Source organism: Oncorhynchus clarkii, chromosome 2, assembly GCF_045791955.1.
Source record: "Oncorhynchus clarkii lewisi isolate Uvic-CL-2024 chromosome 2, UVic_Ocla_1.0, whole genome shotgun sequence".
Taxonomy (NCBI): domain Eukaryota; kingdom Metazoa; phylum Chordata; class Actinopteri; order Salmoniformes; family Salmonidae; genus Oncorhynchus; species Oncorhynchus clarkii.
Window position 1 is genome coordinate 51,627,770 of NC_092148.1, and position 144,179 is coordinate 51,771,948.

Genomic DNA, 144,179 nt, shown 5'->3' on the forward strand with positions numbered 1-144,179 from the left:
TTTTTAAACATTACTCAAAAGCATCAAATACTTCAGAGAACTTTGTTAGCATACACTTAACACTGTCAACAAGTTCTTGGTCTTCCACATTACATTTTGAAATGTATTAATTTTGATAAAGCTTCTATTGCAATGCTGTAATATTTTTCTAGCACTTCAAAAGGCAAACCCATAAGGGTTCATGAAGGTAATAATGTGTTCAGTGTTTCCTAAAGATTGATGAGTTTAACTCACTACACCCACTGTTCAGCTATGAAAGGCTAAACACATCTCATTCATTTTAAAGCTCTTCCATTTAAATAATAATTAAACACAACATACCAAACAAAAAGCTGAATGTAATTATTTTATATAACCTCTTCAAAGTTCTTCACGGTATTTATTGTAAATCAGAAGTGTCACGCCCTGATCTGTTTCACCTGTCCTTGTGATTGTCTCCACCCCCCTCCAGGTGTCGCCCATCTTCCCCATTATCCCATGTATTTACACCTGTGTTTTCTGTCTGTCTGTGCCAGTTCATTTTGTTTGTCAACCAGCGTTGAGTCAACCGGCGTTTTGTGTTCTCAGCTCCTGGTTTTGCCCAGTCTCTCTTTTCTTGTCCTCCCTGACCCTGCCTGCCAATCTGTACCTCTGCCCCCTCTGGATTACCGATCTCTGTCTACCCTGACCCTGAACCTGCCTGCTGTTCTGTACCTCTGCCCCCTCTGGATTACCGATCTCTGTCTACCCTGACCCTGAACCTGCATGCTGTACTGTACCTCTGCCCCCTCTGGATTACCGATCTCTGTCTACCCTGAATCTGCATGCTGTTCTGTACCTTTGTCCCCCCTGGATTACCGATCTCTGTCTAAGTGACCCTGAACCTGCCTGCTGTTCTGTACCTTTGCTCGCATACTCAGGATTATCGACCCCTGCCTTCCTTGACCTGTCTTTGCCTGCCCCTGTTGCTACAATAAACATTGTTACTTCAACAGTCTGCATCCAGGTTTTTACCTTGGTTCTGGTAAGAAGTTACGAAAGTCTCTTTTTAAAGAATTCTCCCTACAAGTTTCTGCCCTGCCTTGAAGTTAAATATTTACATAATCATAATTGATTTAATTGTACTTTATGTTTTGGTTTTTTTTGCAGCTGGAGAAATAACTGCAGAAGAATGGAAGTGTGAACATCCTTTGGATCCTTTCCACTTCAGTTATGGTTGATAAATAATATGAATGGATTCTCATGAATGTGTGGAGGACAAAGAGATTGTGTTTCTTGAAACGCATCAAAGAGAGAGTGCAACAGGATTTGAAACATAATTGGCATATTGGCAACATTACTAACACAAAATAAAATGCAAGCCAGATTTTAAATCCTCAACACCCAATAGCTTCAGCGCTATTGGCAAAAGGAAAAACATTCAAATGTTTATAAAATGGATACTTTCTGAAAATATGTGCAATTATTTGCGGAGATTGTAATACAATGCATTCACAGCTCAAAAGCCTGCATAAATCAAATCAAATGTTAGTTGCTTACTTGCTTACTTGCTTACTTGCGAGGAAATAGTAACACAATAACGAGGCTATACAGTATAAACTCAGCAAAAAAAAGAAACGCTCTCTCACTGTCAACTGCGTTTATTTTCAGCAAACGTAACGTGTAAATATTTGTATGAACATAAGATTCAACAACTGAGACATAAACTGAACAAGTTCCAGACATGTGACTAACAGAAATTGAATAATGTGTCCCTGAACAAAGGGGGGGGGGGGGTCAAAAGTAACAGTCAGTATCTGGTGCGGGGACCAGCGGAATTACATACTGCAGTGCATCTGGGGGGGGGTGGCCCTAGTCCTCACCCTCCGATTCAACAGGTCCCAGACGTGCTCAATGGGATTCTTCGCTGGCCATGGCAGAACACTGACATTCCTGTCTTGCAGGAAATCCCGCACAGAATGAGCAGTATGGCTGGTGGCAATGTCAAAATGGATGGAGGGTCATGTCAGGATGAGCCTGCAGGAGTGGTACCACATGAGGGAAGAGGATGTCTTCCCTGTAACGCACAGTGTTGAGATTGCCTGCAATGACAACAAGCTCAGTCCGATGATGATGTGACACCGGCCGAGACCATGATGGACCCTCCACCTCCAAATTCCGCTCCAGAGTACAGGCCTCGGTGTAATGCTCATCCCTTCAATGATAAACGCGAATCAGACCATCACCCCTGGTGAGACAAAACCACGACTCATCGGTGAAGAGCACTTTTGCCAGTCCTGTCTGGTCCAGCGATGGTGGGTTTGTGCCCATTGGCGACGTTGTTGCCGGTGATGTCTGGTGAGGACCTGCCTTACAACAGGCCTACAAGCCCTCAGTCCAGCCTCTCTCAGCCTATTGCGGACAGTCTGAGGGGGTAAGAGGTAGTTGAGGTAATTTACGTCGTATTTACATGTAGGTAGGGGTAAAAGTGACTAGGCAATCAGGATAGATAATAAACAGTTGCAGCAGTGGAAGTTAAGAGTGTAAAAGTGTTTCTATGAGTGTGTCAGTGTGTGTATGTGGTGTCAATTTGCACGTGTGTTTTTTGTTGGTGTGAGTGTATGTAGTGTGTGTGTGTATATGTGTGTGTTGGAGTGTCAGTGTAGTATGTGTGAGTGTGTGTGTAGGGTTCAGTGAGTGCCAGTGCAAGAATGTTAATGCAAAAAAAGGGGGCTTGGTGCAATTTGTCCAGTCAGCCATTTGATGAACTGTTCAGCAGTCAAATGACTCTCCTGTACCATTTGCCGCGTGGTAGCAGAGAGAACAGTATATGACTTGGGTTTTTAGGGCCTTCCTCTGACACCACCTGGTACAGAGGTCCTGGATGTCTGGGAGCGTGGCTCCAGTGATATACTGGTTCGTATGCACTACCCTCAAGCATTGATGCAGCAAGTCAGTGGTGTAGCTGTAGAACTTTTTGAGGATCTGAAGGCCCATGCCAAATCTTTTCAGCCTCTTGAGGGGGAAGGGGAGTTGTTGTGCCTTCTTCACGACTGTGTTGGTGTGTGTGGACCATGTTAATTCCTTAGTAATGTGAACACCGAGAACCTTGAAGCAATTGACACCGCTTTGTACAGTACCATCAATATTGATGGGGGGCGTGCTCGGCCCTCTGTTTCCTGTAGTCCACAATCAGTTCCCATAGCCGTGCTGACGTTGAGGGCTAGGTTGTTGTCCTGGCACCACCCTGCAAGGTTTCTGATCTCCTCCCTGTAGGCTGTCTCATCATCATTGGTGGTCAGGCCTACTACTGTTGTGTCATCTGCAAACTTAATGATAGTGTTGGAGTCGTGCGCGGCCATGCGTGGGTGAACCTGGAGTACAGTAGAGGACTAAGCATGCATCCCTGAGGGGTCCCTGTGTTGAGGATCAGTGTGGCGGATATGTTGTTGCCTACCCTCTCCACCTGGGGACGGCCCGTCAGGTGGACTGGAATCATACTTGGCAATAATGCCCATCATCTACTTCCCCAGAGTCAGATGAACTGGTGATACCATTTTTATGTCTCTGCATAGAGTTTGAAGGAAGTTGTTAACTAGCGCTAGCACAATTGCTAACTAGCTTCAGTGCAATGTTAGTAGCTACCATAGATTTCCAGTCATTGTGCTAACACTAGCTAGCATTGGATTGCGAAACTACCTTTTACTTCCTTTATACTGGATGCAGAAACATATAAATGGAGGAGGAATGTGACTACAGTGGTTGTTCCTTTAGAAGTTGTGTCATACTGCGGCACACCTTGTGTGCTGCCACAGCATTCTGTGGAACATCATTTAATTGTCAGACATGTTTTCTGTTACTGGAAGTTATTGCTAGTTTGACCACCAGATGGCATCTTTGAGAAGCATTTGATAGTATTCCGTATTGTCATTTCCAGAAAATGTAAAACCTTTTTTGTAATAACATAGTATATGGGATTGATTTTAAGTAATGTGGCTTAATTAATTTCATATATATTATGCTGTTTCTATTCAGAGAAAAACGAAAAACAAAACCCTCAGGGTTTTGGTTAGATGGAATGGAAAATATGGCACTGTACAACGTGACGGTCGGGAGTAGGCTACAGGATTGGAGGATTCTAAATGATTTGCCTTCATTAGACAACTTTGTTCCAATATTTCTGTAAATCAGTTATATTTCTTCCCATAGTAATTCATTATGGATCCATAACTAAATCAGCGTCTGCATTTTGAAAGAGTATTTTTCTCTCAATATTTTATTAACTAAATTTGTTTATTAGGCTATTGTGCAGTCTAGAATACATACTGTAGTAAACATGGGAAAGTGCCTAATTCCATACATAAGGGAGAGAAGGCCATGTCTGTACTACAGAATGCGGGAGACCAGTGTTATTTCATAGTAGTGATGTCTTCACTATTATTCTACAATGTAGAAAATAGTAAAAATAAAGAAAAATCCTGGAATGACTAGGTGTGTCCAACCTTTTGACTGGTACTAGCTTAATTCATTTAATTAATATTATGTTTTTTCTATTAAAAGATAAACGAAAAACCCTCTGGGTTTGCATTAGGATGGAATGGAAAATATGGCGCTGTACAATGTGACAGTCGGCAGTACAGTAGTGGACTATTTAGCTGAAGAATCCCCTCAGGGCACGAGGAAGGAGTTGGCTGTCCTTGTAAATAAGAATTTGTTCTTAACTGACTTGCCTAGTTAAATAAAGGTCACACTAAGAGCATAACATTTCTGCACCCTAATTTTCTCATTTTTGTCTAACCAATACCCAAATGGAGATTAAATGAAAATAAAAATCTCATTGATTTATCAAGACCAGTCCCCAATCTTGCCTCAGAGCAGCTCGAAACGGTGCTAAAATAGTTGTAGGCTTTTTCTTCTAACTTCAATATGCTCTTTAAATAAATAATACCTGCACGCACTGATCTGTTTCACCTGTCCCTGTGATTGTCGCCACCCCCACCATGTGTCGCTTATTTTCTCCAGTGTATTTATCCCTGTGTTTCCTGTCTCTCTGTGCCAGTTAGTCTTGTTTGTTTAGTCAAGTCAACCGACGTGTTTTTCCCCGTACTCCTTTTCTATTCTCTTTTGCTAGTCTTCCCAGTTTTGACCACTGCCTGACTCTGGACTACTTTCCCACCTTCCTGATCATCCTGCCTGCCCTGACCTTGAATCTGCCTGCCCTTTGGTACCTATTGGACTCTGAACTGGTTTTGACCTTTTGCCTGTACACGACCATTCTCTAGCCTACCCCTTTTTGGATTAATAAACATTGTAAGACTCCAACTATCTGCCTCCTGTGTCTGCATCTGGGTCTCGCCTTGATAAAGACCTACACCATTTTTAACAGCACATTACTCAACACTAGTGAGACTCATTTTGCCTATGGTAGGCCTACAGTATATCGAGAGAAAAAAATAATGTTCAATGACGTGACTCTCCGCCAATAATTACATTCAGACGATTGGAGGACTCTAAATTCATGTCTAAGGGGCATTTTCCGTTAGATATTCTCAGATATTCTCACAGATCCTAAGTGGCTTTTATATAATTCTAAATGAATGAATAATAATAATAATAGCTTTGTTTAAAAAGTAACGATATTTCTGAGATTTTGTTTTAATTTAACGTAGAGTGGAGTGAGGAAAAAGGCATATTTAGAAATATTTATTTCTGGAGAAACCCAACCTGATTATTTAGCAGACATCACTTGCTTATAGTCAGTCAACACATACAGTGCCTTGCGAAAGTATTCGGCCCCCTTGAACTTTGCGACCTTTTGCCACATTTCAGGCTTCAAACATAAAGATATAAAACTGTATTTTTTTGTGAAGAATCAACAACAAGTGGGACACAATCATGAAGTGGAACGACATTTATTGGATATTTCAAACTTTTTTAACAAATCAAAAACTGAAAAATTGGGCGTGCAAAATTATTCAGCCCCCTTAAGTTAATACTTTGTAGCGCCACCTTTTGCTGCGATAACAGCTGTAAGTCGCTTGGGGTATGTCTCTATCAGTTTTGCACATTGAGAGACTGACATTTTTTCCCATTCCTCCTTGCAAAACAGCTCGAGCTCAGTAAGGTTGGATGGAGAGGTATTTGTGAACAGCAGTTTTCAGTTCTTTCCACAGATTCTCGATTGGATTCAGGTCTGGACTTTGACTTGGCCATTCTAACACCTGGATATGTTTATTTTTGAACCATTCCATTGTAGATTTTGCTTTATGTTTTGGATCATTGTCTTGTTGGAAGACAAATCTCCTTCCCAGTCTCAGGTCTTTTGCAGACTCCATCAGGTTTTCTTCCAGAATGGTCCTGTATTTGGCTCCATCCATCTTCCCATCAATTTTAACCATCTTCCCTGTCCCTGCTGAAGAAAATCAGGCCCAAACCATGATGCTGCCACCACCATGTTTGACAGTGGGTATGGTGTGTTCAGGGTGATGAGCTGTGTTGCTTTTACGCCAAACATAACGTTTTGCATTGTTGCCAAAAAGTTCAATTTTGGTTTCATCTGACCAGAGCACCTTCTTCCACATGTTTGGTGTGTCTCCCAGGTGACATGTGGCAAACTTTAAACAACACTTTTTATGGATATCTTTAAGAAATGGCTTTCTTCTTGCCACTCTTCCATAAAGGCCAGATTTGTGCAATATACGACTGATTGTTGTCCTATGGACAGAGTCTCCCACCTCAGCTGTAGATCTCTGCAGTTCATCCAGAGTGATCATGGGCCTCTTGGCTGCATCTCTGATCAGTCTTCTCCTTGTATGAGCTGAAAGTTTAGAGGGACGGCCAGGTCTTGGTAGGTTATGCAGTTGTCTGATACTCCTTCCATTTCAATATTATCGCTTGCACAGTGCTCCTTGGGATGTTTAAAGCTTGGGAAATCTTTTTGTATCCAAATCCGGAGTTAACACACAACAGTATCTCGGACCTGCCTGGTGTGTTCCTTGTTCTTCATGATGCTCTCTGCACTTTTAACGGACCTCTGAGACTATCACAGTGCAGGTGCATTTATACGGAGACTTGATTACACACAGGTGGATTGTATTTATCATCATTAGTCATTTAGGTCAACATTGGATCATTCAGAGATCCTCACTGAACTTCTGGAGAGAGTTTGCTGCACTGAAAGTAAAGGGGCTGAATAATTTTGCACGCCCAATTTTTCAGTTTTTGATTTGTTAAAAAAGTTTGAAACATCCAATAAATGTCGTTCCACTTCATGATTGTGTCCCACTTGTTGTTGATTCTTCACAAAAAAATACAGTTTTATATCTTTATGTTTGAAGCCTGAAATGTGGCAAAAGGTCGCAAAGTTCAAGGGGGCTGAATACTTTTGCAAGGCACTGTATCTTAAGAATATCATGGAATATTTGAACATGTAATTCATTATGGATCCATAACTAAATAAACATCAACAATATTTTTTTCATCTCTACATGTACAGATGAAGTCGGAAGTTTACATACACCTTAGCAAAACACTTTTAAACTCAGTTATACACAATTCTTGACATATAATCAAATTAAAAGTTCCCTGCCTTAGGTCAGTTAGGATCACCACTTTATTTTAAGAATGTGAAATGTCAGAATAATAGTAGTGAGAATGATTTATTTCAGCTTTTATTTCTTGCATCACATTCCCAGTGGGTCAGAAGTTTACATACACTCAAATAGTATTTGGTAGCATTGCCTTTAAATTGTTTAACTTGGGTCAATCGTTTCGGGTAAGCCTTCCACAAGCTTCCCACAATAAGTTGGGTGAATTTTTGCCCATTCCTCCTGACAGAGCAGGTGTAACTGAGTCAGGATTGTAGTTCTCCTTGCTCGCACACACTTTTTCAGTTCTGCCCACAAATGTTCTATGTGATTGAGGTCAGGGCTTTGTGATGGCCACTCCAATACCTTGACTTTGTTGTCCTTAAGCCATTTTGCCACAACTGTGGAAGTATGCTTGGGGTCATTGTCCATTTGGCAGTTTGAAGGTAGGCCTTGAAATACATCCACAGGTAGACCTCCAATTGACCCAAATTATGTCAATTAGCCGTTCAGAAGCTTCTAAAGCTATGATATAATTTTCTGGCATTTTCCATGCTGTTTAAAGGCACAGTCAACTTAGTGTATGTAAACTTCTGACCCAGTGGAATTGTAATACAGTGAATTATAAGTGAAATAATCTGTCTGTTAACAATTGTTGGAAACATTCCTTGTGTCATGCACAATTAGATGTCCTAACCGACTTGCCAAAACTCTAGTTGGTTAACAAGAAATTTGTGGAGTGATTGAAAAATTCTATGTGTATGCAAACTTCTGACCTCAACTGTACATATATATGTTTTTTCAGAACATTAACCGTGTGTATGTAGATACGTGTGTAGGTAGATTTGGAAAGATAGATACAAAAGATTTGTTGCAAGTTATGGGGGTTCACACCTAGCTCAAGTTGGGGAGGGGTTCTCGGCTATTAGATAATTCTTTAGTAAAGGTTGAATAGTCTATTTTCAGCTAATAGCCCATCCTGCTCCGCTTGTGAAAAACTGATACTAATACTTTTCCCCCTTTCCACATGTTAAAGATTCCAATTGATAAAGTGTTTTAGCCCCAACTTGCCCCAACCCCAATTAATACATTTGGGCACAGTCGATAGCGTGCTGAACTTCAGGCTAGAATGTTGAGGGTTCAAAACCTGCTCAATGCTTGTTTCATTAGATTATTATGCCAGTCTCAGAGAAAAGAGCCTGGATTGTTACTCCCATCTCATTCCTCGTTCTCTTCCATGCGCCATTCAGCACGCCTGTGGGCATGCTGGCAGGATGTACGTTTTTTTATTCTGTATATATGAATTACAAATCAGCCTTTACTTAAATCATGTTTCTAGTCTATTGCATAGTTACAATGTGTAATCATTGGTGTCCCAGGAGCAGGAGTGGTAAACACTGTTGAAGTGTATAATTGTAATACATACATGTAGACACAGCAACATTCAAATAATGGAGTTTGATACACTTGGTATTGGATATGACTGAAAAGAACTTGCTAAATAGCGAATTGTAAATCTCAGTTGTAAACGTTTTGCTTGACTCATTATGACGTTATAACTACTTACTTTTGTCTGCCATCTTTGCTAAAGAATGTCACCAGGGACAGGTGGCTCTCTTCAAATTTGTCATTGGAACCACTCAATATGATTGGGTATATAAAAACCTTGGGACGCAAATACACAATGAGTGCTCTAACTCCCCCTTGTGGTGGTCTGGAGCAATTAAGCCGTGATCCTGGGTACCTCTATGTCCCGCGGTGTAAGCTCACAACTTTTAAAGGAGGAACAACTGTATGTGAATGAATGGTGACTTCTATCACAAACTGAATTATGACCCTACTCTAGAATTCCAGCATAATATCATATACAAAGTGGAAAGCTGTTTGGAATCAGGACAAATCACCAAAAAATAATGTGAAATTCTGTGTGAAATTTCCTAAGATACCAACTTTTTATATTGTCAGTAAATTACAAACAAGTGTCTCCTCCCCCAGGTAGACCCTTTATAGCAGCAATCAACTCTGTGACGTCCAACATTTCTAAGTTTGTGGACCACCACATCAAACCGATTGTTGAGAATCTCCCATCTTACGTAAAAGACACTAGTCACATGATCTCATTGATCGAGGGCTTAGGGAGGATACCAGAGGGCACCCTGCTGGACACTTTTGATGTGGAGCTCTTGTGCAATAACATTCCACACACTGGAGGCTTGCAGGCGCTGCAACGCTGCCTTCAGAAGAGAGACCCTACCCTTGCTCCATCCAATGATTGCAATCTTGCAACTCACTGAACTGGTATTATCCAATAACTACTTCATCTTTGAGTCAGATTTCTTCCTTCAAATTCTGGGTTTAGCCATGGGCTCCCCCTTTGCCCCCAACTATGTGAACCTGTATGTGGAACAATTTTAGGAAGCAGTCATTTACCAAACAGAAACAACCCCTTATTTAAAAAAAAAACTCCTATGGAAGAGATACATAGAAGATGTCTTTGTGCTCTGGGAAGGAAGTCAGAAGGAACTAAATTAATTCCAAGCGAGAGCTCTGAGTATCTCAAATACACCATGCAGACTGATGAGAGAAAAATAAACTACCTGGACTCATAGATTATTAAAGAGAATGATGCACTACACACAGACACATAGCCCTCAATACCTCAATACCCTGCTACATGCGGATAGTATGTACTACCATATAGCCAGTTATGCAGGGCTAAACAAATTTGTGGCCACCAGTCAGATTTTGACAGCAATGCTTAGAAAAAAGACAGATACATTCAAAATTGGAGGCTACAAGGAAAAAACTCTTGATGCTGCAATGATGAAATATCTCAAAAACCAAGAGAGAAATTGCTAAAAACTAAACCAAAGAAGAAAAACAACGCAACAGTCTTTTGCACTAAGTACACAGTGTTCTGAGGAAAAAAATAAATCCTGAAAAAGCACTGGCATATTCTGCAATCAGACATAAAAATTGCACACCTCTTCAAGGAACCCCCACTGATGGTCTATAAGCGTGGACACAATATTGGGGATAGCTTAGTGAGATCTGACCTGCCCCTTGAGCCCACTCAGACACTCCTGACACCCATTCCAAATGGGAACTACAAATGTGTCTCATACGTACAGTGCAATAGCACTACAAAAACAAAATTTTTCAGACACGCACATATAGGTAGAAAAATCACTGTTCGGGGTATCATCTCATGCAAGACAAAGGGCGTGATCTATCTCATCACCTGTTCATGTGGGAAAGCCTACGTAGGACAAACGAAAAGGCAATTAAAACAATGCATAGCTGAACACCGCAGCTCAATCTGGTTTAAGAACAGACTATCCAGTAGCAGCTCACTTTGTTGAAGCTAACCTCACTTTGTTGAAGCTAACCATCCTATCTCCTCCCTCAAATACACAGGCATTGAGCATGTTACTCTACCAAGGAGAGGAGGTAACATCGAGACACTACTACTACAGAGGGAGGCCTACTGGATCTCCCATCTAAAAACATTGACCCCTCGTGGTCTCAGGCCCTTCATATGGACAATTTGATGATGCTTAGTATGCATTATGGTTGAACAAAAAAATGACATGTAACAAAAATGTAATTCAATTGGGAAAAATAAAAAATACAGCACCAGTCAAAAGTTTGGACACACCTACTCATTCAAGGGTTTTTCTTTATTTTTTAAAACTATTTTTCTACATTGTAGAATAATACCCCAACAAAGTGTCAAATAAATCAAAACATATTTTGTATTTGAGATTCTTCAAAGTAGCCACCCTCTGCCTTGATGACAGCTTTGCACACTCTTTGCATTCTCTCAACCAGCTTCATGAGGTAGTCACTTGGAATGCATTTCAATTAACAGGTGTGCCTTGTTAAAAGTTAATTTGATGAATTCCTTTCCTTCTTAATGTGTTTGAGGGGGGGGGGGGGGGGGGTATACAGAAGATAGCCCTATTTGGTAAAAGACCAAATCCATATTAGGAAAAGAAGGTCAGTCAATCTTTAAAATTTCATAAACATTGAAAGTTTCTTTAAATGCCGTCGCAAAAACCATCAAGCGCTATGATGAAACTGTCTCTCACAAGGACCTCCACAGGAAAGGAAGAACCAGAGTTACCTCTGCTGCAGAGGATAAATTCATTAGAGTTACCAGCCTCAGATTGCAGCCCAAATAAATCATTCAGAGAGTTCAAGTAACAGACACATCTCAACATCAACTGTTCAGAGGAGATTGCATGAATCAGGTCTTCATGGTCGAATTGCTGCAAAAAAGACACCAATAAAAAACAAGATACTTGCTTGGGCCAAGAAACATGAACAGTGGACATTAGACTGGTGGAAATCTGTCCTTTGGTCTGACGAGTCCAAATTTGAGATTTTTGGTTGCAACTGTGAAGCATGGAGGAGGAAGAGTGATGGTGTGGGGGTGCTTTGCTGGTGACACTGTCAGTGATTTATTTAGAATTTAAGGCATACTTAACTAGCATGGCTACCACAGCATTCTGCAGCGATTCACCATCCCATCTGGTTTGCACTTTGTGGGACTATCATTTGTTTTTCAACAGGACAATGACCCAAAACACACTTCCAGTAAGGGCTATTCGACCAAGAAGGAGAGTGATGGAGTGCTGCATCAGATGACCTGGCCTCCACAATCACCCAACCTCAACCCAAATGAGATGGCTTGGAATGAGTTGGAACACAGAGTGGAGAAAAATCAGTCAACAAGTGCTCAGCATATGTGGGAAATCCTTCAAGACTGTTGGAAAAGCATTCCTCATGAAGCTGGTTGAGAGAATGCCAAGAGTGTGCAAAACTGTCATCAAGCCAAAGGGTGGCTAGTTTCTCAAATATAAATGTATTTTGAGTTGTTTAACACTTTTTTTGGTTACTATATGCTTACATATGTGTTATTTCATAGTTGTGATCTCTTCACTATTATTCTACAATGTAGAAAATAATACAAATAAATAAAAACCCTTGAAAGAGTAGGTGTGTCCAAACTTTGACTATAATTACAAAATAATATATGGGTATTGGAAATGATGCAGACAATTACAAAAACATGTTACAAATATTTAGCAAATGTGGGGCAGGCTATTTTATAAAATTGAGTTAATGACAAGACAACAAATAAAAAAACTCTAAATATAAACCTTGAAGAAACAACTTGTTTCATTAAAACCCAGTCCTTTCACGCCACCACCAGCTACTGCCCCCATAATTTCGGTTGTGAAAATAGCAAAAGTATTTCTGACATACCACCGAACCAATAACGCTAACGCCAGTGCTAAGATGTCCCATTGCGTTTGGTTTGTTAAAACTGGACCCCCATATTTTACAGCAATCTATCAGTCGATGACACAGTCGATGACACAGTCGATGACACAGTCGTTGATGCATGCAACATCTGAGCAGGAGAAGGCATTTTAAAGTATCTTCATGTGTAATGTCCTGGCTCTTTTTCAATCGTTAAAAACTCTCTCCTCTCCTTGTCTCCCTTCATCTGCACTGATTGCAAATAACTTGATAGGTTAAGTTTAGTGGAAGCTCATTATTAGGATTGCTTACATCTTGTTAGCTTTTCCAGAATAGTGCGATAAAGGAGAGGAGAGACAAGGAGAGTCCCTGGGTTTATTAACTAAGAACCAAATAGAATCAAACGGAAGCATTACTTTACTCCATTTCCATTGCAAAACGTTTTGTTACGGTGCAAAATGTTTTGCTACGGTGTGCAACTAACAAATACACCCCCTATCTCTTACTCCGCATTCAAGCTAAATGACTGGATGGGAATAAGTAATATGGCAGCAACTCTGTCCAGGGGTGTAATCATCAGTCTACATCGCAGCAAACACTTGAAAAAAGTTTTACAACGGAAAAAGTTTTGCAACAAAAGCGTGAGTTTCTATTGGACAAATTCAGGTAGGTCCCTACCCGTGTTGTTACGTTTGCTTCTGTTTGGTTGCTTATGAATACACACCAACCTTTTACTATAGGCTTTACCCATTTTGCTATCATCCATCTCCATCTAGGACTGTGAATTCAGTGCTTAATGTCTAACTCAATAGTCACTTCTTTTGTATATGAGTGTAGATACTGTAGTATGATAATAAGCTTTATTCAGTTGAATGTTTCAAGTTTTAATGACAGATGCACAAGTACAGTGACATGCCTTACTTGCAAGCTCCAAACCCAACAATGCAGTAATCAATATCAATGTGGCACTAAAAATAACATAAGGTAGAACAAACACAGACATAAAAAAAAGAAATATGGAGAACACAAGAAAGTAAGAAGCTATATACAGGGTCAGTTCCATTACCCTATTTACAATGTGCAGGGATATTGGAGTGATAGAGGTACAGTATATGGGGTAAGGTGACTCGCCATCAGGATATATGATAAACAGAGTAGCAGCAGCGTAAAGGATGATTGTATGTGAGTGTGTCTGGATGTGTGTAGAGTCAGTATAAATCACAGGATGTTGGTGGCACCTTAAATGGGGAGAGCGGGCTGGTGGTATTGACTGGAGCGGAATCGGTGGAATGGTATCAAATCCATCAAACACATGGTTTCAAGGTGTCTGATGCCATTCCATGTGCCTTTCTCCACTCAGCAGCCTCCACTGGTATAAACGTGTGTGCATGTTATGTGTGTGTCGGAGTGTCAGTCTGCGTGAGTGTGTAGAGAGGCCTGTGAGTGTGCATAGAGACATTGAAATAAATAAAATATAAGGGTCAACTCAGATAGTCTGTGTAGTCATTCTGTTAGCTATTTAGCGGTCTCATATGGCTTGGGGATAGATGCTGTTCAGGAGCCTGTTGGTGTCAGACTACACTAGCTGTTACCTGAAGAGTCTGTCTAGAATTAGCCAACCCATGGAGACCTTTCATGAGGGAGTTGCAGCAGTGCTATGTTGTTACTATTTTATCAAAGAACAGCAAATGCATTGCCTCATTTATCAAGTAGGCTAGCTACTTTGTTTCAACTCAGGAAATACCTCCATATGTTGGTGTAAATATTCAAAATCTTTAATCGCAGATTTACTGATCCAAATGTAAAATTAAGTGGTGCAACACGTCTCTGATTAATTATACACCTAGATTTACAAACCCTAGATTGGCTCTAATCCTAGATTAATTTAAAGCATATTGGTGCAACCCATTCTTAATCATACATAAAACGTACTCTGATCAATGAAACAATGCATTTATTGATTTGTCATGCAATGATCGTTACAAATATATGACTAACAATATAAACTAATACAGTATGCGATATGTGTTAATCATTTCTGCCACTGCAAATGATATCTGATTATACACTGCGTGTACAAAACATTAAGAACACCTGCTCTTTCCATGACATAGACTGACCAGGTTAATCCAAGTGAAATCTATGATCCCTTATTGATGTCACTTGTTAAATCCACTTCCATCACGTCAATCAGGGTAGATGAAGAGGAGATAGGTTAAAGAAGGATTTTTAAGACTTGAGACAATTGAGACATGGATTGTGTATGTGTGCCAATCAGAGGCTGAATGGGCAAGACAAGATATTTAAGTGCCATTTGTACGGGGTATGGCAGTAGGTGCCATTTTTTGTGTGACTTTTTCCCCCCTCCCCTGTGGTTTCCAAAGTAATCTTCTAGCTTTCAGTGGCATATTTAACTTTCTGCGGCCTCAGTATGTGGTCACTCACTTGATTTAATATATTTTCCATATTGGGAAGCAGATGCTCTTAAAAGTCAGTGCTTGGGAATTTCTGTGTGTAAAGTAGGTCTTTGTTCCAACTTCCACTAGGTTCAGAGGATCTTATATCCACACTGTTTGTCAATGAACAAATGTATGATGATTAAGAGGTGAATCCCTAAATATACAGGCGTCTAACAAAGTAAGATACTTACGTGGAGGTTGGAACAAGAATCTGCAAGCATTGGGGTTCCCCAGGACAAGTTGAGAAATCTACCAAGGTAGAGGACTAATAACAGTAAAAGTGTCCATTCAAGTTGCATGGCACATATTTAAGGAGAAGATAAGGACATGACAGTGGACTGAAGCCATGTGGTGAAGCCACCCTCCTGACCACAATCTTTTACAGGGAACAAAACACAGATGAAAATCTCCCCAACCTTGTCACAGAGCAGTGGGTAAAGGCTCATGGTAAGGTATAGTTAATTCTCACAGACCTTTGGTGCAACAACTTTATCCGCCATCAAATAAGGCTACTGTCATCATGGGATTTCACAGTCATTATTTGGTCCAGACATGCTGAAGTGCACTTTTGAGTCTTACTGATTCATTGTTTTCTTTTTCCATCTCTCGCTGATTCAGCACAGTGGTTTTCTTAGATTTCTGAAGGGAATGCCATCCTGCAGCAATGCATTTTCTTATTCAGTGAAATAAATAACAATACAAGTGGAACATAAGACTATTTTTCAATGTAAAGGTTGATTAGATTGTGTTATTTATTTACTTATTTACTTAATATCCACCACTCATATTGCACTATCCAGTTAATATGTATCACCAGTAACTACAAGTAAATGTTGGCTTCATTCAACATGATGATTGGGAGGTGTGTGATGCTGGTGGTAGATCCACTTTCATTGCCTGTGTTAATCTTTTTCTGGGGTAGGATTTCTGACCCAGGCTGACACATGGCTAGGTGAAAGCACGCCCACGCACCCAAGTACACACTCATAAAAAATACCAAATCAAATTTGGGACTAAAAGGGTACTTTTAATAGCATAACAGTGTACTGTTAACAGTTATTTTTTTCAAATATCTCTAACGTATTATTCTGCTTTGTGGAATTGAACCCCGCTGTAGATTGAACAGACTCTCATTATAGTGCCTTTTAAAATGCTATTTAAGCATTTTAATGCTGCACGCTCTTGTTGGCCTCGGGGATTGGGCGGCTTTGATTATTCGACACAGGTGTTTGGAAAGGGCAGTCAGTGTCCCTGGTTTTGCTGGCAGATGGCCATGCTTTATCTCTGAGGCAGACCATCCACCCCATCGTTAGCCTCTTGCACTAGCCAACAGGAAATGCTTCCTTGGTGGACAGGAAAAAGACCTTGGGCAGATGAAGGGCTCAATGTAATTCTTTGAAGCTGCAGCCTGACTTAACCTAGCCTAGTATCCCAACATCCCCCACCCCTTACCTAACAGCCTCTGAGGCATCAGGCACTCATGAAAGCATTCATTGCCGTGGAAACGCATAGTTTGCATTTTAATTATCTCCCGTTTTCCTCAGCTGGCATTGTAATCCTTGTCAGCCTCCTCCTTCCTTCCACAGTTTTGATCACAGCACACTTGAGTGCGGCACAACACAGAACAATTACATCTGTTGGGAAAAGAGGGATGGCAAAAAAGAGAAAAAGAAATGGTGTTTGTGTTCCTCGCTGTCAAGGAGTGTAAGTGAAGCGTACTGTTGTTATTTCCTTCTCGCTAATTAATCTCCAGACTCCTAAGTGTCATAGGCTTGACGTGTGCGTGTCAAAAAGTCGGTTCTGCTGTTTGTCAAATGAGATAATTAGCTTCCATTTTGATAAGACCCTAAACTTGGCGGCTCACACTACCATGGCCACCTAATCATCCGAAGCTTTCAACTGGCTCATTCAATCGCTCTATTCTATAATGTAACTTTACCCTAAGGTCTGTTCTAAAGTCCAGAGTGGCAGGCCCCAGTGAACAGTCCTAACGACATTGTGTCGCGAAGATTTACTTAATCCACTTTTCCTCAATCTCTTCTCACTCTGCTTCTGGTGTCGTAAGAGGTCGAGGCCTTCGCCTCCACATCAGCCGCAAAGAAACCTGGGAATGGAAGGTCACACTGAACAATGAAGATCAGGGCACAATGAGTTCCTTATGCGCGACAAGGTCCTCCCTTGTTTCCTCTTCTTCCTGAGATCATGATGTACTAATAATGCTCATCCTAATTTGAAGGCAGACCTATTTCCTGAATGAGCTTAGAGTAACCCAAGGCCCCTGGTAAGTCATGTCAAGTTGGATACAGTGGGAGCCCCACTGAAACTTCTCTGTAATGAAAGCAAGCATGAGCCCTAAGGAGGAACTCTGAAGACAGTGTGTTTGACTCTTTTATGAGTAAGCCATCAACCACTGGGCAAAAAACTGCTTGAATCAACGTTGTTTCCACATCATTTCAACCCCCAAAAATATACACTACCGTTCAAAAGTTTGGGGTCACTTAGAAATGTTCTTGTTTATTAAAGAAAGACACATTTTTGCCCATTAAAATAACATCAAATTGATCAGAAATATTAGAGAGTAGGCATTGTTAATGTTGTAAAGGACTATTGTAGCTGGAATCGGCTGATATTTAATGGAATATCTACATAGGCGTACAGAGGCCCATTCTCAGCAATCATCCCTTCTGTGTTCCAATGGCACGTTGTGTTAGCTAAACCAAGTTTATCATTTTAAAAAGCTAATTTAAAACCCTTTTGCAATTATGTTAGCACAGCTGAAAACTGTTGTCCTTACTAACGAAGCAATAAAACTGGCCTTCTTTAGACTAGTTGAGTATATGGAGCATCAGCATTTGTGGGTTTGATTGCAGGCTCAAAATGGCTAGAAACAAAGACCTTTCTTCTGAAACTCATCCGTCTATTCTTGTTCTGAGAAATGAAGGCTATTCCATGCGAGAAATTGCCAAGAAACTGAAGATCTCATACAACGCTGTGTACTCCTCCCTTCACAGAACAGCGCAAACTGTCTCTAACCAGAATAGAAATAGGAGTGGGAGGCCCCAGTGCAAAACTGAGCAAGAGGACAAGTACATTAGAGTGTCTAGTTTGAGAAACAGACGCCTCACAAGTCCTCAACTGGCAGCTTCATTAAATAGTACCCACAAAACACCAGTCTCAACGTCAACAGTGAAAAGGCGATTCCGGGATGCTGAACAAAGGGACATTTTTAAACCATCCTGTGACTCCTGCCGTGTCTTTAGGCATCTCCAAAACAAACAAAAAACAACGTGAACAAATGGTAAATAGTCGCTTATGTCAGTCAGGTGGCTAGCTGCTGGCAGAGACTTCTATTACAGTAAAGTTGAAGGGCTCTGGGGAGTATCACTTAGCCAGCTATAAGGATGAAGTAAGAAGCTAACGTTAAACAGAGCCTACCTCAGCAGGGGAAATAAAAATTGTCTACTAAGTTCTCATAATAACTTTCCTTTACAGAGATTAGGCAACTGAGACAGACAGTGATGTGGAGCTCAGTGGTGAGGCTGAGGGGTTAGCTACCAAGTCTAACTAAACTAAAGATAATGCACTGTATGTTTCAATATCTTCCCCAAGTCAAATCCAATGTTATGTCACATGCTTAATAGACAACAGGTGTAGACTAACAGTGAAATGCTTACTTATGGGCTTCCCAAAAATACAGAGAGAAAAATATAAAAATAATAGAAATATAATGACACATACACAATGAGTAACGATAACTTGGCTATATACACATGTACCAGTACTGAGTCGATGTGCAGGGGTAAAAGTGGGGGGGTGCAAATACTCTGGGTAGCCATTTTCTTAGCTCTTCAAGAGCCTTATGGCTTAGGGGTAGAAGCTGTTTAGAAGCCTCTTGGACCTAGACTTTGCGCTCCAGTTCCGCTTGCTATGCGGTAGCAGAGAAAACAGTCTATGACTAGGGTGGCTGAAGTCTTTGACATTTTTTAGGGCCTTCCTCTGACACCGCCTGGTATAGAGGTCCTAGATGGAAGCTTTGCCCCGGAGATGTACTTGGCTGTACGGACTATCCTATTTAGTGCCTTGCGGTCGGAGGCCCGAGCAGTTGCCATACCAGGCAGTGATGCAACCCGTCAGGATGATGCTCTCGATGGTGCAGCTGTAAAACTTTTTGAGGATTTGAGGACCCATGCCAAATCTTTTCAGTCTCCTGAGGGGGAATACGGTTTTGTTGTGTTCTCTTCACGACTGTCTTGGTGTGCTTGGACCATGTTAGTTTGTTGGTGATGTGGACGCTACTGCACTGCCTTTATGTTACTAAATGCAAAGCTGTCTCCAAAACTGTGTCTCTACAGTAATACATCTAGCTGTCAAAGGGAATGTGCCTTTGCTGGCCAATATTATTCCATACAAAATGCTGCAAATATCAAAACGTTAAAACTAGAGAGAGATTGGGTGTATGTAGCTTGTAAAATTCGTTCATCCCTCAATTTTGCACTTCTGTTTTGGGCAGAGTAACATTCTATCCAACAAATGTGAGAATTTATATTGTAGTTGCCTGTATGCAATTTTCTCTTAGGCTACCCATCCCAGCCCCCCCTCTGCTCTGCATGGCCACAAAAGTAAAACAATGGCCAGACAGACACCTTCCTCTCCACGGAGAATGCTTGAGTATGTCATTGTATGTCATTGTCAAGTTCCTAGAATTTAGGTTATACATTGATCCAAATAGAGAGACAATGTGACTATTCCATAACTCCAGCTTTGTGTCTATGTTTCAGGAGTCAACAGACAACAACAATTCAGCCTCACTGAAGTTTGTCCAGTAAAATGTTGAATACACATTCATTTGAGTAGCTTATTGTAAAGGTAGACCTATGTCACAGTAAATAACATGTCCGGAAAACTGAGAGAGTATTCTCTCTCTCCCACACAATGCAAATCAGGACACCATCATTGTCTAACCCTGCTAAAATCCCTAAACCACCTAGGTGAAGTAGAGTAGAGTCGGGACTAGCGCTGTTACGATCACGAGTCATGATGACAGTCAAATTTCACATGACTGTTTAGTCACTGTAATTATGCTTCTCCAAGCTCTGATGCTGCTGATGGTCATTACTAGCCTACCAAACTTGCTAACTGTCTGGCACTCAGCACTCTATTGTCCCTCTAATCACTCTGAAATCAATGCAAATGTAATCCAACATCAAATCAAACATGTCATGAGAGCCTGTGCGCTCTTGTTGAGCAACATTTCTATAGGCTATGCAATTGTGTGAGAAAACAGAGTGATGGCCTCTAAGAAGATTATCCAATCACCTTTCTATAGGCTGGGCCAACCATATTTATTTCTCAACTTTCCTAATACGAAGCACATTGTTTCTCTTTACAATAGGATGGAATGGAAATTAACCACTAGAATAGCGTCCTTCATTAGCTATTTAAGTGCATATATGACATGCATTTTTTCCTCTGCCCCTGTTTCGAAACAGGTGCATGATAATGGTCCATTCTAAATCAAAACAAATGTCACACATATATTATTTAGTACATGTAAATACAAGATTCAATCAAGAATAGTCTGATGGGTGACAATATTAGCCTATCACTTGTGAATTATATATTTGCTGCTGGGAAATTCGAGGCATTATCAAGTGATTGTCAAATTGTGAATGAGAGACTGAAGAACAGCCGTGAACAGCCTGTACAAAAAACAAAGCAGAGCTCGTGCCTTTCATCCAACTTAAAAAGAAATCATCATTAGAGTCACATCATGCAGTCTTCGAATGTATTAAAAATCTAAGCATATAGCCCAACATTTCTATCACAACAAAGGTGGCCAAATAACTTCTTAAAATTAAGCACATTAATCTACTTTACAACTGGTGTAGATCCTAACTGGCATACATATGCAGCACGTGAGTTTCAAATTTGGGAAAGATAGTTTTGAAGAAATAGACTCATAGTTCTGATCTGTTGCATCAGCCTCATTACTTAAAAAAAACGTTTGATGCAAGTGGTTGAATTAGTTTGGGATCTATCGCAACCCACAACTGTCCCACGCTATGTTTGGAATATTTATTTCTCGCACAGAATAGAATAGATCAACTTTTGTACCATGGGGTATAGTAGATTGACATAGGCTAGTGCTTTTGCTGTTTGTTAGGTCTACTCATCTTGTTGGCTGACAAAAAGTAAATGTGGACAGTTCTTCCAATATCTTCACTATGCGCCTCTGAATTGGATAAGGACACGTGCAGTTGCGTCCCTGATGTGTCTGTCTTCACTTGTAGCCTGTGAGGAAGACCTTATCACGTGACTGAGAGCCATGTGTGTGAAAGGTGCTTCGGAGTGCCCAGCCGGTTGAAGGGAATTGTAATTATTATGTTCAGCCCAAGCGCACGACGGCCACTGGTCGCTAATGGATTGGATTTTTTTAGAGGGCATTTTGGCCACACAAAGGGGTTACCGCCGGGAAATTTGAGGCAGTGCTTGTCAAATTGTGAATGAGAGACTAATGAAGTGTGTACAGCCTGTGCAAAAAACAATGCAGAGCTCACTTTTTTCAAATCATCATTAGTGTCACGCCTTGACCGTAGAGAGCCTTTTAAAGTCTCTATTTGGTTTGGTCAGGGTGTGATTTGGGGTGGGCATTCTATGTTGTGTCTTCTATGATTTTGTGTTTCTATGTTTTGGCCGGGTATGGTTGTCAATCAGGGACAGCTGTCTATCGTTGTCTCTGATTGGGAACCATACTTAGGCAGCCCTTTTTCCCAACTGTCTGTGTGGGTAGTTGTCTTTGTTTGTTGGAACTATAGCCTTAAGCGTCACGGTTGGATTTTGGATTGTTTATTGTTTTTGTCGGCGTCATACAAATAAAAGGAATATGTACGCACACCACGCTGCACCTTGGTCCTCTTCTTCGAAAGGCCGTGACAGAACTACCCACCACCAAAGGACCTAGCAGCGTGGCCAGGAGAGGCAGCCCCCAGTTTTTTGTGGGGGGGAACATGGAACGGTCGGCGAAGCCGAGGATGGAACCAGAGCCAGTCGGGGTGAAATTGGAGGAGAGCGAAGGGAGCGAAGCAGAGACAGTGAAGGAGTTGATGGGGATATTGGAGGAGAGAGCTATGAGAGAGCTGCTGTGTTGGTGCATGAGGCATGACATTCGCCCTACGGAGCGTGTCCTCGATTTGATGTCACCTGAGTCAGCTCTCCATACTTGTCCTGAGGTGCGTGCTAGCCATCTGGTGAAGACTGTGCCAGCCCCACACACCAGGCCTCCTGTGTGCCTCATGAGCCCTGCACGTCTTGTGCCAGCTTGGCGCTCCATACCTTCAGTGCGCCTCCACAGCCCGGTGAGTCCTGCGCCGGCTCTAGGCACGGTTTCCCCAGTTTGCCAGGAGAACCCAGTGCGGCCTGTTCCAGCTCCCCGCACGTGCCGGGCTAAAGTGGGCATGCAGCCAAGAGGAGCGGTACAAGTGCTAAGCACCAGAGCTCTAGTGCTCCCCCACAGCCCGTTTCGACCTGTGCCTGCGCTCTGGAGGTACCGGGCTAGAGTGGGCATTCAGCATGGAAGAGTGGTGCCAAGGCTACACACCAGATCTCCAGTGCTCCCCCACAGCCCGGTCTATCCTGTGCCTCCTCCACAGACCAGGCCTCCAGTAGGTCTCCCCAGCCTGGTGAGTCCTGTGCCTGCTCCCAGAGCCAGGCCTCCCGTGTGTCTCTCCACTCCAGCGACGTTCCCCAGTCCGGAGTCTCCAGAGACGGCCCCCAGTCCGGAGCCTCCAGAGACGGCCCCCAGTCCGGCGCCTCCAGAGACGGCCCCCAGTCCGGCGCCTCCAGAGACGGCCCCCAGTCCGGAGCCTCCAGAGACGGCCTCCAGTCCGGAGCCTCCAGAGACGGTCTCCAGTCTGGAGCCCGCAACGAGGGCACCCAGTCCGGGGCCCGCAACGAGGGCACCCAGTCCAGGGCCCGCGACGAGAGTCCCCGCACCAGAGGTGCCACTGCGGATGGATGCCCACCCAGACCCCCCCCCTATAGGTTCAGGTTTTGCGGACGGAGTCTGCACCTTTGGGAGGGGTACTGTCACGCCCTGACCGTAGAGAGCCTTTTAATGTCTCTATTTGGTTTGGTCAGGGTGTGATTTGGGGTGGGCATTCTATGTTGTGTTTTCTATGATTGTGTGTTTCTATGTTTTGGCTGGGTATGATTATCAATCAGGGACAGCTGTCTTTCGTTGTCTCTGATTGGGAACCATACTTAGGCAGCCCTTTTCCCCACCTGTCTGTGTGGGTAGTTGTCTTTGTTTGTTGGCACTATAGCCTTAAGCGTCACGGTTGGTTTTTAGATTGTTTATTGTTTTTGTCTGAGTCATATAAATAAAAGGAATATGTACACTCACCACTCTGCACCTTGGTCCTCTTCTTCCAAAGGCCGTGACAATTAGAGAGCATCATGCAGCCTTAGAATGTATAATAAATCGAAACAAATGGCCCAACGTTTGTATCACTAGTTACATAAATAACTCTAAATTAAGCAAATAGGAGTATATGTTTCTTTCTCAACACAGAAAAACCACATGTGCGCACTCCCCCAAATCGTTAGGAGATAATATCCTTTCGATTTAATTCAGCTTTGTTCAATTGTATTTTTCATACTATAAAATAATGCCACAAATTTCTAAGAAAATCTTTTCTGCTAAATTAACTAGTGTAGCCCACAGCCCTATGGCATAGCCAGATCAGGGCTTAACATAAGGACAACTCAGAGTATGCTATTTTGTTATTTTGAAACAGACTTTCTTCATATTATGTTTCTTTAGACCTGTCTAAAATAAATAATGGATCTATTGTGATGGTGTAGGCTATATTACATGGATATATTAGACTAAAATGTAGATGTTCCAAAGGTCAATTACCGTGAAACCGGCAGTTATGTGTTTGACAATCACCGGCTGACAAAATTTCATGACCAACATAGCCCGAGTCAGGACTAAACAAGGCTGGATAATCATCGGTGTTGCTGTATACAGTGGTTAGGAACTTGACAGCACTATCTTGACTGTATACAGAGAGAGAGAATCCTTGCCTGATTCTCAGTTCTCTGGGCTAAACTGAGAACAGCAAAAAGGTAATGTATGGACCGGACATAATGCCAATTCAACAACCTATCTTTAATGTAGCACAGATCCTTTAAGAACGTCACATTCTGTATCCCTGAGCGGGTGTTGGAGAATAAGGCTCTAGGGTGGACAGCTAATTTTCCCCAAACATTGGCCGCCCTCTAACTTCGAACACTCTCTAGTGGTTGGAGAGCTCAAAATTTAAATGGACTGGAAAATAATGGTAAGTTCTGCGACTAATGACACCCTTCAAGCTTCCTGACCACTGATTTTTATTGCAATTTATGTAAGTTAAGTTTTGAGAGTTTTGAGAGTAAAAAAAAAAAAATCTAAAATATACACATTTCGTAAAATTTGACTGTGTGACAGACCACATCATTTAATATCCACATTTTTACCTCTGAAATATAGATAACGGATTTGCTAATGTTGCTAGCTTGGTTGCTAAATGTTGATATAACTGCTAAGTAGGCAAAAGGGATATACTGCTTGTCCTGCTGGAAGTTGAACCTCCGTCCCAGTCTCAAATCTCTGGAAGACTAAAACAGGTTTCCCTCAAGGATTTCCCTATATTTAGCACCATTCATAATTTCTTCAACTCTGAACAGTTTCCCAGTCCCTGCCGATGAAAAACATCCCCAAAGCATGATACTGCCACCACCATGCACTGTGGGGATGTGTTCTCAGGGAAATGAGAGGTGTTGGGATTGTGCCAGACATAGCGTTTCCCTTGATGGTCAAAAAAATACATTTTAGTCTCATCTGACCAGAGTACCTTCGTCCATATGTCTTTTGGCGAACACCAAACTTGTTTGCTTATTTCTTTCTTTAAGCAATTGCTTTTTTCTGGCCACTCTTGCATAAATCCCAGCTCTGTGGAGTGTACAGTTTAAAGTGTACAGTTTAAAGATATTGTAATCTTTGCTGTGGAGCTTTGCAGCTCCTTCAGGGTTATCTTTGGTCTCTTTGTTGCCTCTCTGATTATTGACCTCCTTGCCTGGTCTGTGAGTTTTGGTGGGCAGCCCTCTCTTGGCAGGTTTGTTGTGGTGCCATATTCTTTCTATTTTTTAATAATGGATTTAATGGTGCTCCGTGGGATGTTCAAAGTTTCTGATATTCTTTTGTAACCCAACCCTGATTGGTACTTCTCCACAACTTTGTCACTGATCTGTTTGGATAGTTCCTTGGTCTTCATGGTGCAACTTGCTTGGTGGTGCCCTTTGCTAAATGGTGTTGCAGACTCTGAGGCCTTTCAGAACAAGGATATATATATATATACAGTGGGGAAAAAAAGTATTTAGTCAGCCACCAATTGTGCAAGTTCTCCCACTTAAAGATGAGAGAGGCCTGTAATTTTCATCATAGGTACACTTCAACTATGACTGACAAAATGAGATGTTTTTTCTCCAGAAAATCACATTGTAGGATTTTTAATGAATTTATATGCAAATTATGGTGGAATATAAGTATTTGGTCACCTACAAACAAGCAAGATTTCTGGCTCTCACAGACCTTAACTTCTTCTTTAAGAGGCTCCTCTGTCCTCCACTCGTTACCTGTATTAATGGCACCTGTTTGAACTTGTTATCAGTATAAAAGACACCTGTCCACAACCTCAAACTGTCACACTCCAAACTCCACTATGGCCAAGACCAAAGAGCTGTCAAAGAACACCAGAAACAAAATTGTAGACCTGCACCAGGCTGGGAAGACTGAATCTGCAATAGGTAAGCAGCTTGGTTTGAAGAAATCAACTGTGGGAGCAATTATTAGGAAATGGAAGACATACAAGACCACTGATAATCTCCCTCGATCTGGGGCTCCACGCAAGATCTCCCCCCGTGGGGTCAAAATGATCACAAGAACGGTGAGCAAAAGTCCCAGAACCACATGGGGGGACCTAGTGAATGACCTGCAGAGAGCTGGGACCAAAGTAACAAAGCCTACCATCAGGAACACACTACGCCGCCAGGGAGTCAAATCCTGCAGTGCCAGACGTGTCCCCATGATTAAGCCAGTACATGTCCAGGCCCGTCTGAAGTTTGCTAGAGAGCATTTGGATGATCCAGAAGAAGATTGGGAGAATGTCATATGTTCAGATGAAACCAAAATTTAACTTTTTGGTAAAAACTCAACTCATCGTGTTTGGAGGACAAAGAATGCTGAGTTGCATCCAAAGAACACCATACCTACTGTGAAGCATGGGGGTGGAAACATCATGCTTTGGGGCTGTTTTTCTGCAAAGGGACCAGGACGACTGATCCGTGTATAGGAAAGAATGAATTGGGCCATGTATCATGAGATTTTGAGTGAAAACCTCCTTCCATCAGCAAGGGCATTTCAAGGTCCTGGAGTGGCCTAGCCAGTCTCCAGATCTCAACCCAATAGAAAATCTTTGGAGGGAGTTGAAAGTCCGTGTTGCCCAGCAACAGCCCCAAAACATCACTGATCTAGAGGAGATCTGCATGGAGGAATGGGCCAAAATACCAGCAACAGTGTGTGAAAACCTTGTGAAGACTTACAGAAAATGTTTGACCTCTGTCATTGCCAAACAAAGGGTATATAACAAAGTATTGAGATACACTTTTGTTATTGACCAAATACTTATTTTCTACCATAATTTGCAAATAAATTCATTAAAAATCCTACAATGTGATTTTCTGGATTTCTTTTCTCATTTTGTCTGTCATAGTTGAAGTGTACTTATGATGAAAATTAAATTTAAATTTAAACTTACATTTTTAAGTGGGAGAACTTGCACAATTGGTGGCTGACTAAATAATTTTTTGCCCCACTGTATGTACAGTGCCTTGCAAAAGTATTCACCCCCTTGCCGTTTTTCCTATTTTGTTGCATTACAATCTGTAATTTAAATGAATTTTATTTTGATTTCATGTAATGGACATACACAAAACAGTCCAAATTGGTGAAGTGAAATGAAAAAAAAACTCGATGTCACCCGAGTGCTCAAAGGGAATCGCTGAGTGCGGTCGACTCCCCTCCTCTTGAGCCCAAGCTACTGGGAAGGGCTCGATTGTCTCCGGATTAACGTTAATGCAGACTTAACACCAGGAGCTGTCTGTATTGTGGGACTACAGGACATTATATTTCCACCTGTCCATTGAAAAGATCAGGCTCATCAGCAGGTATGAGTACTCTGGTGAGACGTACCGGGATTTTCCAATCTCCCTTTACTCGCACCCCTCTCCATGCCACCCTGTTGTGAGGTGACAAGGCCAAATCACTCTGGGTGCTCATTGTCTCTGGGGCTGATGAAAGCTTTATCGATGCTACTTTGGTATCAGAGGTATTAGGAATTCAGAGTGAGTGTTTGCAGTTTCTGCTCATAAAATCTGCCCATGTACTCATGATTTTGGGATATTCATGGCTCCAGAAGCACAATCCTTTGATCGACTGGGCTACTGGTTCCATTTGTGGGTTGGAGCCTGTTCTGCCAGGTTCATTGTCATAAGTCGGCCCAGCCTGCCCCAGGACATCATCCTGCAGGCTTGAGGGAAGCCTTGGATCTCTCCGCCATTCCCGCGGAGTACCTGGACCTCTGGGAAGTCTTCCTCCGACTGCGCCATTGACTTTCTCGCGGGCACTACACCCACTCGGGGGCGGCTTTACTCCCTGTCGGGTCTGGAGACCAATGCTAGAGAAGAGTACATTGAGAATTCTCTCGCTGCAGGGAGTATTCGTCTGTTGGCCTCTCCCGCCGGCGCAGGGTTCTTCTTTGTGGAGAAGAAGGACAAAACCATTCACCTGTGTATCAACCACAGGGTCTTAATGACATCACGGTTAAAAACCATTACCCTCTACAACTCATCTCATCGACCTTCGAGCCTCTTAAGGGATCGACCATCTTCTCTAAGTAGGACCTTCGGAAAGCTTACCATCTGGTTCGGATACGGGAGGGAGATGAGTGGAAAACAGCCTTTAACATGGCTAGCGAACACTATGAGTACTTAGTTATGCCATTCGGACTGACCAACACTTCCACGGTGTTACAGGCCCTGGTCAGGCCTGGGACATGCTGAACCGGTTCGTGTTTGTCTATCTCAACGACATCTTTGTCTTTTCCCGTTCAGCTCAAGAACACGTCCAACAAGTGCTTCAGCGTCTCCTGGAGATCCAGCTTTCGTAAAAGCGGAGATGTGTGAATTCCATCGCTCCCACATCTCGTTGCTAGGATACGTCATCACTGCAGGACATATCCAGACAAGGTGAGAGCTGTGGTGGATTATCCTCAACCCACATCCAGAGTGCAGTTGCAACATTTCCTGGGGTTTGCCCATTTCTACCACCGCTTCATCCCGGGTTACAGTATCCTGGCTTCCACCACTACGCATTCACCGCTCCCAAGGTTCCTTCACGTGGTCTCCAGCAGCTGACTGGGTGTTCTCAGACCTCAAATGGCGATTCACTACAGCCCCCATCTTAATCTATTCGGACCATCCCGTAAATTTGTGGTGGAGGTCGTCGCCTCGGATGTCAGAATGGGGGCCATTCTGTCCCAGCGTTCTGCCCAGGACCAAAAGCTGCACCCCTCGCTTTCCTCTCCCATCGTCTTATCCCTGCTGAGAGGAACTCTGATGTGGGAAATCGAGAACTCCTCACCTTCAAAATGGCTTTGGAGGAGTGGAGGCACTAGTTGGAGGGGGCAGAACACCCATTCTTAGTGTGGACTGATCATAAGAATGGGGAATATCTCCGCACCGCCAAGTGCATCAACTCCAGGCAGGCTCGTTGGGCCCTGTTATTCACCCGTTTCAATTTCACTCTCTCCTACCGCCCGGGATCCAAGAACGTGAAGCCTGATGCACTCTCACAGATGTATTGCCCAGCTGCTACACTGTCTGACCCAGATACCATCCTCCCTACCTCCTGTCTAGCGGCTGCAATCATCTGGGATATAGAGATCCTGGTCCGTAGGGCGCAGCGTTCCTAGCCGGAACCCGAGGGGGTCTACTGTGTGCATGTCCTTCCACATAAAACAGCATGCACCAGTATGAAAGGTGCGTAATGGTAAATGCAAACTACTGTCACATCTAACATGGTATGAATACAATAGCCTAAGTATGAAAGTTATATTAATCCCACTTTGCCATTTATGTTTCATCATTCCAAGTAATATGAATCAACATAAAGCGTCAAGACAACAAAAATAAGAGACATACATTTGTTGGTGTTTGTGTACTTTTTCTGTAAACATGAACAAATTCTTGTTTTATGACTGTTAATGATATTGCAAGATGCAGTGCACTTAATTGACTTACAAACTTATCAAATGAATTGACTTACAAACTGTCTAGAAGGATATCCAGGTGTGTGGACAGTTCAACACAGATTTCAATGTCAATGTCAGCAGCAGAGGAGGCCTATTGTGCGGATATGCAGAAAATAGCAGTAGAGTTGTTACCAAGATTGTGTTTTTCTTTTTTCTTTCCTGCTTCCAGGACCAACCAGCTGCCTTGCACAGCCTGACTGCCTGGCTCAGAACCAGTCCTGCCTGGCCCAGTCCACTCCTGCCTCCCTTCTTCTTGCCCTTCACTGTGCTGGTTATCACAGGGTTATTTATTTTCATGCTCGTGCCATAACTTGTAACACACCTTGGTAGTAATCTGACTCCATGAGGAACCAATTAACAAACCTCCCCAAAATAATGTCGGGACAGCAGCAACCATCACCATCTCTCCCACATCCAGCAATCATCAAAAAAGATGGAAGATCTCTACAAATGTAGTCAGAGTGAGGACTACAAAGATTCCAGCAGCATCCACCAAAATGAAAAAGCAGCTTACCACATGGGCTGTTCATCCATGCAACCGTGCAAGCAAGGGTTGACAAAGTGAGTAATCTTCTGCATGAGTACAGAAGGAAGATAGAAAAGGCTACATAACTATTCCTTCCAAAGAAAAATAAGTACCTTCAATGAAAAAATACTAAATAGTGACTGAATGTCATTCAAAAGGCGACCTTCGTCGTACTGGAAAACATGTAAAATGACCAAGGTAGCTAAGACAGTACACTAATTTGCTTTCCATACATAATGTTTAAGTAACAATAACATTTCCCAGGATTGTAAGTAACAAGAACGTTTCCTAGGACATAGACATATCTGATATTGTCAGAAGGCTTAAATTCTTGTTAGTCTAACTGCACTGTCCAATTTACAGTAACTATTACAGTGAAATAATACCATGCTATTATTTGAGTGCGCAGTTTTGAACATGAAAAGTTATTAATAAACAAATTAGGCACATTTAGGCAGTCTTGATACAACATTTTGAACAGAAATGCAATGGTTAATTGGTTCAGACTTAAACTTTGCACATACGCTGCTGCCATCTAGTGGCCAATATCTAAATTGCACCTGGGCTGGAATATACATTATGCCCAATTTTCTTGCATTTCAAAGATGAAAATAAACTACAAAAAAACGGTTAGTTCTTTGTATTCTCATTTACCAGATCTAATGTGTTATATTCTCCTACATTTCTTTCACATTTCCACAAACTTCAAAGTGGTTCCTTTCAAATGGTACCAAGAAAATGCATTTCCTTGCTTCAGGGCCTGAGCTACAGGCAGTTAGATTTGGGTATGTCTTTTTAGTTGAAAATGGAAAAAAATGGGCCGATCCTTTAAGCTGATCTTTATTTAATGAAATGCATTTACATTTACATTAACGTGGTCTACAGAATATCAACACTCCAGTCTGCTCTTTTATTTAAATGAAACAATGTATATAAAAGTAAATATATTTAACAATAGATACTCATAGAATACCTAAATAAGTACATCAATAAATACATAGTGTCATTAATCCTTATAAAAGTGCATATACAGTGCCTTGCGAAAGTATTCGGCCCCCTTGAACTTTGCGACCTTTTGCCACATTTCAGGCTTCAAACATAAAGATATAAAACTGTATTTTTTTGTGAAGAATCAACAACAAGTGGGACACAATCATGAAGTGGAACGACATTTATTGGATATTTCAAACTTTTTTAACAAATCAAAAACTGAAAAATTGGGCGTGCAAAATTATTCAGCCCCCTTAAGTTAATACTTTGTAGCGCCACCTTTTGCTGCGATAACAGCTGTAAGTCGCTTGGGGTATGTCTCTATCAGTTTTGCACATTGAGAGACTGACATTTTTTCCCATTCCTCCTTGCAAAACAGCTCGAGCTCAGTAAGGTTGGATGGAGAGCATTTGTGAACAGCAGTTTTCAGTTCTTTCCACAGATTCTCGATTGGATTCAGGTCTGGACTTTGACTTGGCCATTCTAACACCTGGATATGTTTATTTTTGAACCATTCCATTGTAGATTTTGCTTTATGTTTTGGATCATTGTCTTGTTGGAAGACAAATCTCCTTCCCAGTCTCAGGTCTTTTGCAGACTCCATCAGGTTTTCTTCCAGAATGGTCCTGTATTTGGCTCCATCCATCTTCCCATCAATTTTAACCATCTTCCCTGTCCCTGCTGAAGAAAATCAGGCCCAAACCATGATGCTGCCACCACCATGTTTGACAGTGGGTATGGTGTGTTCAGGGTGATGAGCTGTGTTGCTTTTACGCCAAACATAACGTTTTGCATTGTTGCCAAAAAGTTCAATTTTGGTTTCATCTGACCAGAGCACCTTCTTCCACATGTTTGGTGTGACTCCCAGGTGGCTTGTGGCAAACTTTAAACAACACTTTTTATGGATATCTTTAAGAAATGGCTTTCTTCTTGCCACTCTTCCATAAAGGCCAGATTTGTGCAATATACGACTGATTGTTGTCCTATGGACAGAGTCTCCCACCTCAGCTGTAGATCTCTGCAGTTCATCCAGAGTGATCATGGGCCTCTTGGCTGCATCTCTGATCAGTCTTCTCCTTGTATGAGCTGAAAGTTTAGAGGGACGGCCAGGTCTTGGTAGGTTATGCAGTTGTCTGATACTCCTTCCATTTCAATATTATCGCTTGCACAGTGCTCCTTGGGATGTTTAAAGCTTGGGAAATCTTTTTGTATCCAAATCCGGCGTTAACACACAACAGTATCTCGGACCTGCCTGGTGTGTTCCTTGTTCTTCATGATGCTCTCTGCGCTTTTAACGGACCTCTGAGACTATCACAGTGCAGGTGCATTTATACGGAGACTTGATTACACACAGGTGGATTGTATTTATCATCATTAGTCATTTAGGTCAACATTGGATCATTCAGAGATCCTCACTGAACTTCTGGAGAGAGTTTGCTGCACTGAAAGTAAAGGGGCTGAATAATTTTGCACGCCCAATTTTTCAGTTTTTGATTTGTTAAAAAAGTTTGAAATATCCAATAAATGTCGTTCCACTTCATGATTGTGTCCCACTTGTTGTTGATTCTTCACAAAAAAATACAGTTTTATATCTTTATGTTTGAAGACTGAAATGTGGCAAAAGGTCGCAAAGTTCAAGGGGGCCGAATACTTTCGCAAGGCACTGTATGTGGCTGATTTCTGAAGAAAAAAAATGGGGCCTCTTGGTCTATTGCAGTCTGCAGGATCTGGACCGCTATGTGGAGAAAGCAAGGAAATAGCTTGATTAGTGATGCTATGTTATCCATTGCAGGTTTTGTGTAGCACCTGTAACCAACACACCTGTACATTCATTTTTTGATAATGTTCAACATTGTTTATTTACATTTTTTATGTTTCTAACATTTCAGTGCAGCAAGAAAATCCTTTTGCCTGATATTAATTAAATAGGTGATCTGTCAAGAGCAACTTACTAAGGATAGGATTAGTGTATAGCCTATATCAATAAAATGTCAAAGGAGGAATCTCAAAAATGCATAATCTATCTGATATCTAGAATATCAGTGTTTGGTCCGTCAGCCATGTTTTATTTTCAAGAAATGCATATTTCCAACTTCTACACTAGTGAATAATTTTAACAAGTAAATAATTATAAACTGGAATAAAAAACTACTGTCCCAAAATATAAAATTCATGTGAACGTTATTATATCTCCAACAATTTTCATTCTTGTGTTGATGGCAGTCTGCAGGATGTGGGCTGCTATTTTTTGTAATCCTGGTTCAACTTCATGTGTGACCATGTCAAACTGTTGGCAGTGGTTTGTGTGCACTCGTTCACTCCCCCTCATGCATTCAAAAGCATTGGATTGGTGCAAGCATAGAAGTTCGGTCCCACTTTAAACGAAGTACAACGTATTTATATAGCATGCATTAAGGCTTCATAAGCACTACATAGTTGATGCACAAATTATCTATAAGCGAATGACAGACATTCTCTATACTGACTGTATACTGTACTACATGATTGTACTAATTCGATAGTGCTATTAGCTTTTTTGACTATGATGTTATTTTAGCTAATATGGTGACAATGATGTAGGCTGTGTGTAGCGGTTATGATATGGCTTGGCTTGGAAAGTTTTTTTTCGCCTGGTCACAAACAGCTGATGTGTTGTGCATTGAAGTTCACAAGCGAAGGCGCAAGGTGAGCGGATGAGAGCGCATAGATGCGAGAAGGAATACAACGTGGCTGCTATGAAAATGAACTGTATTTACGTGTGATCCGGGGTGTATTCATTCTGCCGATTCTGTTGATTAAATAAATTAAAATGGGATAAACATACCTGAATTTGTCCAGTAGAAACTCTTGTTTGCAACTGTTGGATTAATGATTACACCCTCGATCAGCTAAATGCTAGACGCAGGCAAGACTGTTCAAGGCACTATTGAAGGTGTCACTGTCTGTCCATGTGTCACTGTCTGTCACCTCAAATGTTTCTCTTGACATGTGTGCTCCTACGTTGTAGACTTTCATGCATAGGCTAGGTTGAAGCCACCTCATGATGGGTTTAGGGAAAATTATCATGTAGTAAAAAAAAAGTATCATGTCGTAAAAAAAAAGTTTCATTTAGTAGCCTAAACATATCGATGTTACATTGAATTGGGTGAATGGAATATGAATGGCAGTTATCCAATATGACTACAGTATGCATCATTACACAATAGCATAATGAATCGTTTTAAGCTCCTTTTCTTATGTTTCTAGCTAGATTGCATTTGTATGTACATTTCACTATGCTTTATTTGAGGCCAACAATGCAGATTTATTTTGATACATTAAGGGGTGGATTCCAAAGGGATTAGGCCTAGTTTTAGACCAAAAATCAAGCATCTACACCAACGCTTACTCCAGCACTAGGCTTAATCTGTGTCCGGTAATCCACCCATGTCCTTCCTCACCCTCACACACTGTGTTGTTGATTTTGTATTTTGTTGTTCCCTTTCTAATATAATGCTGGACAGCATTTAAAGATAACTTATAAATTATTTAAGGCGGGATGTTTGCCAAATTTAAAGTTGAGAATCGACGGCACCTCACAGACCACTGAAAGGACAACAATGACAGAAGGTTACGTTCTGTTATGCATGATGGGTGGATGACTTTGACAAAATATGACCTTTGTGTATGTCAACTTATTATTATTATTATTATTAAACGCCCTTACCAGAATCATCCTACAGCAGTTCTGTGGCTTCTCTTATGGGCTGCTCCCTTGCCATCTTGAAACAATGTAGTCTATATGACAGGCCACAAAGTTTACAGTAGGCTTTGAGCCTAATCTATACCTAGATGTTTCAAATGAAACGTGCCCCAGGTGACCCATTTTGGCTCATCCAATGTCCAATTTGGCATTAATAGGGCCCCTCAATAGCATTTCCCCCAGATCACTAAGTTCCCTGTAAGTTGGCTAATTGAGAACACTCTCTCTGAGGTGAATTACCTCAGACCCCTAATGAAGTGATGTAAGGTACCTCAAAGCAAGCGCAATCAGACTAGCCTAACAACCAAAATTTATTGTAATGTATATATTGGTGCGCAATAATTCCTAGACAATCATATTTTCTAACTATTCAAACTATTTTCTGCAGTTACTGAGACTTCATCTACCTCTCTCTCCAAAAAACTCACATCATGTGCACTTCTGAGGGGAAAACACAGGGGGCAGCTGATTGGCAGTCAGATAATTATTATTCATGGGTTGAAGTCCCATAGCAGGAAGTTTGTGGTAATAACGGAGACTACTCAAGTCATGTCAATCAACAATTCAGCTTTATTAAACAAAGATAGACATACAGTTGAAGTAGGAATTTTACAAACACCTTAGCCAAATACATTTAAACTCAGTTTTTAACAATTCCTGACATTTCATCTAGCAAAAAGTCTTAGGTCAATTAGGATCCCCACGTTATTTTAAGAATGTGAAATGTCAAAGTGTCAGAAGTTTAAATACACTCAATTAGAATTTGGTAGCATTGCCTTTAAATTGTTGAACTTGGGTAAAACGTTTCGGGTAGCCTTCCACAAGCTTCCCACAATAAGTTGGGTGAATTTTGGCCCATTCCTCCTGACAGAGCTGGTGTAACTGAATCAGGTCTGTAGGCATCCTTGCTCACACACGCTTTTTAAGTTCTGCCCACAAATTTTCTATAGGGTTGAGGTCAGTGCTTTGTGATGGCCACTCCAAGACCTTGACTTTGTTGTACTTAGCCATTTTACCACAACTATGGAAGTATGCTTGGGGTCATTGTCCGTTTGGAAGACCCATTTGCGACCAAGCTTTAACTCGCTGACTGATGTCTTGAGATGTTTCTTCAATATATCCACATAATTTTACTTCTTCATGATGCCACCTATTTTGTGAAGTGCACCAGTCCCTCCTGCAGCAAAGCACCCCCACAACATGATGCTGCCACCCCCGTTCTTCATGGGTTGGTATGGTGTTCTTCGGCTTGCAAGCCTCCCCCTTTTTCCTCCCAAAATATCAATGGTCATTATGGCCAAACAGTTCTATTTTGTTTCATCAGACCAGAGTACATTTCTTTGTCCCCATGTGCAGTTGCAAACCGTAGTCTGGCTTTTTTAAGGCGGTTTTGAAGCAGTGGCTTCTTCTTTGCTGAGCGACCTTTCAGGTTATGTCGATATAGGACTAGTTTAACTGTGGATATGGATACTTTTGTACCTGTTTCCTCCAGCATCTTCACAGGGTCCTTTGCTGTTGTTCTGGGATTGATTTGCACTTTTCACACCAAAGTACCTCCATCTCTAGAAGACAGAACGCGTCTCCTTCCTGAGCGTTATGACGGCTCCATGGTGTTTATACTTGCGTACTATTGTTTGTACAGATGAACGTGGTACCTTCAGGAGGTTGGAAATTGCTCCCAAGGATGAACCAGACTTGTGGAGGTCTGTAATTTTTTTCTGAGGTCTTGGCTGATTTATTTTGATTTTCCCATAATGTCAAGCAAAGAGGCACTGAGTTTGAAGGTAGGCCTTGAAATACATCCACAGGAACACCTCCAATTGACTCAAATTATGTCAATTAGCCTATCAGAAGCTTCTAAAGCAATGACATAATTTTCAGGATTTTTCCAAGCTGTTTAAAGGCACAGACAATTTAGTGCATGTAATCTTCTGACACACTGGAATTGTGATACAGTGAATTATTAGCGAAATAATCTGTCTTTAAGCAGTTGTTGGAAAAATTACTTGTGTCATGCACAACGTAGTTGTCCTAACCGACTTGCCAAAACTATAGTTTATTAACAAGAAATTTGTGGAGTGGTTGAAAAAACAGTTTTAATACAACATAAGTATATGTAACCTTTTGACTTCAACTGTATGTACATCATTCATTGTTATCAACCTCTTGCCTTTGGAAACATTGTAGCAGGACAAAATGCAAATATAGAATTTAAGTGGAAGGAGAGGGAAAGGTAGAAGGAAAGATAGAGAGAATCTAGTCCATCAGCATAACTATAGTTTTTGTACCTGAAAACCTGTAATTCTACAATTTGATCTACATCCACAACATCACCCCTGCTCAAACCCACCTGCTCACACCCCAATCTCCAACGCCCGCATTACTCTCCGCCACATGGCCTCAAACTCCACCTTTTTGTTCATTTCCGTCATCCATGCACTTTCAACATTTTTATAATAACGCATTTGACATTTCCATTGAGTTAACAAGGATTGGTTCATTTCCAGTTTTTAAGTATACATTTTTTTCAAGATGATTGGCAAGTAAAGTATCTTGCAATCCATCGGATATCTCACTGTACCCTCATATTCCATGTCTTGAAATATGCTGACAGACAGATTAAAAGTACATTTACATTGTATACTTCTGACAACCAACTTTCTAACACTGCCCATAACCTTTGGACTTTATAGCATTCCCAGAAGGCATGGATTATCATTGTTAGTTAAACACTTAAGACATTACGCTGCTGCTGTTCTGTAGAATTTGTGAATTTTCTATACATTATTTTCTATACATTAGTTTATACTGGACTAAGCATACATTTTCGTTAATTGTCATTTTGTTAGTTATGTTCCAACATTTCCTCCATCTTGTGCCAGTATCATTTTTAAAAAAGTATTGGTTCCAATAGTTTTTTTTTCAAAGAGAGTGTCAGTCAGATATCCTTTTATGACTCAAATAGGATACCTTCAAGATAGCTCTGATATCCAAACCATTAAAAAAATAATAGATATGAAATTTTAATTTGCATTTATTTGAATATATATACTGAACAAAAATATAAACGCAACATGCAACAATTTCAAAGATTTTAATGTGTTACAGTTCATATAAGGAAATCAGTCGATTTAAATACATCCATTGGGCCCTACTCTATTGATTGCACATGACTGGGAATACAGATATGCATCGGTTGGTCACAGATACCTTAAAAAAGCTATGGGATCGTGGATCAGAAAACCAGTCAGTATCTGGTGTGACCACCATTTGCCTCATGCAGCAAGACAAATCTACTTCGCATACAGTTGATCAGGCTGTTGATTGTGGCCTGTGGAATGTTGTCCCACTCCTCTTCAATGGATGTGCGAAGTTGAGGATATTACCGGGAGCTGGAACACGCTGTTGTAAACTTTGATCCAGAGCATGTTTGGGTCCTCTCGAATTCATTCTGCAAGCGGTGCAATTGCCAGGGCAAGCAGGTGGGTGGAGAGAGGACATCCCTGTCTTGTGCCCTTTTCTAAGGCAATTTTTGCTTTAGGACATTTATATAATATTTTTATTTCATTTATAATTTCAGATGGAAAGTTGAAAGCTTCCAAAGTTTTGAATAGAAAAGGCCATTCAATAACAGCCATTATTGACAAATATACAATTGCAGGTCAAAAGTTTTAGGACACCTACTCACTCAAGGGTTTTTCTTTAGTTTTACTATTTCCTACATTGTAGAATAATAGTGAAGACATCAAAACTATGTAATAACACATTTGGAATCATGTAGTAACCAAAAAAGTGTTAAACATATCAAAATAGATTTTAGATTCTAGATTCTTCAGATAGCCTTCCTTTGCCTTGATGACAGTTTTTCATACTCTTGGCATTCTCTCAACCAGCTTCACCTTGAATGATTTACCAACAGTCTTGAAGGAGTTCCCATATATGTTGAGCACTTGTTGGCTGCTTTTCCTTCACTCTGCGGTCCGACTCATCCCAAACCATCTCAATTTGATTGTGGAGCCAGGTCATCTGATGCAGCATTCCATCACTTTCCTTCTTGGTAAAATAGCCCTTACACAGCCTAGAAGTGTTTGGGGTCATTGTCCTGTTGAAAAACAAGTGATAGTCCCACTAAGGCCAAACCAGATGGGATGGTGTATCGCTGCAGAATTACGTGGTAGCCATGCCTTGAATTCTAAATAAATGACAGACAGTGTCACCAGCAAGACACCCCCACACCATAACACCTCCTCCATGCTTTATGGTGGGAAATACACATGCAGGGATCATCCGTACCCCACACCACGTCTAACAAAGACACTGTGGTCTGGGAACAGCAAGGAGTCATCATGTCAGGTAGTCCTGAGGCATGGTCCTAGGGCTCAGGTCCTCCGAGAGAGAGAAAGAAAGAGAGAAAGAGAGAATTAGAGAGAGCACACTTAAGTTCACACAGGACACCGAATAGGACAGGAGAAGTACTCCAGATATAACAAACTGACCCTAGCCCCCCGACACATGAACTACTGCAGCATAAATACTGGAGGATGAGACAGGAGGGGTCAGGAGACACTGTGGCCCCATCCGAGGACACCCCCGGACAGGGCCAAACAGGAAGGATATAACCCCACCCACTTTGCCAAAGCACAGCCCCCACACCACTAGAGGGATATCTTCAACCACCAACTTACCATCCTGAGACAAGGCTGAGTATAGCCCACGAAGATATTCGCCACGGCACAACCCAAGGGCAGACTCTTCTTTTCAATTTCCGCCTAAAATGACATACCCAAATCTAACTGCCTGTACCTCAGGACCTAAAACAAGGATATGCATATTCTTGAAATATTTGGTAGGAAACACTTTGAAGTTTGTGGAAATGTGAAATTAATGTGTCACATTAGATCTGGTAAAATATAAAATAATTAATTTTCTATTTTTTTTTTGTATCATCTTTGAAATGCAAAAGAAAGACCATACAATGACATAGGATGAGGGCAGCAGTGTGTGGCAATGGTTCAGACTGATAGTTTGAAGAATGACAGCCCTACATAATATTTTGTATCAAGTCTTTCAAGTATGTCTCACGAGTTTGCCCAAATATACACAAGTGGTTGAATTGGTCAATTGATCAATTTGCAAGTACATAACTATAGAGAACATACAAAAACGATATGGTAAGAAAACATTTAAGTTTACACACTCCCAGGAATGTCATACATGATGGATCATAAGCTTCCCTACATGAAAGGTACTAACTAACCTTCACACCTATAGATGGCGGGCGGGCTGGTGAGTGTGGAGCTAGGGACAGCAGAGGGGTTAGACTGCAGAAGCCAGTTCCTACATTTGAATGAGTGGGGTTTGTTTGAAGTTGGCTTCCCAGGTCATCTTACTCTTTCCACTATGGAGGATAAAAAAGATCAGTTAGAACTCAAGTTTAGTGTTACTTATTTTATTTAACCTTAATATTAGTAGGGGGTGAGCACTGCATCAATACATCAAATACACAACACATATCTATAAACATACAGTGGGCCAAAAAAGTATTTAGTCAGCCACCAATTGTGCCACCAAAAAATCCCAGAACCACACGGGGGAACCTAGTGAATGACCTGCAGAGAGCTGGGACCAAAGTAACAAAGCCTACCATCAGTAGCACACTACGCCGCCAGGGACTCACATCCTGCAGTGCCAGACGAGTCCCCCTGCTTAAGCCAGTACATGTCCAGGCCCGTCTGAAGTTTGCTAGAGAGCATTTGGAAGATCCAGAAGAAGATTGGGAGAATGTCAAATGGTCAGATGAAACCAAAATATAACTTTTTGGTAAAAACTCAACTCGTCGTGTTTGGAGGACAAAGAATGCTGAGTTGCATCCAAAGAACACCATACCTACTGTGAAGCATGTGAGTGGAAACATCATGCTTTGGGGCTGTTTTTCTGCAAAGGGACCAGGACGACTGATCCGTGTAAAGGAAAGAATGAATGGGGCCATGTATCGTGAGATTTTGAGTGAAAACCTTCTTCTATCAGCAAGGGCATTGAAGATGAAACGTGGCTGGGTCTTTCAGCATGGCAATGATCCTGTCACGTTCTGACCATCGTTCGTGTGTGTTTTCCTTGTTTTAGTGTTGGTCAGGACGTGAACTGGGTGGGCATTCTATGTTGGATGTCTTGTTTGTCTATTTCTATGTCTGGCCTGATATGGTTCTCAATCAGAGGCAGGTGTTAGTCATTGTCTCTGATTGGGAACCATATTTAGGTAGCCTGGGTTTCACTGTGTGTTTGTGGGTGATTGTTCCTGTCCTTAGTGTTAGTTTGCACCAGTTTAGGATGTTTCGGTTTTCATTACGTTTATTATTTTGCACTGTTTGTATTTAGATTCGTGTTGCTATAGTCACAATAAACATGGATCGCAATCTACACGCCGCATTTTGGTCCGACTCTCCTTCTCATCAAGAAAACCGTTACAGATCCCAAACACACCGCCCGGGCAACGAAGGAGTGGCTTCGTAAGAAGCATTTCAAGGTCTGGAGTGGCCTAGCCAGTCTCCAGATCTCAACCCCATAGAACATCTTTGGAGGGAGTTGAAAGTCCGTGTTGCCCAGCAACAGCCCCAAAACATCACTGATCTAGAGGAGATCTGCATGGAGGAATGGGCCAAAATACCAGCAACAGTGTGTGAAAACCTTGTGAAGACTTACAGAAAACATCATTGCCAACAAAGGGTATATAACAAAGTATTGAGATAAACTTTTGTTATTGACCAAATACTTATTTTCCACCATAATTTGCAAATAAATTAATTAAAAATCCTACAATGTGATTTTCTGGATTTTTTCTCATTTTGTCTGTCATAGTTTAAGTGTACCTATGATGAAAAGTACAGGCCTCACTCATCTTTTTAAGTGGGAGAACTTGCACAATTGGTGGCTGACTAAATAATTTTTTGCCCCACTGTATATATATATATATATAGAGTATGGGGAACACAATCACTATAATGAAATATGTGGATCAATAGGCAATAAGACTTCTATATATGTATATATTATATATACATATATAGAAATCAAAGACAAATATCTTAAATGAATTTGCAACAATTTAAACAACTGGATTAGCACGAGAAGCAAGAACATATTTTACATACTGATCTAAAAATAATGTTACATTCTCCCTCCAATCTTTCACGCAAGCAGAAATCCTCGTGTCCCTCTCCCAGTCAATTTCTGCAATAATCTCATCCAAATGTGTATACTTTAAGTTTGATTTAGTGTTTATGCTCATAGTAGCCATGTTGTACTTCTTAAGTTTTGAGAAATATTTATAGAAGAAAGCCAGCTCTCCCCTGTGCCCTGTTGATTTACAATGCAGAATGAATCGCGTTGCGCCCAGCCATAGGAAAATGGTCGATACACCTACAAAGGCCCATTACATACTCAAAAAAAAAAAAAAGCCCAGCTCATTGGTTATCTAGCTACTAGCTAGATATATTTCAAAACGATAGGTGGTCATTGGACCAAGAAACTGTCAATCCAGTGAACACCGCCAGTCTCATTGGTGCATAATGATGTATGTCCTTCGTGGGCTAAAAGAGGTGTTATATAGCCAATACCTCATGTAGAATGATGAAGAAAAGTTTGGTTGCCTTCTAGAGTGTCTGAGGATTGCACATAAATCAAACTTGACTGGGTGAAACAAAGTTTATCCGTTTAGATTGTTAGGTTCTAATTTTTCAGAGTAAATAACTCACGGACACTAGAGAAGTTTAACCAAGTTTAGTTCTTCCCAAAGGGTCGATACAGCTGTAATTCTGTCAAAAACATGTTTCCACCACAACAAGTATATATACTCCACTTTAGCCACTCCTTCTCGCCAATCCTTATAGATTTTATGGTTTTACAGGAAGAGGGTAATAGGATAATAAACCGTAATTTCTCCCTTCAGGGGATCTGACCTGACCTCAACCCCTCCTTCCACAGATGTCCATCTTCTTCACCCTATAGCAATCTTCTGACTTCCTCCCATCCACCCAACACATTCCAAAGCCATCTGTCTTCTGCAGAAAATCATTAACCTCTGATATAAAAAAGCAACATTTCATTCACTCCTTTATATACTACGCTTCTGCTTCTGACCTATTATGTCTCTGGGTATATCACTGTTCAAAGTTTACCCCCGAATCCAATAAGATTTAATAGATTGTTTTGTTGCAAGTTGAAAGAGTGAGAATTCATGTGAAAAGCTGTATGCATCATGGATCATGTTAGGATATAAATATTTATTTTTTCAAACGTTTTATCACTGGGACCCTAAGGATGACAAATCAGAGCAATATTACTGAATGTAAGTATATTATATACCATAAGCGGGGAATGTATAAAACTAGTTGCCTTGATAAAATTGTTTTGTCGTTGTTGTCTATCCTCAAACATAGCTACTATAAATTGGACAATGCAGTTAGATTAACGATGTAAGCTTTCTGACCATGTAAAACATGTCTGTGTTCTGGAAAGTTGGCTTTTGTTTACAATGCCATTCTAGTCAAATTGAGCAGCAACTGTCCTGATTTCGGTACACTGATCCAGTAGAGGTTTTAAGCTCCAACTCCTCTCCTAATATACCAAAAGTTTGTGGATTATGTCCTTGTAGATACATTGGAGAAAGACTGCCACTTATGTATTGTGTTCAGTATGTATTACCTTGTAAATTAAATGAAAATACAGTGGCAGTGGAAAATACAGTGGCTCCCTACTTGGGGAGAGTGGGTCCATGGAGAGACTGAAGTGAGATGAGTGCAGGCCGAACACACACTTCACGTAAATAAAATACATTTGTCACAGTGCTGAATACAACAGGTTTGTTTTACCGTGAACTGCTTACAATGCAGTTATAAGAAAAGAGTTAAGAAAACATTTACTAAATAAACTAAAGTAAAGTTACACAATATAATAACAATAACGAGGTTATGTACAGGGGGTACCGGTACTGAGTCAATGGGCAGGGGGTGTCCATCCCAATCCCTCGGATAGAGCACCTCTCCACTCTGACCAATAACCACAATTGAATCTTAGCTATGATAACAAACAAGGAATAGTAATGACTTGACAATAATAATGACTAATCTGTCCAAACCTCATTATTTTTACAGCAGGTTTGCAAGTCACAAAAATCAATAAAATGACTTTGTAGTATAGTTAAATCCTTTCTTCTCTCTGTCCCAAGTCAACTCCATCCCTCTCCACCTTCCCCTCTCTGTTCCCCCCCTTTGATCTACCCAAACCAAGCTTGTCCCAACTTCCTATGCTTGCCCACCCAAGCTAAAATTGTCCCTACCTCCCATCCTTGACCACTCGTAAAGCCAATTTATGCCCGATCCGAAAATGTGATCTTAGGCATCAAATGGAGGGTGTGATGCAATTGTATGGAGGATGTGACACGTCATGAGGCATTCAGAGGCCAAATCAAGCTCCATACTGCATCGATGTGTACCTCTCAAATGTTGTAACAATGCAGAGGGCTACGTATAGCTTCGGCATTGACATTATTGGTTGACGGTACGCAAGAGTGGGAGGTCCTGTATAAACACAAACTCACTTCCTGGACAACTTCCTTCACGACAGCTTTGATTCGCAAAGCGCAAAAAAGCATGTTTGCTCTGACTTCTGTGGCTACCGCATCGCAAGTAAAAAATGTACGGCCACCGCAGACGTCAGATTGACAATGCAGAGCCTTTCACTCACCCAAGCCAAGCTTGTCCCAACCTCCTATATATTTACCACCCTCCCTACCTTGCAGACACACTTACACCCCACATACCCTATGAACCCACACACCTACTCTCCCACCCACCAACACATTTTCGTATTCAGCATCCCTCACTCTTCCCTCACGCTCATATTCATATACACAAACACACATACACACCTGCACACCCACACACACACACGCACACATATACATTGTATTGACATAGTATACATGCTATATTTCCCCGTTTGAATTGTCTTTATAGTGTCCATGTAGCCCATTGGCATCGGCTACTTCTATTGTTACTTTATAGAGAAGAACAGTTATTTGGGGAAAGTAGAGTACAGATTGTATTGGGGGAGGGGGAAGGGATATTGTCTCAATTTATGATAAGCTGGTTTTAGGCATCACTGTATGTAGCCTAGTGCACTCATCATTCTTCTCCATTGAGAAGGTTTCTTGTAGCTTGATTAGGGCTGCATTGGCACTTGTGAATTCCATCCTTTGCATTCCTTTTCATACCCACACTGCTGGGAAGCGGAGCTGAGACGTTATCCCCTTTTCCTCCAGTGACTGTTTGGTAATACTTGTGTCTCGCTCTCAGCTTAGCAGACAGGTCCTGGACGAACCAAATGGACCGGCCATGGATTTTGATCTCCTTTTCTCCCTGTGCCCCCAGAATGTTTATTTTAGTCTGATAGTTTCACAGTTTGAAGATTACCATGTGTGTGTAACCGGTGTGAAATGGCTAGTTAGTTAGCGGGGTGAGCACTAATAGCCTTTCAATTGGTGACGTCACTTGCTCTGAGACCTTAAAATAGTTGTTTCCCTTGCTCTGCAAGGGTCATGGCTTTTGTGAAGGGATAGCTAACGATGCTTCGTGGGTGTCAGTTGTTGATGTGTGCAGAGGGTCCCTGGTTCTAACCCAGGTAAGGGCGAGGAGAGGGACGGAAGCAATACTGTTACACATGGATATTTAGCATTTTTCTGTTTCACCCCAATCCTATGACATCGTTCCAGATCTTCTGGTGATATAGCCACGTCATGTTCCTATGATATCAGTTTGACCACGTAGCTGGAAAGGTCTCCTTTTTCCTCATCTTCCGGAAAGGACAATATTCAATAATAACAAGAAAAAACTGCTGATACACAACCAAATGTAGATCTGAGGGCCTTCAAAACCGTGTGCCAATCCCTGATATACATAAACCTTTACTAGTCCTAATGCCATTATTTATTTATACAGCTCCCATTTGGATAATGTATTTTCTGTCCACCTTGATCACGGTAGTGATGGACAGTCAACTCTAAAATAATAAATTCCTCAACTCCTTGCCCATTGACTCCCATTTCTTGGTGTCAAGATTTGAGCATTCAACTCCTCGACTCCTAAGATTCAGTATTTTTGCGATGGAGGAGACTGAGTAGGCTAGTTGCCGTAGGCTACTTCCGAGTACACAAAGGCTTTTTATCATTTAGTTTTACTCACCTCCAGCCTTCACCTCCACCTCCTCTGTCCTTTCTCACCTTTTTTTGAAAAAGGCAAAAGTTCATCGAGGAGAGTCGACGAGGAGAGTGAATGTGGATGGAAATCTGTGGATTGAGGCAGGTTTTTTCCTGAGCCATATATCTCATGCTGGCTCCACGGTGTCTTAATCTAACCATGATGGAAATACTGTCCAGCAGCTCAAATCAGCAAATAATGATTTTTATTAATATGATAATTCAATTATTATGGGGACACCTATACATTTGGCAGCCAAGCACAAGTTGTGTGTAGCCTATCATCATCTAAATATTGAAATATCTTCAAGCCTAGAACAAAATCCTCCACTTCAGGCTTACATCATAAATACAAACAATACTGTGCGAATTGTCTTCCGTAATTACACACACGCTTGGATAATAATTACATAACCAACATCTTTAGTAATAGTAGTCCCATCCGAATAGGGCTATATAACACGCCAAAGAAGGCTTATCGGCATAGAGTGCACCGCATCATCCCATTGGATCTGTCAAGGCTGCGCACAGCAGAAATATGAATGAAATGTTCCAGTTCAGGGTTTCCAGAACTCGGGACCACACGGGGTGCACGTTTTGTTTTTTTGCCACAGCAATACACAACTGATTCAAATAATCAACTAATCCTCAAGCTTTGATCATTTAAACCAGCTGTGTAGTGTTAAGGCAAAAATCAAACCATAGGAATTGTATAAGTTGATAAGCAAAAGGGCAGCATCATGCCCATGCCAATCCTCTCTAGAATTCACAATTTGTCTTCCTAGTAGGACTTTGCAATAATGAGGTTGTGTGTAGGTGTGTGTGGACAGGAGTCGACTCCAAGATCACCCCTAGATCACATTTCCCGCATTACTGACAGCTGTGTTGTTGACATGATAACTGGGCCGGAGTTCCAAACCTTCGAATGGATCATGTGACAAAAGCACTAGTTTCGATTGGCTGTTGCTTGTAACTCTACTGAACAAATATATAAATGTAACATGCAACAATTTCAAAGATGTTACTGAGTTACAGTTCATATAAGGAAATCAGTCAATTGAAATAAGGAATTAGGCCCTAATCTATGGATTTCACATGACTGGGAATACAGATATCCTTCCCTTGGTCACAAATACCTTAAAAAAAAGTTAGGGGCGTGGATCAGAAACCCAGTCAGTATCTGGTGTGACCACCGTTTGCCTCATGCAGCGCGACACATGTCCTTCTCATAGAGTTGATCAGGCTGTTGAATGTTGTCCCACTCCTCTTCAATGGCTGTGTGAAGTTGCTGGATATTGCCGGGAACTGGAACACGATGTCATACTCATTGATTCAGAGTATCCCAAACATGTTCAATGGGTGACATGTCTGGTAAGTATGCAGGCCATAGAAGAACTGGGACATTTTCAGCTTCCAGGAATTGTGTACAGATCCTTGCGACATGGGGCTGTCCATTATCATACTGAAACATGAGGAGATGGCGGCGGATGAATTGCACGACAATGGGCCTCAGGTTCGCATCACACTATCTCTGTCCATTCAAATGGCCATTGATAAAACGCAATTTGGTTCGTAGTCTGTAGCTTTTGCCTGCCCATACCATATCCCCACCGCCACCCTGGGGCACTGTGTTCACAACGTTGACATCAGCAAACCACTCACCCACACAACGCCCTACGTCTGCCATCTGCCCGGTACAATTGAAACAGGGATTAATCGGTGAAGAGCACATTTCTCTAGTTTGTTGAATAAGACGACATGGAAGTATGTTAAAAATGACCAATCAAGCATATCCAAAATGTTTGTAGAATAAAAAATAAGAATAACAACATTGTCAGGTTATGCGTGAACTAGGTAATTTGACATGGGAGTAACTGGAGAACCCTACTCGGGGGCATGGTCACGTTAAGCCATGCCACGCCGTGTGTATCTGTGCCATCCATCTGGGCATGCTACCCACCCCCTGTTTGTTTCTCACTGTGTTATCAAGGTGACAGTGGAACTTGTTTGCCCTCACATTGACATGCCTTTAATACATTCAGTAATTCTCAAAATACCAACTATCTATAGTCTTTAGTGACCAAGAAAACCTCTTAGACTATCCCTGGGTTGTACCCTCTTCATCCCTTTCTCTATCCTGTGTTTTGCCTCCTCTCTGAGGAGGTAGGTGGAACATTTGAATGTTCCCAGTGTTGCAGATGGAAGCGCTGCAGAACACCGAGGCTGAAATCCTCTGGTCGGGGAGCGAGGGAAAGAGGGAGGGAGGGAGAGGGCGAGAGCGGTCGGCAGGAAGGGAAATTGATTCCCCTTCTGTCCGCCACCAGCACACCATCTGATTAATGCCACGGCTCTGTGGAGGTTCCCTGGAGAAAGAATAATGTGTGTGTGTTTGCGTGTGTCCTCGTGCCTCTATGTGTTTAAACATTGTGCACTTGAGTGAGAATGTGTGTGTGTGTTACCTAGTGTGTGAGTGTGTTTGACCAGAAATAGAGAAGAAGAACAAAGGACAGAGAAAGAAAGCAGTGTTTGAAGTCCCCTGTGTCAAGGTGTGCCATCCCATTTTCTTCTTCTCTTTCTCCGTCTTCCTTCCTCTCTCTGATGAATATTCCTCTCCTGCTCTTGAGTCATGAGAGGTTTCTTTTACCCAGGAGGACCGGGAACAAACAATTGCCTGGGGAAGTGAGACGCCCATTTGCTCCATAACCCGTCTCCCCAACTCTTCCCCTATCTGTCCCTAATTGATTGAAGTCTATAAAGGCACCAGTACTGTTGTGTCCTGCCTTGATGTAAAAGGCCCATGAGACTTCCTGGGTAGACAGTGCTGTCTGGTAGGTTGTTGGTTGGGGGTAAAGCGAAATGCCATTATATTTAAAGTGCACAGAGCTAGGTGGTGGCAGAATTCTAAGGCAATCTATGCTGTGTCCTCTGTTGAGCTAGTGCAGAACCACTGCTTCTGGTTGTTTGAAGTACATACCGGGATACACAAGATTACTCCCAGCAAGGAGACTGTGTGTGTGTACATGCATGTGTCGCGAGGGGGTTATTTGCTTTTCTATTCAGGAAACACTAGTCCTTTTGAGAATACACACACGTATGCTCACATGCCGACCACCCAAAAACACAAACATTGACCACATTCCCACTAAACATTTGATGTCAGGCAATGTCTTCTTGGTCCTCTGTCTTTTTTGGGTGCTTTTTTTGATGCAGTTCGGACTGGCCTTTATTTCAACGTCCACGCATGTACATTTTTGGTCCGGTCCAGAACAAATCTGAACCAATTGTAGACGTCCACAGACCAAACATAGACGTCTAGAATTGGTTCAGATTTGGCCCGGACCGGGACCTTATCCGAACCAATTATGGACATCTATGTTTCACATGTTTGGACAGCACAGTACAGTAGAGCATAGCAGAGTACAGTACATTACAGTAAAGTAAAGAAAATAAAGGACAATTCAGTAGAGCACACTAGAGTAAAGTAAAGAAAAGTCAAATATAGTGTACTGTATGTTCTGATGTGCTTTAGTCCACTGAACTAAACTGTACTCTACTGAATTAAATTTGACTGTAATTTACTGTATTCCACTGAATTAAACTATACTGTTGTTTGCTCTACTGTACTGAATTAAACTATACTGTACTGTACTGCAGTACTTTACTGTACTTTACTGTTCTCTACTATAATGAAAAATGCCACTGTACCGTACTGTACTGTAATCTACGGAATAAAACTTGACTGTCCTGTACCATAACATGCCATAGCGTATTGTATTGTACTCTGTGTTCTAATGTACTAAAATGTTCCGTACTGTACCGTGATGTTCAAACTTGTGAAACATAGCCTAGACGTCTATGATTCGTTCAGAATTGGATCTGGGACACCCTGACTATAGTGTTTACTTGTTTGAAGGCAAAGCTCATTAAAATAATACCCAGCATGCTTTGCAAGTGTTTGTTTTTACATTTACATTTTGGTTATTCAGCAGATGCTTTTAACCAGTGACTTAATCAGTGCATTCAAATAAGGGAGATAAACAAAAATATATCACCCCCCAAAAATCTCTATCTGTTACTCAGAATGTTTTTGTGGTCTGTTCATTTATTCCATCTGTCAGATTTTTTATACATGCCATATTCAAAGCTTTTGAAAAAGCTGATGTAAGTGCCTGTTATAGATGGGTGCATTAATAAAAATGTTGCTGCATTTCTATTTCTATCTTTCTATTTACAGTTGCGAAAAATGTGTATGGTAATAAAATGATTATTTAATTGAGGATGCATAGCATCTGAAATGTGGCAATATAATCAGTGACCAGGTTCATCATAGCACTTGATAGTTTTTGTGACTGCACTTTAAGAAACTTTCAAAGTTCTTGAAATTTTCCGGATTGACTAACCTTCATGTCTTAATAACCTTTTCAAATGTGAGTTCCAAATATCTCCAATGGTCACCCCAGCATGAGTTGTTTTATGCACGTGATGTCAGAATGCCCTCTTTTGCAAAACATGATTGTTACGCAACAGGACAGTTAACACATGCTGCCTGCTAATTATTTATAGGCTGTGTTTCAACTTGTCAATTTCAAATTATTTTCTAACAAATATTTTCTAACAACAGTTTGAATTGAGGGTTGTTCCACCTCCTCATTAATTCACATAGAATAGCCCATTTCAGTGTTGAGGACAATTTATGTTTGAGGCTTTACTGAGCAGGACCAACTTCTCTCTTCGATGAGAGCCTTTCCCAATTTTTTCAGGCTGGCGCTCGTATTACCTCCATAGTTTTCCCCCCTTATAAATAACTTTGGACATGCGTGCGTTCCTATCAAAGTAAGTGCGTTATTTGCTGTATATTGTGTTGTCGTTTCTACTGTAGCATGATGTATGTACAGTGGGGCAAAAAAGTATATAGTATTTAGTCAGACACAAATTGTGCAAGTCCTTTGACAGCTCTTTGGTCTTGGCCATAGTGGAGTTTTTCTTTTATACTGATAACAAGTTCAAACAGGTGCCATTAATACAGGTAACGAGTGAAGGACAGAGGAGCCTCCTAAAGAGGAAGTTACAGGTCTGTGATAGCCAGAAATCTTGCTTGTTTGTAGGTGACCAAATACTTATTTTCCACCATAATTTGCAAATAAATTCATTAAAAATCCTACAATGTGATTTTCTGGATTTTCTGAATTTTGTCTGTCATAGTTGAAGTGTACCTATGTTGAAAATTACAGGCCTCTCTCATCTTTTTAAGTGGGGGAACTTGCACAATTGGTGGCTGACTAAATACTTTTTTGCCCCACTGTATGTATGCATGCATGTATGTATGTATGCATGTATGTATGTATGTATGCATGTATGTATGCATGTATGTATGTATGCATGTATGTATGTATGCATGTATGTATGTATGGAGCATAATGTTCTTACAGTTTTATTCATATTTTGAAGTCCCGGTGACAAATAATCTATTTCGATTATTGCATAGATTGTAATGGACACCTCTGTGTGTAAAATACTTTTTTGAAGGTTGTACTGATTATAATGAGCCAATTCTAAGCTATTTATCAGCTATGTGTGTTGGCCCATGTTTGTTGACAGTATACAATGCATTCTGGGTGTCACATAAATGTCTGTCAGACCAAAGATGTCACAATGTGGTGAAGGAGTGATTCACTCAACTTTCAGTTAAACTTCCGGAAGTGAATGAAGGGAAGCGAATGATCATAGACACTCCCCCTTCAACATACATACTGCAAACAGACCAAACTCATCTTGTCTCCTCTTATTGTTGTTGGTTGACGTGAAAAACAAACATTGCGGCACGCACAAACTACCCATCGTCAGATTACTTTCTATTTCTAGATAGTGTTTTACTCAATTATTTCGATCAATGTTGAGCTCACCAATGTGATGAATTATAACTAGTAATTGCTATTCATATTGTGGTTTCTGTCAGCTGAGAGTTATTCTAAATATGACCGCATGTGTTATGTCAATATTCCCTCAATTAGCACTGGGACTATTGTAGCTTACATTTTCAGGTTTGGATGATTGTGTATGCTGTTGCAACTTTTGTGAATGACAGAACATTGCATCCTACAAACTTGTCACATTCAGGACATAATGTAACGGCTTTCTTTGGGTGAAGTAGAGTCGAACCAAAATGCAGCGTGGCTATTGCAATCCATGTTTATTTAATAATGAAGAAACACGAACTGTACAAAAACAATAAACGTAATGTGAAAACCGAAACAGCCTAAACTGGTGCAAACTAACACCGCAACAGAAACAAGGACACTAAGGACAATCACCCACGAAACACTCAAAGAATATGGCTGCCTAAATATGGTTCCCAATCAGAGACAACGATAAACACCTGCCTCTGATTGACAGACAGCCATTGACTTAACTAGATCACCCCACTAAGCTACAATCCCAATACCAACACACCACATACAAAAACCCATGCCACACCCTGGCCTGACTAAATAAATGAAGATAAACACAAAATACTTCGACCAGGGCGTGACAGAACCCCCCCCCCCCCTAAGGTGCGGACTCCCGGACACACATCAAAACAATAGGGAGGGTCCGGGTGGGCGTCTGTCCATGGTGGCGGCTCCGGCGCGGGACGTGGACCCCACTCTATCAATGTCTTAGTCCCTCTTCCTCGCGTCCTAGCATAGTCCACCCTCGCCGCCGACCATGGCCCAGTAGTCCTCACCCAGAAACCCACTGGACTGAGGAGCAGCTAGGGACTGAGGGGCAGCTCGGGACTGAGGGATAGCTCGGGACTGAGGGGAAGCTCGGGACTGAGGGGAAGCTCGGGACTGAGGGGAAGCTCGGGACTGAGGGGAAGCTCGGGACTGAGGGGAAGCTCAGCACTGAGGGGAAGCTCAGCACTGAGAGGAAGCCCAGCACTGAGAGGAAGCCCAGCACTGAGAGGAAGCCCAGGCAGGTAGTTGGATCTGGCAAATCCTGGCTGGCTGGTGGTTCTGGAAGAGTCTGGTTGACTGGCAGATCTGGAAGAGTCTGGTTGACTGGCAGATCTGGAAGAGTCTGGTTGACTGGCAGATCTGGAAGAGTCTGGTTGACTGGCAGATCTGGAAGAGTCTGGTTGACTGGCAGATCTGGAAGAGTCTGGTTGACTGGCAGATCTGGAAGAGTCTGGCTGACTGGCAGATCTGGAAGATCCTGGCTGAATGGCGGATCCTGGCTGAATAGCGGATCCTGGCTGACTGGCGGATCTGGCTGCTCCATGCTGACTGGCTGCTCTGGCTGCTCCATGCTGACTGGCTGCTCCATGCTGACTGGCGACTCTGGCTGCTCCATGCTGACTGGCGGCTCTGGCTGCTCCATGCTGACTGGCGGCTCTGGCTGCTCCATGCTGACTGGCGGCTCTGGCTGCTCCATGCTGACTGGCGGCTCTGGCTGCTCCATGCTGACTGGCGGCTCTGGCTGCTCCATACTGACTGGCGGCTCTGGCTGCTCCATGCTGACTGGCGGCTCTGGCTGCTCCATGCTGACTGGCGGCTCTGGCTGCTCCATGCTGACTGGCGTCTCTGGCTGCTCCATGCTGACTGGCGGCTCTGGCTGCTCCATGCTGACTGGCGGCTCTGGCTGCTCCATGCTGACTGGCGGCTCTGGCTGCTCCATGCTGACTGGCGGCTCTGGCGGCTCCTTGCAGACTGGCGGCTCTGCCGGCATCCTGCAGACTGGCGGCTCTGACGGCATCCTGCAGACTGGCAGCTCTGACGGCATCCTGCAGACTGGCAGCTCTGACGGCATCCTGCAGACTGGCAGCTCTGACGGCATCCTGCAGACTGGCAGCTCTGGCAGCTCCTTGCAGACTGGCAGCTCCTTGCAGACTGGCAGCTCCTTGCAGACTGGCAGCTCCTTGCAGACTGGCAGCTCCTTGCAGACTGGAGACTCCGGCAGTGCTGTAGAGACGGAAGGCTCTGGCAGCGCTAAACAGGCGGGAGACTCTGGCAGCGCTGGAGAGGAGGAAGGCTCCAACTGCGCTGAACAGGCGGGAGACTCCGGCAGCGCTGTAGAGAAGGAAGGATCTGGCAGCGCTAGATAGGCGGGAGACTCCGGCAGCGCTGGAGAGGAGGAAGGCTCTGGCAGCGCTGGAGAGGCGAGGCGCACTGTAGGCCTGATGCGTGGTGCTGGCACTGGTGGTACTGGGCCGAGAACACGCACAGGAAGCCTGGTGCGGGGAGCTGCCACCGGAGGGCTGATGCGTGGAGGTGGTACTGGATAGACCGGACCGTGCAGGTGCACTGGAGCTCTTGAGCACCGAGCCTGTCCAACCTTACCTGGTTGAATGCCCCCGGTCGCCCTGCCAGTGTGGCGAGGTGGAATAGCCCGCACTGGGCTATGCAGGCGAACCGGAGACACCGAGCGCAAGGCTGGTGGCATGTAAGCCGGCCCAAGGAGACGCACTGGAGACCAGATGCGTAGAGCCGGCTTCATGGCACTTGGCTCGATGCTCACTCTAGCCCGGCCGATACGCGGAGCTGGAATGTACCGCACCGGGCTATGCACCCGCACTGGAGACACCGTGCGCACCACAGCATAACACGGTGCCTGCCCGGTCTCTCTAGCCCCCCGGTAAGCACAGGGAGTTTGTGCAGGTCTCCTACCTGGCGTAGCCATACTCCCTGTGAGCCCCCCCCCCCCCCCCAAGACATTTTTGGGGCTGACTCTCGGGCTTCTGTCCGCGCCACCGTGCTTGCTTCGCCAACTCCATTCTCCGATAACCTTCCACGCACTGCTCCATCGAATCCCAGGCGGGCTCCGGCACTCTCCCTGGGTCGACCGCCCACCTGTCTATCTCCTCCCAAGTAGTATAGTCCATACTCTTGCTGTCCATAACGTCCTCCCATGTCCATTCCTCCTTTCGCTGCTGTTGCCAGTTACCTCGCTTGGTCCTGTTGTGGTGGGTGATTCCGTAACGGCTTTCTTTGGGTGAAGTAGAGTCGGACCAAAATGCAGCGTGGCTATTGCAATCCATGTTTATTTAATAATGAAGAAACACGAACTGTACAAAAACAATAAACGTAATGTGAAAACCGAAACAGCCTAAACTGGTGCAAACTAACACCGCGACAGAAACAAGGAGACTAAGGACAATCACCCACGAAACACTCAAAGAATATGGCTGCCTAAATAGGGTTCCCAATCAGAGACAACGATAAACACCTGCCTCTGATTGAGAACCACTTCAGACAGCCATAGACTTAACTAGAACACCCCACTAAGCTACAATCCCAATACCAACACACCACATACAAAAACCCATGCCACACCCTGGCTTGACCAAATAAATGAAGATAAACACAAAATACTTCGACCAGGGCGTGACACATAACTTTGTAAGGACTGTGTTTGTGCAAAATGTTTGTGAAAAAAACGTGTGGCAAATTCAAATGCTGACTGTTGCCTTCTAATTAAAACCATTTGAGTGTACGCTGCAGGGACCACTGTAAAATGGTCACAACCGTTTGTTGGTACGTGTGAAAAGGTTAAAATAACAGGCTGACTACACCACTTGCGTCGCTTGCACCAGCGTTGCAAAATAAATGTAGAAATCTATATTATTCAATTATTTCACCCATCCTGCTCGCGCGCGCCAACGAGCATCTGCGATGTCAAGGGCTAAAATAAAAGTCAGTTCTATTTCTGATGCAGATTGCACTGTAAGTCCTGCCTCTCCCATCTACTCAATGGTTTATAAAAGCAAGTATCCATGTGCCATCTCCTCATTGGTTATACCCACGTGGGTGACTCAAGACAAATGAGGTCAGTGGTGGTAATGCACTTAATTTATGAAGGTTGCCAATCGGAATATAAAGACAAGAGAAGAAAAAGCCTGGAAGGATGAGAGATGACTAGAAACGATTCAGTTGACCTTTTTATGTGTGGATTAATTGGTGGAGTAGAGGACCTTCTGCATTTCAAGTAAAATAACTCAATGTTTATATCCCAGGACAAATTAGCTAGCAACAGCAAGCTAGCTAAATAGGACAAATTAGCTAGCAACAGCAAGCTAGCTAAATAGGACAAATTAGCTAGCAAGTGCAAGCTAGCTGGCTAAATTGCAATAAATGTTTAATGCTTTTCAACCTGTCCCCAAATTAATATAATTGGTTCAGAGTTTGTTTTGATATTTTAACCTGTGTGTCGTGATCGTGTTTGGTGTGGGGGGACAACATACATTTAAGCATGATGGTGCATGATGGTGCACGCGCACAGCCGGTTTCGGTTCCGTGTAAGGATGGACTGTCCTTTCTCTTTGCTAATTTGAGCTGTTTTTGCCGTAATATGGACTTGGTCTTTTACCAAATAGGGCTATCTTCTGTATAACACCCCTACCTTGTCACAACACAACTGATTGGCTCAAACACATTAAGAAAGAAAGAGTTTTAACTTTTAACAAGGCACACCTGTTAATTGAAATGCATTCCAGGTGACTACCACATGAAGCTGGTTGACAGAATGCATAGCGTGTGCAAAGCTGTAATTTTGGCAAAGGGTGGCTACTTTGAAGAATCTTAAATATATATTTTTTTTGTAGATTACTCCCTTATTCCATTTGTGTTATTTCATAGTTTTGATGTCTTCACTATTATTCTACAATGTAGAAAATAGTAAAAAATAAAGAAGAACCATGGAATTAGTAGGTGTGTCCAAACGTTTGACTGGTACAGTATGTTTAAAGTCCAGAAATCTGGAAATCCGGATAATACGTATTTTTGACATCAATATACGATGTTTTTTCGACATCCGGAATAGAAGTCTTCTAACGTTTAATAAGCACCTAAAATGCACATGATGTCAACATTTGGAAAATACGTTTCTCCACCATAATTGTGCTTACTGTGTTCTCTCGTACATTAACAAAGCCCAATCTACCCAACTGTCATCCACCCACCAGATCAACAAAAGCAACAACACATTAACATACAGTGCATATACAGAACAGTACAGTGTCCCAGCCACTGCCTTCAGGGCTTTGAAATCACTTTAAGTCAGAGTATGTAGTGCCCCCTACTGGCCTTCTAGGCCCATTTTCACTTTCCAGATTGTCCTCCATCCAGCTCCCGACCAGGCCTGACCCTGCTTAGCTACCTACAGGAAACATCAAACTGAGAGATATAGTGAGGGCAGAAAGGCTGCTACTTAAAACGTCAGCAGTCTGCGGTTCTGTTGCAGACTGTGCATAGGGGCGGCCCTCCTGCATGCTGAGCAAGATTGACAATCCTACCACAGAAGCCCCTACTCCCTCCAAATATGGGATCAGAGGTGTGGGGTGGGAAGGCAGGTGGGGAAGGGGTGGGGAAGGGGGGGGGGGGGGGGGGGGGGTTGTACTTGTTGGGCTTCCACAATCTATTTAAGGTCAGAATAGAGTTCAAGACTGTTAAAATTGTTTATGAATAATTAGAGGTTGGGAAACGTGGTCCTTTATAAAATTAGCCAGAGCCAACGTCATGATCACACAAACACAACGGAAAATAAATGCTGCTGTGGACAGATTGCAACATTTGCAACGGTCTGAGAAACAGGGCCGATCTGCCTCCTGTATTAATATCCTAAATGAATTGGAGCAGCCTCGTGGGGCTCTTAAGCGCTGAAATGCACCTTCAGTGATATTAATGAGGTTTCGCAGCTTATTCAGCCTATTTATTATTCGCTAACCGAAAGGGAAAAAAGGGGGCATCCATTTAGCTCAATGTTGCGAGAGGTTTTTGTGCAGACGTCATTGAGTTTTTTTCTCCAAACAAAGCAAATTTGGTGATGATAACAGAACATTTAAGCAGACCTTATTTATGTGAAGTGCACCCGTGGCATTACCGCCTTGTTGCTGATTGTGCACTGTGATCAATTCTCCTTGGTAATGTCACAATTTGGTTTGTCTCTGATCAGGAAGAAAATATCCCAAATCTGTAGGTTTGAAAGCATCTGGAGCTTCCCTTGCCCAATTTGCCTCATCCATATTTTATGAGAAAAGACATTTGTATCTCAATTAAGTTCCCCTTTCTACTATCACTCAACAGAAGATGATCTTGTGTTCATTGAGATATTAAATGAAACCGAAAAACCCGGACACAGATGATGATCCACTCTCCACCCATATGATTTCACAAAACAATCATATGGGCCAGACCTGAAAGGTTTATTGACATAGGCGGCAGGGCCAACGTGGTAATGACTTATGGATATCTTCTCCCATATGGATAAGAGAGCACACAAGCATACTGGCAACACAGCCAGTCCCACATACACTGCATTCGGAAAATATTCAGACCACCTGACATTTTCCAAGTTTTGTTACGTTAAAGCCTTATTCTAAAATTGATTAAATAAAACATGTTCCTCATCAATCTACACACAATACCACACAATGACAAAGCAAAAACAGCATTTAGAAATGTTTGCAAATGTATTCAAAATAAGATACCTTATTTACATAAGTATTCAGACCCTATGCTATGAGACTTGGAATTGATCTCAGGTGCATCCTGTTTCCATTGATCATCCTTGAAATGTTTCGACAACTTCTTTGGAGTCCACCTGTGGTAAGTTCAATTGATTGGACATGATTTGGAAAGGCACACACCTGTCTATATAAGGACCCATAGTTGACAGTGCATGTCAGACAAAAACCAAGCCATGCGATCGAAGAAAGTGTCCGTGGAGCTCTGAGACAGGATTGTGTCGAGGCACAGATCTGGGGAAGGGTACCAAAAAATGTCTGCAGCATTGAAGGTCCCCAAGAACACAGTGGCTTCCATCATTCTTAAATGGAAGAAGTTTGTAACCACCAAAACTCTTCATAGAGCTGGCCGCCCGGGCAAAACTGAGCAATCGGGGGAGAAGGTCCTTGGTCAGGGAGGTGACCAAGAACCCGATGGTCAATCATACAGAGCTCCAGAGTGCCTCTGTGGAGATGGGAGAACCTTCCAGAAGGACAATCATCCCTGCAACACTTCACCAATTAGGCCTTTATGGTAGGTTGCCAGACCGAAGCCACTCCACAGTACAAGGCATGACAGCATGCTTGGAGTTTGCCAAAAGGCACCGAAAGACTCTCAGACCATGAGAAACAAGATTCTTTGGTCTGATGAAACCATGATTGAACTCTTTGGCCTGAATGCCAAGCGCCACGTCAGGAGGAAACCTGACACCATCCTTACGGTGTAGCGCTGTGGTGGTAGCATCATGCGGTGGGGATGTTTTTCAGCGGCAGGGACTGGGAGACTAGTCAGGATTGAGGGAAAGATGAACGGAGCAAAGTACAGAGAGAACCTTGATGAAAACCTGCTCCAGAACACTCAGGACCTCAGAATGGGGTGAAGGTTCACCTTCCAACAGGACAATGACCCTAAGCACACAGCCAAGACAACACTGTAGTGGCTTCGGGACAAGTCTCTGAATGTCCTTAAGTGACCCAGCCAGAGCCCGGGCTTGAACCCGATTGATCATCTCTGGAGAGACCTGAAAATAGCTGTGCAGCGACACTCCCTATCCAATCCTGACAGAGCTTGAGAGGATCTGCAGAGAAGAATGGGAGAAATTCACAAAATACAGGTGTGCCAAGCCTGTAGCGTCATACTCAAAAAGACTCAAGGTTGTAATCGCTAACAAAGGTGCTTCAACAAAGTACTGAGTAAAGGGTCTGAATACTTATGTCAATAAGGTATTTAAAAAAAAAAAATTATTATACATTTGCAAACATTTCTAAAAACCTGTTTTTGCTTTGTCATTATGGGGTATTGTGTGTAGATTGATGAGGGATAAAAACATTTAATTCATTTTAAAATAAGGCTGTAACATAACAAATTATGGAGAAAGTCAAGGGGTCTGAATACTTTCCGAATGCGCTGCATACGTCCACAAAGGCAGTCACTGATGTTCACTATGCCACACACATCTAAAAACAACTTTGTGAACTCTATTACTTTGCTCTCGGCTCACAGCTAGCACGGGCTCACTTCAAAGACAATAGGTGTAATTTACACCTGGGCCTCAGAGTGCATTTATCCCATACATGATTGACTGGTAAATGGATTCCCTGGCTGTGTAATAGCAGTCTACTGCCATCATGGCAGTGGGAGGCGGCACTTTGTTTGCTTGAGAGGGTTTATTACAGGCCATGTGAGTGAGTGAGTGAGTGAGTGAGTGAGTGAGTGTGTGAGTGAGTGAGTGCGTGTCGTGCTTGTGTGTGTGTACATGTACACGTGTGTTGTCCTATGTCTGTGAAAGGCTTGGCAGGGCAGGGATTGGCCAGAGAATGTCATTTGGACCATGCCAATCTTGACAATGTGGTTCTGTTGCTCTCTTCAATCTTGTCAGACACTCTCTCATGCCAGTGATAGGTATAATCTGAGATACCCTGGAAAGCCATGAGGCGAGGCATTGAGTTTACCTTCTGCTGTCTATTCAAGTGTTCTCTCCCCCTCAATCTCCTCTCTAGTGGAGGACATCTATTTGGCCTTCTCTGCTCACAGGCCCTGTGGCGCAATGGATAACACTTCTAGATTTGATTGGTGAAAATGTAAAGAGATTGTGGGTTTGATTCCCACCAGATACATGTGGTTTTATTTCCCTCAGCCTTTCCTGGTTGTCCCTTTAGGGTTATAACTGGTGCCCTGAGTCCCTATCATCCTCCAGTATTTCAAGGCTACTTTTAAAGAGAAGGGCTTTGTTGGGCACAGGTGAGATATGCACCCCACTACTAAGCATCTGGGCTGCACACACAGCAATACACATTTTAACCTTGCAAAATGCCTGGTCAGTCTGTATTATTCCTCGATTGTGTAGTGCTTGCTATAACATTTTGTATTTTAGTGGAGAATACTCTACACTGAAGTATCCCTCGACCATGTAGTGCATACTATAGCATTTTGGGTCCCTCTTTAAATGACGTTCAGCTTATAAAGCCTTCATAATGCCTTCATAAGCACCACATAAGTGTGTTACAAAGCATCTTTAACACCACATAAAATGTGTTACAAAGCATCTTTAATCTTTAACCATTTTAATATCATGCTTTTTAAAGGGTTCTTAAATGTGGCATAACTTTGTGACATAATCACCAATGTCAAATGTGACGTACCCACTATGTCAAATATGATATAAAAATGTGCTTTATAAATTGTGCTGGCAAATTGTGCTGAAGGATGGCACGATCTAAAGTGAAGCAATTAGTCAGTAATTAGTCAGATTATACCTAATTTTGTTTGGTTAATGCTATTCGGGATCCTTATGACATCCCTTCCCTAAACCTCAACCCTAACATGAACCTCTACCCTAACCCCAACCCGAACCTTAACCATAACCATAACCATAACCCTTACCTAATCCTAACTTTGACCCTTATTTTAAACCGTTTTACATTTCAATTTCAATGGGGTCCTAAGGATCCAGAATAGCAAGGACCAATCTTGTTCCCAGACACTTCTGCCCAAATGCGCAGAAGGTCTGGTGGACCAATGCATCAAACTTGGCCTTCGTTAGCCAATACAGAGTGCAGGGTGAATCATTACTCACTGGTTTAATCTACCCATCAATCATCTCCCACAACACCTTCCCCTAACGTGTCTTGTGCATCTCTGTCTTATCGGTTCGACGTCTTGGCTGTTGTATTAGCCCGACGTCTTGGCAATAAAGAGATTAGGGTTAGGTTTAAAATTCAACTTTAAGAATAATATTTGTGGAAATGGGCAGGGTTTAGCCATAATTATGCCTTTGTGGCTATGTTAACTAGTAATGGCGGGTAGCCATCCACAAGCTTCCCACAATAAGTTGGGGGATTTTTGGCCCCTTCATCCTGACAGAGCTGGTGTAACTGAGTTTCTAAAAATGTTTGAATCATGTCTGTGAGTATAAAATAACTTATTTAGCAGGCGAAACCCCGAGGACAAACCATTCAGATTTTTTTTTTTTAGGTCACTCTCTTTTCAATGAGATTTCATTGGGAATCCAGATTTATAAGGGACCTTCTTGTAGTTCATATCGCTTCCACTGGATGTCAACAGTCTTTAGAAATTGGTTGAGGTTTTTCCTTTGCGTAATGAAGATGTACGGCCATCTTGAACGAGGGTCACTTGAAGTGTACTGTAAGATAGAGGCGCGTGACCAGAAAGCTAGCTACAGTTTTTTTTCCTCCTGTATTGAACACAGATCATCCCGTCTTCAATTTTATCATTTTTTTACTTTAAAAAATACCTAAAGTTGTATTACAAAAGTAGTTTGAAATGTTTTGGAATAGTTTACAGGTAACTTTTGAGATATTTTGTAGTCACGTTGCGCAAGTTGGAACCAGTGTTTTTCTGGATCAAACGCGCCAAAATAAATGTTCATTTTGGACATATATCGATGTAATTAATCGAACAAAAGGACAATTTGTGATGTTTATGGAACATATTGGAGTGCCAACAAAAGAAGCTTGTCAAAGGTAAGGTATAAATTATATTTTTATTTCTGTGTTTTGTGTCGCGCCTGCAGGGTTGAAATATACTTCTCTCTCTTTGTTTACTATGGTGCTATCCTCAGATAACATCATCGTTTGCTTTCGCTGAAAAGCCCTTTTGAAATCTGACATGTTGGCTGGATTCACAACAACTGTATCTTTAATTTGCTATCTTGCATGTGTGATTTAACTTCTTGCTCCTACTTGAGACGCAGATGTCTCAAGTAGGCACCTGGAAATGCAAATGCGCTACGCTAAATGCTAAATGTACTCGTTAAAACTTAAACGTTCATCAAAATACACATGCAGGGTATTGAATTAAAGCTACACTCGTTGTGAATCTAGCCAACAAGTCAGATTTTTAAAATGCTTTTCGGCGAAAGCATGAGAAGCTATTATCTGATAGCATGCAACACCCCAAAATGCCTGAATGCGACGTAAACAAAGACTTAGCGTAGCCGGCGCTACACAAAACGCAGAAATAAAATATAAAACATTCATTACCTTTGACGAGCTTCTTTCTTGGCACTCCTATATGCCCCATAAACATCACTATTGGGTCTTTTTTTTTGATTAAATCGGTCCATATATACCCAAAATAGCTTTCTATGGAAGCTGTGTAATTCAGAAAAAAACATTGTTTTAAAACGCAGCGTCATTTTTTTAAATTAAAAAAGTCGACAATAAACTTTCACAAAACACTTCAAAATACTTTTGTAATCCAACTTTAGGTATTAGTAAACGTTTATAATCTATCAAAATTATTACAGGGCGATGTGTATTCAATAGCTCCTCGTCTTCAAATCAATGGCTGAAAATGTGCACTTCACAACATCCTGGCGGAGACCGGAAGAAATTGAATCCAGTTAATTTGGATTTACCAACAAAAAACTCCCTGGAAAATGACGACAATGTAGGAATTGCATGCAGGTCCATAATTAATTTTGTGCCCTTTTAACAACCCATGAAAGTGACGCATGGAAATTATTTTTAGCTTTCAGAGAGCAGTTTTTCTTGCGCTTTTCGATGAAACACACGATCTGTTATAGTCACAGCCGTGATTTAACCAGTTTTAGAAACTTCAGAGTGTTTTCTATCCACACATACTAATCATATGCATATACTATATTCCTGGCATGAGTAGCAGGACGCTGAAAAGTTGTGCGATTTTTAACAGAATGTTCGAAAAAGGAGGGGGTAGGATGAAGAGGTTTTTAATGAAAGTTTGATTTTGATAGTAATTTATTTGAATTTGGCGCTCTGCATTTTCACTGGCTTTTGGCCAGGTGGGACGTGGGTTTTAAGTAGCACTTTAAATTATTTTTACTTAAGTACTTTACACCACTACTCCAAAACCTCTTGGCTCTGACACACAAGAGCAAGCTTTGCAGGTCCATCAACCCATCCAAATAATATATTTCACACCATACAGTAACCTGTGGATCATGTGAGACCCTTCATAAAACAGAACATTTCTAACATATTAATTGACATTATGTAGTGTCCTGTAATACTTTATTTGAAGTGAGACACCTTCAGTCATTCACAACACACAACACATCCATAAAGACTCTATATCACATCTACAATGTACTTTAAAGTCAGTATCCTCCCATATAGCATTCTTGTCTTTCTCCACGATCAGAGACCCAGTGTTATTGCCTCACAGATTTGGTCCTCCGTCCACCACAGCCTCTAGTGAGGACACGACAGTCAGGATTGGAGGTTGTTTTCCTAACGTCCTGAAGACTAGAACTAGCTAGCTATCTGGTAAATGAGGCGTTGCTCATGCAAGTAGTGTGCTTATGAGAACCAATCAAAACATGGCTCAAAGTCCTTCAAAAATATAGCAAACCTCCCTTGCAAACCTACACTTGCTGTGTAGTCATGTGGGTCATGCGTCAGCCAGGCTATCATGTGACTGCGTGTGTGTGAATATTATATTTGTGGATCTTCTTCTGCATTTAATATATGTCATTTAGCAGACACTTTTTATCCAAAGAATTCATGTGAGCATTTCTGTGTTGTGGTGTGTGTGTGTGTGTGTGTGTGTGTGTGTGTGTGTGTGTGTGTGTGTGTGTGTGTGTGTGTGTGTGTGTGTGTGTGTGTGTGTGTGTGTCCATGTATCTCTGTCTGCAGACATTTGAATGTGTGTGCATTGACCTCAACTCTGGGATTCTCTATCTACCACTGGAGCCTTCATTAAAAGCCTTGGGGCTGGAGGACCTAGAGTAAGGCAGAGGTAATTACACTGGCTTAATGTATGCTTAAGATTGACCCTGCAAGATAGCCACAGCCAAGGGAATAACCTAGTCGATCACATGATTACGATAATGAACAGGGCTGCCCCCTTAATTCATTAGGTCTTCAGCTAGAGGGGGTCACTGCATTGGATCTCATCCACCGGTCTGTTATGGAGTAAGTGCTGGTCTTAAACCAGTTTCCTAAATAGGTAGAGACCAGTGTTACCTAATTGCTGATCCCCCAGCTAGCATATTTGGTTACTTTCCACACACAGAGATGCGTACAAAGCTCTCCCTCGCCCTCCATTTGGCAAAACCATAACTCTATCCTCCTGATTCCTGCTTACAAGCAAAAACTAAAGCAGGAAGTACCAGTGACTCGCTCAATAAGGAAATGGTCAGAGGAAGAAGATGCTAAGCTACAGGACTGTTAAGCTAGCACAGACTTGAATATATTCCGGGATTCTTCCGATGGCATTGAGGAGTACACCACAGCAGTCACTGGCTTCAGCAATAAGTGCATTGATGACGTCGTCCCCACAGTGACCGTACGTACATACCCCAACCAGAAGCCAAGGATTACAGGCAACATCCGCACTGAGCTGCCGATTTCAAGGATCGGGACGCTTATAAGAAATCCCGCTATGCCCTCAGACGAACCATCAAACAGGCAAAGCGGCAATACAAGACTAAGATTGAATCGTACTACACTGGCTCCGACGCTCGTCAGATGTGGCAGGGCTTGCAAACTATTATGGACTACAAAGGGAAGCACAGCTGCAAGCCGCCCAGAGACATGTGCCTACCAGATGAGCTAAACAGCTTCTATGCTCGCTTCAAGGCAAGCAACACTGAAGCATTCATGAGAGCATTAGCTGTTCCGGAAGACTGTGTGATAACGCTCTCCGTAGTCGATGTGAGTAAGACCTTTAAACGGATTAACATTCACAAGGCTGCAAGGCCAGACGAATTACCAGGATGTGTACTCTGAGCATGCGCTGACCAACTGGCAAGTGTCTTCACTGACATTTTCAACCTATACCTGAATGAGTCTCTAATACCAACATGTTCCAAGCAGACCACGACAGTCCCTGTGCCCAAGAACACCAAGGTAACCTGCCTAAATGATTACCGACCCGTAGCACTCATATCTGTAGCCATGAAGTGCTTTGAAAATCTGGCCATGGCTCACATCAACACCATTATCCCAGAAACACAAGACCCACTCCAATTTGCATACCGCCCTAACAGATCCACAGATGATGCAATCTCTATTGCACTCCACACTGCCCTTTCACACCTGGACAAAAGGAACACCTACTTGAGAATGCTGTTCATTGACTACAGCTACATCACTGAGCTAAGGACCCTGGGATTAAACACCTCCCTCTGCAACTGGATTGTGGACTTCCTGACGGGCCGCCCCCAGGTGGTAAGGGTAGGTAACAACACATCAGCCACGCTGATACTCAACACAGGGTCCCCTCAGGGGTGCATGCTCAGTTACCTCCTGTACTCCCTGTTCACTCATGACTGCATGGCCAAGCACGACTCCAACACCATCCTTAAGTTTGCCAATGACGGGCTGTGGTTTATGGCGCTGCATCGCACTGCTAGCTGTGCAACTAGAGATTCTGGGTTTGAGTCCAGGCTCTGTCGCAACAGGCCATAACTGGGAGACCCGTGGGGCAGCACACAATTGGCCCAGCTTCGTCCGGGTTAGGGGAGGGTTTGGCCGGCAGGGATGTTCTTGTCCCATTGGTCCTCAGATCCTTAAAAAGTTCTACAGCTGCACCATCGAGAGCATCCTGACTGGTTGCATCACAGGCTAGTATTGCAACTGCTCGGCCTTCGACCTCAAGGCACTACAGAGGGTAGTGCGTACAGCCCAGTACATCACTGGGGCCAAGCATCCTGCCGCCGAGGCCCTCTATACCAGGCGGTGTCACAGGAAGGCCCCAAAAGTGAGCAAGGACTCCAGCCACCTTAGTCATAGACTGTTCTCTCTGCTACCGTACGGCAAGCAGTATCGGAGCACCAAGTCTAGGTCAAAAAGGCTTCTTAACAGCTTCTACACCCAAGCCATAAGACTCTTGAACAGTTAATCAAATGGCTACCCGGACTATTTACATCCCTAGTGCCGGTATATAGCATATGCATTCCTGCCTCAGAGGTTCACGCCAATCAGTATGAGTCAACCATGACGAAAGATCATGGCCTGCTCTGTACCCAAGTGTCTCTCCCAATCAGGTTTCCTGGGCTTGGGGCTTGTGTCTAAGGACTGGGCCACATACTGCTCAAAGCATAGCTGGCGGAGCATGAATCCCTTTTCATTACTTTCTATTAGGGCCCCATAATAAAAACTCAATGGCAATTTCACTGAGGCAGACCCCAGGGTCTGTGCATCAGTATCAAGCATTTAGCAAGTATTAAACTTAGTGGGATGGTTTGATCTCCTGAAGAGATGAGCCAGGGGAAGGTGTCTAAAGTACCTCACTCTCATTCCCTGCTGATTCACGGTGGTGACAATAGGTAAAATGTAAATCAATCAATCACATTTTATTTATAACATTCGCCGAATATAAAGGGGGTAGACTTAACCGTGAAATGCTTGCTTACAAACCCTTCCCAACAATGCATAGTAAAAAAGAAGAAAATACAAATAATAATAACACAAGAGGAATAAAATACACAAGAATGGAGCTATATACAGGAAGTACCAGTACCAGATCAATGTGCAGAGGTACGAGGTATTTGAGGTAGATATGGACATTAAGGGGCAGTGTAAAGTAACTAGGCATCAGGATAGATAATAATAAGAGTGAAATAAAGAACAGAGTAGCAGAAGCATATGATGAGTGTAAAAGTGTGTGTGCGTGGTGGGTATGCCTGTGTGCGTTATGTGTGTGTGCCAATGGTATGTAGTGCATGTGTGTGGGTTATGTGTGAGAGTGTCAGTGTAGTGTGTGTGTGTGTGTGTGTGTGTGTGTGTGTGTCAGAGTGAGTGTGTATTTACATTGACATTTTAGTCATTTAGCAGATGCTCTTATCCAAAGCGACTTAAAGTGGTTCCTCCAGAACAGTTTAATTACCTCTGGTTATGGACACTTTTGCCAGCAATAAAGCTTCCACGGCCTGTTCCTCAGACAGTGAACATCTGGCAATATCTACATTTTCAAAAAGTAAAGAAAATAGCTTATTTTTTGTAGATATGAAAACTAACAGATATGACCGTTCAATTTAAAGCAGCAGAATTCATTTTCAGGATGTCAATACAGTACAGAAAGCTGAACACCACACTGGTATTGTGATTGTTCATTAGGTGATGGGAAATATGCAATGATACCTGCGCCATCTACACGCTGCAAAGTATCCCTAACTCTTCGCCATTGTACACCATGGCCCATTGCTTGGAGACTTCCTTTGACTATTCTAAAGCCTGCATGGGGCATCTTTGCCTTAATGACCCTGACTTTCTGGTCTAACTCTTCATCTGAGATATCAGAATAGCATTCCCTGTGTTCTTTCATCCTTCTGTAAAAAAAAGCTAACCGTTAGCTGTCATGAAATATGATTATTTATCAACTATGAAACATATGACATGGCCTGCTTATGAGTTGTCATGAAAGAAAGTTAGATTGATTCAACTGAAAATGGCGAGAACAGGAGTTCGTAGCTAAATGCTTTTGGTAAGCTTGAGAATAATAATTGCATGATTAACAGTGGGGCAAAAAAGGTATTTAGTCAGCCACTAATTGTGCAAGTTCTCCCACTTAAAAAGATGAGAGAGGCCTAATTTTCATCATAGGTACACTTCAACTATGACAGACAAAATGTGGAAAAAAATCCAGAAAATCACATTATAGGATTTTTTTATGAATTTATTTGCAAATTACGGTGGAAAATAAGTATTTGGTCACCTACAAACAAGCAAGATTTCTGGCTTTCACAGACCTGTAACTTCTTATTTAAGGTACATTACCTGTATTAATGGCACCTGATTGAACCTGTTATCAGTATAAAATACACCTGTCCACAACCTCAAAACAGTCACACTCCAAACTCGACTATGGCCAAGACCAAAGAGCTGTCAAAGGACACCAGAAACAAAATTGTAGACCTGCACCAGGCTGGGAAGACTGAATCTGCAATAGGTAAGCAGCTTGGTTTGAAGAAATCAACTGTGGGAGCAATTATTAGGAAATGGAAGACATACAAGACCACTGATAATCTCCCTCGATCTGGGGCTCCATGCAAGATCTCACCCCGTGGGGTCAAAATTATCACAAGAATGGTGAGCAAAAATCCCAGAACCACACGGGGGGACCTAGTGAATGACCTGCAGAGAGCTGGGACCAAAGTAACAAAGCCTACCATCAGTAACACACTACGCCGCCAGGGAGTCAAATCCTGCAGTGCCAGATGTGTCCCCCTGCTTAAGCCAGTACATGTCCAGGCCCGTCTGAAGTTTGCTAGAGAGCATCTGGATGATCCAGAAGAAGATTGGGAGAATGTCATATGGTCAGATGAAACCAAAATATAACTTTTCGAAACCAAAAACTCAACCCGTCGTGTTTGGAAGACAAAGAATGCTGAGTTGCATCCAAAGAACACCATACCTACTGTGAAGCATGGGGGTGGAAACATCATGCTTTGGGGCTGTTTTTCTGCAAAGGGACCAGAATGACTGATCTGTGTAAAGGAAAGAATGAATGGGGCCATGTATCGTGAGATTTTGAGTGAAAACCTCCTTCCATCAGCAAGGGCATTGAAGATGAAACGTGGCTGGGTCTTTCAGCATGACAATGATCCCAAACACACCGCCCGGGCAACGAAGGAGTGGCTTCGTAAGAAGCATTTCAAGGTCCTGGAGTGGCCTAGCCAGTTCTCCAGATCTCAACCCCATAGAAAATGGAGGGAGGGAGTTGAAAGTAGTAGTTGAAGTGTACCTATGATGACAATTGCAGGCCTCTCTCACCTTTTTAAGTGGGAAAACTTGCACAATTCGTGGCTGACTAAATACTTTTTTGGGGAGAACAAGTATTTGAAACACTACCGATTTTGCAGGTTTTCCTACTTACAAAGCATGTGGAGGTCTGTCATTTTTTATCATAGGTACACTTCAACTGTGAAATCCAGAAAATCACATTGCATGATTTTTAAGTAATCAATTTGCATTTTATAGCATGACATAAGTATTTGATACATCAGAAAAGCAGAACTTAATATTTGGTACATAATCCTATGTTTGCAATTACAGAGATAATACGTTTCCTGTAGTTTCCTGTAGTTCTTGACCAGGTCTCCATACAGACCTTCTCCAAATCCTTCAGGTTTTGGGGCTGTCGCTGGGCAATACAGACTTACAGCTCCCTCCAAAGATTTTCTATTGGGTTCAGGTCTGGAGACTGGCTAGGCCATTCCAGGACCTTGAGATGCTTCTTACGGAGCCACTACTTAGTTGCCCTGGCTGTGTGTTTCGGGTCGTTGTCATGATGGAAGACCCAGCCACGACCCATCTTCAATGCTCTTACCTGAGGGAAGGAGGTTGTTGTCCAAGATCTCGCGATACATGGCCCCATCCATCCTCCCCTCAATATGATGCAGTCGTCCTGTCCCTTTGCAGAAAAGCATCCCCAAAGAATTATGTTTCCATCTCCATGCTTCACGGTTGGGATGGTGTTCTTGGGGTTGTACTCATCCTTCTTCTTCCTCCAAACACAGCGAGTGGAGTTTAGACCAAAAAGCTCTATTTTTGTCTCATCAGACCACATGACCTTCTCCCATTCCTCCTCTGGATCATCCAGATGGTCATTGGCAAACTTCAGACAGGCCTGTACATGCACTGGCTTGTCTGTGAGAGCCGGAATTCTTACTAATTTGTAGGTGATCGAATACTTATGACATGCAATGAAATGCAAATGAATTACTTAAAAATCATACAATGTGATTTTCTGGATTTTCGTTTTAGATTCCGTCTCTCACAGTTGAAGTGTACCTATGATAGAAATGACAGACCTCTACATGCTTTGTAGGTGGGAAAACCTGCAAAATCGGCAATGTATCAAATACTTGTTCTCCCCACTGTATGTAATATAGTAGAATGTTATGAACCGACACTGAAAAAATATTTGCTCTTGACAAAAAGACACAAATGTACCTCCATAGCATATAACAATTTTCCTGTGAATAACCACACCTTCATACAAACGTGCTCCCCTCCTGCACTCCCTGTTCGCCCACGACTGCAGGGCCAGGCACGACTCCAACACCATCATTATGTTTGCAGACGAGACAACAGTGGTAGGCCTGATCCCCGACAATGACAATACAGCCTATAGGGAGGAGGTCAGAGACCTGGCCGGGTTGTGCCAGAATAATAACCATAAGACTCCTGAACAGGTAACCAAATGGCTACCCGTACTATTTGCACAGTGTGCCCCCTCCAACCCCTCTTTTACGCTGCTGCTACTCTCTGTTTATCATATATGCATAGTCACTTTAACCATATCTGCATGTAAATACTACCTCAATAAGCCCGACTAACCGGTGTCTGTATGTGGCCTCGCTACTGTTATTTTTCACTGTCTTTTTACTGCTGTTTATATTTGTTTACCTACCTATAGTTCAGCTAATACCTTTTTTTGCACTATTGGTTAGAGCCTGTAAGTAAGCATTTCACTGTAAGGTCTACTACACCTGTTGTATTCGGCGCACGTGACAAACTTTGATTTGATTTGCAGTAACAGAAAAAATGGCTGAAATGTAAATATCGTGCCACAGAATGCTGCGGCAGCAAGGTGTGCCACAGTATGACTAAACTTTCAAAAGAGGAACCACTGTACAGTTAGCGCATTCATTTTATGATAGCTTGGTGGAACAACCACATATCTCAGACATTTTTCCTCCACAAAGTAGCTTTCAGCAAAGTCAGATCTAGCAAGGTGGATAAAAGTGAAGGGGGGGTGAGGGGTGAGGAGGGGTTGCGGGGAAGGGGGTGGGGGGGGGGTTATGCCGTGTGATTATTTAACCTCTGAAAGTTTAAGCCTTTGGAGAGTCTACTAAGCTAACATATGGATTTGTTTTTTGAGATGGTCATACCATGGATCATTTTGTAGAATGTAGAATTTTAGGACCCGTGTAGGTGTAAAATTGCCAATATTTTCAATTTTGCCTTTACTGCTATAGCCCATAGCGATGCATAGAATAACACATTTGTAAATGGCAAAACAGACAGTCCAAAAATAAATCATAAGGTTTTTAAGGTGTCTGTTGAGATATAAGAAAGCTCAGGATTATGATTTGTTTTATTTTTATACATATATAACCCCCTTTTGGGAGCACAAAATTACTTCCATACTTTCATTCATTTTTGAATCTGGTTACCTTCAGACGAGTCCCTTGACACTCCCGTTTCCATAGAGTGGTCGGACGCTACAGATATTTTCATGAGAAGACCGATTTTTAGGATTTCTCCTGGTCTGACTAACATCGCTGTAGCTCTGTCACTTTCCACCTCACGTGCGGAAGGCCGACATAGGCGGATGTGGTCGATTGAGACACAACCCATACAAACAGACATATTTGTATGTTAATTAGACTGACACTTGTGTGTGTCAATCGACTTCAGGGGCTGAAACTCTTTGAAGAGGCAGTGTTTCAGAGGTTTTCAGAAAATGGGCAGGGACTCAGCTATCCTAGCTTCAGCGGGAAGCTGGATCCACCATTTGGGTGCCAGGACAGAGAAAAGCTTGGACTGGGCTGAGTGGGTGCTGTCCTGTCATAGGGGTGGGAGGGCCAAGAGACCAGAGGTGGCAAAATGGAGTGCTCGGTTTGGAGTGTAGGGTTTTAGCATAGTCTAAAAGGTAGGGAGGGACATTTCCTCTTGCTGCTCGGTAGGAAAGTACCCCATGGCCTTGCAGTGGATGCGAGCTTCAACTGGAAGCCAGTGGAGTGTGCAGTGGAGCAGGATGACATGGGAGAGCTTGGGAAGGTTGAACACCAGGCAGGCTGCAGCATTCTGGATAAGTTGATAAGTTGTGTATACTGTATATAGTCTTGTGAATTTACCCAGAGTCAGCGCAGATGGTCTGGGTAACAACAACCCTCTGTAGTGCTTTCGGTCAAGGGTGGTGCATTTGCAACACCAAGCGGTGAGGAAGCCAGTCAACTTTTTGTGTATCCGAGGGCCCATGCCAAGTTTTTCAGCTGTCGTGCCCTCGTCACGACTGCAAGTGTGTGTCAGGAGTGATGTGGACGCCAAGGAACTTGAAGCTCTCGTTTTGCTCTACTACCGCCCTGTCGATGTGGATGGGCGCATGCTTTCCCCTCTTTCCCTTGTTGTTCACGATCAGCTCCTTGGTTTTACTGATGTTGAGGGAGAGGTTGTTGTCATGGCACCACACGGTCAAGTCTCGGGTCCTCCTCTGTGTAGTTTGTCTCATTGGCGTCAGTGATCAGGCCTTCCACCTTTGTGTCTTCAGCAAACTTGATGATGGTGTTGGAGTTGTTGTTGTTGTTGTTGTTGTTGTGCATGGCCACTCAGTCATGGGTGAACAGGGAGTACAGGAGGGGACTTATGGTGCGATCAGAAAAATACGAGGTCAAATTATGACATCAGTGATCTTCCGGTAGGAAAGTTGGAGCTCTAGGAAGAGGCCTGACTTCTCAAGTTGTTGTTGCCTACCCTCACCACCTGCGGCCGTCCTGTCAATAAGTCCAGGATCCAGTTACAGAGGGAGGTATTCAGTCCCAGGGTCCCCAGCTTGGTGATGAGCTTGGAGGGGACTATGCTGTTGAACGCTGAGCTCTAGTCTATGAACAACATTCTCACATAGTTAATTCCCATCTTGTCCAGGCGGGAGATGGCAATGTCTGTGAATCTGTTAGGGTGGTATGCACATTGGATTGTGACCAAGGTGTCTGGAATGACAGTTTAATATGTGTCATGACCAGCCTTTAAAAGCACTTCATAATTACAGATTTGAGTGCTACAGGGCAATAGTTATTTATGCAGGTAACTATGGAGTTCTTGGAAACAGGGACAATGGTGGTCAGCTTGAAACATGTTGGGCTTAAATACTGGGTCAAGGATAGATCAAAATGTCTGTGAATACACTTGCCAGCTGGTCTGTGCATGCTTTGAGAACGCGCCCCCCCGGCGGCCTTCTGAGTGTTAACCTGTTTAAACGTTTTACTCACATCAGAGACTGAGATCACACAGTCATCCGGAACAACAGGGGCTTCACAAAAGACTCCTCGAAGCGAGCATAAAAGGCATTTAGCTGGTTTAGGAGTTCTGCATAACTGGGCATCTCACGGCTGCGTTTCCCTTTGTAATCAGTTACTGTCTGCAAGCCCTGCCGGTTTAGTAGGATTCCACCTTCCACCTATATTATCCTTTTGCTTGTCTGATGGCTCATTAGCGGGCTTTCTTGTATGTGTCCATGTCCCATTTCTTATAATCGGTAGCTCTAGCCTTTAGCCCAGTGTAGATATTGACTGTAATCCATAGTTTTTGGTTTGGATAAGTTCTTATAGTCACTGTTAGGATGACATTGTCTATGCACTTAATGATGAAGTCCATGACTGATGTGGTAACTCTTCAATGCTATCAGATGAATCCCAAAATATTTCTCATTCTATACTAGAAAAACTGTCTTGTAGCTTTGCGTTTGCTTCGGACCACTTCTTTATTAAGCGTGTCACTGGTACTTCCTGTTTGAGCTTTTGTTTGTAAACAGGAAGCAGGAGAATAGAGTCGTGGTCAGATTTGCCGAAGGGAGGATGAGGGAGGGCCTTATAAGCATTTTTGTTGGTAGAATAAAAGTGGTTTAAAGTTTTAGCGCCCCGAGTGAACAGTTTTAAGTCTCCACGCATTAAAGTCTCTGTCCACAAGAAACGCTTCCTCAGGGTGAGTGGTGTCTTATTTGTTTATGGCCCCATATAGTTTGTTGAGTGCCTAAGTGGTGTTGGCTTGTGTAGGGATGTATACAGCCATAATGATTAGGGAGGATAATTGTCTTGGTAGATAAAAGGGTCTGCAGGTATTCTTTATTTATTATTATTTATTTATTTATTTAGCAAAAGCTTGAGCTTTCCTTCACACTGGAAGCACCGCACCAGTTGTTGTTTATGAAGAGACATACACTACATGACCAAAAGTATGTGGACACCTACTCATCGAACATGATCATCTTAATATGGATTTGGTCCCCCCTTTGCTGCTATAACATCCTCCATTATTCTGGGAAGGCTTTCCACTAAATGTTGGAACATTGCTGTTGGGACTTGCTTTCATTCAGCCACAAGAATATTAGTGAGATCGGGCACTGATGTTGGGTGATTTGGCCTAGCTAGCAGTCGGAATTCCAATTAATCCCAAAGGTGTTTGATGGGGTTGAGGTCAGGGCTCTATACAGGCCAGTCAAGTTCTTCCACACCGATCTTGACAAATAATTTCTGTATGGACCTCGCTTTGTGTATGGGCGCATTGTCATGCTGAAACAGGAAGGGCTACAAAGTTGGAAGCACAAAATTGTCTAGAATTGAATTGTATGCTGTAGCGTTGAGATTTCCCTTCACTGGAACTAAGGGGCCTTGCCCAAACCATGAAAAACAGCCTCCTCCACCAAACTTTAAAATTGTCACTATGCATTCGGGCAGGTAGTGCTCCCCTGACATCTGCCAAACCCCGTTCTGCTAGATGGTGAAGCTTGATTCCTCACTCCACAGAACACGTTTTCACTGCTCCAGAGTCCAATGGCGGTGAGCTTTACACCACTCCAGCTGACGCATGTCAAGTCGCATGGTGATCGATCTTAGGCTTGTGACATGCCAAGCGAGCTTTACACCACTCTTAACCAATTTCATGAAGCTCCCGACAAACAGTTCTTGTGATGACGTTGCTTCCAGAGGCGGTTTGGGACATGGAAGTGAGTATTGCAACCGAGGACAGATGATTTTTATACGCTACGTGCTTCAGCACTCGGCAGTCCCATTCTGTAAGCAGCTGAGCCATTGTTGCTCCTAGACATTGCCCAAGCAGGGCAAAAAATGTAAAAACGTACTTGTTGAAAAGGAAGCATCCTATGACGGTGCCATGATTAAAGTCACTGAGCTCTTCAGAATGTGTCATTCTGCTGCCAATGTTTCCTATGGAAATTGCATGGCTATGTGCTCTATTTTATACACCTGTCAGCCCCCGGTGTGGCTGAAATCGCCGTATCCACTAATTTAGAGGGGTTTCCACATACTTTTGTATATACAGTATAGTGTACTTGGACTTTGTCCCTTGTGCAAAGCCGCCTTTGTCCCTTTGTGCCGATTTATGGAGAAACCACTGAGTCCTACATAGAGTCATCCAGCAACTTCTCTGCAAGGCATATCATTAATATTGCAGCTTTTTATGTCTCTCTGATAGGAGACTCTCGAACAATGTTAATTTATCTCATTCTCGAGTGACTGGACATTTGCCAATAGAATGGAGGGGAGTGCTGGTTGATATTCTCTTCATCTCAATCTCACCAGGATGCCAGCACGTCTCCCTCATCTACGCCTGCGACATTTTGGTAGCCTGTGAAACATAGGGTCTGGTAGGAACAAGGGAACAGCTGAGTCGGAGTTGAAATTGAGGTCAGTAAGTGTCGATCTGATGTCCAGAAGTGCTTGGCATATGAGATAACAGTGTGAACATTATGTACTAAAAAATAAAGATTAACACAAAAAAGTCACTAAATAGCAAAGACAGGTTAGAACTCGTAAGATGTTGCCCTTCTCCAAAGTAGCTAAGTTGACAACAATGAAAATGTTGTCTTTTACTTGTATTATCATATGGAATATGTATGTCAAATTATTATTTGTTTCAAATCCCTTCTTCAATCTACACACTCTACCCCATAATGACAAAGCAAAAACAGTTTTTTTTAAATAAATGTTTGCAAATAAATGAAATATCACATTTACATAAGTATTCAGACCCTTTACTCAGTACTTTGTTGAAGCGCCTTTGACAGTGATTCAAGTTGGCTAAACATTGTCTACTTACCACTATGTACATTTTTATCCAACCAACGTAGGCCATACTTGCAAATTTAGCTAACATTATCCCCTTTTGAACATGGTTTTTATCTGTTTAATCACAATTGCTGCCTACTGACATGATAGACTACATTGATTGATGGACCAGCTCAAATTGGCTAGCTAGCTATTAACAGTACACGTATATGTGGCTAGTTAAAAGGATACTTCAGGATTTTGGCAGTGAAGCCCTTTGTCTACTTCCCCAGAGTCAGATGAACTTGTCAATACCATTTTGTATGTCTTTGTGTCAAGTATGAAGGAAGTTAGATGAAATTTTATGAGCCAATGCTAATTAGCGTTACCGCAATGTCTGTTGCTGTCAAAATCAAATTACATTTTTTGGGCCAGTGTACACACATTTTGCAGATTTTATCTCAGGTGCAGTGAAATGCTTATGTTTCTAGCTCCAACAGTGCAGTATACCTAACAATACAAAACACACACATCCCAATTTTTTTTTATTAAGAAACATCAGCACGAGCAATGTCCAGACGAATAATACCAGTCAAAAGTTTGGACACACCTACTTTATTTTGACTATTTTCTACATTGTAGAAATATAGTGAAGACATCAAAACTTTGAAAAAACACATGGAATCATGTAGTAACAAAAAAGTGTTAAACAAATCAAAATATATTTTAGATTCTTGGAAGTAGCCACCCTGTGCCCTTTTCAAGTTGGCTCTTTCAAGTTATTTCCGAAAATATATTATCTTCTCAATGTCACAAGGATGCCAACACATCTCCCTCGTCTACGCCTGCAACGTTTTGGTAGCCCGTGAAACAAAGAAACGGGGGCTGATATGAACAAGGGAACAGCTGAGTCAGAGTTGAAGTCGGATTTGAACCTTTTACTGCAGTGCGCTAAATCAGGGTGATTCTTGGTAGTCTTAAACAAATCTACTTTGAAACAAAAGTACACAACTCACACATGATTATGGGCATAAAAAATAATACATCTGTACCATGTCATATACAAAGTTGACATGTATTCCATTTTGAGGTCGCCTCCCAATATTACACTTTACATAAATCACAGAAGACTAAAATATAACAAAACCGTTTGACAAAGAAACATCGGATCTTCGGCGGGTTTTTTGAAATACTGTTTATTAATTATGACATTATCAGAAATATTAATAACATTCCACCCATGAGGCCACTAGGAGGGAGAGGAGGGCGATTTGGTCACATAACCGCAGGAAAGGGATACCACAAGACAAGCATTGGACTACAATACGCAAAGAAAAAGAAAGCGGAAAGGGCCAAAAAACAACAACTGAGATGCAAGCCAGTGCACAGAAGAGAGAGGTAGAGTGTCATGGTGGACCCCCTATGCCCGGTTTAAGTCTAGGGTGACCTGATGTCCCCGATTTCCAAGGACAGTCCCCAATTCTCAGGGACAGTCCCCAATTCTGGTTGTCTTTCTCTGGCTACAGGTGTCCCCGAAAATGCCCCTGATTAGCCCTCAAAGAAAAAAGCAACTGAAGTTAAATTGAGGCTTATATTTCAATAATAAAACGCTGTATCCAATTATTTGTATGTAAAAATGATCCCTGTACCAAACTTGTTTGCTCACACGGTTTCGTGCTGACCTTTTATGAGAATATTAGATCAGTGATACAGTACATTGTAACCACTGCATGAACAACCATGCCCATGGTCAAAAACAGCATAGGCTACCAAACTTGGGCGATTCTAAAATTACTAGATAGACTAATACAAAGTAAAGTCAGTCAAGTCTTCTGTTTTCCTCTCCCTCTGTTATAATCATTACACCACTGATTCATGCAGTTTGAACCTAATGATTGCCCTCAACACATATATTGGAAAATGAAATGTTAATGACGCCCTAGGGGACTTGATTCTAACACTATCGGCGTCCTGGAGAATCTAGTTTATTTTCCATGCTTCCTTCTGGCTTAATTGACAGTTCAGTGTCACACTGGCTTTGTGCAAGGAGAGGCAAGTTAAGCTGTGATCCCTTTATTTACTTCTTAGCTTGTTAGTTTCCTTGCAGTAGCGATTATGTTGTGTTGGCCTCCCCATTAGCTGAATTATATCTGCTGTTGAAAGGTCATATGATGGTGAGCATTGAGAGGAATTAGCATTATCATTCTCTCTTGTTTGGCTCATAAGGTCTACTGGAAGCGGAGTGCACCATCTAGGCACTGTTTTCTAGCCTAGAGTTTCACACATTCCCAGATTTGCATTTTCAGTTTAATTCAATTATTCATTTAACTATCTGTTTTATTGGGCTATTTATTTATTCTGATTTATCTAATCATTAATATGGAAATGGGGCTTCTTAGTTGGGAGAAATGCCACCCTGCAGAGAGAGATTGTTTGTGCAGTGTCTGTTTCTCTATGGATGCACACACAGGCACACACACACAAAAAAACATGAATAAAACACTTTGACAGCCCTTGCTTTGAATGGATATTCCCAAGTATTCGCCCCTTAATAACATGCTAATAATTGGGACTTTCTGGTTGCTATTTATGGAAGTCTAATCGGTAACACTGAGTAAAAAGGAAAAAAGGAAAACCAACTAAAACGTTGTTTAGCAAACTTAATATCATTGAAAGTTGTATGTATTATCAAAACCATAGTGATAATATCAGAATAATCTTTTTTTTTTAGGACATGCCTGCAGTAAGCCAAACTGCAGAGGTCATTCTGCACTGAGTAAGCTGTGAGACTGAGAGACATTTCTCCAGGGCGGGAGTCAGAACTAATCAGTTGGACGGGCCTTTGACGTCCATAGGCGGGACCTTTTATTTTACAGAACCTCCTATGTGTGCAAAAACTGTTTTTTTAGAGGTGTTACAGCAAAGACCATAGGCAGCTCTTGAGTTTGGGGAAGATTTTACAACTCATCCTTCCATTTCTACCGATCTGCGTGCCAGTTATGGTTATATGTACATTTTCATTGATCAGTTTCATTTCTATAATAAGGTTTTTGTTTCTCTAAATTATTGTCATGTGGTTACTCATAAAACATCTCAAAGTTAATATTCAACTAAGTGGAGAGCACCAGCCTCTGCAATATGGACACGTTGATACTGTGATCCGTTGATGGCTAAATATATAAGCACATAGAACTCAGAGATAGCCTATAGGCCAATGCAGCAGGAAGCCGATAAGTTAAGTTGTCTACTAAGTAAAAGATATATAAAAACAGTACAAAATATTTCACTTTCATCTCTCTACTCTGCTTGTCTGCCTCCCTTTCTATTTATCTTGACTTGACCTATTGCTAGTGAAGTGCAACATTGTATCAAATCATTAACTGGGTCGGCCCAAAACTGTTGCTAGAGAACTTGCAACATTATATCAACTAGCCTATTCTGAGTCCTCAGAGTTTCCCGCACCAGTGAGTTCGGGAGAGACAGTAGTTTTTTTTCCACTGGAATCATCAGATCATGATATTTTGCTCTTTCACACTGAGTCTTGGTGATTATTGCAGGCTGGAGTTTTGGAAAGATTTTTCAAATACTGAGGAACTGTCATTCGCAATGAATGTTGGACTTTGTGAAAATGGACTTTGTTGATTTACTGTGTGAGTTGAAGAAACAATGACTGAGAAGCTCAGTTTATTCGTGGTGGATGTGATGAGATATGATAACCAGACAATGCCAAATGGGCACATTCCTACTTTTGCCCGTAGCAGGCCAGGTAGACCTATGTGTTGTCAGGCGCATACGCTCCCTCAGCATTATCAGGAAAGAGAAACAAGACACATGCTCATTGCTCAAATAGAGCACTCCAAACAAAAGACAAATAAATCATTTGCAAAACTCGAAACGGTTATGAAATAAACCTTACCAAAGTGTAGCAGGTTGTGTAAATTATTGTAATTAATAGATGCATTAACATAAAGGTATCTTAACAAATGACGGGCGATTAATGGTCATTTTTTTAGGCCTAATGGAGAATTTATTGCATTATATTTAAAATCAAAGGGGCAAACAATTCACACAATGAAACAATGAATGCCAAGAATTGGCAGGAGACAGTTGAGTGCATGAATTCTGGAGAGATGCGTCATACATTTGACAAACACTCCTCTCCTTCTTCTTGCTGCAACATTTTAAATTGTGACCAACCGGCTCAAATCGGTCTTATGTAGCAGAATTGGAAATTGTGTTTTCTTGCATTGGATAAAAGTAGAGACTCAGAGCTACACAATGGTGTATAATACACTACAGTTGAGGAACAAAATGGGGAGCAATTTTGCTTTGAAAGTTGATAATCACATTGCTAGCTGTGCCACTAGAGATTCTTGGTTTCAGTCCGGGCTCTGTCGCATCCGGCCGCGACCAGGAGACCCATGGGGCAGCGCACAATTGGCCCAGCGCCGTCCGGGTTAGGGGAGGGTTTGGCCGGCAGGGATGTCCCTGTCCCATCGCGCACTATCGACTCCTGTGGCGGGCCGGGCATAGTGCACCCTGACATGGTCGCCAGGTGTACGGTGTTTCCTCCGACACATTTGTGCGGCTGGCTTCTGGGTTAAGTGGGCATTGTGTCAAGAAGCAGTGAGGTTTGGTTGGGTCATGTTTCGGAGGACGCACGCCTCTCGACCTTCGCCTCTCCCGAGTCCGTACGGGAGTTGCAGCGATGAGGCAAGACTGTAACTACCAATTGGATACCACGAAATTGGGGAGAAAAAAATAGGTAAAAAATAAACAATAAAAAGAAAGTTGATAAACTTGTACACTCACTTTTAAGAAAATGTTTTGGTATCACCACTGGAGAGCCCTCCTTTGGGTACACCCTTTCAGCATCTTTCACACCCTCTTAAGCTTAAGCCCCACCCATCTCTCTAAGGGTTGATCTGAGATTTCTGTACTAACAGTTGTCAAGCTCACAGATTCAAAATAGCTATTGATAATAAATGACCCAGAGACTTTTGGCCATTTCTTTTGGGACTGTTATTGTGTCAGAGTATTTCAGTAAGTTAGTGTTAATTTTAAATACTTTTTATTTTGATTCAAAATATATGGACCCTGATTTATTAACTTTCATTGTTCAATTGTTTATTTTTCATGGCAGATTCTTTATCCATATAATGAAGTGGGCGGAGAACAAACCCCTCTTCACATTGTTTAAGATGGATTTTATATATTATTTTGAAATTATCAGCAAGGGTAAAAACAAAAAAGCAATACGTACCATAAAACCTCTGACAAATTGAAAATGTATCTCGATATGTAATACACATTTAGGTTTATGTACTCTTGTTTGTATATATCTGTATTTATATTTGTTTTGTTCACAATAATAAAAATACAAAATATAAAAAAGTAGTCAGGCAACCAAGATAAATTGCTAGTTACTTCCAGACACAAATTAGAGAACAGATCACTGAACATTACTTGCCCTAGCAGAACTTGTTTGGCGGCTGTTATATTATCCAGAGCGTTGGTGACTGCAACTGTGCCATCAGATTGTCAGTTTGTAATTCAGAGCATTTCGCTCTCAGAGTGTTCAAGAGCACACTGGATGCTCTGGCCGAGGAGTAGGGTTGATCCGAGCATGCTGTAAATGCATCAGTTATTCTGCGCTCTGGCACACTCAGACTTTTGTTAAGACATGTAGCTGGTGATCTAGCTAGGTAAACAATGAACCATAACCCCAACTCATGACGTTACTACCCTGCATGAATCTGCAGGTAGCTAATCAATCAGGTTGAATGTTTGTGATCATTAGGCTATAATAAGTCAAGCAAATGTGTCTGAGATACGAATAATAAGATAATATACATAACGTTAGCTAGCGAGCCAGCCAGCTAAAGCTAGCTAGTTGTACACTAACTTGAAATGAAACCACTTTGTCAAAATTAGAAACATGTAATATCTGAACATGTAGACTACAGTGGTTCTTCCTGTAAAATTTGCGTCATACTGCAGCATACCTTGCGGGCTGCCATATAATTCTATGGTACGTTATTTAATTGTCAGCCATTGTTATCATTAATGCTAGTAAGTAATACTGACGAGTAGAAACAAAACAATAAGTGTATTTTTCAGGGGGTGCGCGTGCAGGACAGAGGAATAGCAATTTTTACCCTGTGTTACTACTTCATTGCTCCAGACCAGCATTGGAGTTAGAGCACTGAATATGCTTTTGGGTCCCAAGGCGCTACTGCGTGTCTAACTGACAATGAATGGGCGACATAAACCAAATAGAAACTGATAATTGTGCACAACTTCAGTATTACTTACAAAAACTGTCGTTACACTACTGGGGTAGCTTGTTATTAGTTAGTTTTAAAGGGTGACTGCACTTCCTGACTTGGCCTTAATTTAGATGTGGTTTATTTAAGAAATGCTAGCAGTCCTGACTGAATTCGTGGTGTGGTTTGATGTGGGTGGGTGTCTCGTGTGTGTTCGCAGGTGTGACAAATTATTTAGCCAATTAACTTCAGTCGGCTGGTGTGCGACCTGACTTTAGTTAGCCTGTATCCAGGGCTAGTTAGGGATGTCAATAAATTACGCAATTTAAATAAAACAATATTCATGTTGCACACCTTTTAGTTCTCATTAAATTCTTTCAATATTTCTATGAATTTCTACAATTTATATATATATTTTTTTGTCATTGTAATTTGGAGCTATTGGTATTTTTCAATATTTTCCCATGCGCATTGTGTAATTTTACTGATGGTCCCTAACTAACCCATAGGTCTTTCCAAAGTAAACCCAAACTTACCACAGGCATTACAATTGGGTCGCGTGCAGCTGAACTCAGAATTGATTATAACTTGTGTGCTGCCAGCTGTGGGCATGATTGAAACACGCCCAACCTGCATTTATGTTTTGATGCAGTCACGAGCATAAAACTCAGTTTTGGATGAGACTGAATTTATAACCAAAATGATCAATTATCAATTTTGACAGTAGAATACAATTTTATGACTTGTATCGATGCCACATAGGCTGTTTTTCTAAATGATAAGTTGTTTTCAAGGGGCAGTTGCTCTTTGAAGTTACTGTATCCTGGCACGACCAGGGCAACTCAACTGTAAATAAAAATGAAATTGTCCGCATAACAGCGCAACACAACTCCAAACATGACAGATTAGAAGATACATAGCCCCTAGGCTATATGAATATAAATAGAAAAATGGACCTGTAGCATGGAACAAATTATAAGACATCTATGATTGATTTAATTTAAATCAGTCCTACCAGCTAATGTGTGATTTTTTATTTAAAAAATCCATACTTGTTCTGTGCTATGCTTTAGACTCTTACTGAGTGACGACATCAGTGGAGGCTGCTAAGGGGTGGACGGCTCATCATAATGGCTGGAAAGAAGCGAATGGAATGGCATCAAACACATGGAAACCATGTTCCACCTTTTCTGCTCCAGCCATTACCCCAAGCCTGTCCTCCCCAATCAAGGTGTCACCAACCTCCTATGGATGACATTGACATCTAACCGGTGCTGTGGGGGCAGGAGAGGGGTCAAGGGACGTGAGCGGTTCACTGCGTTGTCAAATCTCGACCAATCACAGCAGGCACCGCACCAGTCTAAGGGCTTCTTGCAGTACCTGCTACTTCCTAGTGCAGTATATTCTATTGTTTATTTTTGTCATTAAAATGTGCCAGTAAGACATTAAAAAAAACATTTAAAAAATAAATGGGCTTGATAAAAAAATCCTTGACTGAAGACCCGGAAGCCCATGCCTAATGATGCCACTGCTCCCCCCCCCCAACAGCCAAATCGAATTTATTTATTGATTTATTGATAATGTCCTATTGTGGAAGATAATCGTCTTTTGAGACTCACGTGTGTTCGACAATCAGTGGAGGGGACGCTGTGTACCAAAATGAACGAATGGAGGGAATCAACGCAATTGCATATTAGATGCCTCATTCTCAGTATGATGAGCTAGATTTTGGACAGTAGCTTCCTTGAAATTAAAAGTATGTCTTAAGTCGTTTTTCGGGGTGGCGCGTGAATAGACATCTGAATTGATTGATCAAAGGCAGAGGAAATTAATGTTAGATTAAATTCTCCAATAAACACAGCTTTGTTGATCCTTTGCTAAGGGCCATGCAAATCTCTGTCTCTATAAAGGCCTGGTGAGGGGTCAACATGTTTAATTTCCTCATCTCCTAATTGGGACCTGTTAGACTGCTTAGATTGTTTTAATGGTGATAGTGTACCAACGACACACACTGGGATGGCTGCCTTCTGTCTGTCTGTCATTGCACGGTGCCCTATCCATCCGTTACTCTCCTGGGAAAGAGTGGCCTTCAGAAATTCCTTGTCTAACCTCTGTGATTGTGTTATTATGATGTATGTCCACTTAGCACCGACTTAACAAGAATGGGCCACCTGCTTATGGAGCCACGTTGAGTAGAACAAAATTAAATAATTGTATTTTAGGCTACAGTATGCTGGATAATAGCGGTGGAAAGGATGAACACTTCTAGTCTACTAATTAGATCGATACAAATAGCTGATGGCCCCTGCAAATGGATACCATGCAAATCTGTTAACCCATTTTTATTTATTTGACTTTCATTTATCTGCATGTCCAGCCCTTATGTTTAGAGTCACAATTAAGCGTTTCACAATCGTCCTTCCAGGAAAACCAGGGCTACAAGTAGAACGCAAAACTATTTGACATAAACAGTTGGATTCATGAATTCTATTGACAAATGTCAATAACTAAAAAAGGTCAGCCAAAGAAACAATCTGATAACGATGTTAGTACATAAATAATTTCCCCATAATCTGTGAGAAATTAATTTCCAACTAGAGTTTGTGATAGTAACTATGTGAGCTTATTACAGTATTATAGACACTATGTCCTGGGATTTCCTATGATATTCTATGTAAAATAATGCCTGACCTTCTAACAATGCTTGCGAGCTTGTGAGCATCGAACAGTGAACGTGCGTGTTTGTGAGAATCTCAGCTTTTTATAGATAGCTACAAACTATTTAAACGTCATTCTGACTCTACATAAGTGTTTTATAAAAAAGACCCAGCCGCGGGCCCCTTCGGGATCTGCCCTTCTCTCAAACATCGCTCTAGCTCAGCCCCAGTTAAACAGACTAATGGTTGGTACCAACGGATACTGAAGAAAGCGACAAATTCAATAGTACAAGAATTCTCTAGCTCAAACACACAATGTTTAATGTAAGTTAGAAGTCCTAAATCACTCCGGCCCGACGGTGGGACTCATTGGGTTAAACTAGGTGAGGAATTATTTTGACTTCTAATTGAAGTGACATCAAGGCTACCACCATTTGGGTATTTCAATTTAGTCGAAAAATGAAAAAAAGTATTGGATCCTTAAGAGGTTTTTAAGTCAGTGCTAAGTGGCCATATATCATATTTGCACAATCACAGGAGACAAAGAGACAAACTGTACATACTCAATTCCCTTTTCATTGAGCAGTAACTTTTCAAGACAGGTGTCCTTTCTTGGCTTCATGTCAGGCTCAAAGAAGTGGCACTCTTTCTGGAGCCATATCTTTAGCTAAAACTATGAAGGGCCCATACTGTTTCAGTACATGCATGATCTGTTTATGATATCAGCTGACAATGACAGCATTGTGTTTTCTGAGCTATTTTCTGAACTGAGACATTCCCATCAGAACTAGATATTCAAGATATTCAATATTCACAGACCCACTTCATTCATGTGACAGATTTCTGTCATAGTTCCAATTACAGCTAAGTGTAGGACACTGTGTGACCAAGATGTTGTGAGACTGGAGGAAGAGAATGTGACAGAATGGAAATGGAGTAAGATGGTGCAGACAGCTATGGCAGTTATGCTTCTATCGCCTGAGCAACTTTGCAGTATTTTGTTATTTCTTACATTATTAGGCCAGACATTTTTCTGTTTTGTTACGTACAGCCAGAAATAACTTTTGGATATCAGAGTGGTGGTACCACACCAGCATTATGACCAGGAACACGAGTTTCCCGAATTGGATCCTTGTTCTTACCCCCCAGGGGAACTTATGCCAGAGGCTGCTACAAAACACTGCCGGCGGAGAAGAGGTATTCGGAGTGGACTTCTAGACCGACTCAGGAGAAGTGCCCACCAACCACAGTTTCCGAGTATATTACTCGCTAATGTTCAGTCTCTGGATAATAAAGTCGTCGAGCTAAGGGTGAGGATCTCCTTCCAGAGAGGCATCAGAGATTGTAACATACTCTGTTTCATGGAAACATGTTTCTCTCGGGATATACTGTCCCCGTCCATACAGCCATCTGGGTTCTCAGTATATCGCGCAGACAGGAATAAAGAACTCTCCGGGAAGAAGAAAGAAACGCAGTTAATTTTGTTCATCTGACCTAGAATACCTCACAATCAAATGCCGACCGTATTACCTCCCAAGATAATTATCTTCGGTAGTAGTCACAGCCATGTATATTCCCCCTCAAGCCGATACCACGACGTCCCTCAAATAACTACACTGGACCTTATGCAAACTGGAAACTACATATCCTGAGACCACATTTATTGTTGCTGGGGATTTTAACAAAGCAAATTTAAGGAAAACGCTACTGAAGCTCTACCTTCAGTAGCGTTTGACTGTAGTACTGACTGTAGTGCTCGTGCTGGTAAAACATTGAACCCATGCTCCTCCTTTTTCAAAATCTCTGCAAGGCCCTCCCCGCCCTCCCTTAGGCAAATCAGATCATGACTCCATTTTTATAGGAAGTAGGAAGTACCCATGCTAAGGTCTATTCAATCCTGGTCTGACCAATCTGAATCCATGCTTCAAGATTGTTTTGATCACACGGACTGGGATCAATTCTGGGTAGCCTCTAAGAATAACATCAACGAATACACGGATATGGTGACTGAGTTCATCAAGAAGTGTATAGGAGATGTTGTACCCACAGTGACTATTAAAACCTACCCAAACCAGAAACCGTGGAAATATGGCAACATTAACCATGGCTAGGCAACTGGGAATAAGGCCGAATACAAACCGTGTAGTTATTCTTTCCATAAGGCATTCAAACAGGAAAAACGTCAGTACAGAGACAAAGTGGATCACGGACTACAAAGGGAAAACAAGCCACGTCGCGGACACCGTCTTGCTTCTGGACAAGCTAAACACCTTCTTGGCCTGCTTTGAGGATAACACAGTACCACCGACGCGACCCGCTACCAGGGACTGTGGGCTCTCCTTCTCCATGGCCGACGTGAGTAATACATTTAAGCATGTTAACCCTTGCAGGGCTGCCGGCCCAGACAGAATTCCTAGCCGCGTCCTCAGAGCATGCGCAGACCAGCTGGCTGGAGTGTTTACAGACATATTCAATCTCTCCCTATCCCAGTCTGCTGTCCCCACTTGCTTCAATATGTCCACAATTTTTCCTGTACCCCAGAAAGCAAATGTAACTTAACAAAATGACAATCGCACCGTAGCACTCACTACTGTCATCATGAAGTGCTTTTAGAGGCTAGTTAAGGATTATATAACCTCTACCTTACCAGACACCCTTGACCCTCTTCAATTTAATTTCCACCCCAATAAATCCCCAATAAATGCAAAATTATTCAGCCCCTTTACTTTCAGTGCAGCAAACTCTCTCCAGAAGTTCAGTGAGGATCTCTGAATGATCCAATGTTGACCTAAATGACTAATGATGATAAATACAATCCAATCCAAAAGGTCGCAAAGTTCAAGGGGGCCGAATACTTTCGCAAGGCACTGTATCTGTCATTCCCCTTGGTGCTTTCCTGAGGTGTTATTGGCTCTGTTTATATTTCATGTCTGTACACTTTTCGTGTTTCTTGATTTGTTCCTTGTTCGTTTATTTATAAAATTCACTCCCTGTACTTGCTTCCCAATTGATAGCGTACACGTTATACCTGTGCTTTGGCTAAAACTTTCCAAGACCCTTGTTCCTATACTTTTCTCCTATTAACTGATTTGCAGGCAACATGAATTCAGTCTACTTTCTGTGGTAGAGCAGAATGTCTTTGTGAGTAGGTGTGTGTTCCAGTCCTCACATAAATATGTTAAATTGGTCAATTAATTGATTAACGGTGTGGATATCAGACCAATTGAAGACTGTTAACAGCAGGGTACAGAAAAAACACAGAGGACTTTGAGGCCCGTCTTTTTAGACAGAGAAAAGGATGAGGAAAGAGATGCATACAGGGATGACAGAGTAGAGGTAAAGTGGGAGAAGACAGATTTTCAAAATACAGTTGTTTTGCGACAGCCTCTTGTAGGTCTTCATATCTCCAGGCTGTTAATTATTTAGATCCGGTTGTGTTTTTCCACTCTACTTTTTTGCCTCCTCCTAGATTAGTCCCAGCCGAGTGACTTTGTCTTTTAGGGTCTTCAGGGAAGCCTATTCAAATGCAAGGTCGAAGGGTGGCAAGTCTCAAAAGAACAGAGGACGTAGTTTTACGTAGGCATTAATGAGGTCATTGCAAATCCAGATTTTGTCCTATTCCCTGTGGCCAAACACTCTACCTGAAGTGTGTTCGCAGGAAGTTTGCTTGCACTTTTTCCAGACAATTTTTTTTTTTAAAGCATCTTCTATAAGGCCATTTTTTTTATGTGGAAGAGAAAGGGCATGCTCATTCTACACTCGGCAACACCAGAAGGGTGTCATCATCCACTTTCAGGAGCACGCTCATGTTCCTCTGGTGACCTCGTTTAAGCTGTCCCCTGCCCTCACCACCTGACACCATCTTCTCCATTACCCCATGTACCCATTCTTAGTAACTAATACCTGAATACCTGTGGAAGTTCCTCGGAATATGGAAGTTATTTATTTATTTATTTGATTTAAATATTCTTATTTCTCTGAACAAAAATAAAGCATACTTGCATTGTCTTAATTGTACACCCTGTCTATAGACTGAAACATTTTAATGGCACACAACTGAAAGATTATGTTGTGTATAACAGAAGTATCAAAACAGACTCTTAGAACTGTATTCTGCTGTATTTTAATGAATGATTACTGCATCAACCGTTAACACACATAAGTTGTAGAATACTCCTTTTTGAACTGAGGCATATGAAGGTGGATTTTCATGTGAGCCAGCAGCCAGAGTTTGGTTGCTAAAGGGGGAATGTGTGTGTGTGTGTGTGTGTGCGTGTGTGTTGTGTGTGTGTACTGCTTTTATACAATGAATAGAGTATTCATCCAATATGGCCTCTTATTCTATCCAGAGACAAATGAATGTCTCTGCACTGGAAGACAGATAGCGGTAGATAAGGATTGCTTTGTTGTAGGACAGAATACATCTTTGTCAGTAAAGAGATGAGAGCCTCCGCATTCATTCCCTGAAATCGTGTCTTCAATTTCTAAGTGGATACACTTGAACCAAACCTGCATTTGTGGACTGAGCTGTGTCACTGTTTCATTGTCAAAGCTTTAGAACTGTATGTCTGCCTTCTCAAACTGACAAATGGTGGCTCTTGCTTATGAAGAATGACGATTTTAGTAATTAGTAACACATTTGTTTTGCTCAGAGATTTTTCTCTGTTGGCCTTGGACAGACAGACCACTATGTGGCCATCTGATGGTTGAATACTATTATCTGTTTTAGTGTCCACCAATGTGTGTCAATAACGCCAAGCATTGTATGGTCACAGGGAGGGTTGCAAAATGTCATACATTTCTTAAAATTCCCAGGTTTTCCAGAAATCCCAGTTGAAAGATTCCAGGAATCAGAATGTAAATAAACAGGAAACTTCTGGAACCAGGATTTCCGGAAAAGCAGGAAATCTTCAGAATTTTTTAGCAACCCTAGTCACAGGCTAGAGATCTGTAGTACTTGTGCTGTCTACTGTACCTGAAGTTGACTATGAATGCCTAGATGGGACATTCACCGATGATAGTACTGTAAAACCAGCTGGAGTCAAACCTTGCATGTTAGGTCAGGACTTAACAGTGCCTCATTTGTCTCCAGACCAAGGGTTTAAAAGCAGTGCGTTTCTGACACTGGTGTGCAATGGGGGGGCACCAGCCATTGTTCCTACACTGGGTATGCTTGAGCCACACTAGATTGTCACCGCATGAGAGATAGGGCAGGGTCTCACTCGTAGGGTATCAGAAACGATACACACTGTAAGGAAACGACACACCGTGTACCGGCTGTACAATAACACATTCTTCCCACATTCACTAATTATGTTTCCAAATACAGCTCACATGTAACATGTATGTTGTTTTTACAGTGAACCAAACGCTTGAGAGATGTGGCATATGGTGAAGTATAATTAATTCAATAATATAAACAGCAAAAGGCTAAACTTAAGATAGACATTCAACTCTAAAACTCGGTAGCAACAGTCTCAAGGGCTCTTATTGTGTCCATTTCACACCATCCTAGTTTAGTTGAATTCAAGTACCTGCACAGAAGGGAGAGAGGGTTTGCTTTGATGAACTCTCCTGAATTTGTTTAACTTCCCCACAGTGTAGTCATGACAACCCTTGCCCAGTGGGTTGTGGAGATATTCTTGCAACTAGGACTCCAAAGAATTGTCACTTTCTCTACCATTCTTTCACTGTGGATCTAACCTATTGCAAGTAGTGTGATGGATATATCTGAGTCATTTTGGATTTGGACCCACATCCCTTACTTCTGATTTGCACACTATGCACAGCTTTGCAAAAAATATAGATCTAGACTGTCTGCTCTTCATCTTTTCAACTCGGCTAAGGCAAGGTGACCTTTTTGTGTTATTGCTTTGAGAGGCTCCTGGAGTTGTGATTAAAAAGCTCATTGCGTTTTAAGGTTACCTGTCTCCTGTCACAGTGCACTTCTAATCCTCTGCCTAGGAAATAATTCAGTGCATCAATATTTAGTTGGTTATACAGCAATCTACTGTATAACTAACAAGATATGGATGAGTGAATGATGGAAGAGTACAAAATACTCAAGCTAAAGATTAATTAAGTTGTATGGGTAGCTGTGAAAATGAACAATTCAATGTGTGTGTACAGTTAAACTCGAAAGTTTACATACACCTGAGCCAAATACATTTAAACTCAGTTTTTCACAATTGCTGACATTTAATCCTAGCAAAAATTCCCTGTATTATGTCAGTTAGGATCCCCACTTTATTTTAAGAATGTGAAATGTCAAAATAATAGTACAGAGAATGATTTATTTCAGCTTTTATTTCTTTCATCACATTCCCAGTGGGTCAGAAGTTTACATACACTCGATTAGTATTTGGTAGCATTGCCTTTAAATTGTTCAACTTGGGTCAAACGTTTTGGATAGCCTTCCACAAGCTTCCCACAATAAGTTCAGTGAATTTTGGCCCATTCCTCCTCACAGAGCTGGTGTAACTGAGTCAGGTTTGTAGATCTCCTTGCTCGCACATGCTTTTTCAGTTCTGCCCACAAATGTTTTATGGGATTGAAGTCAGGGCTTTGTGATGGCCAGTCCAATACCTTGACTTTGTTGTCCTTAAGCCATTTTGCCATAACTTTAGAAGTATGCTTGGGGTCTTTGTCCATTTGGAAGACCTATTTGCGACCAAGCTTTAATAACTTCCTGACTGATGTCTTGAGATGTTGCTTCAATATATCCATATACCTTAGCTTCCTCATGATGCCATCTATTTTGTGAAGTGCACCAGTTCCTCCTGCAGCAAAGCACCACCACAACATGATGCAGCCACCACCTATCTTCACGGTTGGGATGGTGTTCTTTGGCTTGCAAGCCGCCCCCTTTTTCCTCCAAACATAATGATGGTCATTATGGCCAAATAGTTCTATTTTTGTTTCATCAGACCAGAGGACATTTCTCCAAAAAATATGATCTTTGGCCCCATGTGCAGTTGCAAACCGTAATCTGGCTTTTTTATAGCGGTTTTGGAGCAGTGTTTTTTTCCTTGCTGAGCGGCCTTTCAGGTTATGTCAATATAGGACTTGTTTTACTGTGGATATAGATACTTCTGTGCCTGTTTCCTAAAGCATCTTCACAAGGTGCTTTGCTGTTTTTCTGGGATTGATTTGCACTTTTCTCACCAAAGTACATTCATCTCTAGGAGACAGAAAAGTCTCCTTCCTGTGCGATATAACGGCTGCATGGTCTCATGGTGTTTATACTTGCGTACTATTGTTTGTACAGATGAACGTGGTACCTTCAGGCGTTTGGATATTCTCCCGAGGATGAACCAGACTTGTGGAGGTCTACAATTTTTTTTCTGAGGTCTTGGCTGATTTCTTTTGATTATCCCATGATGTCGAGCAAAGAGGCACTGAGTTTGAAGATAGGCCTTGAAGTACAGCCACAGGTACACCTCAAATTGACTCAAATGATGTCCTTCCTGCGCAGTTGCTCAGTTTGGTCAGACGGCCATCTCAAGGCAGAGTCTGGGCAGTTCCATTTTTTTTTCAATTTCTCAATGATGGAAACCACAAGATCTATTGACAATTCCTGCTTTGACAACTTTGGGACCTTATATAGACATGTGCGTTTCTTTCTAAATCATGTCCAAACAATTGAATTGGCCACAATCAATCAAGTTGTAGTAACATCTCAAAGATGATCAAAGGAAATTGGAAAGTATTTACATCACCTAACTTTTTCCACATTTTGTTGTGTTACTGCCTGATTTTAAAATGTATTAAATTGAGATTTGTGTCACTGGACTACAGATAAATACCCCATAATTTAGATGTTTTTTTAAAACAAATTAGTAAAAAATGTAAAGCTGAAATATATTCAGTCAATAAGTATTCAACCTCTGTATTATGGCAAGTCCAAATACGTTTAGGACTAAATCTTTGCCTACCAAGTCACATAATAAGTCTGTCTTGCATAGATTGTCAACACTCCAAAAAAGGATTGTGCCAATGACAAGGCCAAGCTGGCCTGACCCTTAGAACATTCTGCATACTGATACAGTTTAGTGTGCAATAATAGTGTTTAGCATGATTTTTTAATGACTACCTTATCTCTGTACCCCACACATACACATCTGTAAGGTCCCTCAGTCAAGCAGTGCATTTCAAACACAGATGCAACCACAAAGACCGGGGAGGTTTTCCAATGCCTCACAAAGGGCACCTATTGGTGGATGGGTAAAGACAGGGTCCTGAAAAAGGGGTGTTTATTTTTTTGCTGAGTTTATTTAGAACTCTGTCGGTGGTATCCCTGCTGTTGACTGTGATGCCTGTTGACTTTGTGGTATAAAGTCAATGCGATCACGTTCCATTGTTAGTCAAAGCCCAAGTCAATAATCTAAGGATATTACTTAATGCACTGTATTGATCCTGTGCTCTGCAAAGTAGACAGGAGGGCTGTAGGAGCGAAGGAGGTGATTGATCACACAAATGACTGTGATTTTAGGAACACTCACCCCCATATCCTCTCAACCAGTCTGATTATTGTCTCTGCAAACCACAGGGGATACAAATGCATTTACGTGCCGACACACACATTCATCTGTGTATGCTGAAGGACGCTGATCTCTTATTGATTCACACAGTGGGAATAAGAGAAAGGGAGAGAATAGAAAAATAAGGATTATCTCTCTGGCTGGGATGAACATGTGACACTCATGGAGTTTGGTAGTTTAGCCGGCCTCTCCTTTCGGAAACACTGATAAAGAAAGTATTAACTCCTCTTCGCACCCTGTGGAGCACGAGGCCAGACAGTTCTTTGTAGCTTTATAGAAAGTACTTGGTAACATTTCCATCGTCTTCAAGGACTAATGATCTTTATAATGTCATCACAGAGCTTTCTACGGGAACGTCATACACTTTCTGCAGATTTGATTTAACATTGCATTGCATTTGTACATCTCTAGATCATATTCAGTGCAGACATTGTGCATTTAAAAAAGTTAAAATGCGAGTGATCTTTGGATGTTGTTATGCGACTGAGCAGTATGTTGGAGCTCTTAGAGTAAAGTTTGCCATCTTTCAGGAGAAGAACAGCACATCAACCGTGGCAAAGTGACAGCTACTGTCACTCGCCCCTCAAATGAGGGGTACAGGCTTTGCAGAGTAGACACTTAAAGTCCTTTCAGCCGGATGAAGTGTTTAGAATCCATAAAACAAAAAAATTGTTTGACACTTGTCTCCTTCTATACTGAATCTCGAAGAATGTGTGAGATGGTAAGACCGACATGAAGATGACACAGCAGTGTGTTTTGTGAGAAGTTACCAGAAACAAGCATTTGCTTTGGAACAGATAGACTGTAACATCATTGTTCTCTTAAATGGAAATGTTTGCATATACAATGAAATTCCTTGTAGCATTGCATTTGATCTTGAGGAAAGATTCACCCGTTTTGAATGTTATATCGTATTTGTGCATCTCCGAGCAACGTTCAATCGATTCCCGGGGTAATTTCATGTTTTCATGTGTATCTGCTCTCTATAGTATTCCGAGTTTGGGAAACCCTGTCCTAGAGGCACCAAAACATCAAATTTAAGAACGTTTTGAAGTTTGTTCCACAGATATGGTGTGAGAAAATAAAAAGCTGATTTACCTAACTCATAAGAGACCAAAGGAATTTTTATAGTTAGCCTTCCCTGAGACTGGGTGTGGTAACTCATGTCTAAAAGTTTAGTAAAGATGTTAGGTACAGTTGGGACCTTTTGTAAAAGGGCTTTAAAAATTAAAGCATAGCAATGTATCAACATATGTGACATCAGAGGGCCAACCAACTTTCTGGTAAAGAATGCAGTGATGAGTACCAAAATTGTCGGCCGTAATAAAGCGCAGTGCGCTATGATAAACTGCATCTAATGGCTTTAATGAAGTGGCAGCTGTGTTCATACGCATGACGTCTCCATAGTCTAGGACCAATAGGAACGTCAACTGAATAATCTGCTTTCTACTATTGAACGAGAGACAGGACCTATTTCTATAAAAGAAGCCCATTGTTATTCATTGTTAACTCATGAATATGCTTTTCATCTATCCAGATATGTGTAAGCAGGGACATGATCAATATGGACACCATCCAAAGTACATATACTTAAAACATCAGAGTTATTTTTATAACAGATACTTCGTTTTACCTGCATGCAATTTCATTTCAATAAAGTTTTTATTTAATACAATGAAGGCAGATTGGAGTTCAGATGGAGCCTGGTCAACTGTGGGGACAATAGCATACACAACAGTATCATCGGCATACAAGTGCAGGTTACAATTTTTTACAGACGATATTGTGAATCGATTCTCGGGGTAATTTCATGTTTTCATGCTCTCTACAGTAAAAAGTATATTACCCATAATCGACCCCTGATAGAACCCAATGTGTGTCTACTGATGGTGTTCAATCTGTCATCAGATATATTTTTTTTTACGCTGCAACTCAGGAGAGGCAAAGGTCAAGATCCATGCATCCTCTGAAATACAACCCAGCCAAGCTCCACTGCTTCTTGACACAATGCCTGCTGTTTATGGTGTCAGAGGAAACACTGTACACCTGGTGACCGTGTCAGCATGCATTGTGCCCAGCCCGCCACAGGAGTCACTAGTGCGCGATGGGACAAGAACATCCCTGCCGACCCTAACCTGGACGACGCTGGGCCAATTGTGCTCCGCCCCATGGGTCTCCCAGTCACGGCCGGCTGTGACAGAGCCTGGACTTGAACCATGATCTCTAGTGGCACAGCTAGCACTGCGATGCATTAACTTAGACCACTGCACCATTTGGGAGGCTCTTGTCAATAAATGTTTTAACCAGTTACATGCAGCCTGGTCTAGACCAATTGAGGAATGCCTTAGCAGAGAGTTATCAGCAGTATCGAAAGCCTTTGATAGGCCAATGAAGAGGGCGGCACGATGTTGCTTTGTATCCATAAAGTTAACCAGATCATTTTTAACTCGGGATGCAGCAGAGATAGTGTTATGACCTGGACTAAAACCCAACTGATGTACATTGATTATACATTTCAAAGATAAGAAAAATCCTAGCTTGGAATTAGTCAATGATTTGAATATTTCAGCAAGGCAAGAAAGTTTAGAAGTTTAGGGCAATACTTATTTAGGTCACAAGGGTCACCACCTCTGTAAAGAGGGAGTACATGGGCCGCCTTCCAAACCTTGGGACTAGTACCAGATGTAATTGTCAATTAAAAAATATATGTTAATGATTCAGCAGTCAGGGAGGAACAGAGCTTTAGCAAAAATGTTCCAAGTATATCAACGCCCAGTGTTTTTTTTTACATCACTCTTAAGCAAGGCATCGAAAACAAAGATTCACTAGAAGTTGACAAGTGAAACATTGAGTCAGCTAGAGTCTGGCAGAGGGAAGAGCAGTCGATTGACTGATCACGGTCAATTAAACCACAGTTTCTCTTAAATAAAAAGCCTGCCGAGATAAAATAATGATTAACAGCATCACTTATCCCATTCTTCTCAGTTATGATGCCAGTGTCAGACAGAACTTGCTTAGGCAGGGAAGAAGAGGAATTTGTATGGTTCAGTGCGTTTATCTTTATCCAAAATTTAGAAGGATCAGAGATAGAGTTTAAAAAGTAGCTTGGTTTAGCTTTCTTAACCGAGATTGTACATCTGTTTCTCAATTTTCTGAAAGATTGACAGTCCACGACAGAGTCAGTTTTCTTGTTTTGGCCCAGGCCTGATTTCTCATCAGAATGAGTTCAGATACAGTACCAGGCAAAAGTTTGGACACACCTAGTCATTCAAGGGTTTTTCTTTATGTTTACTATTTTCTACATTGTAAAATAATGGTGAATACATCAACACTGTGAAATAACACATATGGAATCATAAAGTAACCAAAAAGGTTTTAAACAAATCAAAATACATTTTATATTTGAGATTTTTCAAAGTAGCCACCCTTTGCCTTGATGACAGCTTTGCACACTCTTGACATTCTCTCAACCAGCTTCATGAGGTAGTCACTTGGAATGCATTTCAATTAACAGATGTGCCTTGTTAACAGTTCAATTTGGATTTAATTTGGAATTTCATTCCTTCTTAATGCGTTTGAGCCAATCAGTTGTGTTGTGACAAACTAGGGTTGTTATACAAAAGATAGCCTTATTTGGTACAAGACCAAGTCCATATTATGGCAAGAACAGCTCAAATAAGCAAAGAGAAACAACAGTCCAGCATTACTTTAAGACATGAAGGTCAGTCAATATGGGACATTTCAAGAACTTTGAACATATCTTCAAGTACAGTTGCAAAAACCATCAAGCTCTATGAGGAAACTGGCTCTCATGAGGACCGCCACGCGAAAGGAACATCCAGTTACCTCTGCTGCAGAGATAGAGTTAACTGCACCTCGGATTGCAGCCCAAATAAATGCTTGAGTTCAAGTAACAGACACATCTCAACATCAACTGTTCAGAGGAGACTGCGTGATTCAGGCCTTCATGGTCAAATCGTTGCAAAGAAACCACTACTTTTTGTTATTTCAAAACCACAACCCGTCTTCAGAGGACAAATATCTTTTTTTTTTTTACAGCTTTTATGCTACATATACTTACATTTTACATATACATTTTACATATACATTTAACATATATAAAAGTACCATGTGTTAAATGTAAAGCAGTCACATAACAATACTACATTATCAAACATAAGCTCTTTAATCGCAACCCTCAGCCCATCCCAACTATCACCATAGACCAACATTTTTTTACCTTTCTAATCGTATATTATCCACAGCAGATTGTGAGCTGAAGATGAAAGCCTTTCCTACGGGTATTATATAATTTTTTTGACAGACTATCGCTTTCCAAATTGGCCAACACTGTTATTTGTAAGGTTAATTTGAAGTGCAATTTGTGATTGTTTAACCATTCCTGAACCTGTGACCAGAAACAAGCTACATAGGGGCAACCATCACTCATGTGGTCCAATGGCTCGTTGTGTTAGCTAATTCAAGTTTATCATTTTAAAAGGCTATTTGATCATTAGAAAACCCTTTTGCAATTATGTTAGCACAGCTGAAAACTGTTGTCCTGATTAAAGAAGCAATACAACTGGCCTTCTTTAGTCTAGTTGAGTATCTGGAGCATCAGCATTTGTGGGTTCGATTACAGGCTCAAAATGGCCAGAAACAAAGAACTTTCTTCTGAATCGCGTCATTGTATTCTTGTTCTGAGAAATGAAGGCTATTCCATGCGAGAAATTGCCAAGAATCTGAAGATCTTAAAAAACGCTCTTTGTACTACTCCCTTCACAGAACAGTGCAAACTGGCCCTAACCAGAATAGAAAGAAAAGTGGGAGGCCCCGGTGCACAACTGAGAAAGAGAACAAGTACATTAGAGGGTCTAGTTTGAGAAACAGACACCTCACAAGTACTCAACTATTAGGTTCATTAAATAGTACCCGCAAAACACCAGTCTCAACATCAACAGTGAAGAGGCGACTCCGGGATGCTGGCCATCTAGGCAGAGTTTCTCTGTCCAGTGTTCTTTTGCCCATCTTAATCTTAAACTTTGATTGACCAGTCTGAGATATAGCTTTTTCTTTGCAACTTTGCCGAGAAGGCCAGCATCCCGGAGTCACCTCTTCACTGTTGATGTTGAGCCAGCCATCACCCTGGACTACAACCACAAAAAAGGAGGCGTGGACAACCTGGACAAGGTGATTGGAACTTAGCTGCAGGAGGATGACTGCCCGCTGGCCCTGGTCATCTTCCATAACATCATTGATGTGTCCTCATACAATGCCTTTGTGATATGGAACAAGATCAACCCTACCTGGATGCCTGAAAAGTGGAACAAGAGGAGGGTGTTCAGCTGGGAAGGCACTTTGAAACCCACATATTCAAAGAAGGGAGCACCTCTCCCACACAGCAGCCTCTGCAGCGCTTGTGAAAGCTGTTCAGGGGGCTGAATCTTGTCCTGATCCACATGAGGCTGCAGTTGGGACAGGCAAGAGGAGGAGATGCCAATTCTACCCCACAAAGAAGAACTGTAAAACAAATACTATGTGCTGCACATTTGAGAAATACATCTGCAAAGTCCATGCACACACACTTTCACACTGTCCTAATTAGAGCTAATTAGGATTTAGGTTCTTCACATTTTGGTTTTGTAACTATATGGACAGTCCCATGATGACATAAATATCTATAAGGATGCTTAAGATAACTAACCAAATAACATGGAAACCAGTCAGGAAAAAATAGTAACAATAATAGATAAAATTAATAGAAATAATAACATCACAATCTTATGAATGCATGCTCATATTTGAAAGTCCTAGCAAGGCTATGAGAATGTCAGCCCAGCCTGCTCAGTTTATTGGATTCCCAGCAACACATTCTGGTTTATGGACAGATCTACAACCAGGAGCTCAAATTTCTTGGGAACAGAAATATTTAAAGTTTGGTACGCCATGAAATTTGATTTTACATAATGCCACTTCTTCTTTCTGTAATCTGTCACATCTAAATACATTATAATGATTTAATTCAATGTCTCTATCAGAGACAGAACCATTTAACCATTTTTCCGAGAGAACTAAAATGTCAGTACATGAGTCCTGTACCCAAATGTCAATTGTGTTAATTGTTTGAATCATACTTTGTACATTAGCCCAAGCCCCCTACCACACTTAAAGTCAGAGGGGGTATTCAGCTCATTCCCATAAGATTTAACAGGCATAGGGTCATCAGCAGCTATGTTGAGTGAGCTGAGACTTTCCGAAGATCCCTGGCCAACCATGTGAGAGCATCACTTCGCTGGATGCAGGGGCTCGGGCGTGAACTGGTTGAGCAGTGTTGGAAGAGCTCAATCCACCCGGACGAAGCTACCGCCAGCCAAAGGAGTGGAGCTGCTGCAGGGGACCGGAGAGGCTGCCAAATTCTCCATTCTTGGTGTGCACAGGGGGCTTTAGTGTGGCTGGCATCTGGGGCAGGAGTGTCCCAGGCCTGTCCTGGGGATGGGAGTAGGAAGTCTAAACTAGCTTGGGAGGGAGGTTGTGTGGGGAATTGAGGAGGGTGGTTTGGAGGGCAGTGTGGCTTGTTAAGCTCCAAACTCTCAGCATATGAGGGCTGATGATGTTAATGATACATTGTGAGGACTGCATCATGTGGTGCAATAACCCTCAAGAGAGTTTTGTCAGACCCTAGGTTAGTGGTCGGTGCTGTGTAGAGTTAGGTTGAGTTGTGCATCTGGTCTGGTAGAGCTGTGCTGAGATGGGCAAGGTCTGGTAGAGCTGTGCTGTGTTGGGCCGGGTCTGGTAGAGCTGTGCTGATTCGAGCCTGGCCTGGTTGAGCTGTGCTGAGGTGGGCCTTGTCTGGTAGAGCTCTGTTGAGGCAGGCCTAGTCTGGTAGCATGGGAGGGAGTTTATAGGGGGAATTGAAGAGGGTTGTGTGGAGGGCAGTGTGGCCAGCGATGTTCCAAACTCTGACTGCGTATGGCTTGGGCATAGCTCAGTGTATCTGCATGCAGTCCCTTGGAGAGAAGTGGTTGGAGGGTGGTATGGGGGGCAGTGTTGCTGGCTGTTCTCCAGTCTCTGAGGCGCCACCGGATGCAGGTCTAAAGGAGCGTCTGATTTGTCTCATGGAGTTTGTGGCTGTTCTGTTGCTCCTGTGAGGTGAGGTGGACTGGCCACACAGAGCAGCATCCTTTAACGTCCTGGCAAAGGTTGGGACTGTCTCTTTGTACAGGTGTACATTGTCGTAAAGACAGTCAGGGCTGAGGGTGGGATGGTGGGCCAGGTGTACGTTGGGCCGTAGCACACACTGTCCCGAGAGAGGCTGGTGTTTAACCTCTGGATGGTGGCAGGGTGGAAATCTCTCCTCTGGAGCAGGGTAGATATTGCAAGGGGAAAGATGGTGGAGGCCCTCTCTATCACTATGGCCACCCTCTCCTGTTGTGCAGACAGGTCATTGGTCCCTACGTGAATGATGATATAGCTGGTGGAGCCATAACATTTCCACCTTTTTTATTTGGGAAAAGTTTATTCTCTAATATAAACTTTCCATTGGAGGCCATCCTTAATATAATGTCTGGTTTCTCGTCAGGTCTGTGGAGGATGGCAGGTGTGATGGATTTAATTACTGGCTGTGAGATGGGAATGGAGGGGGTCAGCTGGGTTGGTGCATTGGTTGGTGGGTTCTGATTCAGCTGTTGGCTTGGTCCTGGGTTCTTGTGGGACTCTTTGTAGAGTGGATGGCGGTGGCTGAGAAATACTTGCCTTGGCTCATGTAGCTCCTTCTGCAGGTCCTCCATGTGGCTGGTGTTGACTGTGCTGGACAGTTCTTCTCGGAGTCTTCACACTTCCATTCTGAGAGCCTGGTTTCCTTTTCATTGCACAATGCAGCTCCTGGATCTCATCCCTATGCTGGCGCACCAGGCTGTTCACCTGCTGTCTAAGATGCTGTGGTGCTGAAAATGTCACATGTGAGAGTGACATGCTGCGGGTTATGTCTGCTGCAGGCGGAAGAGGGACACTGTGGACTACGTACTGGGGCACAGAGGGAGTGGAAGCTGTTGTAGGTAGTGACAGTGGATAGGTTTTAAGTTCCGCGACAAGGCTTTATTTGGTCGAAGTAGTGGACAAATTGATCAGGACTGGCCTCCCAACCTTGAACCATCACAGTGCCATTATTATAAATACTAATGTTACATTTGGGGTTGGAATCAATGTACAGTAGCCTCATTGTCTTTTTTTATGACATTTGAAGTTCAATTTTGGTCTAGTGGAGTAGCTGTGTGCCAAGCATTAGGATCATCCGTGTAGAACAGAAGATTGTAGGATGAAGTCTGCCCTCAGAGTCTCTGGGGATTCTCTACGATTTTTTTTTATGAATAATGCAATATGAATAATGAAAAACAGATTACACATAGGGTGCATTCATAAATTCTACCTGGAGTGCCAGAGTGCCCCCTAGGCATTTGTAAATTCAGAGTGTTTCGCACTCGGAGCGATCAGAGCGCACACTGGACGCTCTGACCGAGAGGTAGGGTTGATCTGAGCATTCTGGCCCCACAACAGCAGTTAAGCACCCAAGCTAACTGGCTAACTTGATAGCTACTTCCAGACACAAATGAGAGAACATCTCACTCTGACCATTTTACTCGCCCTAGCAGAGCGGGATAGGCTATTTTCATGTTATCAGGAGCATTGGCGACTAACTGTGCTGCCGACGTTTAGTGACACCGGCCCTTTTCAATGGGTATTGAGCGTTTGTAAATTTGTCAATTATTCTGCGCTCTGGCACACTCAGACGAGAGTGCTCTGAAATTGGAGTAGATAGCCAGAGTGAATTTACGAACACACCCATAGATTAAGAAACTCTCTTAATGTTTAGAATGTTCCCACCTCCTTTCCAGGCGCTCTTTGCTTGTTTGTTTGTTGTCTGAATGGTTGTTTCCTTATCAAGGCCTGAACTATCCTCCAGGAAATCCATCAGAAATCATCTTACTCCCTCTGTTGATTTTGTGTTTGTTTATCTCTGTCCTAATTGGGGCGGCAGTTATTCTAGTGGTTAGAGCATTGGGCCAGTAACCGAAAGGTTGCTAGATCAAATCCCCAAGCTGACAAGGTAAAAATCTGTCATTCTACCCCTGAACAGGGCAGTTAACCCATTGTACCTAGGCTGTCATTGTAAATAAGAATTTGTTCTAAACTGACTTGCCTAGCTAAATAAAAAGTTATCCTTCTTGGGTTTATAGTCCCTCAATCCCATTCCTTCCTTGTTTTGTCTGATGACTCAGCAGATGAACCTTGCAAGAACCAAGTCGATCAATCTGTTAAAATCTCTCAACTATTTCCACAAAATAAAAGTATCTTCCAATTTCTCTATTTGTGCAGAACACAGCAATGCACTAAAATAACTGAACTGTTCACATATAATACAACAATTTAACAAAAAAATTGCAATTTAAAGAGGAGCTCTTAAGTGCTGCTGCTCATGGAATTGGTTAGTAGGAGACATGATACAAATATAAGTCCTCTATCGCTATGGCTTACTTAAAACCAGACTGTAGATATATTCTAAATAGATTGAGGCATACATATTTAGCTCCTCTTGTATAATTTACAGGGACAGAGGGAACACTGTTCAAGCCCCCTTTATTTGCAGTGCAGTTGTGACTAACATGGATTGAACTGTCTCATTCTCTAACAGCCACCAGAAATAGAATCTAATTAGACAAGTTTAAATATTTAATGCATAACAAAGAAAGTCTGAGAATGGCTGCCTCTCACCTACCTTTCTCTGAGTATGTCTCGTTCTCCCTCTAACTCACACACATAATCAGTGTCAGGGTGACCTACCTGAAACGTCATGCTGGCTTGAATTAGCCTACTTCTCTGCATTAATATTTCATCTTCGCAAAGGAAGTATAATTCTCTCTAAGGGAAAGGTGTTCCTTTGCTGACAGACACATGTACTGTGTTATATCGGGCTCTCTGAAAAGAGCTTTTTATGTAACTGTGCCCCTCTGGGTTTCTTGATTATGCAATGTCTACCACAAAAGGGATAATGTTGTAATCCTGACCAACAATGTTTCTCTGTGGGTTTGCTTTCTTTTCAAGTCTGACAAAATGGCGTCCGCCAGGCATATCACTTAGAAGATTTCAAATCGGCTCATTTTTACTCTCCACTGTAACCTGGGAAAACTTTTGAACTACAGTATAGGAACGGCACCCAAGAGCGAGCAAAGCCCAAACATATAGCATTGAATTAAATGTAATGAAACTAAATGTTGAATAAGGAAATTAGATTGATTCCTTCTGATTTTAGCTTATGTTAGGTAAAGAACAATGGAAGACCTTTTCATCAGATATATTTACATTTAAATTATATTAAATGTACATTGGGTAGTCAGAATTATTTGACAAGCATCAGACAAAGAAGCACATCAAGAGCACTCGACTCGTGGCATTAGAGGGACGTTTTCTGTTTTTGTTCATGATCATGTAAGACAGCTTTTCGGGTATATCCAACCCGTATTCATTGAACACCATAGGGAAGTGGAAATTACCAATAGAATGTCAGGTAGAACCATAAATTGTCTTATAGAATATTGCCATCAACAGGGAACGTCCTCTATTCTGAAGGCCTCTCCTTTAAAAGTATTCTAACAATAGATCATTGTCAGGATGGAATGGAACCACTTCAGGGAGAGAACCAGGACACTCAGACACAAGGAGCCTGATGTCTCGGGGAAGTGTCTGGACACAGAAGTGCTATTTAGACACTCGAACACAAATGTTCCTCACCAGGGGATGAATGGATGTGGTTCTGAATGAAGGTGGCTGTGTTGACAGGTAGTCCATAGAGGATGGTGGTGAGACCCATTAGAGGCTATGAAGAATCTCACCTCTGTGTTTTAGAATTGAGAGACCATTCCCTTTACTTGGTGTTTTAAACGGATTTCCTTTGCTTCTAAGGCCTTGTTAGAGTCAGGGCATAACTAAAAGCAGCTGTTCAATCAGTCAATAACCAGGAATTTCTGTAAATACATAAAGTAAAAACAGCATTTTAATTAATCTATGGGTGACTTTTGAATCCTACTTTAGAATGTTATATTGATTACACGTCTAGAAATACCTTAAGCCATTTTGTTCCAGTTGAAGCAGTTTGCAGTCTAGCTGGTATGATCTAGACCAGCGGTAAGCAACCTTGTCCCTGTAGTGCCGTAAGCGCCACACCTGACCAACTTAGCTAATTGATCAGTTCAGTGATTGCCTACATTCAACACACTTGGTCTTCCAGGTCGGTTAAATCAAAAACATGAAGTGCCAACGGCACTCCAGGACCAGGGTTGCTTACTGCTGATCTAGACTTTGGGTCACCCTCCAAAGCTTCTGTCATCTGGTATATCTGATTGGACACAACTTCCTCCCAGTGCTGGAGGAGATGACACCATGTGACCCTTGTTGATGAAGATTGATTTCTCTCACAGGAAATAATTGATTTGTTTCAGTAAGATCAGATATTTTAAAATCCAGATGGATCCCACAGAATTAGAATAACAGCCCAAAATACTCCCGATGAGTGCTTGGGGATGGACTTTCAAATTGACCAAACTCTCACTAATTATGTCTATGGGCTTTCTAGCAGGGTAGTGGACTGGCACAGAGGTTTCATTGATCTATTTGTGGGGAAGATGCACTCTTCCAAGTCCTACCACTTTCATGGCATGTGTACTCTAAGTGTTCTGAGGTCGATTGAAGTTAAGTAGCTGTAGTGAAGTGAAGGAATGAAAAGGGGAAAGTGCAAATGGATTTGACAACTATGTTTATGTCCATCATGCAATGTGCCCTCTGTATATTGCCAAACTCTGATCCATCACCATTCCCTCTCACCTTATGTTGCCTCCCTCTGCACCCGAGGAAAGTAGGAATAATCCATATTAGGGAAGGTATTAGATGTCTGCCAGCTTGGATGTAATGTAGAGAAGGTTTAAAATGAGAATTCCCTGCATCTCCATAGCATTTAGATGGACCTAAAAAGGCACAAGGCTGTGAGTGCAGGATAATGTGGTTCGGGTTGGAGTACTGTGAAGAACACTCTTAAGCGTCCATCCACCGCAGAGCTAAAGCATGGACAAATACTTTTTTTTACGTCGTAATAGGAAAACGTTCCTGTTCCAATCCCTTAGAAAGTGAAAATGGCTCTAATATATGAGTCTTTCAGCCCTAAGGCAGTTTGCATTAGTTTCATGCCCACTATATTTGATTCTGAATACATTTGTAAGCTGACTTGCTTTAGCCACATTGATTCACCCTAAATAAATTACTATATTGGACGTCCAACTAATGCAACTGGTATAAACCCATCGACCAAATGCTGTACTATTTTCACATTCCAATGTAGATTTTGGGACAATTCAGAGCAAAAAATGACATTTGTTCAAAAAATGACAAATGGTCAGTGGAAATTATGGGCCAGATTTGAAATAAAGTATGAACCAAACACTACTTATATTAGCATGCACCAAGTTGCGTTCATCAGACTGAAACACCAGTCAGGAGTACATTTCAAACACACCTGTATTTTTCCAGCTTTCTATGAATCAGTCCCAATCAGCCGTCCCTGGAGGAGGCTGTGAGTGCAGGATTAGAATTGAACCTGTGCCCTGTCATGACAGAACTGCCCTAATGATTGCCTGATGTTTCCTGACACATAAAGGCTATACCTAGTAGACCTAGCCCGGGTCGGGTGCACTGCCTGGAACATAAATATTTCATCAGCCTGACTCCTCTGCAGTGAACAGCATGGACAATCCCATCCTGCACATTGCTGCTTACCCAACATGTCTTTACCATAGGGCTTGAAATAACAGAGCACACCTCACTGGGCTTCCATGTAAAGTTGCTTTACTTTTTCACATTTCCTTATAGGGACCTATGGCCTGGACTTAAGGTGAGGCACCACACTCTAATAGGGTAATTTTGTCCCTTATTCATATCACAATTATTTATTTTAAATTTGTATTGAACCTTAATTTAACTATGCAAGTCAGTTAAGAACAACTTATGATTCACAATGGCGGCCTACCCCTGCTAAACCCTAACGACGCTGGGCCAATTGTGCACCGCCCTATGGGACTCCCAATCATGGCCAGTTGTGATACAGCCTGGAATCAAACCAGGGTCTGTAGTGACACCTCTAGCACTGAAATGCAGTGCATTAGGCCACTGCGCCACTCGGGAGCTCTTGGTTAATTAACTTTAACCAGTTGAATAACGACACCAATATAATACTTTCTTGTATTACAACTTTTCTGAAATATTGTATTACAATATGCAAATGTGAAAAATCTCATTAAATAGGTGCATTGTTAAGACACTCCAGGGTGTGTATAGAGCAGATTGTGGATATACTGTACCAGTTAAAAGTTTGGACACACCTACTCATTCAAGGGTTTTTCTTTATTTTTACAATTTTCTGCATTGTCTTATAATAGTGAAGACATCAAATCTATGAAATAACACATATGGAATCATGTAGTAACCAAAGTGTTAAACAAATCAACATATATTTAAATTGGAGATTCTTCATAGTAGACACCCTTTGCCTTGATGAGAGCTTTGCACACTCTTGGCATTCTCTCAACCCCCCCAAAAAACTGAAAAAACGTATTAACATAAGAATTCATACCTTTTGCTTTGACACTCGAAATTGACCTCAAGTGCATCCTGTTTCCATTGATCATCCATGAGGGTACAAAACAATTCTGCAGCATTGGAGGTCTCCAAGAACACAGTGACCTCCATCATCCTTTAATGGAGAACCATTTGGAACCACCAAGATTCTTCCTAGAGCTGGCCGCCCGGCCAAACTGCGCAATTGGGGGAGAAGGGCCTTGTTCAGGGTGGAGACCAAGATCCCGATGGTCACTCTGACAGATCTCCTCTGTGGCGATGGGAGAACCTTCCAGAAGGACAACAATCTCTGCAGCACTCCACTAATCAGGCCTTTATGGTAGAGTGGCCAGACGGAAGCCACTCCTCAGTAAAAGGCACATGACAGACCACTTGGAGTTTACCAAAAGGCACCTAAAGGACTCTCAGACCATGAGAAACAAGATTATTTGGCCTGAATGCCAAGCATCTTATCTGGAGGAAACCAATCACTATCGCTATGGTGAAGCATGACGGTGGCAGCATCATGCCGTGGGGATTTTCAGTGGAAGGGACTGGGAGGTTAGTCAGGATCGCGGGAAAGATGAAGGAGCAAAGAACAGAGATCCTTGATGAAAACCTGCTCAGGACCTCAGACTGGGGTGAAGGTTCACCTTCCAACAGGACAACGACCCTAAGCACACAGCCAAGACAACGCAGGAGGGACTTTGTGCAAGTCTTTGAATGTTCTTGAGTCTAAAAAACAGTTTTTGCTTTGTCAGTATGGGGTATTGTGTGCAGATTGCGTGGGGGGGGACAATTTAATCCATTTTAAAATAAGGTGGTAACTTAACAAAATGTGGGAAAGGTCAAGGCGTTTGAATACAATCCGACTGCACTGGGATATGGTAGTAGGTGCCTGGTGCACCGGTTTGTGTCAAGAACTGCAACACTGCTGGGTTTGTCACACTCAACAGTTTCCCATGTGTATCAAGAATGATCCATCACCCAAAGGACATAGAGAGTCCATGCCTTGACAAATTGAGTTGCCCTATTGAGGGTGTTCTTAATGTTTTGTCCCCTCTGTGTATGTAACAATGGTAAATGTATTATCAAAGTATGCCAAGTGACATCAATAAGTCATAGCTTTCACCTGGTTAGTCTGTCATGGAAAGAGCATAATGCTTTGTACACTCAGTGTATGTTTTCTTATATTTATCTTGATGATTAAAACACCAACTATGTTTAAAGAGGCCCACCTGTGGAATTCTCCATGCGCTTAACCTCTCCTTTCTCTGTCTTGAAAGTAAAGCAAAGAGACGAGATGGAAAATGGACAGCATTGTTTGTTTCTCGCCATCACGCCCTTGTTTCTTGAAAGAGGTGACTGTGTCACTCTGAATTTGGTTCACGCCCTTTGTCTCCAGCTGAAAGGGTTTCTTGTAAGTGAAGCTCATCTCTGGCAGAGAGTGCTGAAATCACTGAAAGAGAACTGGTGTTTTTTTATTCTCTCCCCTGACGCGTTCCCCAAGGAAGTGGGGAAATAATGAAAATGATACATGAGGTAGGCAGTTTAGCAGCTCTAAAAGGTGCTGCACAAAATCAGTTTCCTGCATAATGGAAGACTTAGTTTCACTCCTCTGCATGCTTTATCGACGACCACGTTGTGGTGGTGGCTAGTTAGCTTGCTAGCCATAATGTTAGTTATAATGTTAGAGAGTTAGATATTACTAAAGACTATGGAAAACTGTATTTGAGCTTGTCGGCTAAATTGGTCAATGACGACACAATTGTTCTTGATGGTGATTGGTTGAAACCTTATTCAAATGGTTTTGATGATGTCCCTGTTTTTTCTCCCTCTGTAGATGCATGTTGTTTATGTGCACCAAAGAGAAGGGGGGCGTAACTGCGATATGGCAATTATCTGGTTTTCATCTAGGCAAGCATTGAGAGGTATCACCCTCTGGAATATACTGTAACTTGTTTACACATCAGTGTGTCCACTCAATGTCTGAGCAAATATTACAATTGACAATCAGCATTCCACCCTGTAATGAGACATACTCCTTGTCCTTAGACACGTTACTGTCCATTGGTTAGAACAGAAATGTGTCTTCTGCCTTCTCCAACACCCCCAGATAAACACACACACACGTGTTGAGAAGCACAGAGTCAGCCGCAGTGCAGTACCCCTGGTTGGAGAGCAATTGGTCTACTCCAGAAGCCAGGTATATTTTTAAAGCTACTGTATGTAGATAAAATCCAATCCCGAAAGTCAGACAAATGTTTTTACAGATATGCGCATACCAGCCCTCAAAATACTTACATTTAAGTCATTTAGAAGACAATCTTATCCAGAGCAATTTACAGGAGCAATTAGGGTTAAGTGCCTTGCTCAAGGGCACAGGTCTTTCACATGGTCGGCTCGGAGATTCAAACCAGTGAACTTTCAATTACTAGTCCAAGCTCTATTTTGTTATCAAACTCTACTTGATAATGCAGAAAAGTAAACATTTGAAATTAGTTTTGAAAATCACAGTTATTGTTGGAAAGTAAAATCTCTCCTCAGTGAAAATTTGACACGGGTATGTACACTGTCCAGAATAGTTTGCAATGAACCTCATACAATGCCTTAGCAATTTACTCAGAGAGGAAAGTGGATGCTCAGCTGGTGTTTGAGCAAACAATGCATTTGTTTGTGTTCAAACTGATGTTTGTAATGGAACCAACACCACCGCTTCAGACATTTATACAGTGCAGCCTTTTTGGAAATCATCATTCTAGTCCAGGATCTCTTTCTGTTATGAGATCAAATTATTCATGACATTCCACCCATTATTAGAATTTCCCAAGATTAGCTGGATTCCAATATTCACAGGACCAGCCAGTTTGACTCCAGCTTTGTATTAAAATACATATGCAGATGAGAGGGGAGAGTAAATTGAGTTGAGGATCAGGCAGAGTTATCTGCTTACGTTTGCTAGAATCCCAAGGATTACTGGAAACACTACAACATGGTTTCCATTTTATGTTGGTGCTGTGTTAAAACAGCTTAAATCACCATGCAAAGTTTGGTGTTCTTGAAGAGTATGCACAGTTGTTATACATTTGACGTAATCTGCTTTACAGAGACTTTGCTGACAGGGGAGGTGCTTTATCAGGCAAAACAGCCTGCAGTGTTTTCCGCAGGAGCAGGGAAGAATAGCTTTGTGGGAAAACCAAAGGCGGAGCATTATGTTTCATGGTCAACAGCTCATGGTGTGGTTGTAGGAATGTACAAACCCATAAGAGTTTCTGTTCCCCTATCCTGGAACACCTCACAATCAATTGCTGACCCTATCATCTCCCAAGAGAATTTACAGCTGTTTGTACATCACGGCTATGTACACCCCCACAGGAAATGTTCAGGGTTGCCTCTGGGAATAACGTCAACAAATACACTGGTTAATCAGGAAGTTCATAGAGGATGTTGTTCCTACAGTGACGATTAGAACATACTTAAAACAAACACTGTGGCTAGATGGCAGCATTCGAGCAAAACTGAAATGACGAACCACTGCAGCACAAACAGACCACCTATGACCTCCACAAGTCAATCAAAGAGTCAGAAATACAGTACAAGGACTATGTGGAGTTGCAATTCAACGGCTCAGACATGAGACGCATGTGGCAGGGACTACAAACTTTTACGGATTATATAAAGGGAAAACCAGCCACGTCACGGACACAGACGCCTCACTCCCCCGACGTGGTGCTCTTGAGAACTGCAGGCTCCTGATATCCGTCACCGATGTGAGTAGGATCATCAAGCATGTTAACCCTTGCAATGCTGCTGCCCTGAACGGCATCCCAAGCCGCGTTCTCAGAACATGCGCAGACCAGCTGGCTGGAGTGTTTACAAACATTCTCAACCTCTCCCTATCCCAGTCTGTTGTCCCCACTTGCTTCAAGATGACCACCATTGTTCCTGCACCCAAGCAAGCTAACTGAACTAAATTAAGGCCCGAGCCCAGGTGATGAGGTAAGGGAACAATGCCACTGCCACGCTGATCCTCAACAAGGGGTTCCCCCAGGTGTGTTTGCTCAGCCACCTCCTGTACCCCCTGTTCACCCATGACTGCGTGGCCACGCTCAACTCCAACTCATTCATCAAGTTTGCTGACAACACGACAGCAATAGGCCTGACTACCAACAATGACGAGACAGTCTACAGGGAGGAGGTTAGAGCCCTGGCGGTGTGGTGCCAGGAAAATAATCTCAATGTGAACAAAACAAAGGAGCTGATCGAGGACTACTACAGAAGAGGGAGCACGCCACCATCCTCATCGACAGGGCCGCAGTGGATAGGGTGAACACCTTCAAGTTCCTCTGTATGCACAGGACCTGAAATGATCTCACCACACCGACACTGTGGTGAAGAAGGCACAACAGCGCCTCTACAACAAATTTGGCATGGTCCCTAAGATCCTCACAAACTTCAACAGATGCACCATTGAGAGCATTCTGTCAGGCTGCATCACCGCCTGGTACGGCAACTGCACCTCCCCCTGCCTTCAGGACGCTGCCTCCAGGACATTTACAGCACTCTGTGCCAAAGAAAGCCCAACACTGTAAAAATTCTCAAAATCATGATTGTGTTATAAAACCATGAAAAGTAGTGCATCTAAGCTGGCATTTAGTGTTTGTAGTGTGTTTAAATGTAAAGTGGTTCTTCAACCTGAATATTGGTGGTTTTAAGAGAGTGTTGTGAAAAATAATTGGGGGGGTTCAGTGAATCTAAAAGGCAGCGTCAAAACACAAAAACTGTGTTTCTCATCAATGGTTTTGAAATGTAATTGGTATATAGCCTAAAGATTGATAAGGGCCTATGGAGAATATTTTTTGTCCAATTCCACCTTTATTTATTCTATGCTTTATTTAGACAGATTAGAAACCGGAGGTGCAGTAAATCTAATTTAACATGCTCAAAAGTAAGAATATTTCATGAGGACAACCAAAGAGAGAGAACATTTAGTGATTGAACTCATTGGAATTTTTAGGTTTTAATCTCCTTGCATTTCCTTATTTTTGCATACTTGAAGAAATAATAGTATATTTCTATATTAGTATTAAGCTTGTTGTGCCATGAGGTGTAATTGATCATGATGAACGGAAATGTAAAATGTGAGGTAAATTGACGTTGAGTTCATGATTGTCAAAGAAAGAGGCAAGTGCAGAAATCTCAATTCTTGCAGTTCAACCTCCAGGTAGTGCTGGTGATTTGAACACAGTGATTGACAGTGCCTGCCAAAACAGTATAAAATGTCAAATGATCAAATGCATAAAACAAAGGGATCTAATTCTGCACTAGAGGGGATTCAAAACATCGTAATGGTGTGTAGAAGGTATCTATTTCTGCAGTAAACATGACTTGAAAAAAGGAAATAGCATTTTCAATTTTTGCTCCCAGTCTAATATATCTCCTGCTGTACATATCATTTTTAGTACATCTTGTGCAAATGAATCCAATGTGCATATGTATAGGTTGCATTTGGATTAGTGTTGCAGTGCTATTTGAGATGTTAATTAGATTTGCATCTATTTCTTATACATTTTAAATTATTTGTGTACTTTATTAATATATTAATGTATGATCAGGAGCTCATAACATAAGCATTTTGTTGCACCTGCTATAACATCTTCTAAACTGTGTATGCAACCTATAAATTTGACTGTGACCACACCCATTGCATTGAAGTGCCATTACGTAGAATTTCCTCATGCTGATTTATCATTATAGCTCTCAAATTTAAATGGAAAGCATTTATTTAAAATGGATTGACTTGAATATTGTTCCAAAGTTTATATTCCAATTCCCCAAGTTAATGAGTGCATATTCGGTAACTTATGTCCCCAATTTGGGGCCAATGTTAACCCTTTTGGTTTTTAGCAGTGACCTCCCTTAATTCTGCCCATACGCCCATGGGCTGCTTATTCATATATTCCCTCTCGCCTTTTCCTCTTCCACCCTCCCCCTCTCTTATCTTAAGGAGTTTCTTAAGCAGGGTAGTTTGTGCAGAAGCTGAACTGAGGCGGCAGATTGAATTTAAATTGCTCAGCGCGGTTTGAATATGTAGAGAGGCAGTGAAGCGTCGCATTGGTGGTGCTGCAGAGCGAGCCCCCAACTCTGTTGATTTATTTTGTTTACAGTACCCACTGATTCAGTATTATCCTCTGCACCACTGCAGCAGAAGCTGCTTGGCATGCATACCGCGGACCGAGGGTGCCAGGGGCAGGCACATCTCTCTCTCTCTCACACTTCTGTGTTCCTCTCGCCTTAATTCGTCTCCTTTGTCTCTGTTACTCACACTATCTGTAAGGGTGATATGAAAATGAACACATTCATACCAGTGGTATGAGGATAGGGTCCATGTTAACCGATGTACTCACAAAACATTTCATCTTTAGGGTTTATACTAAACAAACAACAAATTGTCATATTGGCCATGCTAATAAAAACATCTCAAACAAACTATTATGACTGGCCAAATCTAGATAACCCATCAGTTCTCGCATCATTTATGGGAAACTACTGGTTATCGTACATCTTGTTCTTCATCAGCTTGTAACACAGACTGTCTCATCAGAGAGAGAGAAAGTGAGAAACCATCACGATGCAGTTTCCTCTCCATTTTGACTGCGGGGGGTAGACTCCTGCCGCAGACATGACACACAACAGCTGCGCCACTGCACGCTGTAGTCTGCCCTCTACTTAACCTCTGAACTCCATTGTACCCTGGGCATTGCACAGTCCTAGTTTCACCTTCTGACAGTGGGTCTGTGTGCAGTCAGCAATGCCACTGCAGGATTCTCATGCTCTGAAGACATGCTGAGTTTGCTGAATTCCAGTCCGTGTTTGAGGAGGCACTTTGATGTGGTTTGACAGACGAAGGTGGGAAGGGTAGATTCTGACCATCACTATCTAGAATCAAGACTTGGAAAGAAGGAAGCCTGAGCCCTGGTGGGAAAGAATCCCGAACAATGGCCACGGTCTTAATGTTGCCCCCATACCGACGACTGGATCGGGATGTGAAGGTCTCTAAAGCTGGGGCCATGGCCAAGGGCCAAAGAGGCAGGGGTCTGGAGATATTTACCCTTGAACAATCCAAGGTACTGGAGTTCTGTCTGGTATGTCATTCACTCATATCTATAATGATAGCCTATAATTGTGATAATAAAGTGGTGCTGCCCATCAATGGATAATATGATGGAAAAAAATACCTTGCTGCCCATAAGTAAGAACTAGAGATGCTCAGAATGGCTCACAAACTGGTTGGAACTAATTCATGATGAATAGCTTGGCCAAAAATGCAGCCCTTACTTGGCTAACAGCAATATTACTGCAAAATGCATTCTGCCAAAAGTTAGTTAGCTTACAAGGTAGATGGAGCATGCCTAAGGATGTTTCTCAAGATGGAGTGGTAGATAAGTGGATAAGTGGGTGGCGGGGCTGGTGTGATCAAACACACCTGCAGCGAGTTAGCTATTTCAACAGGTAGATGGGGTTTTGCTGTAATTTCCTTTAAAGCCCTGTGTTTTGTGGTGTTCGGGCTGGGAGTTGAGTGGAGAATCTGTCTCCGTGGGGTATCGGTCCCATAAGCAAGTGTCCATGTCTTGGGTGTTTGCTGTGATCGGTCCCGCTTCTTTAACTTCTTGCTCCTACTTGAGACGCAGATGTCTCAAGTAGACACCTGGAAATGCAAATGCGCTACGCTAAATGCTAAATGTACTCGTTAAAACTCAAACGTTCATCAAAATGCACATGCAGGGTATTGAATTAAAGCTACACTCGTTGTGAACCTAGCCAACAAGTCAGATTTTTAAAATGCTTTTCGGCAAAAGCATGAGAAGCTATAATCTGATAGCATGCAACACCCCAAAATGCCTGAATGCGACGTAAACAAAGATTTAGCGTAGCCGGCACTACACAAAACGCAGAAATAAAATATAAAACATTCATTACCTTTGACGAGCTTCTTTCTTGGCACTCCTATATACCCATAAACATCACTATTGGGTCTTTTTTTCGTTTAAATCGGTCCATATATACCCAAAATAGCTTTCTATGGAAGCTGTGTAATTCAGAAAAAAACATTGTTTTAAAACGCTGCGTCATTTTTTTTAATTAAAAAAGTTGACGATAAACTTTCACAAAACACTTCAAAATACTTTTGTAATCCAACTATAGGTATTAGTAAACGTTTATAATCTATCAAAATGATTACAGGGCGATGTATATTCAATAGCTCCTCGTCTTCAAATCAATGGCTGCCAATGTGCACTTCACAACATCCTGGCGGAGACCGGAAGAAATGGAATCCAGTTAGTTGGATTTACCAACAAAAAAGTCCCTGGAAAATGACGACATCGTGTGGAATCTGTAGGAATTGCATGCAGGTCCATAATTAATTTTGTGCCCTTTTAACAACCCATGAAAGTGACGCATGGAAATTATTTTTAGCTTTCAGAGAGCAGTTTTTCTTGCGCTTTTCGATGAAACACACAATCTGTTATAGTCACAGCCGTGATTTAACCAGTTTTAGAAACTTCAGAGTGTTTTCTATCCACACATACTAATCATATGCATATACTATATTCCTAGCATGAGTAGCAGGACGCTGAAAAGTTGCGCGATTTTTAACAGAATGTTCGAAAAAGGAGGGGGTAGACTTAAGAGGTTTTTAACTGTAACCAGAGGGGAGATGAGTCTATGGGACACTACCTCCTGCGCACACAGGAGTTGTTTAGACGATGGCGCCAATCCGAACTGGATGGATCATTCAGAACCAATTCGTTAAAGGTCTAAAGGAGTGCTCTCTGAAACAGGAGCTTCAAAAGTATGCATGGCAACAGCTAGGGATGACATTCACTCAGGTTAGTCCGGAGGCTGGCGAGAGATTGGAGGGAAATGACTGCCAGGTTTGCTGTACTGTTACCCCTACAGGTGAACTGTGACCACTGCAGACTTTGAGCAATGGAAGGAGAACATACGTGCTGAGCACTCTGGCAGAGACCCTAGTGAGAAGTCATACAGCAGACAACTCATTCAGGAGACACGGCTGAGGGAGAAGCCAAGGGGGCTTGTAAGCAGGTGGGTAATATGTTCCTTTCTCTAATGGAAGGAGAGCCCCACTCCAGTGGGCCTGGTAGGGCAGACTCGTAATTTGGTGGTGTGGACAGCCTGACCACATCCAACGCTTCTGCTCCATCCAGAGAGATGAACAGGCCCTTGTAAACAGGTATCCCCCACCCCCCAGCGAGCGGCCGGAGCTGCAGGCACCAGGTAGGAGGAAAAGCCCAGAGAAGTCTGCTATTGTGGGATACTGCCCTCATGTGGAAGTACAGGTACGGTTACTGACATGTAGACGTCGGTCCATGGGACAGGGAGAAGGCTGCTTTCACCACGCCCTTAGGGCTGCTTGAGAGGATCATGCAGAGGTGTGTAGGAGACACGAAAAACAACCTTATTTTGATCTACTTAGATGATGTCATTATCTACTCACCCGCCTTTGACACCCATCTAGAACACCTAGACCGGATGTTCAAGAGGCTTTTCCAAGCATGGCCTTAAATTGCAGTCTAAGAAATGTTGGCTCTTGTAGAGGGAACTGGTCTACTTGGGGCATGTGAGTCAAGCAGGGGTGTCCACAGGACCTGAGAAAATAGCCGCTGTCCATGACTGGCCCCAACCAGAAACTACCACACAGGTACGCTGATTCCTTGGGTTTTCTGCATATTACAAACATTTTAATCCTTCTTTCTCCAGGATGGCTAGAAGCTCATGGGTGTTCTGCTGACTTCAGCAAACCATTTGTTGTGTACACTGATGGCAGCTTGGGGGGCCTTGGGCCAGTGCTGTCTCAAGTCCAAGGTGACATAGAGAGAGTAATTTCCTATGCCAGTTGGAGCATGTCTCCTCCAGAGAGGAATGATCAGAACTATAGTTTGTTTGAAGTATGGCAGTGAATAAAAAGTTCAGAGACTACCTGTGGGGGGGCAGAGTTCAGTTTACACAGACAACAATCTGCTGGTCCACCTCGACACTGCAAAACTTGGGGAGGTTGAGCAGGGCTGGGTGGCCCAGCTTGCCAGCTTCCATTTAAAGTACCGCCCTGGTCGCTCTAACCAGAATTCTGATCTTCTCTCCAGGTTACCCAGCACAGAGGGGCAGGTGTGTCTGAGCCAAGATGTGGAAGAGGAAGGACAGTAGTTGGAGACAGCTGAGGAAGGACCTGACTGGGGAGGATCCAACTGGAAGATCCACACCTTCGATCACTAGCAGAGGGTCAACCAAGATGATAGGCCCTGCAGAGGGGCCCTGGAGGAATCCCATCTGGAGGAGAGGTGATGGTGGAGAGAATGGGACATCTAGTCTGGGATGAAGTTGAGGACACCTGGAGGTGGCAAATCCTGGTGCCAAACACTGCCACCAAAGACTTGTAGCAGAGGTACCACGCCTCTCATGACAGATATGTTTTCCAGATGTGGATGGGCTGTCCCCACAAAGAAAACAGACTGTGGAGACCACTGTACCCTACAACCAGCTGTAGTGGAAGACTGGGGTTGACCTGAGCTGATTTTGTCCGATTGGGGGGCAGCTTTTTGAATCCGCACTTGAATTCGTTGCCCAGGTCTGCCAACTGTATGGGTTTGCCAACATCTGAACAACAGAGACTCTGAAACGTTTCTGTTGATGGGATTTCAGGTGTGGAGGCCCTGACGCTGCGGATGGACCTAGATGGATGGGTGAGGCACCATAACCCGCTACTATGTGCCTACAGTCAGGTCAAGGCAAGGACCGGACATTAGCAGGAGCGAGACAAACAGTGGTAGGGACAAGCAGGCGAAGGAACTTGCATTGATGGCTGGTGAACGGGTGTTCCTGCGGTCCCCTATGTAAGTGTCTATGTCTTGTCTGTTTGGGTGTTCGCTGTGATTGCACTGGACCAGTGTCTGCAGGACAAGAAGTCTTACTGGCAAATTTGAGTGGGAAAGTGGGCAGCTGCGCTAACTACGAACTGTGGTTGTGGAGCTGAGTGGCTTTCCGAGAGAACCATTGGTACAACGCACATCTAGACTCTTTAGCTGCGCCAAGTAAGGGACGTGATTCTTCCTGTGTTCCCCTTGCGCTACTCTTTCTCTCTTTGGGCCAGTTTGCCATGCCACTAAAAGCCACTATTGTCGACAGTATCCCCTTCCGTCTGACTTCCTCTCATTTAGCACCTGAGGCTGGGCCATCGGTGACGTCGCCAAGCAAAGTCTCAGACTTGGCGCCATACAGAGATGTTTATTTTATTTTGTGGGTTCTCATCTGATCCTAGAAAACCACCATTTCTATATGTTGTCTTGTCTCTTTCCCCCTCCCTATTTTGTACCATTGCAGTAGAGTCCGTCAGAAGGGTTGGCAGAGTAGAGTAGGGGCAAGGGTGGGTCCCATATTGTGTGCAGCACCAAAGCAAGATTGTAGTGCCTTTCACCACATTGTTTGCAGTTCCTTAGAATAGTGTCACTTTTGCTTGCACGATATTTACCTGAGGGAGTCAGGGGAAGTGTAACCTACATGAGGGGAGGCTCTATTATGTCAACACCGTCTGGGAAATTGTGCAGTCTGTGAAGGGAGTTGAGAAAACGGTGTCCGATCCATGTTAACCCATGAATTAAAATAAAACTTACCATAAGTGTACTTACCTGTCCAGGTCTTCTGTGTTGGGTTGTGTGCTGGAGAACATTAAATCCTGTGTTGGGTGGAGTAAAAAGGAGTTCACACTAAGCTGTGACAGATACATAACCATAAGTAGTCACAGTAAATAAAGTCTACTTCTAAATGAACTGTCCTACTAAGAGACATGCACTTAGAGTATTTGGAATATTATGGAACAACTTGTTCCCATAAAGGGGGCTGAACTTACTGATTTGGCTTAGTTTTTTAACTTGGTCATTATAACTAAAGCCAAATGTGAGTTGTCTTGGGGGTGTGGTTTGATGTGCACATTCCTTGGGTGTGTATTTGCCATTCTGGGGAGGGGGGTTCTACTAAGCTAACATATGGAATTATTTTAAGATAGTCATACCATGGAGCATTTAGCTATTTCATTTTGAATCTTAAGACCCCTTGAGGAATAAAAAGAGAAATAACAATTATTTGATAAAGTATGGAATTTGGCCTACTGCTATAGCCCATATAAACTAATTGAATAACATTTTCAAAAATGGCAAAAAAGACTAAATGTATCAAGGCTTTGAAGTGTATGTCCTATATCCAGGACATATTTAAATTTTTTTGGACACATTTATTTAGTTTGCACAAAACTACCTCCATACTTCCATTCATTTGTATGGGTTACCTTCAGATGAGTCCTGTGACACTTGCGGGGATTGTCGAGCAAAACAGAGAACACCTTCATGAGTCATCTTTCCAAAGTGGTACAGTTTGTTCCTTTGCACTGCAAACCGTTCAGACTCTACCAATGTTTCTGTGAGAAGACCGATTTTCGGGATGTCTCATGGTCTGACAAACACGGCTGTAGCTCGGTCACCTTCCATCGCAGTTACGGAAGTCCGACATAGGCGGATGCAATGGATGAAGACGCAGCCAATGCAAAATACCTGATATCTCTATCTTGAACTGACACATTTTGATAGGGATTTTTTTTATAGAGTTTGACGCAACAAATCAAGGGCAGTGGTGAGTAGCGACAGTGAAGTAGGCTTGGGAGGTATCTTCATATCTACCTATTGTCACCTTCATATCTGCCTATTGTCATCCGAGGATATTTGGTAATACAAGGGGCTTTATTTTCAAACCCCAATGAGCCTGAAGGTTAGCAATTCTAACAAGTACATTTAAAAGTCTCTGACAAACTATTTGTAGGACAGACATCCCAGCTCAAAGTTAAACAAGTAATACTACTCATAGTTTGCTGTACGCACAAAAAAATTAAACAGCAAGGCTCTTGATCCAGGATTAGATTTTAGATTATAAATTTAGGGTTAGTGAAAATTGTGAAAATCTTAAGCTCCAAGCTCCAACAATGCAGGTCAAAGTGAAATAAAATTAATAAAGAATAGAAATAAAATATATACATATTAAAAATGTTAATATGGGGAGGGGGAGGGCAGGTGGCTGACTCGTGGTGACTATTCAGCAGCCTGAAGGTCTGGGGGTAGAAGCTCTTGGACAGTTTCCCAGTTTTTCCAAGCACATGTATTCCTTTTGACCAAATGGGTGAGGGGAGTGCGCAGTGCAATGGCGATTTGGGCAATAGGCGAACTGGAGAGGGTCGAGTGTGGAGGATGTGATGGGATCTTTGATTAGCCTCTCAAAGCACTTCATGATGACGGAGGTGAGTGCTACGGGTGGGTAGTCATTCAGTTACTTTTCCTTTCTTGGGCACTGGGATGATTATGGGCATCTTGAAGCAAGTGTGGATAGTGCCCTGAGCTAGAGAGAGATTAAAAATGTCTGTGCCTCAGGGTATGCGGTCTCCAGTTTGTTTAAATCAAATCAAATCAAATCTTATTTGTCACATACACATGGTCAGCAGATGTTAGAGTGTAGCGAAATGCTTGTGCTTCTAGTTCCGACAATGCAGTAATAACCAACAAGTAATCTAGCTAACAATTCCAAAACTACTATCTTAACAAGTGTAAGGGGATAAAGAATATGTACATAAAGATATATGAATGAGTGATGGTACAGAGCGGCATAGGCAAGATACAGTAGATGGTATTGAGTGCAGTATATACATATGAGATGAGTATGTAAACAAAGTGGCATAGTTAGTGGCTAGTGATACATGTATTACATAAAGATGCAGTAGATGATATAGAGTACAGTATATACGTATACATATGAGATGAATAATGTAGGGTATGTAAACATAATATTAGGTAGCATTGTTTAAAGTGGCTAGTGATATATTTTACATAATTTCCCATCAATTCCCATTATTAAAGTGGCTGGAGTTGAGTCAGTGTGTTGGCAGCAGCCACTCAATGTTAGTGGTGGCTGTTTAACAGTCGGCCTTGAGATAGAAGCTGTTTTTCAGTCTCTCGGTCCCAGCTTTGATGCACCTGTACTGACCTCGCCTTCTGGATGATAGCGGGGTGAACAGGCAGTGGCTCGGGTGGTTGTTGTCCTTGATGATCTTTATGGCCTTCCTGTGACATCGGGTGGTGTAGGTGTCCTGGAGGGCAGGTAGTTTGCCCCCGGTGATGCTTTGTGCAGAACTCACTACCCTCTGGAGAGCCTTACGGTTGTGGGCGGAGCAGTTGCCGTACCAGGCGGTGATACAGCCCGACAGGATGCTCTCGATTGTGCATCTGTAGAAGTTTGTGAGTGCTTTTGGTGACAAGCCGAATTTCTTCAGCCTCCTGAGGCACTATGGTGTTAAATGCCGAGCTGTAGTCGATGAACAGCATTCTCACATAGGTATTGTCCAGATGGGTTAGGGCAGTGTGAAGTGTGGTTAAGATTGCATCGTCTGCGGGCCGTGTCAGTGGCACTGTATTGTCCTCAAAGCGGGCAAAATAGTTATTTAGTCTGCCTTGGAGCAAGACATCCTGGTCCGTTACGGGGCTGGTTTCTTTTTGTAATCCGTGATTGACTGTAGACCCTGCCACATACCTCTTGTGTCTGAGGCGTTGAATTGAGATTCTACTTTGTCTCTATACTGATGCTTAGCTTGTTTGATTGCCTTGCGGAGGGAATAGTTACACTGTTTGTATTCGGTCATGTTTCCGGTCATCTTGCCCTGATTAAAAGCAGTGGTTTGCGCTTTCAGTTTCACGCGAATGCTGCCATCAATCCACGGTTTCTGGTTTGGGAATGTTTTAATCGTTGCTATGGGAACGACATATTCAACGCACGTTCTAATGAACTCGCTCACCGAATCAGCGTATTCGTCAATGTTGTTGTCTGACGCAATACGAAACATATCCCAGTCCACGTGATGGAAGCAGTCTTGGAGTGTGGAATCAGATTGGTCGGACCAGCGTTGAACAGACCTCAGCGCGGGAGCTTCTTGTTTAAGTTTCTGTCTGTAGGCAGGGATCAACAAAATGGAGTCGTGGTCAGCTTTTCCAAAGGAGAGCGGGGCAGGGCCTTATATGCGTCGCGGAAGTTAGAATAGCAATGATCCAAGGTTTTTCCAGCCCTGGTTGCGCAATCGATATGCTGATACAATTTAGGGAGTCTTGTTTTCAGATTAGCCTTGTTAAAATCTCCAGCTACAATGAATGCAGCCTCCGGATATATGGATTCCAGTTTGCAAAGAGTCAAATAAAGTTCGTTCAGAGCCGTCGATGTGTCTGCTTGGGGGGGAATATATACGGCTGTGATTATAATCGAAGAGAATTCCCTTGGTAGATAATGCGGTCTACATTTGATTGTGAGGAATTCTAAATCAGGTGAACAGAAGGACTTGAGTTCCTGTATGTTGTTGTGGCCACACCACGTCTCGTTAACCATGAAGCATACGCCCCCGCCCCTCTTCTTACCAGAAAGATGTTTGTTTCTGTCGGCGCGATGCGTGGAGAAACCAGCTGGCTGCACCGAGTCCGATAGCGTCTCTCCAGTGAGCCATGTTTCCGTGAAGCAAAGAACGTTACAGTCTCTGATGTCCCTCTGGAATGCTACCCTTGCTCAGATTTCATCAACCTTGTTGTCAAGAGACTGGACATTGGCGAGAAGAATGCTAGGGAGTGGTGCACGATGTACCCGTCTCCGGAGTCTGACCAGAAGACCGCTTCGTTTCCCCCTTTTACAAAGTCGTTTTTTTGGGTCGCCGGCTGGGATCCATTCCGTTGTCCTGGGTGAAAGGCAGAACACAGGATCCGCTTCGCGAAAGTCATATTCTTGGTCGTACTGATGGTGAGTTGACGCTGCTCTTATGTTCAGTAGTTCTTCTCGACTGTATGTAATGAAACCTAAGATGACCTGGGGTACCAATGTAAGAAATAACACGTAAAAAAAATAAAAACTGCATAGTTTCCTAGGAACGCGAAGCGAGGCGGCCATCTCTGTCGGTTCAGGGTCCAATTAAGATTTTGAGAGCATTTTGGATTCTGGTTTGGGGGCAAAATCTCACGGAAGGTAAAAAGGAAGACATTTAATTACCAAGTATTCCAAGTTGGGGGAGCAGAAGCTCGCATGTTCCTGTACGTTTCCCACGTCACACCAAGCTCACAACCTTTCTTATTGCCAGATAGAGCCTGCTTCCTATCTGCTCTAAAAACTGTAAAACCCACTGGTTGTATATCATCTGTTTGGATGTCAGAGGAGAGCCAGAAAAACAGAGTTTGTTGCAGAATTTGATGTCCCCCTGGAAGGAAATCTTTGCTCTGAGTTGGTCAAGTTTATTCATTAATGGTTGAACATTGTTGAGTAGTATGCTCGACTAAGACCTCGCCACGTCTGCCTCTGTCAGAGTGTCCGCTTCCTTCTCTCCGGTAGGACTTTTACCATTTCTACGTTAATGTGGATGCCACCATGGAGGGGATTATCTGATGTTACGAAGACATGCTTGATTTTGCAAGAAGCTAACCACATAGCTAGATAACTAGCTACTAAATTAGCAAACCAAATAAGCAACTGCAGAGCATTTAGTACATTTTAGACAGTTAACTTAATAGTTAAAATAAAATATCTAGTTGGCAAACCTTTAGTTGTGTCATTACTTTCATTAATCGAATGACTGTTATTTATTTAATCCACTAAATACTTTGTTTAATTGGCACTCTATTAAAATAGTAATGTATCAATTAACTCATTAGGATGTGGGTCACCATGAAAGAAGTTGTTTAACGAGTTACCATCTCCTGAATTAAACTCTAGAAGATATGTAATATATCGATATAATCTGAACGGTCGCAACCTTCTTGAATCTGCAAAAATCCCAGTTTTGAGCATTATTCAGTACTACACAAATTGGTTTAATTATGTATTTACAAGATATGATGGCTTGTTACACATATGGAGAGAGGGTGGGGAAAAGAGTGAGAGAAAGGGACATTTATCATGGATACATTCTAGAACTGTCCTCACATTAATCATATACCTTTGCAAACAAACTGCCGCCTGTTTGGAATAAGAAGAAATGTATGTATTTACGTGAAGAATGCCGTTCACCGTTTCTCTGTCGGTCGAGCCATCCTTCGGAAGAATGGTGGTTTGGTGAGCCTTTTCTGTGGGCCACATACATGGTCTGATTGTCCACCAGAGGTCACAATGTCCTTCTTCTTTAGCCGCCCGGTCTCCAATGGGCTGTTTCCTAAGAACGGCTACTTAGCCGTACCAGTGATTTTCTGAGAAGAGCGTTTTCTTCTCCACTTCCTCGGGTAGCTAGTCAAAGTTCCAAACCACTTTACATGCGCAGCTGCAGACTGGCGGGGTCCTGGTCTGGTCATTTTCTTCACCTCGTGTTGAGGTTGAGAGTTTCAAACGTTTCAACCATTTCCAACATGACGCAACCGCCTCACATTTTTTTGGTCTGATATGTTATTTCTTAGCCAGTCCTCTTGAGCATTATAACCATTATCTCATTAGAAAACCAAAATCCCATTCCTGTCTAAACAAAAATACTTTAATCAGATTGGATGAAAGCTAAAGGGGGTTTCCTTCCTAATTTACAGTATTTGGTTCATACAGTTTATAATAACATAAAAAATGACAAACAATATGACATTAGTTTTCTACAACTTCCAACTGAACATTTCCCACATCAGGATGTTCCAACATTCGCTTTTGGGCATGGAGTTTTGAGCTGGCAAAAGTATTCTGCAGACTTTTTAGTTGATAATAAAGAGCCAAGAGAGTTTTCTGCTGCATAAAATGCATGACCGAGAGTGAGGTGTAAAAAAAGCGACCCAGCCCCCCCTCCCCTCTTCTGTGGGTGAGAGAGGGCCTGTTTATTTGTCAACCATTGCCAAGCTGATCATTGGATCCTCACAGGAGAGTCATGACAGTTGTGAATTCCATATTGTAACTAGATCAACTGGTGTGTGCTGAACAACAGTGAGTGACTCACAAGGCTCCGGTCTCTTGTCGTTGTGTGCTTATAAACAAGCACAATGTGACTGGGGAACACCGGTAAGCTTCATAATGAAAATAAATGTAAAAGGTGACCTTAAGAATGCAATCTGCTTTATCTACTAACGTATTGCACAAGTTTACTGCAGGTATTTACTTAAAATGTAGCTACAAATATTCACATTTGTTAACCTTTTCAGACATGAGTTCCAAATATTTCTAAACATCGCCCCTGCGTGAGTTTTTTCATGTGTGTGATGTCAGAAGGCTCTCACTGTTCCAAAAGGTGATTGTTATGCCTGCTAATTATCTATAGGCTATGTTTCAACTTGTCAATTTCAAATTATTATCAGTCTGAATTGAGGTGTTGCACCTCCTCATTAATTTGCATAAGAAGGCTTTACTGAGTGGACAAACTTCTCTCTTCAACGTGAGCCCAAGCACTTCCTAAGTGTTTCCCCAGATCAGCGATGAAGACATTACGCATCTTTAGTCAGAACAGGCCTTGCACAAACGTTTTCCCCCTGCACATTTTCTGGCTGGTGCCCGCATTGCCTTCATAGTTGCTTGTCTTACAAATTGGACTTTGGACATGTATACGTTCCTATCAAAGTAGGAACGTATGTATATCGTGTTGTCGTTTATGCTGTAGCACACCATATGTATGTATGGATCATAATGCATTTACTGTTTTATTAAAATGTTTTCAAGTACTAGTGACAAATCATGCATTCTGATTCTAGCATAGATTGTAATGGACACATATGATGTGTGTAAAATACTTGAATGTTTTACTGATTATGATGAGCTAATTCTAACTATTTTCCTGCTATGTGTGGCGGCGTGTTTGCTAACATCATACCATGCATTTTGTTTGTCACGTTAACTTCTGTCAGACCAAAGATGTTACAACAAAGGATAGTTCACTCGCCTGACTTATGGTGCTTTCAAGACAACTGTGAACTCTGAAAAATGCTAGGTAAAATCATGATGTCAATGATCTTCAGGACGGAAAGTCGGAGCTCTAGAAAGAGGCCCGAGTTCCCGAGTTGGAATTCCGAATTCCCCCCCCCCCCCCCCAAAAAAAATCAGAGTTCCCAGTTGGCTTGAATGTGGCACCAGATTGTAACTTTGGTACCTCAGGGTTGCCAGCTCAGACCCCACTGACTTGAAAACCCACCACAAATTAAATTAACTCCCCCCAAAAATTAAATTAACACCCCCACAAGCCCCCCTAAAATGGTTTCATCCCTGTTTAGCTTTTGCGCTGCAGTTAGGCTAGGCAGTAGCCTTGTATTTGATGTGATCTGTGAGATGAAAACATTTTATTTTCTTTGTGATTTGTTAAAAACAGTAAATGACTTGTCATGTCATGTGCTCCGGTTGTTGTGTACACTGTAACAAGTACTTCAACAATTTGTAATATACTGAAAAGTGGCCAAACTAAGCTATGCCTCGACAACATCCGCTGAAAAGGCAGAACGCGAAAAAAAAAATATTTGAAAGACATATTTAACTTTCATACATTCACAAGTGCAATACACCAAATTAAAGCTTAACTTCTTGTTAATCTACCCATCGTGTACGATTTCACACCATATGATTATGTTAGGTCAGAGCCTAGTCACAAAAAAACATACAGCCATTTTCCAGTCAAAGAGAGGAGTCACAAAAAGCAGAAATAGAGATAAATTAATCACTAACCTTTAATCTTCATCAGATGGCACTCATAGGACTTCATGTTACACAATACATGTATGTTTTGTTCGATAAAGTTCATATTTATATCCAAAAATCTCAGTTTACATTGGCGCGTTACGTTCAGTAGTTACAAAACATCCGGTGATTTTGCAGAGAGCCACATCAATTTACAAAAATACTCATCATAAACTTTGATAAAAGATACAAGTGTTATGCACAGAATTAAAGATATACTTCTCCTTAATGCAACCGCTGTGTCAGATTTAACGAAAGCTTTACGGAAAAAGCACACCATGCAACAATCTGAGTAGAGGGCTCAGACACAAAAACAAGCCATACAGATACCCGCCATGTTGTGGAGTCAGTAAAAGTCGATGCAATGGATGAAGATGCAGCCAATGCAAAATACCTGATATCTCTATCTTGAACTTTCACATTTTGATAGGGACGCACTCCCAGGAATCCCAGTTCCACAATAAATGTTTGTTTTGTTCGATAAAGTCCATCATTTATTTCGAAATACCTCCTTTTGTTAGCGCGTTTAGTTCGTAAATCCAAACTCTTGAGGCGCGGGCAAGTCCAGGCGAAAGTTCAGACGATATTACAGTTCATAGAAACATGTCAAACGATGAATAGAATCAATCTTTAGGAAGTTTTTATCATAAATCTTGTTTCAACCGGAAAATGTATTTGTCTTTAGAAATGCAATGGAACGCAGGTCGCTCTCACGGCCACGCGTGTGACCAGCTCCTGGCCGTCTGCCAGACACCTGATTGAAACAGCTCTTATTCGTTCCCCCTTCACAATAGAAGTTTGAAACAAGGTTCTAAAGACTGTTGACATCTAGTGGAAGCCTGAGGAAGTGCAATATGACCCCATAGACACTGTATATTGGATAGGCAATGACTTGAAAAACTATAAACCTCAGATTTCCCACTTCCTGGTTGGATTTTTCTCATGTTTTCACCTGCCATATGAGTTCTGTTATACTCACAGACATCATTCAAACAGTAGAAACTTCAGAGTGTTTTCTATCAAAGTCTACTAATAATATGCATAGTTTAGCTTCTGGGCATGAGTAGCAGGCAGTTTACTCTGCTCACGCTTTTCATCCGAATGTGAAAATGCTGCTCCCTATCCCAAACAAGTTAAGACCTTTATTTTCCATCAGTAAAAAAAAATATTCAGACAATAATGGTCATTAGACGCGTTTGTTGCGTCATACGTTCTGTTGCTACTGTTCCAATCACGTATTTGAGATTGTATGCTGCAGGGACCACTCAATAATGATCAGAAATACGTGTTTGTAAGCGTCAAAGGGTTAAAGAACTTCAAATAACTAATTTCAACAGTATTGACAGTATTGAAAAATCATACTGTGGCTATTTTCAAATACCCCGGTATCAGGTGTATACAGTATACTGCCCAAGCCTAAAGCGAAGCAAGCTGCTATGGAGAAAAGTTTTGAAGCAAGGACTTCTCTCCCTCCCCATCTCCAGATGGTCATTTCTGTTCAATATGTAGGCTAAAGCTGGCACTGACCTTATGTTAGCATAGCTTGGGGATAGCTGCAGCTTTGGCTAGTCTATCTAGCTGATATTTCTGTCATATCACAGTTATGCCAAGAAAACGAGAGCCAATGTCTTGAATGTGTTTCATGAGACACTTGTTCTACAACACCTTGCTATGAAAGTAGCTCGCAACTTAGTTTCATCAAGTTGTCATGACTTTCCTGTTAGGGATCAGCTGAGCTCATTTTACAGTGGATCAGCTCTACAGATCTCTCTCTCGCTCTCTCTCCCGCAGAGGAGGAGAGGTATGCAGGTGGGGGTTTTTATGACCTCACACCCATCGTAAATAGTAAGGCAGCAGACCAACTCCTTTCTGGTCTCTGATGTGAGAGATCGGAATGTCTTTGTGCCTTCGGGAGTTTTTTCATCATCCGAATGGTTGGGAATAATGATGGATGGAAAATAAAAATGTATGTCTATTTTATGATGTCATTAAAAGTTAAATGAAGACATTATATGGGAAACATTGTAACTTGAAGAGTTTTCTTAATGTGTATATGTGACTCACCACCTTGATTTGGTCTTACAGTGGCTTGCGAAAGTATTCACCCCCCCTCTGCATTTTTCCTATTTTGATGCCTTACAACCTGGAATTAAAATTGATTCCTTGGGGGTTTGTATCATTCAATTTACACAACATGCCTACCACTTTGAAACGAACAACAAATATGACAGAAAAACAAAACTTGAGCGTGCATAACTATTCACCCCACCAGAGTCAATACTTTGTCGAGACACCTTTAGCAGCAATTACAGCTGCAAGTCACTTGGAGCATGTCTATAAAGTTGGCACATCTAGCCATTGGGATTTTTTGTCCTTCTTCGAGGCGAAACTGCTCCAGCTCCTTCAAGTTGGATGGGTTTCTTTAAGTCATACCACAGATTCTCAATTGGATTGAGGTCTGGGCTTTAACTAGGCCATTCCAAGACATTTAAAAGTTTCCCCTTAAACCCCTCGAGTGTTACTTTAGCAGTATGCTTAGGGTCATTGTCCTGCTGGAGGCTGAACCTCCATCCCAGTCTCAAATCTCTGGAAGACTGAAACAGGTTTCCCTCAAGAATTTCCCCAAATTTAGCGCCATCCATCACCAATTTTGACCAGTTTCCCAGTCCCTGCCGATGAAAAACATCCCCACAGCATGATGCTGCCACCACCCTGCTTCACTGTGGGGATGGTCATCTCGGGGTGATGAGAGGTGTTGGGTTTGCGCCAGACATAGCATTTTCCTTGATGCCAAAAAGCTCAATTTTAGTCTCATCTGACCAGAGTACCTTCTTCCATATGTTTGGGGAGTCTCCCACATACCTTTTGGCGAACACCAAACATGTTTGCTTATTTCTTTCTTTAATCAATGGCTTTTTTTCTGGCCACTCTTCCATAAAGCCCAGCTCTGTTGAGTGTATGGCTTAAAGTGGTCCTATGGACAGATACTCCAATCTCCACTGTGTAGTTTTGCAGCTCCTTCAGGTTTATCTTTGATCTCTTTGTTGCCTCTCTGATTAATGCCCTCATTTCCTGGTATGTGAGGTTTGGTAGGTGGCCCTCTCTTGGCAGGTTTGTTGTGGTCCAATATTCGTTCCATTTCTTAATAATGGATTTTAGATAAACTTCTCCTTAATGCAACCGCTGTGTCAGATTTAAAAAATGCTTTACCGAAAAAGCACACCATGCAATAATCTGAGTACAGCGCTCAGACAACAAAATGAGCCATACAGATATCCGCCATGTTGTGGAGTCAATAAAGTCAGAAATAGCATTATACATATTCACTTACCTTTGATGATCTTCATCAGAATACAGTCCCAGGAATCCCAGTTCCACAATAAATGTTTGATTTGTTCGATAAAGTCCATAATTTATGTCCAAATACTTCCTTTTTGTTTGCACGTTTAGCCCAGTAATCCAAATTCATGAGGCGGGAGCAGACGAAAAGTCAAAAAGTTCCATTACAGTCCGTAGAAACATGTCAAACGATGTATAGAATCAATCTTTAGGATGTTTTTATCGTAAATCTTCAATAATGGTCCAACCGGAGAATTTCTTTGTCTTCAGAAATGTAATGGAACGCAAGCTAACTCTCATGTGAACGTGCGTGGTCAGCTCATGCCACTCTGGCAGACCTCTGACTCATTCAGCTCCCATTCCCCCATCCTTCACAGTAGAAGCCTGAAACAAGGTTCTAAAGACTGTTGACATCTAGTGGAAGCTACAAACCTCAGATTTCCCACTTCCTGGTTGGATTCTTTTCTCAGGTTTTTGCCTGCCATATGAGTTCTGTTATACTCACAGACATCATTCAACCAGTTTTAGAAACTTCAGATTGTTTTCTGTCCAAATCTACTAATAATATGCATATATTAGCAACTGGGCCTGAGTAGCAGGCAGTTTACTCTGGGCAGGCAGTTTACTAATCAAAGCTACTCAATACCCAGCCATAAGAAATTAAGGATCCAAACCTTTTTTTAAATTTTCGCCTAAAATGACATACCCAAATCTAACTGCCTGTAGCTCAGGCTTGAAGCAAGGATACCATTTTAAAATAAACACTTTGAAGTTTGTGGAAATGTGAAAGGAATGTAGGAGAATATAACACATTAGATCTGGTGAAAAAAACTACCGTTCTTTTCATCAAGGATCTCTCTGTTCTTTGTGCCATTCATCTTTCCCTCGATCCTGACTAGTCTCCCAGTCCCTGCCGCTGAAAAACATCCCCACAGCATGATGCTGCCACCACAATGCTTCACCGTAGGGACGGTACCAGGTTTCCTCCTGACATAACGCTTGGAATTCAGACCAAAGAGTACAATCTTCATTTAATCTGACCAGAGAATATTGTTTCTCATGGTCTGAAAGTCCTTTAGGTGCCTTTTGGCAAACTCCAAGTGGGCTGCTGTGTGCCTTTTACTGAGGAGTAGCTTCTGTCTTGCCACTCTATCATAAAGGCCTTATTGCTGGAGTGGTGCAGAGATGGTAGTCCTTCTGGAAGGTTCCTGGAGCTCTGTTAGAGTGAGATTAGGTTCTTTGTCAACTCCCCGACGATGGCCCTTCACCCCCAATTGCTCAGTTTGGCTGAGGCGGCCAGTTCTAGGAAAAGTCATGGTGGTTCCAAACTTCTTTAATTTAAGAATGATGGAGGCCAATGTGTTCTTAGGGACCTTCAATGCTGCAGACATTATTTGGTTCCCTTCCCCAGATCTTGCTTGGTTTTTGCTCTGACAATTGCATTGTCAACTGTGGGACCTTATATAGACAAGTGTGTGCCTTTCCAGGTCATGTCCAATCAATTGAATTTACCAAAGGTGGACTCCAATCAAGTTGTAGAAACATCAAGGATAATCAATGGAAACAGGATGCACCTTTGCTCAATTTCAAGTCTCATAGCAAAGTGTCTGAATACTTATATAAATAAGGTTTTTCTGCTTTTATTTTTAATGAATCAGCAAAAAATTCCAAAAAGCTGTATTTAACCCATTTTAGAATAAGGCTGTAATTTAACACATTTTTGAAAGAGGGAAGGGGTCTGAACCTCCCGAATGCACAGTATTACAGGATGTGGATGAGTTCAGTCAGGTGGCTGGAGTGGTGTGACCCTCCATCCTTGATATGACCGAGTGCGCCTCAACCCATATGTCCGGCTAGTCAGAAATGTGGCTTATGACACAGAGTACAAGGAGTGGAATGTTAGCTAAACTGAGACTGGTACACAGGCTACACTAAACAATCCTGTGAGCATTGTAGAGATAAATAGAATACACATGCATGTTCCTGAGAGTCTAAGTGGTGGGGTTATAATATTTTGTAGCTTAAACAGTTGAAAAGATAGTCACATTTGTAGGAAGAAAACAGAAATCACTTGTTTATTACAACCACATCTACCAGCTACCAAAGGTTACTGACGCAACCCTGGTTCGGTGAACCAAACGCAATTTATTTTATTTCAGTTTCTCTCAGGACCCCATTTTCAAATTGACCCCTAGTTGGGTTAGTTATGTTGCTGATTATAATTTTGTACAGGTAACTAGTAACTGTAAATGATTACATTCAGAAAGTACCCTACCCAACCCTGCTCGGCACGCATACCAGAGAAGGAAATCTCCTCTCTATTAAGCAAAGACGGCATCATAGCGTTACCAGTGGAAGACAACCATTACGGCTTCTACTACCGTTACTTCCTGGTTCCCAAAAAGGGTAGGGGGGCTATCGAAGAAAGTTAATGTTTCGTATGCTTACGTTTAAAGTGTTGTTTCGCTCTATTTGTCAAGGAGACTGGTTCACGTCAGTCGACCTGCAGGACTTATTTTTCACCAAAGTATTCTGCTGGCACGTAGGAGACTTCTGAGGTTTGCTATCCAAGGTACAGCCTACTAAAACCTTGCTGTCCCATTTGGGCTAGTGCTAGCTCTCTGAATGTTTAGCAAGTGTGTGGCGATGGCTCTGACATTCCTGAGAAACAAGGGGCTGAGAGTCTCTGCCTACATAGAATAGTACCTGCTTTTCTCCTGTTGGTCAATTTCTTGAACAGATGATCAGGTATATATACTTATCAAACATACATTAGTAATGGAAAGGAAACAGACTCTTTCTTTAACTCTTAAAATGATCCTTTAGTAATACAATTGTAGGTGGAATTTTGTACAGAGTACAGTATATGATAGCTCTCCCCAGGTCCTGCAAAATGTCTAAGACATCCTGTAACTCATATAGCCCCTCCCAGTTCCCTCTGTGTGACTTTCCCTGGCAACAACATTTTAATAAATCTAATCTCCCCCTGACAGCACCAACCATCTTGTCAGCAATTAAAAGCTCAGAAGTGGGTTTGACCAAAACTTGACCTTTCATCACAAAGTATAGCATCATAACAACTTGAATAAGCCTAAGCATCTTCTGACAGGTGGCTGTTTTCATCAGGCCTGCGGCAGCCTTGTGTTCTCAGAAAACTAGTCGTATTCTCAGAACCTCAGATAGCCAGGTGGGGGCCATGCGGGAGGAGTATGTATGAACGTAGACGGTTTCCGCCTTCTGATAATGTCTGAAGGGCACAACACTCAAAACAGGTGTTAATACACACACAGAGATCTCCTAAAAGAGGAGACCTTACAGTTTATCATAACACAATGTATTAACCCTTTGAAATGTATGAGGCCTTGGTTTGACCCTCTTCACTCACCTTCACAGGAGTAAGCAGTACAAGACACAGCTTCCCTTGTAATCCACCTCACCAAGTTAGTGTTCAAGATCGACCAGATAAAGAGCTGTTTGGTGCCAACACAGATAATAGAATACCTACGTGTAATGCTGGACTCTCTTATCAGGCCACACTATCAGATGGCCGCATCATGTTGTTCCAACAATGCCTCTCCCTGTTCCTCAGGTGGGGCTCAGGTCATGCTCAGAATGTGTGTCTCTGAGCACTGGGGTTGATGGCGTCCACCATCTCAGTGGTACCATTTGGCCTACTGAGAATGAGAGCCAGCCGTCTGCCCAACGTCTGTGTACACAACGTGACCTCAATTGAAAGATAAGGGTGACATCAACGTGTCTCTTGGCTATCTGTCACTGGAGGAGCCCCTCGATCTTCGGTCAGGCACTCCCCTAGTGGTAGTGTCAATGAAAAAGGTGATGACAGATGCTTCACTCAAGAGGTGATGCGCAGTTCAGGAGGGGGAAGCAGTAAACAGACTGAAGCCCCCACAACCCAACCATGCTAACATAAATTACCCGGAACTGCCAAAAGACTTTCTGCACTCCTTTTGGAATTGTCAAATCTAGATCAGAATAGACAATACATCTGTGGTGGCATATATCAACTGCCAGGATGTTACTCACTCTCTGTACTTACACAGATTAACCTTGACTCATGAACAAGTACAGTATTTGAATGAGATTCCAATGTAACACTAGTAACCTCAGTTGCCAGATAATATGAGTGAGATACAGGGAGTACAAGGAGTACAGGGAGTGGAATGTTAGCTAAACAGAGACTGGTACACAGGCTACACTAAACAATCCTGTGAGCATTGTAGAGAGAAATAGAAGACACTTTCATGTTCCTGAGAGTCTCAGTGGTGGGGTTATAATATTTTGTAGCTTAAACAGTTGAAAAGATAGTCACATTTGTAGGAAGAAAACAGAAATGACCAAAAGTATGACATTGTCGAACGTCTCATTCCAAAATCATGGGCATTAATATGGAGTTGGTCCCCCCTTCGCAGCTATAACAGCCTCCACTCTTCTGGGAAGGCTTTCCACTAGATTTTGGAACATTGCTGCGGGAATGTGCCATTCAGCCTCGAGCATTAGTGAGGTCGGGCACATCCCAAAGGTGTTCGATGGAGTTGAGGTCAGGGATCTGTGCAGGCCAGTCAAGTTCGTCCACAAGATCTTGACAAACCATTTTTGTATTGGACCTTGATTTGAAAACAGAAAAGGGCCTTCCTCAAACTGTTGCCACAAAGTTGAAAGCACAAAATTGTCTAGAATGTCATTGTATGCTGTAGCAAAGATTTCCTTTTACTGGAACTAAAGTGCCTAGCCAGACCATTATTCCTCCTCCACGAACCTTTACAGTTGGCACTATGCATTCAGGCAGGTAGCGTTGTCCTGGCATCTGCCAAACTCAGATTCGTCTCTCGGAGTGCCAGATAGTGAAGCGTGACTCATCACTCCAGAGAACGCGTTTCCACTGCTCCGGAGTACAATGGCGACGAGCTTTATACCACTCCGGCCGACACTTGCCATTGCGCATGGTGATATTAGGCTTGTGTGTGGCTGCTTGGCCATGTAAACACATTTCATGAAGCTCCCGACGAACAGTGTTGCAACCGAGGACAGACAATTTTTACATGCTACGCTTTTCAGCACTCGGCTATATCGTTCTGTGAGCTTGTGTGGCCTACCACTTCGCAGCTGAGCCATTGTTGCTCCTAAACATTTCCACTTCACAATAACAGCACTTACAGTTGACAAGGGAAGCTCTTGTAGGGCAGGAATTTGATGAACTGACTTGATGGAAAGGTGGAATCCTATGAAGTGCCAATTTGAAAGTCACTGAGCTCTTCAGTATGGCCATTCTACTGCCAATGTTTGTCTATGGAGATTACATGGCTGTGTGCTCAATGTATACACCTGTCACCCACCACCCACATCTAGCAAATTGGATAGGTCACTGTTGTCTAGACATGTATACATGTTCATTAATCACCCCCAGACCCACCTGGCTAACTTGATGGGTCATGTAATCATCTGGCGAAGTGGAGTCTATTGTTTAGACATATACAGTGCCTTGCGAAAGTATTCATCCCCCTTAGCATTCTTCCATTTTTTTTCCCTTACAACCTGGAATTAAAATACACTGCTCAAAAAAATAAAGGGAACACTAAAATAACATATCCTAGATCTGAATGAATGAAATATTTTTATTAAATACTTTTTTATTTACATAGTTGAATATGCTGACAACAAAATCACAAAAAAATTATCAATGGAAATCAAATGTATCAACCCATGGAGGTCTGGATTTGGAGTCACACTCAAAATTAAAGTGGAAAACCACACTTCAGGCTGATCCAACTTTGATGTAATGTCCTTAAAACAAGTCAAAATGAGGCTCAGTAGTGTGTGTGGCCTCCACGTGCCTGTATGACCTCCCTACAATGGCTGGGCATGCTCCTGATGAGGTGGCGGATGGTCTCCTGAGGGATCTCCTCCCAGACCTGGACTAAAGCATCCGCCAACTCCTGGACAGTCTGTGGTGCATGGTGCATGGATGGAGTGAGACACGATGTCCCAGATGTGCTCAAATGGATTCAGGTCTGGGGAATGGGCGGGCCAGTCCATAGCATCAATGCCTTCCTCTTGCAGGAACTGCTGACACACTCCAGCCACATGAGGTCTAGCATTGTTTTGCATTAGGAGGAACCCAGGGCCAACCGCACCAGCATATGGTCTCACAAGGGGTCTGAGGATCTTATCTCGGTACCTAATGGCAGTCAGGCTACCTCTGGCGAGCACATGGAGGCCTGTGCGGCCCCCCAAAGAAATGCCACCCCACACCATGACTGACCCACCGCCAAACCGGTCATGCTGGAGGATGTTGCAGGCAGCAGAACGTTCTCCACTGCGTCTCCAGACTCTGTCACGTCTGTCACGTGCTCAGTGTGAACCTGCTTTCATCTGTGAAAAGCACAGGGCGCCAGAGGCGAATTTGCCAATCTTGGTGTTCTCTGGCAAATGCCAAACATCCTGCACGGTGTTGGGCTGTAGGCACAACCCCCACCTGTGAACGTCGGGCCCTCATACCACCCTCATGGAGTCTGTTTCTGACCATTTGAGCAGACACATGCACATTTGTGGCCTGATGGAGGTAATTTTGCAGGGCTCTGGCAGTGCTCCTCCTGCTCCTCCTTGCACAAAGGCGGAGGTAGCGGTCCTGCTGCTGGGTTGTTGCCCTCCTACGGCCTCCTCCACGTCTCCTGATATACTGGCCTGTCTCCTGGTAGCGCCTTCATGCTCTGGACACTACGCTGACAGACACAGCAAACCTTCTTGCCACAGCTCGCATTGATGTGCAATCCTGGATGAGCTGCACTACCTGAGCCACTTGTGTGGGTTGTAGACTCCGTCTCATGCTACCACTAGAGTGAAAGCACCGCCATCATTCAAAAGTGACCAAAACATCAGCCAGGAAGCATAGGAACTGAGAAGTGGTCTGTGGTCACCACTTGCAGAACCACTCCTTTATTGGGGGTGTCTTGCTAATTTCCTATAATTTCCACCTGTTGTCTATTCCATTTGCACAACAGCATGTGAAATGTATTGTCAATCAGTGTTGCTTCCTAAGTGGACAGTTTGATTTCACAGAAGTGTGATTGACTTGGAGTTACATTGTGTTGTTTAAGTGTTCCCTTTCTTTTTTTGAGCAGTGTATATTATTTTGTTTGGGGGGGGGGGGGTTGTATCACTTAATTTACATGCCTACCACTTTGAAGATATTGTTGATTGTAAAAAAAAGAAAGAAATAAGACAAAATTAACTTTTGCGCACATAACTATTCACCCCCCCCAAGTCAATACTTTGTAGACGCACCTTTTGCAGCAATTACAGCTGCAAGTCTCTTGGGATATGTACTTCTAGCCACTGGGATTGTTGCCCAGTCTTCAAGGCAAAACTTCTCCAGCTCCTTCAAGTTATATGGGTTCCACTGGTGTACAGCAATCTTTAAGTCATACCACATATTCTCAATTGGATTGAGGTCTGGGCTTTGACTAGGCCATTCCAAAACATTCAAATGTTTCCCCTTAAACCACCTGAGTGTTGCTTCAGCAGTATGCTTAGGGTCATTGTCCTGCTGGAGGGTGAACCTCTCAAATCTCTGGAAGACTGAAACAGGTTTCCCTCAAGAATTCCCCTGTATTTACCACCATCCATCATTCCTTCAATTCTGACCAGTATCCCAGTCTCTGCCGATGAAAAACATCCCCACAGCATGATGCTGCCACCACCATGCTTCACTTTGGGGATGGTCATCTCGGAGTATGAGAGGTGTTGGGTTTGTGCCAGACATAGCATTTTCCTTGATGGCCAAAAAGCTCAATTTTAGTCTCATCTGACCAGAGTACCTTCTTCCATATGTTTGGGGAGTCTCCCACATGCCTTTTGGCGAACACCAAACATGTTTTCTTATTTTTTCTTTAAGCAATGACTTTTTTCTGGCCAATCTTCCGTAAAGCCCAACTCAGTGGAGTGTATGGCATAAAGTGGTCCTATGGACAGATACTCCAATCTCCAATCTCCGCTTGAGTTTTTTTAAACACATTTTTTTCATTTCACTTCACAAATTTAGACTTTTTATCCATTGCATGAAATTCAAATAAAAATCTATTTAATTTGCAACAAAATAGGAAAACGCCAAGGGCAGTGAATACTTTTGCTTTGCACTGTAGCTAGCTAGCTAGCCAAACAATGAACAATAATCCCAAGCAATAGCTTCAGTACAAATGGATTGTCATAGCTAGCCACCTTGCATGAAATGCTGGAGTATGAATCTGCAGGTTCAATGTTAGCTAGCTAGCTAATTAGCAATGCAAATTAAATTGATTTTTATTTGTATTTCACCCTAGATATGATTTATATTACTAGCGCTAATCAACTATGGGCTAGTTTTTCTGTCTGTAAAGAAACAGGCGGGATATCGGTTTAGGCTGCTGCATCGATTGGATTAGAACAATCCACTCTCCCTCTGCTCTCATTTAACCAGACAGACACACGAGCGGGTCTGTTACACTCACTCACAGTCTCCCCTTCTCCAAACATTGTGTGTAAATCTGTAGCTAGTCATTGTTCTTCAATCTAGTTATTTCCTTTTGACTTTGCTGAGACCATATGGTTGTTTTTGTCTGTCTACTTAGCATTGTTTAGTAGGCTTACTTTGTCTGTCTGTATAATTAATCCATTGCTGATGACATCTGTCGTTGTGTCATGATCCAAGCCCATGCTTGCTTGGTATTATCATTTATTCTCACCCAGGCATGTTTACAGAGTGACAGATCACTTTCAAATGATAAATGTAGATTGTTTATTTTGATTGTACAACTGTTGTGGCATAAGTGTCAGGAGAGAAAAGCTTTGCTCCTCTCGAAAGTGAGGGCGATTAAATTAGCCTACCATCTAAATCTATGTCTGGAATAAATTTTCACAGTAGTAGCCACCAAATGAACCCGCTAGGCTAATCACTTGCCTGTTCCATTAATGATTGAACAGGACTAACTAAGTAAATCATGTGCATTTTCATCTGTCAGGGTCATTTAACAATGTGTGTAAAGGAACATAACAATACGCTTCGAGGTGCACTCTGAGTGATAGCGCAGTAATGCGCCCTTGGGTTATAGGTTTTACCGGCATTTAAAGCACACTACTGGCTTTTTGATCACGAGTGAAACAGATGCGATTACGAATATGAGTATGACGAGATCGGCACACCCATAATCATTCCCCTTTCATTTGTGTTATCATAGCTAGCCTGGCTCGCTAGCATTATCAAGTAATATTGTTAACCAAAAGTAGCTGCTAGCGAGTACCAGCTATCCACTTAGCTACTCGCCGACCATTCCTGGCCATCTGGCAGTATTGTTGAAATGAATTGGAAGTTTGCACCAACTTTATGGAAGCCCATTTTCATTCCTATTTGCCGAACGAAATTTGCATTGCACCACATGCAGAGTTGACAATATGACCACATGGCAGGGGGCAGACCACACCCTGTTGTTTCTGGGCAATTGGGTTTCATTGGCAAAAGAGGGCATTCGGAAAGTAGTCTGACCCTTTCCCTTTTCCAAATTTTGTTTAATTACAAGCTCATTCTAAATTGTATAAATAAAACTTGAAATTGAGCTCAGGTGCATTCCGTTTCCATTGATTGTCATCAATTCAATTGATTGGACATGATTTGGAAAGGCACACACCTGTCTATATAATGTCCCATAGTTCACAGTGCAAGTCAAGGAAAAACCAAGCCATGAGGTCGAAGGAATTGTCCGTAGTGCTCCAAGACTGGATTGTGTCAATGCATAGATCTAGGGAAGGTTACCAAAAAATGTCTGCAGCATTGAATGTCCCCAAGAACACAGTGGCCTCCATCATTCTTAAATGGAAAAAGTTTGGAACCACCAAGACTCTTCCTAGAGCTCGCCGCCTGGCGAAACTGAGCAATCGGGGGAGAAGGGTATGGTCAGGAAGGTGACCAAGAACCCGATGGTCACTCTGACTGAGCTCCAGAGTTCCTCTTTGAGATGGGAGAACCTTCCAGAAGGACAAACATCTCTGCAGCACTCCACCAATCAGTGCGCATGACAGCCCGTTTGGAGTTTGTCATAAGGCACATAAAGGACCCTTAGACCTTGATAAAAACCTGGTGAAGTATGGTGGTGGCAGCATCATGCTGTGGGAATGATTTTCAGCTGCAAAGAACAATGGGGGAAACTCCCCAGATACAGGTGTGCCAAGCTTGTAGCGTCATACAGTCTGTAATCGAGTCTGTAATCACTGAACAAAGGTGCTTCAACAAAGTACCGAGTAAAGGGTCTGAATACTTATGTTATTTACATTTTTAAGACATTTGCAACCTGTTTTTGCTTTGTCATTATGGGGCATTGTGTGTAGATGGATGAGGAGAAAAAACAATCCATTTTAGAATAAGGCTGTAACATAACAAAATGTGGAAAAAGTCAAGGGGTCTGAACACTTTCCCGATTGCACTGTAAGTATTCCCATCCCTACCCTCAGGAAAACTGTGGTGCTCCCTTAATTTTTGACGTATGCTTTTTTCCTAATCATCTCTGTTTTGCACAAGACTGACTTTTATTACCAAAATGATGCTTTTGACACTAATCAATTTTGACATTACAGTAAATGTTTCTTACCTATATCGATGCCACATAGGCCCTTTTCAACCAGAGAAGGCGGTTAAGAATATATATAATTATCTCTGTGGTGTAATCCTCCATTGGGTTCATAGTTTCACTTGTTAGGTATTTAACACAGGGTCTCTAGTGTCTGACCTAGGGTATAGAACACACTAACGTGAGAGGTTGATGGACTCCTGAAGTAGAGTTTCCATGGCTTTTATTAGTTGCTGAGCTGATAGCTGTGTACATTGTTTAAAGTTTGGTCTGATATACTCTATGGAGGAACTGCTCTGTGGAGAAACAATCAGACCAATATACCTCTGTGAAATGGGACGCAAGATTTACTAATCTCCAGAGGTGTGGACTCGAGTCACAAATATGATGACTTGTAACTCGACTTTGGCTTTAACACCAATGACTCGTGACTTGACTTGGACTTGAGCCTTATGACTCAACCTGACTTGATACCCTACCCAAACCCAACTATTAAAAATTATGCTTTTTAAAAAAGTGTGCAGTGCATGAACTCTTCATTTAACTGATTACAGTTTGAATCGGACAGCAGCCAATCAAATTGTGCCAGCTGAGAAAAAGTTGTGCGTGGCATTGCAGAGGAACGTTGGCGGGTGAATTCAGATGGAGCCCTTGGAATGATAATACCCAAAATTATTATTTTCGGAAAAAAGACCACACTGTATCAACAAAAAACGGATTGAAAATTGCAAAATTTGCAGGAATAAAATTAGACGGAGGTGCAACAATTTCCAACTTTGTTCGACATTTGAAGCTGCACAAAGAGCGGTAAGTTGTGGCTAATATAGCCGAAAGCTATATATTTTATTACTTTACTAGTCTATCATGTAGGTTAAATCAGTGAGGTTAGAGTCGGTAAGTAAGCATTTCACTGTAAGGTCAACAACTGTTGTATTCAGCGCACGTGACAAATACACTTTGATTTGATTTTGATACTTGTGACTTGTAAAACAATGACTTGGTCCCACCTCTGCTAATCTCCCATGCTGATGAGTATGTGTGTAGTGTGTAAACTGTTTTTGCTCTGAAACATTTTATGGAGCCACACTTGGTTGACTGTTCCGCTGCTGAGGCCAACACTGGGTCACAAACAGTCAAATGTCAAACCCCGCCTGGCATTTAGTGTGGGCAATCTGCAGCAAATTAGCTCTCATTAGAGACCATTTTATCGCATTATAACAAGTGGCGTTGTAGAGATATGATTAAAGTGAGGCCGATGGATGTTGACATTTTCTTCCTGATTATGAATTGAATTATTTAAATGTGAGGATATTTATCAGTATACAAGGGTTTGATTTGACCATAGTACCCTGATTTGGTAATTTTATGCAACTGTTTGTAATTGGGAATATCCAATTTATCCAAAACGAAAGACCAAAATTGGGAATGAAAAATCCATGCATCCAATTTACATATTGAAGCTCTTTTATTGTTTATTTGATGAAGTCCAGTTTTTGTTCTATGAAGAGAGTTTCCATCAATCCAGTTTCAGTGCCCTTTCTGAATGGCATACTGATATTGATTTAATCTATTTAGATATAGGCATGTCTACTGCCGACTTAATTGATGGATGCCTGTTTCAAATTAAAGTGCACAGAGGAGATCTTTTCAAAAAGAAAGCAGGTAATGAATTTTAAATGAAGCTTACCTTTAAGTGCTTTTAATTACCCGATATGTGGCGAATCTCAGAAATGAATGACCATTTACTTTACATTACTTATTAAGAATTTTCCAGGTTATTTCATGGCATTGTACAAGGAAGCACTCAAACATGCACGAACTCAACCACAGAATAATAATCCATAGAGGGTCCTACTAATCACCCCAAACAACCCCAAACAGGTACCCCAAACAAGTATCCCTAAGTACCCCAAACAACCCCAAAGTACCCAAAACAACATCAAACAACCCCAAACAGGTACCCAAAGTACACCAAACATTTGAGAAAATATGTCAAAGGTAATATTCAAAAATGTGCATTTAAGTTTATATTCTGCCAACTATTCTCCCTCCTATATTTTTCACTTCCTCCTGGGTCAGATCTTTAAAAAATGTTTGTACTTTTGGGTACCTCTTCAGGGTTGTTTTGGGTACTTTGAAGTACCTGTTTCGGGGTCTTTGGGGTTGGTTATGGCTGTTTGGTGTACTTTGGGGTACCTGTTTGGGGATGTTTGGGATTATTTGAAGTATGTGTTTGGGTTAGTTTTGTTGTTTGGGGTACTTGTTTGGGGTTATTTGGAGTACTTGTTTGGGGTACCTGTTTAGTCAGTTTTTTTGGTTGTTTGGGGTACTTTGGGGTACCTGTTTGGTGTTGTTTGGCATACTTTATGGTTGTTTGGGGTGATAAGTAGGACCCTATATAGAGGTTATGCACCTGCAAAATATCTAGCTACCTAAACATGT